General features: G+C 40.3%; 2 protein-coding genes across 2 annotated transcripts; one reads left to right on the plus strand and one right to left on the minus strand.

Moving 5' to 3' along the window:
• The first annotated feature begins 3715 nt into the window (after nt 1-3715).
• On the plus strand, nt 3716-61880 carry grin3a (glutamate receptor, ionotropic, N-methyl-D-aspartate 3A). The gene is made up of 10 exons (XM_085358068.1): nt 3716-4471; nt 12816-13525; nt 35047-35716; nt 36506-36889; nt 37441-37586; nt 42335-42450; nt 43180-43331; nt 51892-52053; nt 52317-52387; nt 61349-61880. The coding sequence occupies exons 1-10, from the start codon at nt 3716-3718 to the stop codon at nt 61878-61880; spliced, it is 3699 nt and encodes a 1232-aa protein (XP_085214194.1).
• A 5432-nt stretch (nt 61881-67312) lies between these two features.
• Nucleotides 67313-107883, minus strand: plppr1 (phospholipid phosphatase related 1). Its single transcript, XM_085358069.1, has 7 exons — nt 107824-107883; nt 92820-93008; nt 80051-80183; nt 76861-77111; nt 73222-73398; nt 67907-68038; nt 67313-67345 (listed from the first exon to the last, which is right to left on the minus strand). Exons 1-7 carry the CDS (start codon nt 107881-107883, stop codon nt 67313-67315), a joined length of 975 nt encoding a protein of 324 aa, XP_085214195.1.
• Between the last annotated feature and the right edge of the window lie 36296 nt (nt 107884-144179).

Raw genomic sequence — 144179 nt, forward strand, 5'->3', positions numbered from 1 at the left:
AGTAAACTGTCAGACATCCTTATAACAGAGTATTTTAACAATTAAAAGTTACTTTTTTGTATTTTTTCCCTTCAGTAACTTTAAGACATCTGACCATAGAATAGACATTAAGGCGGGGTGCTAAAGCAGACAGTAATATGATTTGCTGTGATGCCAGCAGCTACTGAAAATGGCAATAATAGGCACCCTGGGATGAGAATGCATTGGAACCGAAATGGTTTTGATTGTAAGCTATTCCGTTCTTTAAATGTCATTTCTTTACTTTGTAAAAGTGAGAGTGCAGATGTCATTGTTCTTATAAATCAATGAACATGTATAAATGAAAGAATTTTGCCTGTGTGCATCGAGGCTGGTGCAAGCTGTGTGTGTGTCCTTAGACAAAAAACAGGTGGCTGTCAGGTTTTGTCTCCAATAAAAGCTCACAAATCTTCCCATGTGAGGTGTAATCAATGTCTGTTTGTGTGAGAGAGAGAAATAAACTATAGGTGAATTTGGCTGGCAGGTGAAGGGGTCAGTGAAGTTTGCAGCACTGCTTTGGCTGATAGTCATAGGAAGGCAGATGGACAGGTTGGCAGAGCGATAGACAGGCCGACGGTTGCGCAGTGATGCTGACAGAGAAAGAAGACAGACAGGTGGGCAGAACAGCAGGACAGGTGAAGGAAATGGTCACAAAAGCAGACAAGCAAAGCGAACAGAGGAACACGGATGAATATTCAACCAGGCAGGGGGTCAGACGGATATTCAGACAGGGACAAAAGAGAGGGCAGGCTTTAAGGTGTACCAACTAGACGAGAGGAGAGGCATATGAAATCAGATGTGTTTGCAAGCAGAAAGACAGACAGGTGGCTGGTAGGTACAAATAAAAAGACAGAAATGGGATGTTATAAAGAAAGCCAAAGTGGAACAAAAGAGCAAAGTCAAAAGAGTGTATTGGAAGCAATTTTACCATTTCGCGTGTTTTAGGTTACGTTTTGGTCTGGTGTCAGGTAACTTTAATATAAATGATAGTATAATAATAAAAGTCATGCTCAATATGACTAATTGAGTGCAACATTTATTGTAATGTAACACTTTCATTTTTGATCTTCAGTAGGCAGTAGTAAAGTAAGAATTTTTTTTATATAGCACTTTTCAAAACAGTTTTTCAAAAGTGCTTTACAAACATGTTAAAAATACAGTTGAATGAAAATATCTTAATCACAAAAAAACAGCATAATACACAAAAGCATTATAATAAAGCATGATCTTGAGGAAAGCTACTATTCCATTTCAAAATGCCAATCCACACCCTGTGGCTGTTGCATTACTGAAGCAAATTTCCTCCTATAACAATGATCTAAAGTACAGCTTGAAACTATGCAAGACTTATTTAGCAAAGAATTTGTCATCTGGTTTTCTGTGTATAGTGGCACAGAAATCAGACCTCGGGGTATTTAAGTTGTTGTGAGAACAGTTTGATTAAAGGGTATATAAGTGCCCATTAAAACAATTAACACTGTGGGAGGATCTTCAGGAAGCATGTCGCCACATTATCTCATCAAACTGACAGCTACAGTGTAAATGTATAAAAGGCAGTGGATACTGCAAATGGACCATTCTTGGATGAAAGCAAAGTTTGGGTTACAAAAATGGTTATTTTAAATAAAAGTTATCGTTTCTATCCTGTCTGTGACTTGACCACATTTTCTATTATCTCTCAGATTGGATTACTAAAAGTATGAAATTTTAAAAAATACAATTAAAAGTAATAGGGCACTGTGAAAGTGTGGGCCTCTGGAGACTAAGCAAAGTGTGTTGTTGTTTGCATATGACCAGGCCAACCCTGATCACTAGTGGACCACACAATAGTCTTTTGATGTGTGGCAGTTATTTAATACTTTGGAAATATTCCTTCCAAACAGAATGATCATACTGTCTCAAAAAATGAGGCATTTCCTCGAGTCAGGTGAGGATACCAGGCTACAATATGAAAGTGCTGAAAACATATTTTCAGTATTTATATACAAGTGGGAATTTCCACCACTAAGCCAAATTTAAATGGCATGTGGAGGTAATCTTCAATATTTATGTGATTGACCTATTTTTTCATCAAGACCTGGAATAAGAATGAACACTGTGAAGCCCTTTTGAAAAGAGCTATGCAGCATATGGTGGCCTGGTATCCCACTTCAACACGCAGTGCAAGACAGGCTTAATTCTCACCTTGAATATGTCTCTTGATGTAATTTTCTTTCTGTTTTCCCTCCATCTGTTTTTTCATCTTCTTCAATAGCCTTGATTCTTTAAAGACGCAGCAACTGAAGCACCATCTTATATCACCTCACATTCTATTTCCATTTACCTGTTCTTCTCCTCTCTCACTCCTCTGCTCTTCTTCCCCACTTACCATTCTCCTCTCCTCACTTTTCATCTCTTATCCACGGTTCCCTCCTAAGCCTTTTCCCCCCTCACCATAACCTCTGCTTCTCTCTCCTCCTACCTACCATTAGTCACCACCTCCCGCTCCTCTCCTGTCAAAATTTCTCTTCCCCGACTCTCTCCCTGTTTCAGTCCTTTCCTGTAAGGTCAGCCCATATTGGATCGATCAGGGTCATCTATCTTCCACTATCTCAGTGGGCGTGCCTCCTATTTCAAAAGTGATCATTAGCCAATCATTAACCTAGATCAGACCATCAGACCATTAACCAATCGTTAATCTGGATCCTGTTTAAACTCGGTCTGCTGATTGGGTCCCGGGTGACCTCTGACATGTGAGTTACCAAAGAAACACATCCGTTAAACAATGTATGATTGGGTGTCCTCATACATAAAACAGGTAGCTGTCTGGTTTTGTCTCCAGTAAAATCTCACAAATCTTCCCACGTGACACATAATCAATGTGCTGTATTTATTTTTTTTTGACATGTCGGGATTATGAATAAATGACACCAGTACCATGCCCATGACCATGTCCGCATTTCTTTCGCACTGACACTGTGAAAAGTGAGGGGTGGCTGGTGGTTGTAAAGTAAACATGGGGTTAAATCTCCTTGGAATGTGCGCAGAAAGACCACGCTCTGGTGCCAGTGGTCTCACCAGCACAGAGGCTGACTCGAGCCAAGCAGCGCGTGCGCTCTGGAAAGCTTCTACTTGGGTGTCTTTTGTTTTTCTGGGTGTTTTTTTAAAAGGGGGGAAACGTTTAAAAAAAAAAACAGCTGCCTTTGCCCCTGCCTTGTGGATGATAATGGGATGATTTTCCTTTGACTCCATTAAGCTATCAGACTTTTCCAGAGGTGGATTCCACTGCTTTGGAATGTGTTTGATGCGCATTAACCTTTTTCGACCTAGGCAGGGCTTGCCTACACACTCTGCTGCATTTTCTTTTCTGCCTGTGGAATATGTGGAAATGTTGCCGTTTGTTTCCACGACATGTTTAGTAATCCGAGGCTTGAATGATGAAAATCTTTTGAGATGAAAAACAGCACTTTTGGGGATCATTTTTTGCTTGTGCGCGGCTCGTGCCTAATCTCGCGCCTCAGCAGCCTGTTGTCTGTGTCCGAGGGAAAACGCACAACTTTACCACCAGCTGGAACCGGTCCTGTTGCGGGGGCTACCGCTGGTCTGTGCGGCACACCGGGGCCACAGGCAGGGGGCCAAGACGCAGACCAACGGAGCGGTCCCGGTGTTCAGCCGCTGTGTGGTTGGACCGGGAATCCGGAGGAGCTGTGGAGCGGGGATGATGAAGTCGGTGGGGATGGTGATGATGAGTGGCCCGGCAGCGCGACCAGGCACCAGGGTCTTGCCACTAATATGTTTAGTGTTGTGCGCTCTCATCTTTCTTCCGATTTGCGCTCACTCGCACCCGCAACCGTGCCAAGTGCTCAAACGAATCGGCCACACGGTTCGGATAGGAGCTCTGCACGTTCAGCCTCGCTTGCTCTCTGCTATGGCTGTCAGCGGCTCTGAGGACTGGGGAAACGAAAGAGAGTTGACAGAAGAGCAGCAGTTGGAGTTGGAAAGACCGTTTAAAACAAGTGCCAGTGCGCCTGGGTATGGAAGCCTTAGGACTAGAGCGTCCGTTAACAGTCAGCGGGGCGCAAACAGGAGTAAAAGCCAGGCACGCCAACGGGAGGAGAACACCTCGGCGGAAAATCGCGTGTTCGCACCCCGAGACTCGGTTCTGCTCGCCGTCGAGGCTCTGAACCGGGCTGGGTTGCTACCCTACAATTTATCCTTGGAGATTGTCATGGCTGTTGGATCCACACTCGGAGAACTGCCCGCGTTCTCCTTTTCCTCTACGGGCAACCCCGAAAACGAGGACCCGCTGTCCTTCGTGGAGAGTGTATGTCACACCGTGGTTGTGCAGGGGGTTTCTGCCATGATCGCCTTTCCACGGAACAGGGACGAGTTCGTCAAGTTGGAATTCGTCTCACTCGCGCTTCAGGTACCTGTAGTCAGCGTTGTGCAGAGGGAGTTCTCGCGCCACAGTAAGGTAAAAAGTTATTTCCTAGCTAAATTTGAACTGTTAACTGTTGATTGCTTCACTTCGGCATACAACTGCAATGTGCTGGTGTGACGTGTTATAGTAATATAACGCAAGAAACTTTACATCGCAGTCTGACAACCTCTTTAAACTGCGTGTACACCATGCACCGAATGCATGTAATTTATTTAACTAATTTAAATACGTGTGGATACAGACTACAGTGCACCGCGAGCCATCAGTGGCCATCATTTAAGCCAGGGACTAGAGCTAGAAACGCCTCCTTCAGTGGCTGATTGTTGATGTCCCTTCAACAAGAGCACAGATCTTCCCGTTCTTGTTCAGCGTTTACCCAGTCAATCAAACTTAAATGGCACAATTTAAGGTGAAATGGCACAAGCTGGCTTTCATAACTCTGAAAAAAAAAGTTTCATTAAACAGTCAAAGACAAAAGGAGCATGGGGAAAAGCCGCTCTGTCCATGGTGCTGAAATCTACTGAAATTAAAGGGTGTTTCAGCAGAAAAAAGAGCAGTGCTTCTCTTCTGCAGAATAAAATGTTTAAAAATGGTTTGATTGACAGTGTGCAGTCAACAACAGTGTGCACCTAGCAGCACATGCCCCGCGGTATAGATACATAAACAAATACTTTGTTGATATTCAGAATCCCACTATGTCTGCACTGTGGTGAAGGAGGTTATGGCAGTATATTGCAGTCAAAACTCTTAGTCATAAGTCAGTGTGATGCTATATTTTGACATCTCATTTGCTGGACAACGGAGGTAAAGACGGACAACACTCTTTAGTTAAATCACTGTGTTGGCATGTACATTTATGACCTAACACCTTTCCTTTTAACAAAGAAGTAAAAGGTTGCTCTTTAGCCACCCAGCTACTAATATTTAGCAGGCCCATATCTAATAATGAGATTAGTGTCAGAAAACTGTAGCATACAAGAAAAACCCATTCATGCAGAACCGTTTTAAGCTGCATAACATTCCTCTCATCGGACCAGTTCAAAAGGTGAATCCACATAATAAACCATGGAGGAGATTTTGAGTGTATTTCGGTGGTTTTACAGTGAGGCTAAAACTTTGCTTCATTTTTTTACATTGTACCACTGGAAATACCTTGAGTACAGTTCCTTGTGTATACCATATGGAGTCCAGACTTGGCAGGAAACCATTACATCACTATATAAACTAAAGTTTGCAGTGGTGTTCTGATTTTTTTTTCCATATACCAATATACACTCCTTATTATTATTATAAATAATAAGGCACTTTAATCCTTCAGTACAAGTAAACATTTCTTTTGGCACAAACATGGATTCTTTTGTAATTGTAATTCTTTATTTACTCAGACTTACGTATATGAGTCAAAAGTGCTCAATATATGAGCACTGTATATATCTATATAAACACTATAGATTCTTGTCAGGGCTTTTGGAAAATAAAACAATACCCTGAAACCAGTATAAAATGATATGGATTTTTATTCTGATTTATGTCAATTTTTAACAGTTAAGGCAAAAGCAGCAGCAGTTCTTACGTTGGAGATCGTTGAAAAATAAACTCTTGCACAACGCACCAGTGCGAAGCTTGCTGGTGGAGTTTGCAGCTAAAATGAGAGCAAAGGGGAAACTAGTTAGTAATGTAAATACTATATTCATTAGCGTGGAGGGGCATCAGTAATAATTCTGTGGAAAAAACACCTGCTGTGAGTTTGCCCCCTTATTTGTTTGTGCTATCGAGCACAAGAAGGAATAGGCACACGCACATTCCCAAAAATGATTTGGTGTAATACACTGTAAACCTCTTTAATTGGGTGATGCTACAAAGAAGAGATATTGCACATCAGTGAGAGAAAGCCAACAATCTGCATGTGTTTCTGTATTTGTAATATTCTACACACAAACATCCAAAGGAGGGACAAAGAATGTGTTTTTTTCATGCACACATCCAAACCCATTAGCTGGACTGAAGGGTTCTGGGATACTTGCCACCTACTAGGGTATAGTAATGTGTGTGTGTGGCTTTGTCAGACAGTTTGTGTCTGTTTATGTGTTGGTGTATATGTGTGCGTAAGAATGTGTGTGTGTTTCTAGGATAATATCTAATTTCCTGCTCTGTGCACAAGGAAGGGTTTCTCTGTAAGGAGTCAGCAGGTGTTTAAAGTCAAAACTGATTCCTAGAAGTGAAATAACAGTAATGGATACAACTGACAAACCAAAAGTTAAGGATGATTGATTGATAGAGGAGTAGATGGGAAGACTGTTGAATGGAAGGATGAACATGTGCAAAAAAACTGACTAGGAAATAGTGTGTGCAGTGCTTGTGTGAGACTTTTAGAGAAATGGCTTAACTCCCTTCTGACTCAATCTAGTTTCACTGGCAAATCCCAACTGCAGGCTGACAGCAATTTCTCTAAAACATTTTTTGAGTGTGAAAAGTGCAAAAACTTTTTGGATGTCTTGAGATGATCTCATTAGTGTTTATTTCCTCACTTTGTTTGACCTTGAGTTTTTATTTTATCCTGGAATGTTTAAAGTCAAAGTTTAAAGACAAGGTTCACAGCTGAACATTTGTGTAATACAATGAATCATCAAAAAAAAAAAAAACTTTTGATAACGTGATCTGCCCACAGTATGTTATGTAAGTGTCAGAATGATGAAGCTGCATGAGAATATGGAGATTATGGAGCAAAGGATAAAGTGACCTCAGAGTAAAGGAACTGGGCTGGGAGTTGTGGTGAGTGGTTTTGATAGCAGGAAAGGGATGAGAATTTAGCATATAAAAGCCAAAGAACTGAGGAACTCTTGGCAAAAGGAAGCTCTCTGGGAAAGACCAGTCATCTCAGATAGGAGGACTTAGTTTTAAAGTGGAAATATATCCCATGCTGACCCAGAGACTGTGGAAAGATAGCTACATACGCACATATATACAGAAAGACAGAGCATCTTCACATTGCTACTTATTCCAGTTATGTGTCAGCACTAACTGTATGCGAAAAATCAACATTGCTACAGGTATGCGCCAATATCATGATGTATGTGCAATATATACCATATAAACACTTTATTAGGTATACTGCTCCAATGTAATCAGACCTACAGAAAACATGCAATAAATTCTGTCTATACTGAGCAGCCTTTCCACATAGTGTCATGCAAATGGTCATTCAGTTTGAGCAGTCGACTTGCAATCTTTAAAACATCCAGCAATCTAACAGTATATGTGGTATAAAAAAGTATAATAGGCCCATGTTAAGTACTAAGTTTAATATATGTGCAAGAATGCCTTTGGATCCAAAGGTTTGAGCTTTAGACTGCTCTTAATCCTTAGTTTCCATCATGATGTCAAGAGAGTGGGTATCATTAACGCGATCATCTTAGCCACACAGCTCTAGCTGTGATCAGTGCAGTATCTCCCACGCCAGACCGTTCTCACTCCCGAGGCGTAACATCCCGACGTTTTGTCACGTCCCGCGGCGTTCCTGAGGAACGCGAAAGGTGACCTTCCGCGTTCTTATGGTACGCGCCGGGTTATGGCAGAAATCCAGTGGAATGACGGTCCCGCGGTAATAGACGTTCCAGCCCTGTATTCCAGCCCTAAACCTAACCTTCTCCCTAACCCTAACCATAACCTTGTTCCTAAGCTTAACCACCACTTTAATGACGTTAAATAGTGTTTTCCCAAGCGATTTGAAGGAGAAGAGTAAACATGTGTAGATTGAGTCCAAACGGTTGTCATAGGTCCTCAGTTTTCCGATGTCGTCATGTAGGAACGTGTTGGGTGCCCGAAAACGTAATATGTTGACGATTTGTCACCTAGCGTAAAATGTTACTGTTTGGGATGAGAACGTGTTGCCCACGCAGTGTTCAAACCTGTTTGCGAGGGCCATCCAATCAGAAGAGACTTGGCTTCAAGGCGAGGCTGGCCTTGAAGGGAGACAGAGGATGAACTGAGGGTGCAGATAGATAAGGATTATTTTGAACTGTGGATCCTCCACAGCTTTTCTAGTGGAATACAAAAATAAAAAATATGAAACTGGTACTGAGCGTAATAGGTCTTCCATAACAATTCAGTTGTTCTGCAATGCATTCATTTAACTAAATTGGTTAACTAACGATTGTATTACAATAACAAATGGTAGATGGTTATTGATTTTTCTTTGATTAGATGATTCATTGTATTAAGAACAATAACTAAGTCATTACTGGATTTGTCCACTGGTTCATGAGTCTGTCAGTCCATACCTTTTTTTTTTTTTTACCATACTGCAAACTCTGCAAGTTTCTTAGCACAACAAGTTGCAGCTAATGTGTTTTAGATGTGGAAATCACAGGGGAAAATCATTTTTTGAAGCAAGGAGGGATTAAAAAAAAAGAGCACAGTGACAACAGAGCCGGGATTTCACAGCACACTGAAAGCAGCAGATCTCTGTATTTATGTAGGGGAGCAAGGAGCCACACTCAGTACAATTTTTTTTCCTGTTTATTTACATGAAGAACAAAGAGAGGGTTACAGATTTATGGAGATCACAGTGCAGAAGTGCCGCAGTTGAAAATAATCCATCCAATCCTCCTGGAGAATGAGAGCAGGCGAGACTCTGATGCCCCGTGGACTGCATTACCATTTTCCTCCCTGATAGAGGACTTTTAAATCTGAAATAAAACATTTGCAATTGCTTTTGTAGGTGCTTTTGTTCCAGCAACAATCTATCCACGTGTATGCAATAAGCTGATTAATAAATATCTTATTTGCATGTCTATTAGACAGAGTGATTAACAGGATAAATCAAATTAAACAACAGATTAATCTAATGAACTTTTTTGTGCAAAGCTTGTGTAAAAGTTGTAAAGCAATTAAAGTGGTTCACTCAGGTCCCTTAAACAACTTTAATTCTGTGTTTGGTGTTGTGGGTTCAGGCAAGCAAACAAGTGTGCGACTGATTAAGTGCCATATTGTATACTGGGTACAGTATGCCGAGGTATACTGACGCAGATCTGGCAGCTCATGCAGCTCATGCAGCCCTCTGACCTATTTAATGTTATTTCAAGTATTACAGGGATGAGTGTCACCTTTCAAATGTATCTGTTCTGATCTATGTGTGTAGTCTGAATTTAACTGATTATTGCAAACAAATGAGCAAATTCATTACCACCAAACAGGAAATAACTATGCCAATGAAAGAGCTTCATACTATAGCTCAACACTATGGAACTGAGTGTTTTGTTAACAAGGTGTGTCTTCTGGAACCAACCAGTGTAGAACAACTTGAAACCCAACATCAATTATTAACCTTAATAGTGAATTTGATTATTTAATCTCTGACAGTAATGTGTTCAGACACCTGCTGAGTTCAATATTGACTCTCTTTTTATCGTGTTTCTATTCTGAGACTCTTGAAGAAAATATTTCAACTGCTATTAAAACCAACATGGTCTTTCATTCATAATTTGAATACATCAGTGTACGAATAAAAAAGACTTTTATAACCTTTCATGAACATAAAATTAAATAAAACTGAAACTAGAATTAGAAATATGAACTGTAAATTTGCAGATTCTGGTGAAATTGCGGTGTTACTGCCATAAGCTGCGACTTGCTTTCAGGAGTCAGCTAAAAGCACAGACGGAAGTTTTACATAATAATAGTCCTGTAAGAGACCTGATGGTGGTGCTGCGATGAAAGTGGGTTGGATTGGATTGGAAAGTGCATGTATGACAGCATTAAAGAGTTAACTGTTAAGAATGGGACTGTCTTCTTTAGCCTTTATTGAATTCGAGTAGCAGAAATTTGCATCTAGCAATACTTGTTATTGTACTTTGGCAAACCTTAAATTTGGCATGGGTGTAAAGACTAGCCAGACTACTGATAAAACTTTAAGTTCAAGAGTTATAGGCATTTCACTTGATTTGGCATGATATCTCAAATCAAAGAGATGTGCAAGATGTGCAGAGAAGACTGGATTCAATATAAAGACCGGCACTGCTGTTTCATAGTTGGTTACAAACTAACATGAGCTCATAAAGTTTGACATTTTGAGCAATCATGGTTTTAGCGTGTTGGAATAGTGGCAACTGAAACTCACTGGACACTTCATTGGATACAGCCCTTCTCTCTTTGGAAGTACCTTAATTTTTCATATCTAAAAAATTCCTCTCAGGTTTTGGTCTAAATTGGTATGATGGTATCACACAGGTGCTGCAAATTTGTGGGCATCAAATCTATGATGTGAATTTCCTGTTCCACCACATCCCAAAGGAGCTCTGCTCAAACTGGATCATTTTTGTGCCAAGAAAATATTCTCCACTCCATTACACCATAACTACCACTAAGTGTTGGTAGAAGGCAGGATGGATCCTTGTTTTTCTTGTTGTTTACACCAGATTTTGAAACTCATCAGACCAGCGAGTCTGTGTTAATCTTAGCCTCTGCTTCCTGTTCTTAGGTGACAGCAGGTGTACCAGGTGTGGTCGTCTGCTGATATAGCCTGTCATCTTCAAGGTGCAACATGTTTGCATCAAGAGATGATATTCGGCATACCATGGTTGCAATGCATAGTTATTGGAGTTACAGTTTCTTTCCTTTTGTGGCTCTAAGGACATGGTCATTCTCATCTGACATATGGCATTTTTATTTTAAGAACTTCCACTTATTGAATTGAATAGTTTCTCTTTTTTGGGTCATTCTCTGTAAACCCTAGTGATGATTTAGAGGGGAAATTTCAGTAGATTAGCAGTTTCTGAGACACTCAGACCAGGCTGTCTGGCACCAAAAACTATCCCACTGTCAAAGTCACTTAAATCACATTTTTTCCTTATTCTGATGCTTGTTTTGAACTTTAGCAGGTTGACTTGACCATGTCTATAGGCCCAAATGCATTGAGTTGCTGCCACATGACTGGCTGATTAGATATCTGTGTTTAATGAGCAGTTGAAGAGGGGTACATAATAAAGTGGCAAGTCAATGTAAATAACAGGGGGCTGGGGACTGTTTATCAGCCAGTGTTTGTTACTTAATTTAATGTTAGGGGCAAAGTTCCAAAAAATCAGCAGTTTTGTTTGTAGCACTGCTACGGTTGGAAATAAGTTTTCCACACTGGCAAGGATTTGTTAGCTGATTACAGAATAACAGAACAAAGGAACCAAATTCAAACATGTCAAGTGTATCAAAACAGTTAAACCAGCTCTGACCTAAAAGGCAGCAAATGAATCTTAAATGTACTATTTAGAATGAAAAATGTCGATTAGAAGAAGAGTAATACGAAATGTGTCGCCAATGATGTAATACATGCAATGCTGCATTACTTGCATAAAGCGCTAAATTGTTTTTACCTCTGCAGGTGGTCCAGCAGATTTAAAACTTAAAGCCAGTTAGGCGGTACATTTTGGAATAAATCTATTTCATGCTTCTCAATTTACTTTCTTTCTAGAAAGATGCTAAAATTGGTGAAAGGTTTTCCTCACAACAACAACACTATGAGACTGCACAATTCTATTGTATCAGATGAGGTCCTAGTGGTAATCAGCCACCATGTACTAATTGATCTGTCTAGGTCATTAATCAACTGCTGAAATTATGAATCACATAAATTCAACAAAGGTGTAAACTAAATTAAATGTTGTGGTGCTGAGTAGGGGAAAGGCTCTTTTGAAATGAACTGCAATTCAGAACTGCAAAGTGACTACACAGTTAAAAAATGTGATTAGTTATATTTATAGAAACAGGTAAGTGGAGGTTATCCATTATACACAGCAAACTATGTTAACTGAAGACAAAAAGTAACTACATTTGGATTTATGAACCCTTCTCTTTCTCCTGTTTCTTCTTCTGCTCTTCTGTTTTATTTCACTTCCTTATGCCCATCCTATTCCTTTCTTTTTCACCAACATCATTTCTCCGCTATCCTCATGTTGCTTTTTCTCACAATATCATCAATTCCAAAACCAATCATCTGATGCTGTGTCTCTCTTGCTATCTGTCTCCCATGTATAAAATCCAACTGATTCCCATCGACACTTTGTCCTCTGATCACAACATTTTTATTTCCTCCTTTATTTCCTTCTGTTTATGTTTAACTGTCCCTCCTCTCTATCTCGTATTATTTAATTCCACTGCCTTTGCCATTTTTTCATCCATTTATTTTAATCCCTTAAATCTTCTCCTCCTGTCACACCTATTCACCTCGTTCCTTTTTAAATGCACTCCTCCACTTTTCAAAATCACATTTTTCCCGTTTTTTTTCTGTTACTTCAACTTTTCCCCTACAACTATTTTTTTTACCTTCCACTCCATTTGCCAATTCAACTCCCATTACACCTGTCCTCCTTTTACCAACTTTTCACAGAATCCTCTACATTTCCAAATGGCGATGCGAACTGTGGAGGCTCCACAATCCCAGCTGCTCTATACCCTGCTGATGATGAATGGCTGGTGGGACATCAGCATTCTGCTCTGCCAGGAATGGAATATTAGTGACTTCCTTTTCCTCATCAAGAACAACACCCGCTTTCACCTGGGCACTCTTGTCAACCTGACAACTATTGCCTTAACCTCTTCAATATCTTCATCTGCACTATCAACCTCGGCGGTGGCATCAGGTATTGCAACCTTACCCTATTTTTCCTCTGCTGCCTCTTCTTCTTCATCATCCACTTCTTCTAAATCAGACCAGCAGCAAACTCTCCTGCGACAGCTGGGGGCCCTTAGAGAACACTCATCTACAACAGGATTGGTGACATTTGGGTGCGACATTCGCGAGGTGCGACGTTTGTGGACGCTGGTCACGCGGATGACGCTTCCAGAGTTTCACTGGGTCTTGGGGGACAGCCAGAATGTGGCTGAGCTGAGAACAGAAGGGTTACCCCTGGGGTTACTGGCCCATGGGGTCATGGGATCCCCTTCTCTGGATCACTATGTCCATGACTCATTAGAACTCGGGGCGCGTGCCGTGGGCAGTGCTGCCCAGGATAATCCTGCCTTGGCACTCATACCAGGGACTACCAATTGTATGGATAAACAACAGAGCAATGGGAGCTCGGGGGAATACTTGGCAAGGTAGGGAATATACAGATACAAAGTTTCATGCAATGTCCTCAAACTCTAATAAGGCATTCTATAAGCACGACTCACTTCCATAGGGTGCAGTTATTATTCTGCTACTGTATCGGGGGGAAGAACAGTCAGTTTTGTTTTGTTTTTTTATATTTGCTTAGGCCGATCACAAACATTTTTGGTTGTGCAACATTTATAAAATGATGGTGGGGGTGAGTCTTCTAAAAAGTGGGTGAGAGCACGTTTCGTTGGAACATTTGCACATGGGGAAGCAAGCATTCATCATAATGACACAGCTCTGTGGAGAAATGTCTGGCTGTGTAAGATCAGGTCTTTGTAGGTCTTATAGTCATTTGAAAGAACCTAGCACGCCAGCCGTACTGCATCCAAATCTGGATCAGAACTTGCCACTTTCAGTGTGTAGGCTGTGAGGACACATGTTGTGTTCTGTAATAAAGGAAATTTTGAAAATGGTTAGAGGATAGTGGGAAACAGATTGCCACCATAGCATAGTGGATCAGTGTAAGGCTTACTATATACATGCAGTTTGCAAACCAGACAAACCTAAAAAACATTGTGATAATTATGCCCCACAAAATGATTATTTCAGCAGCTTAACTTGATGGATTTCTGTATAGATGTTTTTTATATGTTTCTTCCCTTGCAATAACAGAAAAAAATGATGTGTGTCAGTTCAATGTTCATGTAAAATCACCCAGGTACCACTTTACTATCTTACCAACATACAAAGGTATTCTGCCCATAGTACTAGTAAACCAAAAACATTGTCTCTTGCCTTTTTCAAACATGCAAAAAATGAATTCATTGGCAAAAATTAAAAGTTACCCAGTACCAGCCAAACATATTAAATGTGACACAGAAGACTAAATATGCACATACACTGATCTGCTTCCATTTGGGTTACCACTGCAGCACCACATTCAGTGAATATAACACACTTGAGAGGTTGATAGAACTTTTGTGATAATCCAGTTAAGTAAACTTAGTCATTCAGGATTGCTGAGTTCTTATGGAGTCCATGATTGACAGCTAGTGCTCCACTAATTTGTCAGAACAGCAACTATGCTTGCAAAATGCATGGTATCATCTGGAACAGTAATGATTATGCTCTCTCAGTATGACTGAGTGACTGATATAGCTTGCAGCCGCTGGCTCGGGGCAGTTTGCCAAATTACTGGAGCAGTGGCGATGCCAAAGATCAATTTACTGTATTCATATAGACTCTTGTGAGTATGATGGTTGTTATATTTTCCTTTATAGATATAGATAGGGCCCAAGCAAGGTAATCTCTTAAAAACTCTCACTGTGCTAAAGAATCACAAGTGTCATCTTTGCGTGGGATTGGATATTGGTCTATATGTATTATGGGATTCAGTGACAAATAAGTTCTTTGCCTGTTGTCTTTTTTCCAAAAGATACTGTTAGCATTGCCCAGTCACATAAGTTCTTTACAGCTAATATTCCTTGGTGTACCGAATACTGAAACACTGCTTAGATTTTAAGCCGTATACAACATGACTTGCCTGTGAAACCTCGGTCTTGCGCTCTCTTCAAGCTCAGTCAATCCCCTCCCTCAACACTGAATCTCTATATAGTATTTCTGACACAACTTCAATTCTGTTTGGTGCATGGCCTTTATCTCATGCCAAAGAGACATATATGTGCCCATATTTCACCTTTAACTTCAGCTTTTGCAGTATTGTGATTCTCGCTCCTGTGTAAGTTATCAATCCCACATTTGTATATTTCAGGTTGAGTTTAGGAACATTTTCCTGGATGTGAGCACTGACCCACTGGCTAGTTTCATCTTTCATGGCACTCTGTAAACATTAGGTGTCTATATTCTGTCAAAAGCCATTTCAGATTGGCCTCATTGCTCAGTCCACACACAAGCCTGTTCCTTAGTGCGTACTCCCCGACATGGCAATGCTCTCCTAATCTATGAAGCTCTGCCATATACTCCAATATGAATTCAATATTTGACTCATTCCTTTTGTAAAACCTGAACCATTCAGCTATCGCCAGAGGTGTTAGATTTAAAAGCCTCTTTAGTACGTCTGAGATCTCATCAAAAGTTTTGTAAGCCAGTTTGCTAGCAGGGCAAGTTGGAAGTTTTAGTGCCCAACTTTTTAAACAAAAGATGATCATCTATCCATATGGCCCATACTCCCAGACATTTTTAGTTAGTTTTGTTTCCTTTTCACAGTGTAATATCACTACTAGTCCTAGTCTAGTCTTTGTTCAACACTTTCAACACTCACATCCCCTCCTCCAGCTAGCTTTCCCATCATGATGCTATTTTGCTCATCTGTTGCAAGGTAGGGGTGTGTTTTTCTTATCTTTGTCTCATATATTAACAGCAGTCATCAATGGATTAAACTACAAGATACAGTTTACATGCCTTAAATCTTAATCATGCAGGTACAACTCTGCTGACTCACTCATTCTGTTAAATAGGTATGGTACTATTTGCACTTTTTTCAAATATGTAAACAATGTGTCCTTCCTCTTACTAGATAGCAATAGAGTTACGTATAAAGGAGTGGTTATACATATTTTAGACCATATTGTGCAAAATAGGTTATATTATATATTCAGCAGAATATTTTGCATTCTTTGTATTACAGTAAATATGTTAGTGTTTCAGGGCTCTTCTTTCTGTTATTAATTAATGCACCAATTTGGTGGAGCTTAGGCTTCATTAAATTAAATATACATTTTAAACAGTAAGACTTACACAGTACCAAATCTGGGTTCTCTCCACCCAACAATTAATCAATAATATCCAAATGTACAGTGTATACATTACTCTACTTCTTTCATATCTTTCAAATGTTTACTCGAGCAGTTACAAATAATTCATACACACCTACACCGTCTTGCATTTGCACAGCATGTAGTTTATGGGGATGCACACTGTAGTACAGTCAATAACTGCAGCACTGTGGTAAAATGCTAATGTGTAATGAATTGCATTTAACAGCACTGTAATCTGCAGCTGCTCCACTCTAGAGATGTAAGTGACAGTGGATGTGTGATCACCCACCGCTGCATTACAAGTACTGTTTGACCTTTCCTGCTAAGATTCTCCTCAAAACACTCGAATCAGCAGAATGAATATCCAGTGAAGGTAATTATTAAACATGGTGAGCTCAGAGGTCCTGAAGGTCCTTCCATTGCTTTACTTTATTTAAAAAAGGGTGTTGATTCATTTGTCAGTGTTTTACATATTGCAGAAACACTTGCCAAATAGGACCTTTTGCCCAGTGAGAGTCCTCGTGCAGTCTTTGACCCCATGAAAACAGGGAGAAACTACTTGATGAGGTTTAGTTTCCTTTGTATGTGATAGTGGTTCTAATTCAAGCTGTTTCACACATGAGTGATTTGGAAAAGTCAGTCGCACACCTGCCTCGGGAAAATCTGAAAGTATTGGAAAGACTTATATGGAGAGGCTAGAGAAAAAAGAGAAAAAGAGCAAAGATGAATGTTTGTAAGCAACCTGCAAAGATGAAAAAAAAAGTTTTTCTCCCCAAATCGTTCGTTTCAGTATTTCTAAAGCTCTGAGACTGTTTGGGCTGTCTGATCACATTCATGCTAAAGGGATTAAAAGATACGGAGAGTGGACTTATATTGAGTCAGGGTCATCATCATCTGTTACCATTACATTTTTTTTCCACACTATGAAACATATTACTGTGTGGAGTCTAACAATTGCATTAGTTTCACGTTTCTTTTCTTTTTGAAATCATTTGTAATCTTATTGTGGAGGCAGAGTGCTTTAGTGGTCAGATAAACTGACCCATCTAATCTTTTTTTTTTCTTTTTTTAAAAACAACACTGGCTGTGGTAGCTGGAAATAATAGATGAGAAACCTAGAAGGCATAAAGAGGTTAGGGCAGCCAATCAGCAATCTTAAGGGTGTTGGTCCCCTGAATCCCTGTGCAGATGTGTGTAAATGTCATTACATCTTTGTATATGGTAAACAGACTAGTACTTGCATAGCATTTTATAATCTAATTGACCAATCAGAGTTAACTCTGTATGCAGCCCACTGAATTGAGTTAAACATAATTTTTTCTTGAAAGTTAAAAGAATATATCTGAAACATGCACTATGTTATATTATGTACATTTTTGTTATGTTTTTTTTTTCTCGCCTATAGCCCATTTAAACAACAGAGGCTAACCCAAGGTAGTGCCTGCTGGAGTAGCTGAGGCTTGAACCATTGACCTTCCTGTTAGTAGATGACCCACTCTTCCTACTGCCCCTTGTATGACCACTTACAGAAATCTGCATATGAAAAAAACATACTAAACTAGTATTGAGAACACAGATCTATATTAGACTATATGTAGTAGCTGTATTTTCACAAGCTGAAGAACATCAGATACTGAACTAATCAAAATATATTTGTTTTCGATAAGAGTTTTCAGGGTAGAATTTATATACACACAGAGGCAAACTCACTCCAAACCTTAACAACAAAACCTGTCCAGTTTTGGGTTTTTTGTGTGTCTATCAAAATACATATAGCAAAGCCATGCTCAAAACAAACTATAAGAAAGAAAGTGTGTACTTTATTGGTCCCCGTGGGGAAAATCCCTCTCTGCATTTAACCCATTCACTCAGTGAAGCAGTGGGCAGCCATTGGGGGCCCAGGGAGCAGTGTGTAGGGACGGTACCTTGCTCAGGGGTACCTCAGGGTAGCTGTTCAGGGGAATCGAACCCCCGACCTTCTGATCATGGGGCCACCACTCTACCTACTGAGCTATCCCTAATAAACATGAATAGGATTCCTCTCACCAGGGGAAAGCAAATGTTCTCTTTAGATAAGGGGCTTGGTTTCCTGTTGTCGTTAGACTGATCATTCAGTGAAGTCCAACTAGGGCTGTGCGATATGACCAAAATATCCCGATATAAGAATTCTATCGTCCCGATAACGTTATAAATCACAAAAATGTAACATTTTCTGTAAATTCTGTGAATCTCGGGCAGCTTGACTTGCGGGAAGTGTTTCCAGCTGTGCGTCATGTAGCTGGAGTCGAGTGTTTTAACCGATGCATGAAAATATATATTTTTAGACATAAGTTGTAATGGCCGCCGTTTTCTTTGTGAGTATTTATTACACAGTGTGCTGCGGGGAAAAGCCTGTTCTAACGTTTGAGTCTAAGGTTTATTTTTTAGCACCTGGCAGCTCTTTTTTACTTCTCATCCATAAATAATCTGCTCTTTCACGTGATTAAGTTTATTTTGAAATGTTTCAACAGGATCTTGAGCTTTATTGTGAAAGATTTATGTGGAACATAAACAAGTGGACACGCCATGGTGTTACCGTCGTTGTTGCTAACCAAAACGCATAAAAACAGGCGCTTGCCCATCCGTAGTGTGGTTATATTAAATATAAGAGAAAGAGAGAACTTTAAGAAATTAATATAGCCACTACAGTGACCATCAGAACAATGAAAAAAATCATTTTGTGACACCACGAAACAAACGATAGCGTAAAATGAAATGATAGACGTTTTTATATCGTCATCCGATATATATCGTTATATCGAACAGCCCTAAGTCCAACCATAAAAATACACAAAAATTCTACAAATCAATTCAGCATGACCTCAGCCACACCTCTAAGGGGGCCGTTAATACAGACAGTGGCAGACTTCTCTCCCTGGACCCTGCAGCCAGTCAGAAAATGCAAATGAGAGAAAATCTCAGACACATTTAACAGAAGTATCTGACATTTTTCGGAACAAAACCACAGCAGAACATGTATACAATGTTAGCTTAACTGAAATAGAGAGGTCATATCACTACCTAGCTTAGTGGTAAAGAAGCCTCTACAACAGATAGATTTTAATTGCACAGAAAGTTTATGTCAGATAACAGCACATGATCATGGACACAAAATAGAGCAGATCATATGTTTTACAAGTTTATGAGTGTACTTTAGCCTGCTTGTGGTCTTCATATTTTCCAGCACTCTTAGATCTCTGCAGTGTTTGTACCTCTGATCATGCTAGGAGGGTGCAGGGGACATCTTTAAGCTTTAAGGCTGGGCTATAGGCTGGCCACCTCAGCAGATGTCAGAGAGAGTCTTGTATTTTTTGTGTTCTTTGCAGCTTACTTAGTTGCCGCTTCTTTTTTATACCCTAAGAAAATATCAGATGGGCTCAAGTAAACCTTCAATAACGTGTTCAGCATATATGATGCAAGTTTTAAAAGAGAGAAAAAAGCAATAATAATAAAAATAACGAGTGTCATTCCGGTAATAAATTGGTGGTCAAAGCAAAATGAATCTGCATACACAGAATGACAAAAGGACTCATTAACAAGCTCTTTGTGCTTCTAATGAGACACCTGAGTCCACCTGTCTTTCCAGAGTTTTGACACTTCTGGAGGCGTTAGTGGCCGCAACTGTAATCAGGCTGTTTCCCACATGAAGTCTGCTCCTTCTGCTTAGTTTTGATTTGGTTAGATGCTAAGAAAATTACTCCACATGAATAGTTATATCCAAAGCTTAAATGTTTATTGATTGCATAAAGATGTTCTTTCTCACCATCACACTCGAGTTTAGTTGTTTTTCCTGAATGTCTTATATTTAGGAGAAATCCATCAGTTTTTCCTGCAGTCTTGATCAGCCGTTGCTAGTTACAATTGACCAGTCTTGTGACATTGGTCTCACTGTTACTGAAATAAGGGTCTCAGGTTACTGCTGAGTTTGTACAGATGCTGTGTAAATGCTAGCAGAAGGTTAGCACAGAGCAGCTGTGGCACAGGTGGTTGTGTGGGTCGTCTATCAGTCAGAAGGTCAGTGCGTCGATCCCTGACTCCTCCGGTCTGCATGCCAAAGTATCCTTGGCGTCCTTATGCTGAGTTGCCCTCGATGCATCCACTGGAGTATGAGTAAATGTTGGAAAAATGCATCTTCATATTTCCTCTCTTACTGTTAGAACTTTCTTGACCTGGGTTTCAACTATATCTATATCTATTTTTCGTTGCTAAATAGGTTAAAGGTTAACATTAAGATTACTGTGAGCTGAAACTGCAGAAGCATATTATTTATACCAGCTATTCATCACTTTTAGCAATCCATGCTGACATTTCTGTTAGCATCCTCACGTCACTTTATGGCGAGCTGTGAGTGCTGACAATTCCTTATGTGTACGGGACATAATTGAAATTGATGCAGTGCTTGGCGCATCATCTAATACATCTCAATCTCATTTTTTGTCTTCTGAAAGATAGAGGTACTTTGCAAATCTCCATATACACCCACAGGACCATCGATACCCAACTGGGAACAGTGCTGGGGAGTAACAGAATACATGTTCCAGTGTTACGTATTTAAAATACAAAAAATGAGTAACTGTATTCCGTTACAGTTACCGTTTTAAAAGGTGGTATTCAGAATACAGTTACTTTGTTGAAATAAAGGGATTACACGGCGGTCAATTCCTGTTTCATATGTTAGGCTATGCCCTCTCTATTTTTGGTAAATCCACGCTGGTGGAAACCCAAACAAAACACGCATTAAGAGGCTCTAATACCTGTGTCTCAATCTTGCGGCCCATGTCACCTCTACTTGCGGCCCGCATAATGACCTGAAGAAATATATTTTTTAAAATTAGTGTTCAAAAATGTATTTAATATGAAGGCAATAGGCAGAGTGTTACAGGCATAGCCCTAAAGAATGTAGCCTCATGGGCAGCGTAGCCCAGTTGTAAGTGAGCTATTAAGACTCGACTGTACACTGTTTTCCTCCGAAACAATAAGTTCTGTTGGAGCAGCCTTTCAACGCCTCTCTCTGTCTCTCGCTAGCAAAGTTGACCCAGACAACAAAGTAAAGCTAGTTTTCGGCTACGAGCCCGACACGGAACTGACGTATTAGCCAGAGGTTCCTTTACTACGGTACCGTGGACCTGTTTTGCACGGAATAGTTTTAGGAGATCGCTGCAAAAAGTGCAGCCTTACCTAATGTCCACCCTACTGTTACTCATTTTATATTAAGATTTAAAAATCTGGTTGGTATTGGTATGGTGGGTATCCTTCAGTAATAGTAATAAATCACACAGCAAAAGTACATTCACGTAGTTGTAAAACTGCTGATAATATATTAAGTAATCCAAAGTATTCAGAATACGTTACTCTCATTGAGTAACGTAACACGTTACAAAATACATTTTGGGGCATGTATTCTGTAATCTGTAGTGGAATACATTTTAAAAGTAACCTTCCCAACACTGACTGGGAATCAATCCATTAAGCTATGACTTCAACTATGAGAGTAAAATGACATAATTGCAGCTAATCACTAAGTTAAGTAGATACTGGAATCCACAAAAACAAACAAACAAAACAAAAAGAAAGAATCTGTTTTGTAGTTCTTTAACTGCATTACATTACTAAAATTGAGCTGATAGCAATGTAGTATCTAATGGGATATTTAAATGTTTCTTAGATCTTTAGTAATCTACAAGAACAATGCACAAGTGCTGCATCTCTTTACATTCAGCCTCCTAAATACACAGTAATGTCTCTTTTTGACCCTTTTCTTACAGCGAGCAGCTAGTCAAACAAATATCTCTCCATTTTCAAAATAATTAAAGTGTATTTACTTTTACTCTCTAGTTATTTCTCCAAATGTCTATTACAAATCTGCGGGAACATATTTCCCCCATGGTTTACACCATTCATACCCAGCGGCTTTTTAGAGTGAAGATTGTGGTCATTTTCACTCATTTCATACATTTCAGATTCAGTGAGAATTTTGTTGTCTGAATAACAGGTGCTTGGTGGATGAGTTGACCTTAAGGGAGCAGTTGTCACCTCAGCAGTGTTGAAGCCAAAGACCATGTGACAGATGAGCAACGGAAAGATTGTAGCTGTTCTCAGTTGAACACTGAACTCTTCAGGGCATCTGTTTCATGATTATTATGGACCTGGTTGCAGCAGTGTTGCTGGGAATGCCATCAACCTCTCTCAATGGGAGAAAGCAGGTGACATATAGAGGTGTTTGCCACCAGACATCTGTAGTGTCATGGGACTTGCGGCTGGGACACTATCGAAATAACCAGCTTTATGCTAACCCAGGGCATGTGTGGTGCATAGATATTTTTAGCATGATGGGAAACATCTAGAATTCATAGCAAATAAGGGCCTCCAAAAGCAGTTTTACCTTATTCTAGCTGAATGGCAGTAATATGCTTACTGTATAGAAAAGTAATGACAAAAACATCAGAATAACATATGAAATGCAGATTTATGCAAACTGGGAATGACTATGTTTTGTATAAAAAGGATTTTTGTGATGCTACACTTTAAAAAGGCACATAAATCATTTAAAAAGGAAGTCAGAAATACAAGGTCTAGCTAATCTGTGAAACAATGAAACAGCTTAGTTAGCATCATAGCCACACTTTCACAGGTCACAAGGTCAAGACCAAATCACGAATAACTTTTTAAAATATTTACCCAGATGTTTCCTTCTAGGTTCTGTAATAAAACTAGCAGAGCAGACGTGAGACTTACACAGGGGCTGTAAATACTGCATAAAATGGAAGGAATTTGAGGAATATAAATTGAAAGTAACAGGAGGTAGCTGTGTACATGGTACTCATTAATCAGTATCATCCTGCTATCTTGTTGTCTGATAGCTAAAAACTTCCACAATCAGTTTATGCTGATTATGGAAGTTGTAGTTTCATTTTTCAAAACCCAAAACAGCTGTTTAGGTCCTGCCATGATGGCTTAATTAGCTACAAAGAGAACAGCAGACCCCAGATGTCACACTTTTTGAAATAGGACATGTTCCCTATGTCACTTCCTAATAAGATACTAATCGCTTAGTTAGAATTCTTAATCCTAATTTTATGGATTGGACAAATCTATCAAAAAAATCCACATAACTGTACTGTAGGATTAAAAACTGGTATATAGTTTGAAGTCTGCTTTTGACATGTTGAAAATAGAAACAAAAATTCTAAGAGACTGCGTTTTTGTACCATGACTACCAATATAAATAAATGGCTCGCTTTCGTTTACTCTAGTTAGCCTTCATCTGGGTCCTCCAACTCCACAATATATCATCTGCATACTCCGCAGTTCATGACACACTAGAATACTAACTTGTGTCAGTGTGCAGGACTGGAGCCTATAATATTAACTAACAATTATCCCACAACTCATTTCTCACCATGTTATGGAGTCATACAAATGTAAGTAGGTAGTGTAAAAAAAATATGTTCTATGTGGAGCATTCGAGTAAAAGGGTAATGTGTAATACATCCCAACACGAATTCTAAATTGGCCATAGGTGTGTTTAGATTATCAGGTTACCCTCCACCCCATCGTCTTGCCCCATGTCAGCTGGGTTTTAGGCTCAAGCCCCACCTTGACCCTGATCTGGATATGCAGTTCAGAAGCTGGATGGACTGGAAAATTAGAATTTTATGTATCACTGATTTGAGTATATCACATTTATCTGCAGGCGCTGTTTCAAAGAGGATTGAGTGTTTGCTTGTTTAAATGTATTGAAAAAGTCAACGTTTTTCATGGGCTTTACTTATTTTTTTCACACAACTGTAGACAGTGTTAAGATTCAAAAGTTGAGAAAGGGTACAAGAGGTGATCGAAAAATAACCACACTGGTCCGGCCGGGTGAAGTCAAACGAAGATTTTAATTCACACGTGGGAAGATCACTGAAAACAGCAATTGATCTTCGACTTACTAAAGCACAAACAATTATTTTATAACATCAGGGTTTGTTTACTGACGCCCCTTCATGCGTCACAGATACATTTTATACATACGTCAAATCAACACCACAATGACCTTTTACACAGAACATCATCGTCTATTTTCATGGCTGGCACTTCCTGTGTACCTTTCAGTTCTTATCCTATTCCTCTTTCTTGCCGAGACACCAAGAAACGGTTCCTCTTTTACCGAGACAATTTTGCAGTTACAGCCAAACATAACTAACCTCTCCTCTAAATAAGTCTAATTTAAAGTGTGTGTGTCACGACCTCACTCAGCCTCGATGTCACCTCTCGCACTTCTGACCTTTTACCAGACCAGAGGCTCACTGAGACTATGTGTATGTCTTCTACTAAATAAATGTTTTAATCAAGAACCTCTACTAAAACCTTAATATAAAATGACCTGATATAAGTGTTTTGTAAGCATGTATTGCAATTCCTTCTATGTTCTAGTTTTCCCTCAGCATGTATCACCTGAACAGTCACGTCAGTGAGGCTTACGACCTTTAAAGAACCTGAACATCAACTCAAATAAGCACAGATATGCAATATGTATAAAATAGTTATAACTGCACCTGAAATACAAAGTTAACATCATCATAAACATCTTAAGGCCATCTTAAAGCTATCTGTTACATTGTTAAAGCAATGATCATACTGCAGATTATATTATGCTGGTCAAATACTCTTCTGTTCATCCCCACAATCCCCCTTTCGACCTCTGGTGTGCCAGAGGTCGAAAGGGGGATTGTATTTCAGGTGTATTTCAGGTGCAGTTATAACTATTTTATACATATTGCATATCTGTGCTTATTTGAGTTGATGTTCAGGTTCTTTAAAGGTCGTAAGCCTCACTGACGTGACTGTTCAGGTGATACATGCTGAGGGAAAACTAGAACATAGAAGGAATTGCAATACATGCTTACAAAACACTTATATCAGGTCATTTTATATTAAGGTTTTAGTAGAGGTTCTTGATTAAAACATTTATTTAGTAGAAGACATACACATAGTCTCAGTGAGCCTCTGGTCTGGTAAAAGGTCAGAAGTGCGAGAGGTGACATCGAGGCTGAGTGAGGTCGTGACACACACACTTTAAATTAGACTTATTTAGAGGAGAGGTTAGTTATGTTTGGCTGTAACTGCAAAATTGTCTCGGTAAAAGAGGAACCGTTTCTTGGTGTCTCGGCAAGAAAGAGGAATAGGATAAGAACTGAAAGGTACACAGGAAGTGCCAGCCATGAAAATAGACGATGATGTTCTGTGTAAAAGGTCATTGTGGTGTTGATTTGATGTATGTATAAAATAGTTATAACTGCACCTGAAATACAAAGTTAACATCATCATAAACATCTTAAGGCCATCTTAAAGCTATCTGTTACATTGTTAAAGCAATGATCATACTGCAGATTATATTATGCTGGTCAAATACTCTTCTGTTCATCCCCACAACAGGCAGCTGTTCACTGAAATTGCTCCAGGGATAGAGAACTAATCAGCCAGTCATGCTGTAATGCGTGGCTGGTGGGTAAAATACCTGATCGTATGGAAGTTGGATTTAGTCCATTTTCAAGTGAGAATGGTTCTCAGGAAATCTTGCAGTTTATTTCTACCAGGTAAAATTTAATTGTCTCAAATTCAAATTTAGTTGTATCAAATTCAAAAATATTGAATATAATATGCAGACTAAATAGACTGACATACTTTTGAGATACATAAAGATTAATATTACATTATGAGAGTTTATATAATTAATTCATCTACATCATAAATATGATTTATAGTTACTGCTGAATATTCTGTTTGACTGCAGTTCATATATTCAGTTTTGCTTTAATTTCCATCTCTCTTCATCGGGCTTTGAACCAAGAAAGATCAGTAAAGGATCAGGCTGTGCATAAACCCTTCATTCTGACATTTACATCCGAGATCTTTTTTCTTTTCTTTTTTCTATTTATCACTGTGTTCCATTCGCGCGAGCACTCTAAAAGCTGGACTTTTTGTGACTCATTCATTTGGTCCTGTGGGAAAATTCTTTCAAGGCAGACCACTTTGTATTATGAGAAATGAATTGCCTAAAAGAGAGTATACTGCATAGCATCACAAAGCGATGGAGTGTTTGTGCGGGAAGTCAGTGTTCTGTACTGTACTGCAAACTGTACTGCAATCAGCTGGCAAAAAAAAGTAGTTTTCTAGAAAAATGCTCAAATCTGTTACATGTAAGGAATTGTAAAAATCAAATGTTTTCTATTGCACATAATATGTTACATTTTGTATCTGCTAGAGCCTGATGAAACACTTTTATAATATAATAATAATGTGCATGTGTTAGTCCCCATAGGGAAATTACTCCTCTGCATTTAACACATTCACCCAGTGAAGCAGTGGGCAGCCACCAATGCAGCGCCCGGGGAGCTGTGTGTAGGGACGGTACCTTGTTTGCTTATTGTTTCATTGAAACCTTTACTGCAGGGGTGTCCAATTTCAGGCCTCAAGGGCTGGTGTCCTGCAGGTTTTAGATATCACCCTGGGTCAACACACCTGAACCAAATGATTAGTTCATCACCAGCCATTTAAATTAGCTATGTTGAATCAAGGACACATCTAAAACCTGCAGCACACTGACCCTCAAGGCCTGGAGTTGGACACCCCTGCTTTACTCCAACTGCCCATCATTTAGAAACCAAAGCCATTTAATATCTGATGGTTCTACAGATTATACTTTCATTAAAAAAAATGCATGTCCTGGGAAAAAAGTTGGGATTGTCCCCAATTTATGGATAGTTTAGAAAACAAGGATGAGTAACGCTCACATGAGGTGCATATTATAAGCAAGAAAGAAGTAACACTTGCCCTTTAGCTTATCAGTAATATGTAGTGTAATAGTCTGTCAATTTTAATGTTAATTGCAAGAGAATAAATGATGAGGACCAACCATGTGTTTCACAAATGTAATTCTGTCTTGCATAATAAATCTCGCTGTGGTTTGCAGGAGTGCAAATTTCCATAAATATAAAACAAGATTACCTCACTCTCTGGTATAGAAGAAAGCTTGACTGGGGCAAGTCAAACGTAAGCTGCATAGTAAAGTAGCTGCAGGCCATGCATACATGCTTGTTACACTTGCACATAAATCAATGTTATTTCACTTCAATTTTTTTTAAGTTATTATGATTTTCAATGTTGTTTCGCTTGATACGTATTGCAACATATAGACATAAACATGTTGAGAAACCACAGTTTAATAAGCCTTTTCTTATCTGTTGTTGCTGTTGCAAAACAATTGGAGAAATCCTGATTGTAATACTTTTGTTCTTAAATCCAGTTGATAGGATTAGTTTCAAACAAAATACTGGCATTTGAGGGAACTGTGCAAAAATATTGTAAACATATTTGGGTTTTTTCCAAAATGTTTTAACAATCAGTCATCAAAGACATTGTTTAAATCTGATTCAGGGGACCAGGGATGTCAAGCGTAAGGTCCAGGGGACAGAATCTCCCCAGCAAAGACTGAAGGAGTTGCAGATTTTGAACTTTTAACTGCTTTTTCACAAGTTTTACAGTTTTTCCTGTCAATAAAGAATGACCCTCATTCATACTACACTATTACTATTATTAGTAATAGATAAACAATTAAATAACAGAAAGTTGCTGTTTTTTTACTATTTTATACATTTATGATTTTACAGTCGATTCGCAGAAAGACAAGAAAAAAAGAAATTTTCTTTGAATGAACAAAAACGATATTTTATCATTACAGTACATGGCAATGAACTACAGAACTTTTTCTGTAATTGTACATGTTTATCATGTAGCTTCACTGGTTTGGCACACTTGAGATTACAGTAGTGAATATGTGGCTCAATGTGTAAAATGAGTTTGACATCCCTACCATAGATGGTTGACTGAGTAAACAATCTGATATAGTGGCTCTTTATATATTTATTTGGGCATTCAAATAATTTGGATGTCAGGTAGGGCTCACTGAAAAAGGAAAACTTGTTTTTTCACTTTTATCCTATGACGAATCACATCTAGTTGGGATTGAGGGTTTTCCAGGGGGTTTAAAGTCAGTGTGCAAAAGTTAAAATCACACATGACGGGATAGCAAAGCCTAAGAAGATAAAGGTGGGGAAAAAATGAAGATAAAGATCTAAACCTAAGATATAAATGTGCATTTTCACAGAGATACACTATACACCCTTCTGAGAGTTCAGTGAGCAAAAGTCCTTTATAACTAGATATTGTGCCGAGACAAATTTCCACAGGTTATCTTATTTATTTTTTCCCCACCATAGACAATCCGTCTTGATAGAAATCATTTTAAACCGATCCATGCCCGTCAAAGTAAAGGTTAGTACCCACATGTGCCAGCTGGATGAACCATAAAGATAGAAAATGGTATATGATAAATGTCCCCTCTGAGGCTTGTATTCCCTGAACCAATGTCAGTGAAACACTTTCTGTTTGCTTCAGGCGAGGATCGGTTTAACAAGGAGGAATACCCTTGGCAGAGATTTCTATGCTGCTACAAAGGCAGCAGCATTTCCTTTTTTCTATATTTTATTTTTAAGAGCAAAATGTTTTCTTGCTTAAAAAAACATTCATTGTTGCTGATTAGTGTTGTGAGAGTAATGAATAAGATGGATTTAAGTGCACTCCCATTCCTTTTCATTTAACTTGCTTGGTCAGTGATGTACACACAACAACAGCCTTGTGGTTATATCATGTTAAAAATCTTTTTTATTTATTTATTTTTTTGGGTGATGCATGAGGCGAGAACACGAGGCAGCCTTGACACTGAGTTAGTCTTGGTCTGGAAAATATATGATTCACCCAGACGTCATTCTTTGGCTACAAATACCATCATTTTATCTTTTCATGAAGTGGAAGTGAATCACGTCACGTTGAATAAAAAGTTCAACCATAGTTTTTATTTCGAGCATAGGAGGTAATGTAGCAGCTCCGGATGTAGTGAACTACAGCACGTCAGCAAGTAGTTTTGAAGGTCAAATAATTGTTTGGTATGATAAGTTGAGTGGTGAGAAATATGGAGCTTAAGATAAGTATATTGGGGCTTGGTTTAAATATTTTAGCTACATTTATGCTTGGAGATGATTTCTCAAACTGAAGCTGTTTTCGTAGGAACAGGCAGGACAAACTGAAAACAAACTTAAAATTATGTAGTGTAAACTGGCAGACAAACAGGCAATGGTGATATTTTAATTACGTTAGTTTGTTTACAATAGTGTTGAAATGGTAGTTAGTTGTTGACATCTCTAAATGTTTTTTGGAATTTAAAGTGCTCTTTATTTAAATAATCAATGTGATTCTAGGTTTTCTTAGGGATCACATTATTTAATGTATTTCCTTCCCCTTAGTGTAATCAGTCAAACTGTTTTTTTCCAGTTTCATTTTGATAAACTTAGTCTTGTGTATTTTGTATTTACTTTAAACTTCCTTGTCTAATTTTTCTGATGACTTGGAGCTATGTTCCCTGCTGTTTGGCATCTCCCTAAGTGCCTTGTTGTAATCCTGTTTCCTTTGTGTACTGTTCTTTAGTTCCCCATGTTTCTGTTTCCCTGCTTTCTCTCGTGGACTTTGGTTTGCCTTTTTTTTAAAATGTAATCGATGCCTGCATTTGACTCTGCATTTGAGTCATCCAGTCTGCCTTTACAAACATTTGTGAGAGAATGGGTTTTTAAAAAATAACTCACTGAATTCTAGCACAGTACTGTTATAGGTTGTCACCAGTGCAACAAGTAAGTTTGCAAATTGCAAAAGTGGAAGCAGTTAAGAACCACAGCAATTTAGCCACAAAGTGGCAGGCCAGATAAAAAGCAGGGTGGCAAAGTGTTGAGGCATGTAGTGAAATCTGCCAAAGCTCTGCTGATTCAATAACTGCAGATTCTAACCCTCCTCTAGTATTAACATCAGTACAAACATTATGTCCTAAGAGCTTCATGGCATGGTTTTCATGGCTGAGCAGCTCCACTTAGAGTAATGTGTAGGTGGCCCAGTGCTTTTGTGTGTCTCTGAACTCGATTCTGTGTTCAAAGACATCCAAAGTCAGCAGAGACAGAGCAGTCCTGTGGGTGTGCCAGTTTAACTATCCTGAGCTTGTCTGATTAGAAGAGTTCAATAGTTCATAATGAGTGGAGTCACTTAGGATCAATCCCAGTTGTAATAACTATCCTTGGAGTTCTGATTACATGATTGGTGTTGCAGCGGTCTGACCCTTTTTTTAAACTGAGTCCTTATGTGGATGAAACACATGGATACCAGTTTAACTTGGACATCTATATTGATTTTTGCTACAAAACTGTGCTTCCCTTTTCACAGCTACTTTCCTGAGAAAACCTTGCCTATATTAATCTGACAGTAAATTCAGACTTGAACTTGAAACATATTCAAATAATACAGATGTCTTGCCTAAACACATTACCTTCTATAATACGTGACCTTTTAGTATGAAAGTGACATTTCACATTTAGCATGGAACACTTTCTGCAATGTCAGGAAACTGCGAGAGCATGACACTGGCTGCCATCAGGAGAGAGACACACTCCCCAGGTAGTTTAACATCTACAAGCTACTGTGAAAACACTGACCTTCAGACAGCTTGCTTGAGTTGTCAGGTTGGCTAAAAACCTGTAAAAGATGAAGGGAAGTTGACAAGGTGGTGGGACGGGAAATTTTTCAGTGAGCAAGGTGACACGATGGAGATATTTTGAAAAAGGTCCCAGGGAGGGGTTACCTGCCCCTCCCTTCCTTCCCTCCCCATCTCCAGCTGCCTCCCTCTTCCCCCTCCTCCACAACCACCCACACATGCAGGGCCTTGGAGTGGGGGTATGTCACCAGGATGCAGAGGAGGCTACCCCCCCCCCTGTCCCCTTCTGGCTGCCTCTGCCTCAATTTTATCCCACAACTTAGACATTCACATTATTCACACTCTCATTACACATACATATAGGATCTTGGGGGTGGGCACAATCACGGAGTCCAAATTACCATCAGGGTGTATACCTCACCCCTGACGTCGTTGCCCACCTCTCAATTTTAAATACACTTAGTCATTGAGGGCTAGCAGGAGGGACCATGCGCTTACCTGCTGCTCCTTGGCAGGTAGCTCCATGCCCTCCTGGGTTTTAATTGCACCTTAGAACACATATGCATCAACACTACAATGAGCGGGTGGAGGGAGGCTTGGAGTCTTCTCCCACCCCCATTCTCTGCGGCCTGCTGGAGCGGGAGGGCTAGTAGGAGGAGTTGGCCGTCCGACTGCGGTCTGGGGTGTGGGGCCTCCCTGCTGCTGCGGAGTCGGGGTGGTCTGCCTCTCCCCACCGCAGGGAAAAGGGTAACACCACCTGGGTCTGGGTGCAATTCCCCCCTCCAGGGGCGGGGGCACCTAGACCCGGTTTGTAGAGTACGCTTGGGGAGTGTGATTGTGTGTACAGCGTCTCTTTATGTCTGTCTCCACGTTGGTTGAGTGTGGAGTGAGTGCATATGAGAGCATGAGGGTGGGAATGGATGTTTGTATCTGTGTGTGCCTGTATGTCTGTGTCTATATGTCAGGTTGGGTATCAGACGCCACCTCTCTGGGGACACCTCAGGCCCTCCAAGGTTTGGAGGCCTATCTCCACCCACCACCACTTCCCCTGCCGGTGGCGGACTCCCTCAGGTGTCGGTGTGTTGGTGGTTCTTTGTGTCTGGGGGTGGGCGTCCGGGTACACACCGGCTCACTCCTTGGCGGCCGCTTGTCGGGGCCTGGGGCCTGGGGCTCGCTCGGGCCCCTTTGGAGGTGGGGAGTGTGGGCCCCCCCACACTCCCTAGCAGATCATTACATGGAGAAACCTTTGGAATGCAAGCATGCTGATCCACACAGGTATGCACACATGGGTATTCACAGACGCGGACTAAAGCTTTCTTGGCTGCTACCTCAAAGCACACTGTGCGCTGTCTATCTTGCGTGCTGCACAATATTGTTTATTATTTAGTAAATATTGATATCTATGACTAGCTAGTTTATTGTGATGGTGCTTTGTTTTCTCTATTATTATGTTGCTCTTTGTTGTTTGCTGTCTCCTCTGTTTGTTTTTTTTGTTTGTTTGTTTTTTTTTTTTTCTCCATACAGGTGACCCAGGAGTTCTTTTTTTTTTTCTCTCTCTTCCCCCCCCTTCTCACCGTCTCTTCTCCCCTTTGGTTTTCTTTCTTTCTCTCCCCCTCTTTCTCTCATTCATTCCCCCTGTCCTATTTATTAAAAAAAAAAAAAAAATGACAAAGGATGAACTGAAGCTCTGCCATCACGTAATGTCGCATACTGCTGTTTCTGATGTCATTTAAAAAAAAAAAAAGAAAAAAAAAGAAAAAAAAAGAAAAAGGTCACTTCAGGTACATCATTACCTCCTCAAGGCATATCAAAGAGCTGTGCATCTACCTGGATGCCTGCATGTTTTCTTAAATTCAAACATATCCAATCAAGTGCGTGTCTTTCTTGTGTGTGGGTGTGAGTGTGTGTGTCTGTTCTGGTATCTGACACTCTCAGACAGCCAGTAGCATGGCTCAGTGAGGGAGATGGCGTGATCACTGGACCGTGGTTTGTCTTATGCTGTCACACATACACACACTCACAGATAGACAGCCACTAAGGCCGCCAAGATAGTACACCTCTCTGTTGTTGCTTTTACACCAATAAAGTGGAAATTGATATATGAACTAACCAAGAGTAAACATAATTGTACATTTAAGCCCATAAGTCCCAAGAACAGAGATCCAAACATGTCTGGATAGAGGCGATAAAGAATAAAAAAGCAAGGCAGCAGAAAACTTTTTTTTTTTTACAGCTGTGCATCCTGCAATTTACTTTATTGTGCAACATGAACTGTGCTCAGTGCACTCTCAGTCTCGCTGTTGTATTTAAGATATAAAAGAAAATGGGTTTCAGCTTTCTGAGTCATAAAGAAGACATATGCATATGCCATGCATATTCGTATTTATCAAACATACTGTCAGGGTAGCATCATAAACTTGATCTGAAATGATTCCTCTCCAGGCAGAGCTGATCATAAAAAAATGCAACACTGGTTATTTGTTCAAACAACTGCTATTAATGTGTGTCAAAGTCAGAAGTAGTCAGCACGGTGTTGTTGTGCTCTCCAGGATCAGGCTGGATTGGATCAGTGAGTAAACAAAGCATGTAGTGTTGACAAGACAGACTGATGATTATTTCTTGTCTTTTGGAGGGTTTTTTGTTAATGTTTTTTAAGATTACCACAATATTTCAGCTGCTTTCACCAAGTGAAATTATTTTTATTATTTTTTTTACTAATTTCATTTGTAATCCAAACAATCTTTCATCTGTTTCAGTTAGCATCATTTAACTGTACCCACTAAAGTGAAGAGAAGTGAATGGAACTTTAAAATGTAACATTGAAAGGACGCCCTAAATGATACTTACAGACCATCTTGAGAACATACAGTTGTCTACAGTCTAATAAGACCTACGTTTTCTTGAACCTTCTATATCCTAGAAATTTAGTGCGAAATTGTCACAACAGTTCTTTCAAGCTGCTTTATAATGTGAAGATCATATGATAACAGAGAGAAAACCCTAGTAATCAAATGACAAAGAAGGAGAGCGACAGGACAGAAGGCACACGGTGGGAGAGAACCAGGGATTATTAATAACTAATGATTAAACGCAAAATGGTTTATAAACAAATAGTGAGTGAAAAGAGGTATGTAAATGACATGTGATACACACATATACACACTCAGAAGTAGTGCGTAATTGCATATGGTCGAATTGATTTTCTTTTCATTGGTTATAATCCCAAATAGTTTGGAAAAATGCTCAAACTCATCCATCCATCCATTTTCTTCCACTCAAACAATTCAGGGTTGTGGTGGGGATGGAGCCTTTCCCAGCTCCCATAGGGCGAGAGGTGGACAGTTTACCAGTCTGTTGTAGAACTAATACTCAGAGACAGACAACCATTCATACCTGTTAACTTCCATGTATTTGGATTTTGGAGACAGAGAACCCACACAACCATGCTGTTAATGTGCAAATTCTATACAGAAAGACCCCATCCAGCCAGTGGATTTAAAACCAGGACATTCTTCCCATGAGGAGATAGTGCCAACCTGCAAACAGTGCTCCCACACACAAAAAATGTATATAAAAAATTTACCTATAGCTCTCTTTTTGATACTTCAAATGTCTTTGATCACAAAAGACAACAAATGGAATTGAATGCACAGAAAATATTGACTTTTTAATATAATTCATTTAAGTCATTTAAGAGGGCTGATTTTTTAGAGAAGCACAAAACCTTTAAGATTTAGCATTTAACTGCATTAGTATTAGTGCGCAAAAGAGATAGACTTGTGTTCAGTTTAGACAAACAAATCAAATAAACCTGTTCTCTTGAGACTTCCTGTAAGAATATTGTCTACAGGGGATAAAATGTGCTATTATACTGAACATCTGTATGCACTGAGCCCAGAGTTTGATTTTTGATTGACTTTTGACTGGGTATCACTCTTTGCAAACATAATAAGTATATTGTTAAAAAATGTTCCCAAAATTTTAATGATGTTTGACATTAAGCATGTGTCCAGTAAAACTGTGTGTACCCTTCTGCTCGCCTTTTTTCTCTTCCAAGCTTCTTCACAATGTCCCTCACTCCTTTTTTCCCCCCTGACACTTCTTGTTTTCTCTTTCTCTTCATTCTCCTCAGATTTGTAGCCAACACATCATTTGAGGGCCAGAGCGGTTTCATATCCAGCAACAGTCAGAGCCAGAATGTCATCTCAGAAGCCCATCACTACATCTGGTCCCTCCAGCTGGATCCCTTAGGCCAGCCAACCTGGACCCGCCTGGGACGCTGGCGCAGGGGGAGAATTCTGATGGACCCAGCAGCCTGGCCAAACCATCCAGGTTCTGGAGGAGGTGGCGATTGGCGCCGACCTCCACGGTTGCACATGCGAGTAGTGACACTGGTGGAGCACCCATTTGTATTTACCCGTGAAGTGGATTCGGATGGGTTATGTCCTGCTGGGCAGCTGTGCCTGGACCCGCTTACCAATGACTCTTCAGTTTTGGAAGGACTTTTCCAGAACCTCAGAGGAACCAATGGATCTGTTCCCACAGATCTAAAGAAATGCTGCTATGGCTACTGCATTGATCTATTGGAGAAGCTGGGGGAGGACATGGGCTTTACTTTCGATCTCTACATTGTTGGTGATGGGAAATACGGGGGGTTTAAGAATGGTCGTTGGACAGGATTGGTGGGTGATCTTCTCAGTGGTGCTGCCCACCTGGCAGTGACATCTTTTAGCATTAATTCAGCTAGGAGCCAGGTGATTGACTTCACCTCACCTTTCTTCTCCACAAGCCTAGGAATTCTGGTCAGTGTTGCTCTTCACTCTCTGGCTTCTTTTTTCCTCCTCTTTTCCTCTCCACTTCTTCTCCTAATTTCTGTTACTCTTTAACCTATCTCTCTTTGATGTGTGTCATTGACCTGACCTCAACTCTCTCCTCTCAGTATGCAGACGGTCAGTATCAATATGTTTTACCACTGCCAACCATACATTATTGGATTCCAGTGCAATCCCATATGCGGGGCTGTTCTGGGGGTTATACAGCTTTGCAGAAAGAACTTATTATTACAATTACTGCAGCTAGTCTCAACAGCTGACAGGCATAGGGATGGTGGTAATCACTATTGTTACTTTTTCCTAGTATGCTGCTACAGATGTAGACGTTCTGCTTTATTTACAGTGGATGTATTTTCTATTATCTGTATTTTTTTCTTTTTCCCATTCCACTAGAAGTATCTCTCTTACAAACAGCAGCGTCAGAAACAGCATTTGCTTCACAATCACTGGACTGTGAAACCAATTTTCTCCAATTGAGGCAAGGGTACTATAATGAATTTGCACCATCCCACTGTGATCAGTTTTTATTATTATAGAGTTTATTTGTAGTGAAGGGAGAGGGAGGATGGGGAGGGGGGCTGATAGGATCTTTCCATAATAGTCCTAATTAATGTCTTCCAAAAACTCCACATTTCCTCTGATTTATGAAACATTGAGAACAACAGTAATTTTTGATAATTACAACATCTTTTCAGTTTTGCAATATTCCTTATGCAGTGCTTTTTTTTTTTCTTCAATCCTGTATCCCCACCTGCCCAGGTGCGTACTCGTGATACAGCCGCACCCATCGGTGCCTTTATGTGGCCTCTACACTGGTCCATGTGGCTCGGCATCTTTGTTTCCCTCCATGTCACCGCCATCTTCCTCACTCTGTATGAGTGGCACAGTCCATTTGGTATGACGCCACGTGGACGCAACCGTGACCGAGTGTTCTCCTTCTCCTCAGCACTTAATGTGTGCTATGCCATTCTCTTTGGAAGAACAGTGGCCATCAAGCCACCAAAATGCTGGACTGGGCGTCTGCTGATGAACCTTTGGGCCATCTTCTGTCTATTCTGTCTGTCCACCTATACTGCTAACCTGGCTGCTGTAATGGTTGGGGAGAAAACTTATGAACAGTTGTCGGGAATCCATGATCCAAAGGTAAAAATCAGTATAGTATAGGAGAAAAGTCTTTAGTCACCACTCATATCTTTATATTGGTGAGCCAAAGGAAAATATACACACAGATTTATTGAAACACTGACTACATAAGGAGAAATATTCAGTGTGATATGAGTACGTCTTCTTCCTGTGTTTATATTGATATCATTATATCATAATAACAAATTACATTTTGGTTCTGAGTTGTTTTTGTTCTAAATGAATTTCATTTAAACAAATATTTAAAATGTCTAGAGGTTATTTGTTTGCTTTTGTACTTACACTGATGTTTCATTGTCTTAAAATTGTTACTCAGCAAATATACTCTTTAATTAAACACCCTTGTAGGGGCGCGTGGGAATTAAGGTGATTAATTGGTTTTCGGCAGCTCATTAAGTCACTGAATTACAAGAATGCAGGAATGTTTAGAGTCGGCATGTTCAAGAAAAAAAAGAAACAAATTAGTGTAAAGAAACAAAGAAAATGTAAAGCAACAAACTTTCTTGATTTGAGTTCTGAAGGTATCTTGTTTTATTTCTTCTTTCTTGCAGCTGCACCATCCCTCTCAGGGATTCAGATTTGCTACAGTGAGAGAAAGCAGTGCAGAGGACTACGTCAAGAAGAGTTTCCCCGAGATGCACGAGTACATGAGAAGATACAATGTCCCGGCAACGCCAGATGGCATACATCATCTCAAGTAGGGCTATAAGATGCATACAGGCCACATATAGCATACAGGCAGACATACATTTTTTTGGAGGACCATAATCAAATCTTTATTGATTTATGCTCAGTCTTTGCTGATCCAGGTACTGCTGTCAGCTTTCCTAATATCCGCTCAGTTAGCTAACCTCTCTAGTCATTGCCCCTGAAAATCAACTTCTGTTTGGTTGCACAAGTGAAAAAAAGAAACTGCATCATCTTTGATAAAAAATAGAAAAATAAAAAAATAAGAGTGTGAGCATACTGAATGAAAGCCAGATTTGAAAAAAAAGGAGAAGAAAATTGCATCCCTGCTGCTGTCATTCCCCACCACAAGCCTGCCTGTTCTCATTCAGATCTTACCTTCCTCTTTTTCCTGCCACTGCTGTCATCCTCAGCCCTTTCAACATTCAACTAGCAACCCATGGTGCATAACAGAATATAGTTTTAGGTTTGTTTGTTTTTTTTAAAGACAGCAGGTCTGCATGGAACACAATTTGAACGGATGAAACGAGATTTATTTTTACTGAGCTTGTAAAATGCTGATTAGAGGGAAAGCAAAAATGTCATCTTTAGAAAATTACAACTTGGCAACAAGACAGTATACAAATGTGCCGCAATGCAATCCTCTGCATTGGGATTTACTTCACTAGGGACTAAGCATTATGTATATACATATGCAAGACACTTGTGCACTAACAGACTGATAGTATATCTCTAATATATACTGCACTAATTGCACTAAAGTTTTCATAGAAGTGTAAGTATACTTGCTTTTCTTGGATTAATTAATTAATTCAATGTACTGCCTGTGGGGTGGAGGAATGTAGTCTTTTCAGCTTCAATGTTTATTTGAGGGGTAATTAGAGTGAGGTCGGCTCTAGTGAGCAATGTTTTTTTTTCTTTTTTCCTTCCTAATAAGAACGGACCAACTTTCCAAAGTACACAGTGCTATGTAGAAATAATTTGTATCTTTTTTTCAATGCCAGACTGCTGTTTAGCAAAAAAAAAAAATTATAGTTGTAATGTCCTCCCCCTCCAATGCCTTGCTAGTGTTGACAAACAGACTAAACTCCATGCTGACCACTTCGTAAGCAGTTTAATGCACTTTGACATAGTCAGGTCAGCCTGGTAAAGTTCAAACTAAGCATCAGAATGGGGAAGAAAGGTATCCTAAGTGACTTTGAATGTGGCAGGGTTGTTGTTGCCAGACGGGCTGGTATAAGTATTTCTGATTATCTTATGGAAGTTTCCCACAGAATCATCTCAGGGATGAACCCCCTAACGAAGAGAAAATATCCAGTGAAAATGCCATGCTGATGTCAGAGGAATATGACAAGACTATGACAAGACTGAGCAATAACTCAATTACCCACTTACTGCAATTATGGTATGCAGAAGAGCATGGAGGGAGCACTCCTGTCAGCTAAAAACAGGACACCGAGGCTTCAGTTCACTCAGACTCACCAAAATTGGATGATAGATGATTGGAAAAACATTGCCTGGTTCAAATGAGTTGCTATTTCTACTGCAACATCAGGTAGGGTCTGAATTTGCCATAAAGAATAGCATAGATCCACTCTGCCTTGTATCAGTGGTTGGGGCTGCTGGTGTAATGTAATGGTTGTTTTTGGGGGTTTGTTTGTTTGTTTGTTTGTTTGTTTGTTTGTTTGTTTGTTTGTTTGTTTGTTTGTTTGTTTGTTTGTTTGTTTGTTTGTTTGTTTGTTTGTTTGTTTGTTTTTCTCTTGGCACACTTTGGGCAAAATAAAAAAACTCAGCCTAACTGAATATTGTGAGCTTGTTTGACCACATGCTCCTATCTTCTGATGGCTGCTTCCAGGAGAATCTCTAAGCAATGTTTCCAGCACCTTGTTGAATATATGCCATGAAAAATTAAGGCAATTTTAAAGGCAAAAGGGAGCCCAACCCAGTACTAGAGGTGTACCAAACAAAGAGCAAGCAGTACAGCTGAATATTGAGTGTATTTTCACAAGGAGGTAAACATTAACAATCAAAACCAGGTTTTATTATAAGAACATGCTGATTAGGGCTGGGTATCGTCACTGATTTCTAGAATCGATTCGATTCCGATTCACAAGGTCCTGAATCGATTCAATCCATGATTCGATTCAATTCGATTTGATTCTATTCGATTTGAATCTGGGAAATTTTGCCTCAGACAGTCAGAAATATTATAATTCAGATCAGTACATTTACATATTTTTGTATCTATAAAAAGGTAGCTGACACTTTCCAGACTTTATCAAAGGTGTGAGCATCACAGCAGAGGCCTTTGTGTCAAAGTAGCTGAAGATAAAACACTGAAACACATGAAGGTGATTTCAAGGGCGTAAACACAAAGCGCGGACCCGCCGAAACATCAGAATCAGCGAGCTGTCGGCTTTCAGCCCCGACCGTGTCCGTGCCGTCGGGGGAGAAAGGCAACATCTCACTGATTCTGATCCGCGGGTCGGCGCTTTGTGTTTACGTCTTTGTGCAGAAGCCGTGTAGCTGCTCTCATTTACTGTTTTAAATGTTTGGTGGTTGTCAAAATTTTGTGACGTTTCATCTGAGATTCTGGAATTTTTGGCAAAATACATTTATATAAAAAAATCGATTCAGGATTTTAATGAATCGATATCACGTTATCCAAGCCAGAATCGATTTTAATCGATGAATCGATTATTAAAACCCACCCCTAATGCTGATGACGCTGACAGTGATCATGGGAATGGTAAATAAGAGTGTGCCACACAGGCTGTTGGGGCACACTCTTATTTATCAAATGGATAATTAACAAAAAACAAGACAGATAAACAAAATGCTGCTGTATATGTAGCACACATTGTGAAATGCTTGAGAAAATACAGTAATTTAGATGACTACTTGGAGTTGTCATCCCTACACACTAGGCACCGATTACAGTAAGCACTGATTTTTATCAGGGCAATTCTTTTGTTTTGTTTTTTCAATAATGTTTCAACTTTAATGACCATGTCTCACCAGTGCTACTGAAACAAACTATCAACACCACTGACTGCAGCCTGTCTTCTTTATAATTAGAGCATTTGGAAAAAATTCACTGGCTGAAGCATTACAAGCCATCAGACAGCTGTCATGTACCATTACAGCTGGCCTATTAATGGATATATAGGGAATGCTACTCTAATACGACAGAGAAGACAATTTATTAGAGAGCAATTTCAACCTGCGAATGTACTTCATAATGCAAAGACTTATCCCTATAACCCCACAGTAATGGAAACTCTGGCTTTACATAAAAGTACACCACAGACATTTTGATGTCAGCAGTGGTGTTTTCCCTTCATGCAAATATGTGATTTATAGATGATGTAAAAAGGGATGCATCGTGATTTAATCATATTAGTTTGTTAGATGGCTGATGTCAAGATAGTGCTTTGACCATAAATGACATGCTGTGGTAAAAGACCAAGGATGCCAGCTGCAGCATAATTCAGCCGGTAATAATGAACAGGCAGCTTGCAGGGAGAAGATAGTGCAAGATTTCAAACGCTGTCCTTGATAACAAGCAAAACACAGTATATCTTGAAAAAGTCTTTGTAGCGTTTGTATCCCGGTAGACTCTAGCTGTCAGTAAAGACATTTTAAAGTTGATTTGTAAAAGCCTCTCAGAGTGTTGTGACGTAATATCTCACCTCTATATAACAGACTTGTGAGGAATACAAATAAATTGGCCAAAATCTGTAGGCAGGCAGTAATTTTCCTGAAAGGTAGCCAATGAAAGGATTGGGGGAAAAGTAAAGGCAAGGCCAGCATCAGAATTATGAAGTTCAAACAAGGCAAAAATATTTGTTGAATCACTTACATTTCATTCTCAGTGATAATTTCAGGGTGTGCTGCCATTTAAAGGGCTTTGTAAAACGCCCACAAGCTCAAAGAAAAACAATTCATTCTTGCATGCTTTTATGCTTTATTCGCTGTTTTCGGTTTCATTTTCAGTTTGTATTGTGCATTAAGTAGCACCATGTCTGCAGTCAGTCTTCGTGCTTTACCGTTAATTAAAATTTGCATGTTTTGATTTCCAGAGAAGAAAAATGCAAACAGTTTTCATAGGGCCTATATATTCAGCTCTGCCCTACACATGAAGTTAGGTAGAGCATAAAAAAGGTTTGTAGGACCTGTTAAAACAGAATGACTGAAGGTGAAGTTCATTCTTTCTACTCACCCTGTGAAGTCAGAGAAGTGACACGAGGACAGACACAGGGAAAATAAGCCTCAGAGTCACAGACGAAGAGTGAGACAATGAGCTAAGGTTCATTTAAGCTACTGTCTCGTGAGGTGGTGAAGATTAATTTTTCATGTCAAATTCAGAAGGCGGCTTAAAATAGTGTAAAGATTTGCTGTTGGTCTCCTGATATTGAGAGAATCACTCGATGAGTCTTGCAAATTATCCATCTATCACACTGCAAATGCCAGTTTGTTTACTTGATGTAGTATTACAAAGTTCAACTGCCTAAAAATGACCCACACAATATAAATTACATTTATTACGATTATATTTGAATTCTTATTATGTCTGCAAAATTATGCAGCACAATATATGCATAATCTCTTACTGTTTAGCTTGAGGAATGATGGCAAAATTTGAGTGAACACAAATGTTTGATTTCATCACTATGCTGTGCTGGAGGAGTGTTATGAATGTGCACAGGGTACTTTTTGCAGCTGCAGTGTACTTACAGTATGTTGTTTTGCTTACAGGGCTGACCCTCAGAAATTGGATGCATTCATCATGGACAAAGCACTGTTGGACTATGAGGTCTCCATAGATGCAGACTGTAAAACACTAACAGTAGGAAAACCTTTTGCAATTGAAGGTAATGTGCGAGCATATCAATTATGAACATTTTAGATGAAATCTATCACTACTCTGACATGTGAATAGCATCCACCAGCTCTGGTTTTAATCATCACCTGATTTTAAGAGGTCTTTCTGCGTCACTGCAGACTAACTGACCATGAGCAATTTTAGAACAAGCCTAAATTTAACAATATCAATCACTCAACGTTTACACAGTGGTTAATCTTTTGGCTTTCAAAAGCTTACACTCTCCAGTGTCTACTGTTAATCTGTGGTCCATTTAGAAAGCCTCTTCCTCCCGCTGTGAAAATGTTCCCGTGGCGGTTGCTTCCATTACAAGCCATCGTAGTCCCACATTCCAGCGGTGTTGTTAATTACTTAATGCACTCTTAAGCCTTCAAGATACAATACACATCAATCAGCACGCTTCCTACCAAGGAAAGGTACTTTTGCAATTGGCTGTTGCTGAATTTGTCACACTCTCCTGGCCTGCTAAGACGTTCAGAGATATAATTATATCATCAAGCTTTGCTTTGGAAAAATTATGACTTTTTAAAGTAAAAAAGCTAAATTATCCAGACCTCCAAGTGTATCAGCTCAGCAGCTTGTTTTTCCCATAGCGGTAGACCAGGGAAAGAATACAACAGCAGCATGAAGGTGACATGAAAAAAGGTGTTTTTGCCGTTATGACAGAAGAATAATCGCTAAAGAGTCTCTGTGTGTGTTTGTGTGTGTCCAATGGCAGGCTATGGCATTGGCCTCCCTCAGAACTCTCCACTCACTTCCAACATCTCGGAGCTTATTAGTCAGTACAAGTCAGATGGCTTCATGGACATGCTGCATGACAAATGGTACAAGGTCGTTCCCTGCGGGAAGCGCAGTTTCGCTGTGACTGAGGTAAGATTAAAGCGAGGCAGTGTAGGGAAAATAGAGCGTATTTATCATTTCATTATATCATAAATGATCATTTCTACAATTTCAAAATCAGAACAATATAATATAACGCATTTGTCTCATTTTTTATCTTACTCAAGTTTCTTTGCTCTCAAATATTTATGTGGAATCTTTATTTGAAAGCTCTGAAAAGTCTTATGTACCCCACACAGTGACTTACTCAGAAAAGTAATCTTTCATATTTTGTTCACTACACATAAAGTCTACTTCAATAATTATACTACAAGATGTCAATGCAAAGAGGCCATTTTCTCGAGTAACTCATAGTATGAGAAATATATGTTTTATTAGAAATGCAATACTAGTTATTTCTGGCCATATTTCTCCCCGACTGTGACTTCAAACACTATAAAAGAGGCTCCTATAGCTCAGTGCAGACTGCACACAGCATACTGCTGTCATGGTCCTGGGCCATGTGGGCCCAGTATTCTTAGTTTTCATGTATTTTTGTATTTTGTTCTTTATTTAGGCCATGCTTCCTGGGTTGATCTGTTACGTTGTTCCTTATGTGTTTTCCCTTCGTGACTCTTACCCCCTGTGTGCCCCTCTGTGTATTTATGAGCCCTCGTCTCTCTTTGTGCTTTATTCTATGTTTTCCCCAGCCCGTTATGTCTGCGTTCTCCCCGTGCTCTCTCTCCTCCTGTTTGAACCTCTGTGTACTTCCTGCTTTACTTTGCCCATCTCCCATCAGTGTTATGTTCACTCCTGCCGTGTCTTGTTATGATTATCAGTGTCACCTGTGTTCCCCGTGTGCATCCACTTCCCCTGATCATCCCTCATGTGTATTTAGTCTCTGTGTTTCGTACAGTCTGTGTCGCGTCGTCTGTGTTCTCACCTCCATGTTTTCACGGTCAGTCCTTGCAGTGATCATCATAGTCTGAGTTTTCTTAGTTTGTCGCAGTATTAGTTTTCCCAGTTTAGTTATAGTCTAGTCACGCCATCCCTGCTTTGTTTGTGCACTTGGTCTTCAGCCATAATAAAGGCTCGCTTTCTGTTAAGTTCACTCCCGTCTACTCACTTGTGTATGCACCTGGGTCCATCACACACACCACCGCACGGCCTGTCTCTGCAGACCGTGACAGTACGACGCGACCATGTCGGACCCAGCGACACAAGAGAGGGAGATCCTCCAGACGGTGGAGTCGCTATGTGGGAGATGGCTGCGGTGCTCCGGAGAGGAGGAACGGGAGGAGTTGGCCCGCCAAGTGGGAGTATGCGTGTCTGTGTTTCCCTGGCTATGGGAGGCACTACACCCGCTGATCACCGACCTTCTCGTCACCGCTCTCCAACTCCGTCCGCAGCCACGGCTGCCTAGTGTGCAGGCTATGCCGCCAGAGCCCTGCTGTTGTCCCGTTTCCCCGCTGCTTCGCGAGCCAGAAGCAGTTGCGGTTGGAACGGTGAGGCTCGCCACCGACACACCCTCCGCTCGCGCCCCGTCGGCTTCCGCGTCTTCACCGCGGTCTGGCCGCACGGCGTGGCACACGGAGACGACGGAGGCCATAGACTTTGGCGAGGAAGAGCGGCAGCAGGTGTTACGGGCTTATCGGGAGGACGAGCTCCGGTGGAAGCCCTGGCTCATCCCGGAGGAGGACCTCTCACCTGCTGCACAGCCTACCAGCCGCTCGCCGTCTCCAATCCGCTTAGACTTTACTTCGCCTGCCTCATTTCTGGCAAGGATGTGGGCGGACGACCGGGAGATCGCCGCTACATCACCCCCTGCATTGGTGCCATCAGCGCCCATCGCGCCAGCTACCAGAAGGGGGCGGCGCCGGCGCCGCCGTGGCACCGCATTAACTCCGGTGAGTGACTGCGTTTTCGTGCCTCACGTCCCCTCTATGAAGCAGAGTGAGATGAGCATTGATTTGCCGGGGCCGGACACTATGACTGAATCGTGTTCGGAGACTGACAGTACAGTGTTTAGTTGTTTAGAAAGACCTACTAAGGAAATCATGGAGTCCGGTCTCTGTGAGCAGCAGCAAGCAGCTTGCACCCACGTAGAGGAGGAGCTCCGGGGAAAGCCGTGGCCTACCCCCGATTGTCAGCACATCTTTCGGGGAACACGCCTGGCTCTCGGGGGCCCTCGGAGCCGCCAGGGTCTGCAGCCTCTCACAACTCAGTTAGCTCCCTCGCAGCCACCCTCAGTTCAGTTAGCTCCCTCGCAGCCACCCTCAGTTCAGTTAGCTCCCTCGCAGCCACCCTCAGTTCAGTTAGCTCCCTCGCAGCCACCCTCAGTTCAGTTAGCTCCCTCGCAGCCACCCTCAGTTCAGTTAGCTCCCTCGCAGCCTGTAGCCCAGTCCCCGATAGCAGTACGGTCCGCTGGTCAGCTTAACATTCAGCCAGGGGTCTCAAATCTCTCTGGCTCTGCATCAGCTCCTGCTGGGAGCTCGGATGAGCTCATCCAGGACTCCGCGGCTCCCACGCCGCCACCTACCTCGTCAGCTGGAGGGTCCGAGGGGCCCGTTCAGCCTCCTGTCTCCGCTGGAGGGGCCCGTTCAGCCTCCTGTCTCCGCTGGAGGGGCCCGTTCAGCCTCCTGTCTCCGCTGGAGGGGCCCGTTCAGCCACCTTCCTCGTCAGCTGGGGGTTCTGGAGAACCGCACCAGCCTCATGCCACGTCAGCTGGAGGGTCCGAGGGGCCCATCCAGCCACCTTCTGCTACGCCTGGTCCAGCCTGTGCTTCGTCAGCTGCAGCCTCAGAGCCGTCATCCTCGCCCGGTCCGGCCTCTGCATCAGCTGCTCCTGCTCCGCCTGGTCCGGCTTCAGCCTCAGGGTCTTCGTCTGCTGCAGCCTCAGGGTCTTCGTCTGGCCCCGCCTCGACTGGTCCTGTGCCCACCGGGCCTCGGCCAGTACGCCTGACACTGGAGAGCCGCCGCCGCCGCCTTGCGCACTGCCGGCCCCCTGAACTGCTTCGCCGCCGCCGCCTTTCCCGTGGCCGGCCTCCGGAACGGTTGGACTAGACTTTTGTGTTGTCGCCTCTCGGGTTGGCCTTCGGGCCTCTTTGGACATTCGCCTTCCTGTTCTGGACTCTTTTGTGTATTTGTGGACTCAGTTTTGTTCTCGTGCTCCTTGTTTTTGGTTCGTTTTGTTCCCTCCGTCCTGGTCCCCCGCCTCCCGCCCTGGGTGGGGTGTTTTCTGTTTCGCTTGTGTTTTGTTTCTCGGGTTTGGGCTGTCGGGAGCCAGCCCTTTAGGGGGGGGGGGGTGTCATGGTCCTGGGCCATGTGGGCCCAGTATTCTTAGTTTTCATGTATTTTTGTATTTTGTTCTTTATTTAGGCCATGCTTCCTGGGTTGATCTGTTACGTTGTTCCTTATGTGTTTTCCCTTCGTGACTCTTACCCCCTGTGTGCCCCTCTGTGTATTTATGAGCCCTCGTCTCTCTTTGTGCTTTATTCTATGTTTTCCCCAGCCCGTTATGTCTGCGTTCTCCCCGTGCTCTCTCTCCTCCTGTTTGAACCTCTGTGTACTTTGCCCATCTCCCATCAGTGTTACGTTCACTCCTGCCGTGTCTTGTTATGATTATCAGTGTCACCTGTGTTCCCCGTGTGCATCCACTTCCCCTGATCATCCCTCATGTGTATTTAGTCTCTGTGTTTCGTACAGTCTGTGTCGCGTCGTCTGTGTTCTCACCTCCATGTTTTCACGGTCAGTCCTTGCAGTGATCATCATAGTCTGAGTTTTCTTAGTTTGTCGCAGTATTAGTTTTCCCAGTTTAGTTATAGTCTAGTCACGCCATCCCTGCTTTGTTTGTGCACTTGGTCTTCAGCCATAATAAAGGCTCGCTTTCTGTTAAGTTCACTCCCGTCTACTCACTTGTGTATGCACCTGGGTCCATCACACACACCACCGCACGGCCTGTCTCTGCAGACCGTGACAACTGCGCTTGATCCTTTTGTACTTTGTTCTTTTTATTTATTTTCTTAGCTGCTGCGTGGATGGCAACATAATGTCTGTCGATCACAAGGATGTCGCCTAAATAAGCACTCGTGATTTGTACCTTTGAATGACAGCGTCTACTAAATACTTAATCTTAAATGTAAATTGCCATTTCATGAGCTCAGAAGCAGGAGTTGTGGCAATGTGGCACGTTGCATTGCCACAGATTCAATGTCACCTAAGTGAATCATTTCCCGGTGTGTAGCAGTTAGACGTGTTATAGATGCTATCTAGAGCTGCAGACATTTAAATTGCTCCGGGTACAATTCATTTTGCACCATCATACCTCAGTCTGCCTAACGCTACGGAGGAGAAACCTGCTCAACTGATATTTAGCTTCATCTGGGTGTGTATTTCAATTTTTGTCTCACAGAAACCACAGTACGGTGATCATGTGCACACTTAGGGTTCTCATATTATTGGTAATGATTTTAAATATCAAGTATATATCATTAACTTAAAATGACCTAAACTGATTTCTAAACTTTGTTGTTCACTTGCATACATCGGGCAACATCAGCAGGGCCCTCATGTCATATAAGCAATATGAGTTACTGACAAGCTTGGCCCAGTTTTAGCCCTGCTCAGCACTTTTTTGTAGCAATTATTTATACCGATGAGTGACTACCACCAGCAGTAAGCCTAAGGATTCTGAAAAGATGAAAAATCTGATGGATTGGCTTCACTGAGGTACAGTAGCCAAGCTCTCTGGCATTTACCCAGCTCTCCGTCACCCCAAAGAATCTGATCCCATTTGAAGTAATAAAATCAATACCAATAAATTGCATATTATTCAATTACCTAACATTAGGAGGGCCAAACTTAGCATTACCGAGAAATAAATGGTGATAAAAGAAGTGAAGATGATAAAAGTGATGTGCTTTTTTATTGATTTTTTTCTGCTAATTTATGCAGTCAAATGGTGAAATATAACAGCACCATTAGAAATGATTGTTGTATATAGTGGTATGAGCCTAGAAGCATGTGTTACCAAAAACCTGTAGCATATAGTATGTGTTTTCATGTGCTGAGCCTTCTAATGAGCAGTGTTGTGAAGGTTACTTTTAAAATGTATTCCATTACAGATTACAGAATACATGCCCCAAAACGTATTTTGTAACGTATTCTGTTACGTTACTCAATGAGAGTAACGTATTCTGAATACTTTGGATTACTTAATATATTATCATGCTTTTTACAACTACATAAATGTACTATTGCTGTGTGAATTATTACTATTACTGAAGGTCCGCGACTCCGAACCGTAGTAAAGGGACCTCTGGCTAATACATCGGTTCCGTTTCGGGCTCGTAGCCGAAAAATAGATTTACTTTGTTGTCTGGGTCAACTTTGCTTGCGAGAGACAGAGAGAGGCGTTGAAAGACTGCTCCAACGGAACTTATTGTTTTCGGAGGAAAACACGAACACGGTGTACAGTCGAGTCTTAATAGCTTACTTACAACTGGGCTCGTCAGGCACTCTTCTTGGCTGCAGTGGTTATTATTATATTTACATGCTTCCAGCTCCCGTTTCTGCTCGATGACAACTCGTACTTTTCCACTCTCCTTTTTCTCCCTCCTCGCGCTCACAGACACATAACGGGTATGGCAGTCCATTCTCCCTGCAGCACGGACTACACTGCCCATGAGGCCACATCCTTTAGGGCTATGTCTCTAACACTCTGCCTATTAGCTTAGCACAACAACAACAACAAAAAGGCGCTCTCTCACCCAGGAAACACACAGTCGCAGAGAGAGAGCGTCACACTGTAACCACGGCAACCGTAACCCTGCCGCCTGGAACAACAGATCGTAGCTGTCAAACAAAACCCAAACAGTCCTGACCCGCCACAATATGAAACAGGAAAGTACCGCCGTGTAATCCATTTATTTCAACAAAGTAACTGTATTCTAAATACCACCTTTTTAAACGGTAACTGTAACGGAATACAGTTACTCATATTTTGTATTTTAAATACGTAACAGCGGTACATGTATTCCGTTACTCCCCAACACTGCTAATGAGGAATGTTGGAGTGTGCTATTAGACACAGACTCAAACGTGTTCTTTATTCACTGAAGCTGGAGTATTAGGCTACGTTCACACTGCAGGGAAAGCGCATCAAATCCGACTTTTATGACCCTTTGCGACTCATATCCGATCATGGTATGTCAGTGTGAACAGCACAAATCCGATATTTTCAAATCTGATCTAGGTCACTTTCGTATGTGGTACTGAATCCGATACATATCTGATGTTTTAGAAAGCGACTGCTGTTTGATGGTTATGTTGCATTAAATTCGTCTTTTACGTCACTGACACAAGACAGACACCAATTATCAGCGCTAGAGAAAACAAATGAGAAAGCATGGCGGCCATTGTTATAGCACGGGCTCTCTTAATTTCTCAGTGTCCTTCTCTCTCTAATTTATTTCTCAAAATTCTGTCGGTTACGACTGTGCAGGAATTGATAGACTGCTGCAACAACACCTACTAGCTCTGTAGCCGCCATTTTTGCTTCCGCAAACAGAAGGCGTTGTGTGTGACGTCTTCTTTTGCGCATGCGGGCCGCTTTGAGGGCCGTGAACCGTTCACACTAGAGAGCGTTTGCTGTCATATTTCCTTTGTAGTATGAACAACCAGACAAAAAAAATCGGATTTGATCACAAAATCGGAATTGAGCATTAAGACCTGCAGTGTGAACGTAGCCTTAGATCAGATTAACGTCACATATATACAGTGAGCTCATCTTGACTTTGAAGGATACCGCAGTTTTTCCCCTATCCCAATGGATTTCTATAGAGTTTAAAATGTATGCCAGCACAGCCAAAGGTTACTATTCTCTTTATTTAACAACTTCTCAGGAATCATTATCTTCCACCGTCCAAAATTTCATTACTGCTAGCGTGCCAAGTCACAAAAATGCATTGATAAATTTAATCCATCATGTATTCTTCACCAACATGACTTTATAATGTAATCACTGCAGCTGCCCCGGTATCAAAAAGCTATTGCACACTCAGCACTAAAAAGATTCTTATGAGAATATATGTAACTGCAGTAACTGCAACAAGTGGTCAGTTAAGCAAAGTGTTATATCACATTTGTAGATGGCTACATGTACAGACTCGCACAATAATATGGACACATTTAGAACAGAACGAGTGTAAATTAAGATGTGAAGGAGGCAATCACAATCTGATCGAAAGTGTGATATCCCAGAGGGATTCTCTTATATTTCAGAAGAATGAGAAAACTTGTTCCAAGAGATTTAAAATTAATTTCATGACGTGTTTGCCCTGAGTTTGTAAATGCAAGGTGGTCTTACTTCAGATTTCCAGTCCTCTGAAAAATTATTCTGTTTTTATTTAAATGAAACAAGCAATTTTTACCTGTGACTGACTTCGTAATGATATTTGGAGGCTATCGCCCTTAATTTTGCCCTCAGTTTCTTTTTATGAGCAAAATAAGCTAATAATCCATATGAATCACATGTAAGCAATACATTTAATATATTATTTATTGCATTATGTGTCTCAAATAATTAGACAATGAGAATTTCAAGATATAAGTATGAAGCTTAAAGTCATTTACTGTCATATGAATAAGAGGACTCTATGCAGTCCTGTGAAAATCTAAGTACACCCTAAATTACAGATTCAGTTACTTATAAAACCATCTTTAGCAGGAATAACTTAAAGTACTTGTTTTCTATATGACTTTGTAATGCCCTCACACTGTTGTGTGACTTATACAGGGTCATTGCAACACCTTGATTCTTTCTGTTGTCAATGTTCTATGCTTCATTGTACTGAGATCATTGCCCTGTTGCATGGCCGAAGTGAAGCTTCAGCAGTTCATCAGATTGCCTAGCATTTGGCTCTAGAATAGTTTGGTGCAGGGGTCCTGTGGCTGCAAAACCAACCACCAACCACCAAATCATCATCACTAAAGTGTTGTGCTTGACAGAGGTGTTTGTGCCGATACGATTTGTTTGTTTTTTGCCAAACATCTTTGTTTTGGTCTCATCTGTTCAAAGGACATTGATCCAGACGTCTTGTGGTTTCTTCAGATTCAGTTTTGCAAACATAAACAGTGCTACCATGTTCTTTTTAGAGAGAAGAGGCTTGCAACACTTCCAAACACACACTTGTTCATTTTTTTTTTTAAATCATACTGTCATGAACTTTAATATTTAATGTGCTAACTGGAGGCTGTAACATTTGAGGTATTGCTCCTGGGTTTTTTGCAGTTTCTCTGAGCTTGCAAGGTCTGACCTCTGGGTAATTCTGCTGGGGCATCCACTCATGGGAAGATTGTGTCATTGTGTTAACAAACAACTGAATGCTCCAGACCAGTAAATTGCCAAAGCCTTTACTTTTATAGTCCGTTGCATAGCATCCTGCGAAAACAATCTGTTTCACTTGACTGTTCATGGATTGTTTTTAAACATCTGCTTCTCCATATGCATATCTGTATACACACTCCCTGTATAACCTCCTTTATCCTTCCCACCTTTTCACTTTCTCAAGCTTCTCTATCATATACTGATTGTCTCATTTCTTTCTCTCCAGACGCTGCAGATGGGTATAAAGCATTTTTCTGGTCTGTTTGTGATGTTGTGTGTGGGCGTGGCTTTATCTTTGCTGACCACCATAGCGGAACACATTGTGTACAAGCTGGTGATCCCAAGGGTCAAGGAGCCACGCTTCAAATACTGGCTACACACAAGCCAGGTACGGACCAGACTCACACTCAAACACACATGTGGTGACCGTGACTGTGGTCACACTATAATTTAAAAATAGTTTGTGCAAGCAATTATGAAAAATAAGATTTATAAAATGAATAGTTTTTATCTACAGTTTCTGGTTTTGCAAATTTTGTGCATTTGTTTTTTGTTCTTGCTTTGTTGTTGCTGCTTATGGTAAAGTCTTTCAGACACTTAAAAATCAGACACATCATTTACAGTAAGCACATGTTGTTGCTTGTTTTCCAGAGATTACACCGGGCCCTCAACTCAGTCTTCACAGATGACAAACTACCGACTATTACAAAGCCTGAAAAGAGGTACTGTTATTGTCTTTAAAGTGTGGGCATTGTATTATTTCAGTTTGGTCTTTCATCATCTATACTTGATGAAACATCCATCCCTAAGTGACTGATCTGAATCTGATCTGAGCACATATGTGTTGTAATTATTTATGAATTGTTTGGAACATTTGTTTGTTATCTTCATCGGTACATTACAAAAATTCAGTATATATGGTGCAACAGATCCATTTTAAACACTTTATACCATTTTTTGTTGTTTTTGCTGTTTTTCGCAGGTGTGATGTAAGAATTGTTTATTAAATGCTGCTTATTTTCCCATCACTTTGGATTTTTAAACACAATAACATAGTTACATATTACAAACGAAGATGAAAAATGCTCCTAAATGTGATGCATGCTTAAATACACCACATTGACTGAGACTAAAAATGCAAACAAGGTGTTCCTGTAAGAAGCCAATATTTGAAAGTTAAATGGTGCATTGGCCAAATTATAAGCTGAACAGTAAGTGACATCAATTAATATCCAAATGGAAGTTAAGGGACCCATTTTTAATCAAAAACTAAATAGAAAGGTCAATCTGTTGGAAGCCAATTATCAGTGAGGGAAATTGAGAAAATAATCCACGCTGACGTCACGTGGTATTGTTGAAAACAGTGGGTGAGAAAGGGAGAATCAGTAAATCATGAAAGCGTCTTTATGTAGGCACTTTCAGTGTCCTTTGCATGGGGACATTTAATTGCACATATTAATACATATTAGTTGCATACACTTTGATACTGTGTGCCATAGCGTAGCCCTGCCCTTTTCACATTTAGCCATCAAGCATCTAATCATACCACCACCCTTTGTCTTGATTTGGATTTACTTGGTCTCCCCTTAGAAGCAAAATAAAGTTCCATTTTATAGTATAGTTCATTCACATCTACCACTCACTCCATACTGAGAGCACACTCAGGTGGAGCACTTAAAGTAAGGATTAAATACACTTAATAATTATGGAGCCGAGGCCATGTGAGGGATGCCTGTGGTAATGAGGATGGATTGCCTACTCTTGCATAATTATACTCATTCAATCAAGTTATTCTGCATGCTGTCTAAGAGTCAGAAATTATTACCGTCTCATTGTCAGTGCTCTGCCGAAAAACTTGTGTGTCAAAAGTGTCTTTTGTGCAATCAGAGCACTGAAATCAGATCTTCCCGTGCAGGATTTTATACTCTAGACAGTTTCAGTTAGAATTAAACTGTGCGAAACGATACCAAAATGCATCATTATCAGTCCTAGTCTGTACTGTATGGTACTGAAAATCGCTATACAGGATGACCAAATGGAACACATGGATGGAAATTAAATTGGAAATCACTACTACTTAGGATGAAGCTATAGCACATTTCATTTCCTAAGTGTGTTAACTGGGATGTAGGAAAACCCAAAGACAGCAGAGAACACTGTCTGTGTGAGATAATTAGCAGCAGTGTCTGTAATACCGTGAAATATTCTCGGATGGCCAGTTAAGATTGCATGCTTTGGTATCAAGCACAGTGTTAAGGTCATGAAGCTCTAGCAATGACTGACAGCCAGGCTAAAATAGGATTATCTGTCGCTCTGAATACACCAATGATATCAGTTACAATTCAGCTACAATACTTTGTTTCAGTAGTGGAGAATTGTTCCGTCTCTTTAACACCTAATACTAAAATTACGTAAATTAGTTGGGGGTTTTTTTAATAACCAGTACACTTATTTAACATTGTATTTCATATCATTTTATTTACAGTTTTCTTTTTTTGTGGCCTTCCATTTAATATGCATTATTTTATTTTATTTTGTTTTTATCTGAGTAGGGTTTTCATTTTCTAATCCCACTGTCTCATTTAGGAAAATTTAAAATGTAGATATGATTCATGCCATGGCTGACATGTGCTTAGATGGAATTTGTGGCATGTTTTTAAAAACCTGCTGACACAGGTCAAAATAAGAGACAAAAAAACTGTAAGCTAGTTTTAAAGTAATTTACTTGAGACTGGTGTTCTACGCTGTAGTCCAATGCAGCGATTCTATATTTTGCTTAATAAAAGACACCCTCTGACCTCAGCATAGCAAGCTGCGTGTGTCTTGTTTTGACTGTTGATAGAAACATCTGTACTGATATATGGGCTAGGAAAATAAAAGTTACTGGTGAATAAAATGCAATTTAAAAAAAATCTTTTTAGCTTCGAGAGCTGCTGCAGATAAGCGGAAGTAAGATGAGAAAACTTCACTGATTGACATAAGATAGAAAAATAACTGCAAATACTGGAAGTTGTGATTTTCAATACTATCGGATGCTGTTTTGGTGTGTCCAAGTTTTGTTTTGGCCTCTCATATAAAGAATATAATTCAAATCGAGGGCATCTTTAGTTCAGGCTGGAAACAAAATCAAGCTAATAGTTCAGTCATATGCATTTGGCAAATCTCTTGCAGGGCGTGCTGTTTAGGTAATTTTAACTTCACACTTCAAGCTGCTTTGCAACCAAACTCTACCCCAGCTTCTTTTTTATGTAATGTGTCACTTAATGTCAGTTATCATTAATCATTCTTTGAATCTTTCTGCTTTTGGCTTTTCATATATGTTGGAAGGGTTGTGAGAATTTCACTGGAGGAGGACCAAAAATCTAACCTTTTAATCCAACCAGTGGTAATACACAGAAAGACAGCATTGAAGCACAAGTAATGCAGACATGGGGCAGGCAAAATGCAAAAACATGACAAAATATCATACAAGAGGAAACCAGAGACTAAAAACGTGGGCCGAAACAAATAAAAACACCAGGAACTCCAGAAAAAAAGGTACAGGAAAAGAATCACTAGAAAACTGGACTAGTAGTAACAAGACAATGTGGGAGAACAAATGGGTGTATATATACTGGGGTGAGTGATTAAGTAATTGGACACAGAAGAGTAATTGGTAGTTTGGGAATGGATGTAGAAAGCAACGCCGGTCAGATTAATCAGGTCATAGATTATAATTATCAAGGATGGAAAACTACTAAAGGGAGGAAGTAAAACTGATTAGAATACACAAAGACTAATGATTACAAAATATAACAGGAAATGACTTGAACCGGAACATAACACTCCAAAACCAAAGGTGTGCAACTTTCCAAAACTTAAATAACTACACATGGAAACAACAGTCTTTCTATACATACATCTTGATTTTAAAGCATAGATCCAGTACATTATTATAGTGGAAAGTTGTCTCAGGCTGGAGAAAATGAATAAAAATGTGTGCTATGTGAAGAACACGTTCGAATGTTGCAGAAAAATAATGATTCGAATTTTGACATGACTTCAGTGTGAGTTGCACACATTATGTTGCACATTTTTCTTTCTGACCTTGATAAGCATTATATTTTGTGGGTCACTGCATGGTGGTAATTTCTACAAGGGCAAAAAAAAAGTAAAGTCTGTGTTCATATATTTTCCATTGAAATGGTGTGAACACTGTTTCAATCATTGTACCAATTCATAAAAGATGAAGGGGCTGCTCTCAGAGTTAACACCCTGAATACCAAATCAAGGAAAATTGCTTAGATGGATGGATAAACAATGAAGGAATCCAGCTTTTTAGTTAATGCGAAAGGAGGAAATGCTGTAGAATACTAATGAAAAAGAATCATCTTTATTTATCTCACACTTTTCAGAGCAGTGGAAGTGCTTTAAAACAAACAATAAATAATCAATAATATAAGCAGAAAAGAAGGATAATATATGTCAGTTAACATTAAAGTATACAAGTCTATAAACTGACTCCTTTTATTTCACCTTTGGCTTAAAAGCCTTAATTTTCCACAAATGCTTTAGTGCTGACAGTGCAAAGACCTCATACCTCTATTTCTTTCAATCTAAATGTTCTCAAACACACCGGGGACCTACCTGTGAATATCTCACTTCGTTCAGAACTTACATACTGGTCATATTTCCTGCCTTCACAGTATTCTCCAGTTTCATTTTGATCTGGCCCAGAATTCCTTCATAATAAGTGTTTAAACCGAAAATGGAAATATATATCAATTGATATGCATACATACATCTATTTTCACGTAACATAATTTCCTGTTTTACCAAAAGATAAAAAGATAACAGTTGTGACGATTCAAATATATTTTATCTACTTTTTATGGGGTTTATCATATAACCATGTTAAACACTGTGCTTAATGCTATAATATTTTTAAAAAAGCTAATTTTAAATATTAAATCAACAATAATATAACGTTAATGCATTAGTCAATGTCAGAATATGCAGCATAATTTTCATTGTTTTTAAGGTGTTCTTTTTTGAGCAGTGTACACAAATTTTTAACATCTGTAAAACAGTATGAAAAATTAAAATATTAAATTTTTTGTGTATTTTGGGTCACTTTGGAAAAAGACTGGTTTAAAGGATGAAATTTGTTTTATTTTTTACTTATTTCAAACATTAAAATTAGTCAAATTTGACCTGTATAGAATGTAATAGTTATAGAATAGTTGAAAAACTTCCTACTGGTTACATTTGTAAATGCTGAAACTTCCATGATTATCTCAGGACTTCAAAATGTTCCATCTTTTACTGCAGACACAAGTGCAGGTGTCCTCCTGTCAAAAAGATGCACACATGAATTTAATAAAATTAAAAACAACTCTTTTCATGTTGTGTGTCAGCTTTAGTCTCTTTTGATGTCTGGAGTATCAGATTAAATTCTCCTTGTTACTTTTTTTATCGCCAAGTGAAAATTCCTTTGATTCAAAGAGCTCGTCTGTTAGGCTTTACTTTGTATGATGAGAGTATCTCATCTTCACTGCTTTAATAAAATCATGTTAGTTTTTTTTTTCAGCTTGCAGAGGTGGTCCAGTAGATTTTAAAAAGTTTCTTTTTGGAAAGGAAAAGAAAAGAAATGTTGTTCTTTTGTTAGACTTCAAGTTCAATAAGGCCTACAGCAAACATTGGAGTTGAGAGGGAATATGTTTTATTGGTCCCTAATATACTTTAAAGTTGTATTTTCATCTTCAGTAATAAAGAGCAGACAGTTAAGGCAATCTGAGGTATTTTTATTATGGACTACAGTTTGTATACACAAAATATGTTTTCTTAACTTGACTTTTTGTATTTTGAATCATAAATATAATTTTGTTAAATGCATATTTTACAAAAATTGTGTGCTTCTTTAAATTGTAACACTGAATATTTCCCTTGGCTTTTAATTCTCTAACTTAACCAAACAGCTCATAATCTTTAATAAATCAATAGTAGACAATGAAGAAATAAATGAAGCTTATTATATATTAACTGAACTAAACAATGGAATAATAGCTAAATTTACAAAATCAGTTTAAATGATAAGGGCAACCTCAGCCTCTAGCAAACATTTCCATGGTTGGTGAAGCATAAAAGCAAGGACACAGTGGTATTTTCTCCAGTGATAACAGAACACTCATCTTCTCAACTTCTCATTTATGTAGTGTAAATGCCTTTATTTCTATCTTCTTCCTATTAAGTTCTTGCTGTGTTTTTTTACATGCTTTTTTAATCTTTTTCAACATGGGTTTATTTTCATAGTACAATCAAAGAAACTGACATATCACCAAGGTGAACTACAGTTACATGTTCTTTAGAGGTTGTGTAGCTTTGAAGTGCTAGTCAAACCTCTTTGAATTGTGAATTAATATTTTCTTGTTTGTTATCCTTCTACGTTGCTTGTTACGTGATATTAAATGATTTTTAAAAGGCAAGAGGAATGATGTACATTGGACAATGATTAAGGATCATAGTGCTACTAAGAATGGAGGACAGCAAAAGGGGGGAGGGAGGAAAGAAGAGGATTTGTAAGGTAATACATGTTAAAAGTGCAAATGAACATGAAATCCGTGGTGTTGTGTCAAAGTAATGTCTCTCTGGACCTTCAGTCCACATTACTGCTGCTAGTGCTTGTTAGCGCAAAGATCACAGTGGACCTGGGGTTGGATAGGAAAGGTTTTGGGGATCAGGGCTGGTGGCAGAGGAAATTAATTGGACATGAATTTGACTTCTATATTGAGCTCTGGCAATGTCTTCTTTTTTTTGTGTTCAGTACCTACATGTGGCGATAGCCTATTCATTAAAAAACTTGTGCATAAGACTGGATCCAAGCATCTGCCAAATATTATTTGGTGAGTTGCTGCTATTCCTGTGGTTTTTCAAACTTGAACACCAGGTTCAAAGTTCTGACAAAACTGAATTGGCAATATAACCATTCAGCCAGTCCGATAATGAGATGTACTTTAAGAAATTCCAAAAACAATCAATCAATCAGCCTCTTACTTACTTGTTTTTTTAATCTTATCGTACTGTCATACTGACATTAAGATGTACATGAACATGAACATTTGAAGGTATGACTTGGGGTGAATTTGCTGTCGCGCCCATCCTGGGAAGACTGTGGCAACACGCCTGAATGCTCCACTGAACCAAACTAGTGGTGGTCACACTTGCTATTGGTCAGATAATCAAGTGCATTTGATCTGCAGCATCTGGCTGCTAGTTAGTCAAGGTGTCTTTATATACTGGCAAGGCCTTAAGCCAAGCTAATATCCACCCACAGCTTTTCTTTAAAAAAATTGTTTTGTTTTGTTTCATTTTACCAAGAAATGTACACGGGCTTAACAGGATAGATATACCGGCATTTCCTTAGGGAGGCAAAAAGCAATTAAATGAGGAGGGTTTGGTCCTCATTACCTGGAATGACCTGAAATACTACAGAATCACTTTAAAAATCTATCATCTTTTAGTCCTACCTAGACTACTGTATCTGTTTATGTCTCTACCTATCAAAATCCCCAAATCTCAGTTCCATGACTGAGACAAACAAATATCTTGATTTATTTGGAGCGGGCGGAAAACCTAGAATTAAATATAGCACATTATTAATTCATAAAGATAAAGGCGGCTTCTCCCTCCCAAGTCTCCGAGATTACTACCTTGCTGCTCAACTCAAAATAGTTATACAATGGTGTGATGATACTTGTGGGGCCCGATGGAAAGACATTGAGAATATCTGTGGGGTCATTTCAATACAAGCCCTGATAGGAGATCAGAAACTGGCAACAGCTTGTCAGAAAAAACTGAACCCCTTGGCATCTTTTACATTGCTTATCTGGTTTGTGTGGGGAAACTGTTGCAAACCATACCCACATATTCTGGTCTTGTCGAAAACTTTCTAAATTTTGGGAAGATGTTATATCAAAGATAGAACAGACTATAGGCTTTAAATCAAAACAACGGCCCTTCATAACATTTTATTTAGGAGACTTACCCGAAGAATTAACAAGCAATAACAAATATCTCCTGAAGATTCTTACTGCTAGGCAAGGCAAGGCAAGGCAAGTTTATTTGTATAGCACAATTCAACAACAAGGTGATTCAAAGTGCTTTACAGAGACATTAGAAACAAAAACAAATAAAAAGCATGATTTAAAATTGATTAAAACAAGCAAACAAACAAACTAATTAACAAACAAACAAAACAGTATATAAAATCAAAACAGATAAAATCAGAACAGTAGATAAAATCAGTAGTTAAATGTAAGTTTTGAAATTTAAGCTTAAAAGTGTGGATTTGGTGCTTTATTCAAATGCAGCTACTGCTGCAGCGAAAAAAGCAATTACTCGTAAGTGGCTCTGTACTGACCCCCCTGTTCTGGACGACTGGTTGAGCGTTGTGGAGGAGATTCATAAAATGGAAAAACTTACCTTTTTGTTAAGGTTGCAAGATAATATTTATACCACAACATGGGACAAGTGGTTGAAATCTATCTGAAATTAGAATGGGATTTATTTATTTTTAATTCCTGTTTGTGCCTACTCACATCTATATAAACTTCTGTATGCCTCGCCGAGGCTGCTCTTACATCTGTAGATGTGTTGTCAATTCATGAATATAAAGTCATGTTCTCACTGCCAGAATTGCTTTGTAGGGAAAAAAACTGTGTTTTTCAGTCGACTGCTTGTTTTGTTACTGTTGTTTTTGTTTGTTTGTTGTGTTCCTTTTCTGTTGTAAAAAATATGTAAAACCTTTATTAAAAATTAAGTAATAAAAAAAACTATTATCTTTTATGCACCGAATGAGAAGATTTTGTCTGCCTGCTAGAAAAAACATCAGTATATTACCATACTCACACTCTTGAGGATCCTTGAGCAAGATACTAACTGCAAATTGCTCTCCAATGCATTCAGAGGAACGATGTGTTTGAATGCTAGATAAAAAGCACTTACGTAGAAAAATTCATTGAAAAAAAGTGGTATGAATGGATGAGGCAAGTTGTGTAAAACGCTTTGACTGCTCAGGTAGAGTAGAAAGGTGCTATCTCAAGAATAAAAGCAATGTCTCTTATTCGAATACCACAGTCAGTAGGATTCAACTATGTTAAACAAATGTCCAAAGTTTCATGATGATTCAAAAATGATATTTAAATGTTGTCTACTGATCAGCCAGCAGAGCCATAAGTCATCCCTAAGAACGTGGTGCTTGTGTAGACAAAACAAACAATAAACAGGACAATACCCAAAGAACACCCTTTTCATGTAATGACATATTTAAGGAAAAGCGAAAAACTATTTCTTAGTAAGCAGTCACACTGCTATTCTTCCAAGACTCAATGTAACCCCCATAGCAATCATTTCCAGTCTTTACCCCCGTAAGCAATCTTCTAGAAATTGTTCAACTCTTTCAGTCCAGCTCTGTGTAAATTGCTGTTTGTCATATAACACGTTCAGAATTGTGTGTGCAGTGGCAACTCATGGTTTAGCCATAGCTGATGCCTTGATTTTATATTGGATTCAGACTGGAAACATTTCAATTCAATTCAGTTTTATTTATATAGCGCCAAATGGCAACAAAAGTCGCCTCAAGGCGCTTTATATTGTACAGTAAACATGCAGTCAGATGAACTGATGAAGGTTTCTCCTATTTCCAGGTGCAATGAGGGAAACAACCAGTCCTACTGCAACAGGCGAAGGATCCTTCCACAAGAGATGCAAAACGACCTGGAATGCCCGTCATCCCAGGATCTCCCTCCTCCACCGCCCCCTTCTCCCCTCCCTCATCCCCACTCTCTCCCTCTGCTGGAGAAACCCCTGCCTATAGTAACTACCGCTAATGGTCGCTCTGACCTGTTAGGAAGGGGTTTGGACCAAGGACTGGGGCCAGGGCAGGGCAGTTCTGGGCAGTGCCGTGCTTTGGGAGTGGGCGACTGCGGTCCAGGTCTGGGACGGAACCCGCTGGTTCAAGAACTGTCAGAACTGGAGAGTCAAATCCTTGTAATCAAGCAGCAGCTGCAGTCTGCCATGAGGAGGAAGAGAGAGCTTGAACAGTACCAATCAGAAAACCAGCAAGCAAACCAGACTGCACCCAGTCAGCCCACTTCACACCAGTCTAACCAGTTTGTTCAGTATACCCAGACCCACCAGCAGATTAAACAACACAAAAACACATGTCCGGAGCTGTGAAGCCAGTCCCAATTTGTCCAGGAAAGAGAACCCTGGTTAATACACTGGACTAGTTTTCAAAACCAAGCTGGGTCCCAGAACAAATCCTTGCCTGAGTTCTGAAGTTAGAAGCCTCACCGATTTCCAATAGCAGGATCCTCCTTATGGCTCTGGAGCTCCCCTCAACACTGCACTGAAATGTTCGGCAGTGATCAGATCCTGCTCTGCAATTCCAAGTAGGACATTTTCTCACTCCTGGAACATGAGATTGAATTAGATGAGAGGTGCTGGATAAGGGCGAACCAGGGATCTTGAACCAAATCTGTTCTGTTGTATCACTGAAGAGCTTTGCAATTCCTTGCCCCTCTCAACTTCCCTTATATTACAATTCTTTAACTCCTTTTCATGCCTATCTGGTTCTTTTACCTTTTTCCTGTTTATTTCTTCCTTTTGTCCCTGCCATGCCTCCCCCCCTAAAACCTCATTTTCCCAAGGGTACAGATTTGCTTGCTATGACATTAAGCCTGATCACAGATATGAGGACTCTTTGGTATTTAAGCTTAATAGACTAATTCACCTGAGTCTTTTAAGACTCACTGAGGATTTCAACTGACCTGAGGTTGAACCCAGTCATCTCAGTCTTCATGTTTGTGTGTCTTGCTGAAACCTTGTATCTTTCAGCTATTACCATTGATGTTTCTTGCTTTTGGTAGCATGTTTGTATTGATTAGGGGTATTTTTTCTCTAATAAGCTTTTGAAAGGGTCGGTCGGGTGGTTAGATGTAATCATTTTTTTTAAAAAGATAAAGCTTTCGCAAGACACATTTACATACGTAATGAACACCAGGTTGACATTTTATGGTGGATTATAATAAGCGTACACACAATCTTATTTATGGGTCACTGTATAATGTCCTGCACTTCACTGATGCACACTGAATAAACAAAGTCACCTTAACTTGTCAGAGTTTGAGTTAGGGTATAGAAGTATTTCACAGTGAGATCACAACAATGGCAAGCTGGCAACATAAAACCTAAAACAGGATTAAATTGAACAGTCTCCAGCTTTTTCCGCGATCAGGGACCCAAAACAAAACCTTTCTGTCCAGGCTCTTGAGGTCATACTGGTGCTCTTGTAACATTGTGACACAAAATACATACTTTTCAGTTCCTCATTTAAGCCAGCTGTTAAATAGTAACTGTATGAACACAGACCACTAGTTTAACTCTGACATGTTATTAAATGTGATTTGCATTCAAAAATGAACACAACACAACAGTTCCCTCTCTGGGGCCCTGTTTCCTTGCATCATTTGGGTTTGGACATGTTCTGTTATTAAATATCTTCTTTGCACTTATCTTAGTTGCTGCATTTCTTTTTTCCACCAGTGTCTTAAAAATGTTAAATTTTACAGGTCTGTAAATGATTTCCTGTACAAATTAGAAAGCAGAGTGTGGCATGCTAAGACTCTGAGGCTTGCTCCTACCTCAACCTTGGTTTTAAGTTATTATGCCTCCAAAACCTTGACGCTGCTCGTTGCAAAACAACTTATTTCAAACAGGTTTTTTAGAATCCTTAATCTCATTTATATCTGGCAGCAAAGTGGATTTACTGCCAAGTGACTCAAAGGAAGACCAAAAGCTCAATGATTTTAAGAGGATTTAAGGTATTTCCTTGCACTTACGAGTCCCCAGCTTCAGTAAGAGAGACAAGTGTGAATTTACACTTGAGAACAATGGCTGACAGCCACTGCAAACCAGACTTTTTTTTGTATTTATAAAAGCTTCACCATTTAGATTCATCTGTAGTTACTTATTCCAGCTCATTTTAATAGATTATTTTATAAAAACGTACAGCAGCTATATATTTAAAAAACTCAAACCACTCAGAGGTTTGTTCCCTACCTTGAAAACTACATTTGGTTGTTGCTGTTCTTCACTCATATTGCTAGGGGACAGCAATTTGGACAGGAAGGCATACTCAGAACAGCTAACGATGACATTTTACGAAGACACGGCATGGTAAAATACCGCCGCACACACAAACAACAGCTCCTATCTATTTAGCCAGTGTGTCTGCAGGGTAAGCGCAGGCTGTCACAGCTGAAATGAATACCTGACAGAGCAAAAGAGCAAGTGCACAGACTGAGCCGTCAGCTTTCTTTGTGTCTCTGTGCGTGTACGCCTTGCTTAGCTATGACATAAACATCAGTGAAGTCGACGCGGCTGTAACAGGATGAATCACTAGAGAAGCTAAATAACCTGGTTTTAGCACAACTATGCTCATTTTAATCACTTTTCTAGGTAGCACAGGTAGCAGCTGGACAGGGGTGTGGTGTGAGGGAAAAGAAGGGCCGCCTGTCACAAGTTATAACATGAAAGAAGAATAAAGCCATATTCATGGTGTTTTTTTGAGTGCCTGTGTAAACACAGGTTCACTTAAACATCCCGTTTTTCTTCTGGCTTCACCCCCAAAGCAACAATATGAAGGATCAGACTCAAATTTCAGTCGTCGGCATTCGTTTTACTTAACTTTTCATTCAAAAACAACCCTTAAGGTGTACTCGTACACGTTCTTTATTAAACTCGAAATTTAGGGTCATGGTCTCAGGGTTGACTGCTTGATTCAAACACTGACTGCCAGATTAATTAATGTTTACATTTACTGAGCATACACTCACAGTCAACTCTAGGCTGACTGACACCATGCCTATGAAGTCATTGGTGTAACCGCACTCTGTTAAAACAGATGGTCTAAAACAAATCATTGCAACAGCTCACAGTTCAGTTTCCAGGGATGCATATCCTCTAAAAGCAGTAATCTTACAACTCTGTTTTAGAATAACTGACTGCTTTTATGTTTAACATGTTAGGCTTTGAGTGAACATGTGAATATTAGCATATTTCAATATGTCTGGAAATATGTGGCTTTTTCTCATCAGAATCTTATCAACCTATCAATCAATCAATCTTAGTCAGTCTGTCTATGTCTATGAGCACAACTCCTCTCCAGTAGACTATTTGACTCACAGGGTTGCCAACAGGTTATATTTTGGTTACAGGCCTGTGTGATTTTCTACATTTCAAGTCTATGGTTTTAAGTTGTTAATGTGAATTTCTGTGCATGTAGAAACCAAAAGATTTGCAATTTACATCAATTTATCACAGTTTATTAACTGTATTAACACAGACAGCTTCGATAGTAGACCGACTGTCTTATTGTCGTTTTATTGCCATCCTAACATACCAAAGTCACCTTGAAGATGGCAAATGACTGCAAGTGGCTGCAGATCTAGTGCTTAACTAGAAAGCAACCATTTCAAAGGCAATGAGATTGCAAGTCTGTTGCATATGGTTGCAATATTTTGGTTGAACTGAAGGTTTGTTCAGTGAAATTGTCCTGTAACTCAAACATCTTGAATAACAAACCTGTTTTGGTTTTCTTCAACCTAGGAATGCAATATGTCCTTGGGCTGTTCCTGTAATAATCCAGTGACATTTAGTGATTAAGGACCAACTGCATTACACTTCCATCTTGCAAATAAAAATCCATCTATTTACTATTCAAATGAAATCAAGAGTTAACACTGGCTCAACTTTTAACATTCAGGAGTATGTAACACACTCATAGAAATGATGATGCACAGTGTTTAGGTATTGGAGAATTAATTAATCTAATGGGTACCCATCCAGTTTCATACATTATATTACGTTACATCACAGCGAATGGTCCAACAGTCTGTGATCGCTCAGATCAACATTTATCCATTGGCCTATAATCAGAAACTTGTTGACTGGAAGGATAATGTGACTGCATTTTTAGCATGCAGATGACACAGCAAAGGAGGTAGGATTTGTATGCAGCTGAAGTGACACTGCAAGGCTCAAATCAGGGGAAAAATGGTAAGTAATGAAAACAAATCTCTGGATATTCAGACAAACACAAGGACAGACACGTTTCACACGTAACTTACAAGTACTGACTGTCAAGATGGATTGTCCTTGTCGTTGGTCACATATTTTCTAAGTAAATGAAAAGTTACCATTCTCATTGAAGCGTTTGGGTACATAAAAAGAAACACAAGAGGACACACTGTTGCTACTGACTATTTAATTTTTTTGGACAAACGAAGAAAGAAAATATATGTAGCATTTCAGCTGAAATGCCTTTTTTTGTTCTCAAAGTAAAAGACAATTGTAATCACAATGATAATGAGTAATATCTATAAAACATCTTGACTTCTCTCTTCATGCTGGGCATATCTTCCAATAGGAAATGGAATCACAACATTGCATCACAATCCACTGGTGGGTTGGGGAGAGGGAGGGGTACCTCGAGGAGGAAAAGTGAAGCAGGAGTCATTAGCCTGGTTTTCAGTGAGGAGGACTAACCAGGCCTCAAGTAAATTACTCAGTTTCACTTGAAAAGAATCTCTTATATTTTTCGCCATGTACTTATTAGGGATGTCTTCCATTGGAATTTCAGTAAATATAATTGGAAAACCATACCAGCATAATCTATACACGGATCTGGCACGGGCTAGCTCCTCTGGATCTCTCCATAGAGAGCTTCCTGTTAACATCAAAGTAAATCTGCAAATTGGGGTGAAGCACACTGATACCATGCATTTAAGCCAATCAGATTTTTGTATATTTAGCCTGATGACATGTCACTACAGGTGCAAAAACACATTTTCTGAGCATTTCAGTGACTCATCCTTGCCATTTCCTCCTAAGGGGAGAGGAGTTGTTCCCCAAACAACTGATACCAAAACATATCCAGGTTTACAGCAGGCAAACAGGTCCAAATGGATCATAATAGTCATACATATTAACAAAAATCCATAAAAAATATGACCTGACATGGTCAGTTAATGTACAGAGATAATAAAAAGAAGGATTCTGTCTTTTTTCTGTACAAATGACAAACACCACAGAACAACAACATCAATATTTTTTTTTCCATAGCAGATTTTTCTAACCGAGTGGGGTACATGTGGTGATTGACAAGGCATTTCACCCGGCAGGATGTGATGTAAAACAGAGTGAGTCAGCTGACAGGAAGTGTGCAGGTTTTAACATCGTCAGGATAGGCTACGGCACTCGCTCATACAAAATGTACAAAACACCGTCCTCTAACTACAAACAGCACACCTTGGAGGAAAAAAATGTCCCATGTTTCAATGATCTCAAATAACCTGGAAAAACAATCTGTGCTTATGTTGTGATTTGTGATATTGTTGCCTGATCTGTGTGCCTTGGGAGGTTGAACTGAGCATAGCCCAACTAAATGAAAACCACTGCAAACATGGTGTATTTTGTCCCCCAGGTGATTTAAACAGATATATCAGGAGTGGTTTTTGTAAGCATTCGGAGCCACGTGACATGCGTCCTCGTCATTGTGTCTGGAAGTGCTGTGGAGACGCAAACGTGACCCGGTGCTGCCCCCTTAGTCATGTGACCTCTGTCATCGATGCCGAGTGGTTCTGAAAATGGATGTTGGAGGGAGTATGGGGGGGGAAAAAGGGACAGGGGTAGAGAAAGACAAAGAAAGAAATGAAGTGGATGGAAACAGAAAGCGTGGAAATGAAAAGGAAGAGGAAATCACGTGTCAGCTGGTGCCAAGAGTGCTCTGTGTTAAGTTTCTGTGCATTTGGTTAGGAGGAAAGGGGTGAAGTGCAAACGTCAAGCCTGCCACGTGTCATTGCTTAGTGAACAAAGAAAGAAAGAAAGGATATAGAAAGAAGGAGAAAGAAGGAGAGTACATTTTTAACCAAATAACTTATTGATAACAGAAAATTATCTTTGGATTTATGCACCACCCTCACTTGGACCTTCTAAAAAGGGCATGAAAAAGTAGGAAAAAAAAGTACATGGCAATAAATTACAGTGACACCAAGTTCCAGAATTACAGAATTCCTTATCTGAGGGGAGGAATTTGCTTTAAGCTGCAGGCCTTGAGGGAATTCTGCCAATTAATGAAGAAAGATAATGTGCATCATAGAGATTAAAGTTTATGGGATTCCAGGTTAAGTGTTTTTAGCTACCTGTGCACTCAGGGTCTCCAGTGGGCTCTCCACACGGGGGAAAGTCATCAGAGGCAGACCGCGGTACTCCTCAGTCTTCTGTTTTGCCGCTGCACTGTGGACACCTTTGAAGTTATTCACCACACATATACCCTGTAAGGTATGAGGACAGTTTAACATTAATAGTGAGACAGGCAGAAAGACACAGCAAATCACACGAACATTAGAAACTCAAACACAAAAAGTCCGAAAAAGTTGTTTAAACTCTATAAAACGAGTGAAGAGACTTTGTAGCGTAACTTGATGTTACAGCCGTGTTCACATCTTGGTGAGGCTGCACAGTGGTGCTTTGAGGTTAATGCTATCATCAGTAAAGTTGCTACGGTGATTTAAGGAGGTATAGCCGAGGTTGATCACTGATACGTTTTGCAAATAAATGGGCAAACCGAAATGTTGACTTGAAGATCAAGTGTCTACAATTCATCCAAAGGGTTATGAATATATGTAATAAATAGTATGATAATCCACAACAACAGCTGTTGAGATTTCACTAATTCACAAATTTCAAGGAAAGGGCAGCTCAGCTGATTTTGGTCATTGTATGAATTGATATGGCTCATTTGGAAAGGTACAGGTGAGGATAGGAGAATGACAGTCTCTATAGTAGGTTTCTGAAAATCCGTTATTCATCATTAACTGTTCCCCCCATACTAAACTCTACGCAGTGTGTGTGTGTGTGTGTGTGTGTGTGTGTGTGTGTGTTAGAGAGAGAGAGAGAAAGTAAAAGAGAGCGATCCCCTCTCCCAAATAACATTTGTTCCCAAAAATGCATGTGAATTTGAGGGAAAGGAAAACACGTCTCTCTATTTATGAATGTCATTATAATCCTTAAGGGCTGGACTGAACTACTGGATGAGCGCCCAAAAAATTAGTTTTGTTCAAGGGGATATTATGCAGTCAATTTTGATGCATCTTCATGTTACAGTCTTGCTTCATACAGACCAGTCGCAAGGAGCTTGGATGACCTCGGTCATTTTGTTTGGAGGCATGAGCTGTGATGTTGTTTTAAGGTACAGGTTCCTCTAGCCACCGATCTGACAATTAGTATTTGTTTTTTTAAATTTTAAAAGAAATCCAGGGCCACATCTGGTGGATTTTTTAAAAATAAAAGAGCTAATGGAGGTCTGAAGCCCAGTGTGAGTCTGCTGATCAAAGGGCATTCTGGAGCAGGCTGTCTCCCTTTTGGTTGTTATTTTCATTTTCAGGATTGCTGGTTTGATCTTACAGTGCCCTCCCCCATACAGTGTCATGTACCTACAAACGTTGCAGAAAACTAACATCCTGTTCCCTTTCAGCTTTAAACGCCGCAGCAAGAGCCAGCTGTTATAGGGTTTTTTGCTACCTTAAAAAATTCTCTGGTGGGCTTTTCTTTTCTTTTTTTTTTTGGTGTGACGTGGCTACATTTTCCACATCAGAACTTTTACTGCAGTGATATAACGTTTATATGGGTATAAAAGAGCAATCAAACATTGCGTGAGTCCCTTAAAGCTGGATATCATTTCATCTAGCCAGCAGAAATGCTTCAGGGTGCTAATCTTTGTGGGCTAACAGGTGCAGAAAACAGATGCTGTTTCTTCATTTATATGTTTATAAATTAGAGGTAATTGTATTTTTTCCATTTTGTCCACTAGTCAGAATTTTTAATGGTAGAGACACCAGTAAGGTTGCAGTCTTTGTTAACTCCTCCACAGACTAGTTAATCAAAGAAGGCAGCCTAAGGGAGATCCCACCCCACCAGACACCAACCGTGCCCTCAGGCAGCAGCAAAGGAGAAAATGAAGCAGGAGGAAGCTCAAGGTTTTCTTGTTTGTGGCTGTTCATGGGCATTGAATTTCTAGAGCTCCCAGACCAAGTAAATGAGTGAATTATAGCTCCTAGGGCAGAATTTACAAATAACTATCCTGTTTGACAATTCTTTACATTTTTATCACAAGTTTAAATTGCATATTGATGTGGCTGTTGTAAACACATTTCTATTAAACTGAACCACCTCCTGCTTTTTCATTCCCCATTGTGTGTCCTGTCATTCATGCAAAAACAGACGTGTGTGAACTGCCGCCTACTGTTTCAGATGAAGACAAAGTGAATCTGAAGATTGCCACTGAAACGCTGAATTGAAAAATCATTTAGAAACTTTCCTGGTCTCAGATTTTTGCAACAGAAAAATGCTGCTTTTTCCCCAGACTTGTGATTAAAAGAAACTTGAAACTGTGTTGGTGGTTCAGCACTCAATGCAATGTATTATTTATTTTATTTTCCTCCCAGTGGAAAGTAGTTTGTTGAGGTGGTTATGAAATGACTTTGGATTACTTTGCACCATCACCTGAGATGCACTGTTCAGTAACGGTTATTTAATTGTGTTTTTTGTCCCCTCACCGTCAACCGGTTGTGGCAGGACTTTTCTTCCTGTTAAAAGGAAGTTTTTCCTTCCCACTGCTGCCAAGTGCTCGTTCAAAGGGGGTTGTTTGATTGTTTCAGGTTTCTCTGTATTATTGTCAGGTCTTTACCTTACAATATAAATCGCCTCCAGGTGACTGCTGTTGGGATCTAGATAAATAAAACTGAATTGAATTGATTGAACTGAATGTAACCATATGATCTTATGCTTTACATAATTTCATGTATCAGCATAAATCTCCATCCCAATCCAGTCACACTCTTGTACTTCGAAGCAGCAAAGTGATACGGTTTGCATCTCCACCCTTACAAAGTTATTTTCTATCTTCACATTGCCCATTATGCAGATAATTCAAGACCCTATTTTATCAATTCATCTTTGATAGCAGATGAATTGTAATATTACCTCTTACAGTGGTTGCGACTTATATGAGTCATGCATGCCTTTTAGGTGTCATTTCTACATGCTGTGAATTCGTTTGGAACCACTTTCAAATTTCAGGGGATTTAGCTTCTATTAGACTCAGCAAGTCAGCATGCGCCTTCCCTTGAATCAAGTGGACAGCTTTATATCTTATGTTACCAACATCATCCCGGAGCCAATTCTAAAACCAAGTTCTTAACAATGATCCCTCAATCTGCTGGCAGCGGACAAATCTCTTGAAAGACCAAAGGCATTTGCTGTTTGGTGAGTCCATTCAGATCTCCTCTCTGTGAGCACTGATAGCAGCAGGATTTAGACTATACCTGCTTTCAGCTTTCTCTTTATCAATTCATTTCCTGCAAGATAGCAGTCCATCAACTTGGCTCAGTTCTCATGTGAAACGAGTTTGATAAGCTTCATTGTAAATATAAGGCAAATACAGGGGAATATGGTCAACCTTCATTCATGGTATGCTGATAATAAACTGAAAATAATGTTCAATGACGTAATGACAGATTTCCTTTTCTTTAAGCACTTGAGTTAAAGGCAACTAGACTTACACTTCAAGGCCCTTAAGACTACCATGACCTGGATGGGTGAGAACCTGCACAGACAACCCCATTTCCTTTTATCTTTTCCTGAAGATCAATGGCATAATGTATATCACTTTTAACAGTTTAATCACTGAAAGCTACTATCAATTATCAAAGAAACAGGTGCAGTGGATCCACCTCCTCATGGGCAGGGGCGGGGATAGCTCAGTAGGTAGAGTGGTGGTCCCATGATCGGAAGATCAGGGGTTTGAATCCACTGAACGGCTACCCTGAGATACCCCTGAGCAAGGCTATAGTCCCTACACACTGCTCCCCGGTGCACCTGCTGAGTGGCTACCCACTGCTTCACTGGGTGAATGGGTCAAATGCAGCAAGAGTAATTTCCCCACGGGGATCAATAAAGTATACATTATTTTTATTATTATTATTATGCAGCAAGAAAAAGATGTGACCACACTGAACCTGACTGTTTTGCACCACAGCAGGAATTATTTAAAGAATAACCAAGACCAAGCTTGACCTGCACATGTAAATCACACTATTCCAATGCCACTAACTTTCTTTGGTGCAATATTGAGTCAGACTCTTAATTTGTGACCTTTTTTTTTTTTCACTTTTTGAGTCGTGACCAAATCGAGATTCTGGCATTTTCACTAATCTCTGCTGTCCTTGGTATTTAGTTCTAATTAGTTTAGCATACACTCTACTAAAACATTACATATATTAAACATTAGCACTTTAATACCATCACTGTAGACAGATGACAGCTGTAAAAGGACTGATTTTCCCTTCATATCAACCAATGTACAAATAACAAACCTCTAGCTTCTTCTTCTTATCTGAGTCTCTCCTCCATGTGTCTCCCGCATTGGCACTCAGGACTCAGCGGCAATTAGAAGTAATGAAGCCTCTGAGGTTATTAAATAAATCTTTTTGGATAGTGGGGGCAGGGGGTGGGGGTCCCCTTCACCTTCCTTTCTCCTGAGTGAGCTTTCCCATTCAGCACAAAACAACGTGATCAGTTTAAGTTGCAGCTATTACCCTGAATTTAATCACAGCATAAAATATGATGAATAGTCTGAAAAAAGCACATTAACTTGCAGCAGAAGCCAAGCAGTTTGACTAAATCTCGCAGGACAACTGATGTTGATTTTACATTATGGACAGCAGCCCAGTGAAACTGCTGTCTTGCTTGGAAAGATGAGCCCACTTTGCACATCTTATCCTCGGCAACTGCTACGGCAGTTATTTTACGAAGGTAAATAACAGGATGCCTAACCTCTGGAGTACGGAATCTGAATTAATCACATCACTGGTTACCTCCACGATCTAAAAATTAATTAAAAGTAGTGTTTACCTCATTTTTCTTCTCTTTTTTTGTCCTTGCGCTTACAGATTTCAGGTTGAATCTTGGGTTGTTCACTTCCTTCTTCTTTTCATCTTCTCCAATACCCCACAATCAGCCAGTGTATTCTTAACTTGATCAATGTAGCTTAATTTACCTTTATCTAAACCTTTATTGAGCATAACATAAATCACACCTCATTCTTTTTTCACCTTTTTATATACTTGGTGCCCTCTCCAACACTTGTACTGTCACTAAAATGAATTTCATCAAAGATATACATAAAAATATTTGCTGTATATAAGAATTTTAAGGCATAAATTTTCACATGGTTGACTTTGAAATGAAAACAAACCCACGTTAAAGGCTCTGGGAAGCTGCAGCTTGAATTAATCATCCAATTACCAGTTTGGGTTTGTTCCAAAATGAAGCTCAAAATGAATATTATAATTTGAAAGTAGCTCATGACCAGAATCCACCTTCTCTTTTCTCTCTTCTTCTCCGACCCCTTCTCCACCACCTTCCCAAACCTAATGCAAGTTTTAGTAGTCCTCACCAGAAACAATGCAATAGCTGATCCCAGTATAAATCCAGCCACTACATCTGAACAGTGGTTTCGATACTCTGAAACTCTGTTGAGGCCGGTGAGGAAGGCGGAGCAGAGTGTGCCCAAACAGAGCACTGGTTTGGCCAAGCGGCTGGACTTGGTCTTGATTGTACTGGTGATGTACATCTAGAAGGAGAAAGGTGGAAAGATTAGACTGTTCTTTGTCCCAAATGTCTTTAACGAAAACAAAACCAAAAAAAACAGGCTCCTGCTCTTCTGTTTAGGTGGATTAGGAACAGAGATCCCATGCAGAACAACTGGAGGTTTTCCCACTAAAATAAAGTCAAATATTTTACCATTTCTTTTTTTTTTTTTTTTTTTTTTTTTTTTTTTTTGGAAGTGACATCAGAAACAGCAGCATGTGACATCAGCACGCAAGATAGACAGCGCACAGTGTGCTTTGAGGCAGCAGCCAAGAAAGCTGTAGTCCGCATCTGTGAATACCCATGTGTACACCTGTGTGCATACCTGTGTGGATCAGCATGCTTGCATTCCAAAGGTTTCTCCATGTAATGATCTGCTAGAGAGTGTGGGGAGCCACAGCCCTGTCCTCTATGGTATCAAGCAGGTATGGAGGAGATCAAAACTCCAGACATCCAGAGGCCCCCAGAACACAAGAGACCAAGGAAGACCCACAGAGGGGCAGCCGCGCCACTGTCCCAGTAAGAGCTAAGGAGAGTCCCAGATGAGAGCTCATTCAGCAGCCGCGGAGCAGAAGCCAGGGGGAGTTGCAGTGACGCGCCCGTGAGCTCCGCCGGCAGCCAGCTGTGCCTGAGTGACCGAGCCCCAGGCCGAGGGGCCGGGGGCACCCCACCTCCAAAGTGGCCCGAGCGAGCCCCAATAAGCGGCCGCCAAGGAGTGAGCCGGTGTGTACCCGGACGCCCACCCCCAGATACAAAGAACCACCAACGCACCGATGTCTGAGGGAGTCCGCCACCGGCAGGGGAAGTGGTGGTGGGTGGAGATAGGCCTCCAAACCTTGGAGGGCCCGAGATGTCCCCAGAGAGGTGGCGTCTGATACCCAACCTGACATATAGACACAGACATACAGGCACACACAGACACAAACATCCATTCCCACCCTCATGCTCTCATATGTACTTCACACTCAACCGACGTGGAGACAGACATAAAGGGACGCTGTACACACGATCACACTCCCCAAGCGTACTCTACTAACCGGGTCTAGGTACCCTTGCCCCTGGAGGGGGGAACTGCACCCAGACCCAGGTGGTGTTACCCTTTTCCCTGCGGTGGGGAGAGGCAGACCGCCCCGACTCCGCAGCAGCAGGGAGGCCCCAGACCGCAGTCGGACGGCCCACTCCTCCTAGCCCCCCCGCTCCAGTAGGCCGCAGAGAATGGGGGTGAGAGAAGACTCCAAACCTCCCTCCACCCGCTCATTGTAGTGTTGATGCATGTGTGTTCTAAGGTGCAATTAAAACCCAGGAGGGCATGGAGCTACCTGCCAGAGAGCAGCAGGTAAGCGCATAGCCCCTCCTGCTAGCCCTCAATGTCTACATGTATTTAAAATTGAGAGGTGGGCAACGACGCCAGGGGTGAGGCGTACACCCTGATGGTAACTTGGACTCCGTGTATCATGCCCACCCCCAAGATCCTATATGTATGTGTAATGAGGGTGTGAGTAATGTGAATGTCTAAGTTGTGGGATAAAATTGAGGCAGAGGCAGCCAGAAGGGGACAGAGGGGGGGGGTAGCCTCCTCTGCATCCTGGTGACAAATATTTTACCATTTCAAAATAGTGCAAAGCCCCCATGGTATAGCAAATCAGTCAGGGAAGGCTGTGAAAAAGTTACATCATAGTAGCGCAAGATACTGCAAAACAGAGACATCGTTTTTCCCCCACAGAGAATAAAAAATTGAACCTAACAAGAGAACCCATTAATAAGCGGGAGGACTGTCAGCATTTAAAAACAAAAAGGTCTACCTGCATATATTTTCACCTCTTGAACTTTCACCTACCTCTATTCCAATTAGGGCTGCACGATTTTGCATAAAATGAGAATCACGATTTTTTTGGCTTAGAATTGAGATCACGATTCTCTCACGGTTTTCTTTTCCAGTATAAATATTTATTGTACTTATTAACTGCACATCAACTTCGTAACAGTTGAGACTGAACATAAAAACAATAAATAAACATAAAAACAACAAATGTCTCACGTTTTGTTGTTGCCGCAAAATGTTGTACTGCTTGAAATTCTGTCTCCACTGTTGCTCGACGCTGCGTGTATAGAGCAGGTAGTGCAACAATAGAAAAATAGTTGCGGGACGGCACTGTGTAGCGTTTGTCTAGGGTGTTGATCATTTTCCTAATTGCACAGTGTTGATGGGAGCCATATCTTTGGTCAGGTGATAAGTGATAGCCTCCGTAATTTCTTTGTGCCTGCGAGAGTTCGACGTGTATAGGGAAGCGCTGTATAAGGTTCACGTTATTGATGTTTGGGTGGTTGACCGGGGCGGATTTTCTCCTGTCACTTTCTCGTCATCCCTGACGTGCTCTCCGTTGTTTTTTCCCCTGCTAATTTTAGCATCACACGGCACAGCTTCTGTATCACGTGGTATAAGGCTCCGCCCTTGTCATTTGTTGAGCAGGAAGAGTGAGCGCTTGTTTTCATGCAGATTACGTCCCGGATCAAAATGCGGTACAGTCGTCGTCGTCGTCTTTTTTTAATTTTATTTTATTTTAATCGTTGTCATTTGGAAATGAGATCGCACATAAGTATGAATCGAGATCGCGATTTTCTAACGATTAATCGTGCAGCCCTAATTCCAATCAAGTAGCGAAGGTATCGAATTAATTTTCATCAACAACAATCTGTTCTTGTATTCCTCCTGCTCCTGTTGATAAAATTTGCACTTCCACTCTCTTTTTTCCAAAGATGAGGCCCTCACCCTGTCACTCAGATGTCAAACAGCTGCTCTTCAATTATCGCTTCAAAAAGTAATTTTCCATGCGACCTCCAGCCAATTTTCTAAAAACGCCTAAACTGTCGCTGTGCTAGTGTGAAATATTCCTCACCTCAATTTCAAATAGCATGAAGTCCCTCCTTGCCAATTCCTCCATCAAAGAACCGAAGGTGCTGTGTTTATAACAAATACTCCTTCTTACTCAGTAGTTTTTAACTCCACATACGGTACAGGTATGTGCAGTACAACTTTAAGCAGCCCGGCTCAAATTATATATTTTCTGTCTGGTTTTTTCCCCACAGACGAGTAAACCAATTACCTTCTATTCTAAACTAGAACATGACATTGCTTTTAATTAACTATGCTCAGGTTGAATCCCTGGAGAATTTTTTTTGTCTACACATTATTGGTTGGTTTCTAATTTAAAATGGGATAAACAAACACAAACGTTGAGTGTTCACGTGCTACAAAGGGAGAATGAAAGGAAATGAAATATACACCTAAATGCAAATATCGTTACACACATTCATGCCTTAAAATATATCGCATGCTGTTTAATTAAACATATACTGTGTCATTACATTAGATATACGTTTTATAAAATGTTTTTTCAAGCCTTTTTTTGTCTCTGAAATAAAGGATGAGGTGCGGTGCTCTCACCGTCAGGTAAACGGCAGAGTAAATGCTCAGCGAAGCGTCCTTAGATGGGAACGACCGCCGAGCCTTCTCCACCACCACGTGGTTCCCGGTGCAGATGTTGCCGTTGACGATAAACTGGTGATTAAAGCGACACTCGGTGCCAGTGTAGTTGGGCTTGCAAACAGACAGGAAGTAGGGCGAGAGACCTCCAGTCACCACCTGGCCTGCATTGACGAAGATGTCTGTAGCAAACAGACCGAATGCAAACACACCTGCGGCACCACAGACACACAGACGGGAGAGGAGAGAAGAGCACGTGAAAAGCCACAAACACAGAGCAATGAAACAATCACAAATAAACACAGAAGGGTTTATATAAGTTATCACCCTCCAGTGTGGGTGTTTATCTAGCTCCCAGTTCCACCACATTAAATCGTGACTATTGTGTGTGTGTGTGCAGACATCACTGAAGATGTCACAGTGTGGTCTGCATCACTCAGACAGACTGGGTGGTCTGTCTGAGTGATGCAGACCACCCAGTCTGAATCAAAACAAAGTGCAAGTTAACTAATGTTGAAATGGAAGGTGAGGAAAAATGGACAACAGCAAGCCAAATACAGACCATAAAAATAAGATAGCGTTTAATATAAATGATGGCGCTGACACTTTCAGCCCACCAACACTGACCAGTGTCTACGTCTGCATTCCTTTTGCTGTGAAATATGACTGCTGATTATCTAGCTTGCTTGGCCATGAAATTAATGTGCTTTGTGTTGTCATCCAGGCGGGTGGGGTGAGGGAGTCGCAGAGGGAGGTTTTGAGGGGCACGGGGACATGATTGTGTGAAGGGCAATGAGGGAACTGGGGGGAGGAGGGGGTTAGAGTGAGAGAAGAGAGGGGAGGGAACAAGTGAGCAGGAAATGCCTTGACAATTTCACAAATTTAACAGGTCTCAAAACATAAATCAGGTGAATTGCTGATTGCATTTCTAATGTGTTTTGTAAAGTTTTTTTTCTTCAACTATGACAGGAAAGTCCAGCAGACTCTCTCTACTGGAACAGAGTCTGTCTGCCCAATTCTGGTAAAGCGTTGTTATAAAATAATCAAAATTCAAAGGTTTTATAGAGCTTTTATAGAAAATTGACACACGGACTTGTCCTTGTTTTTAAAATATATTTAATTTCCTTTCTTTTCCATGATAACAGCTGTTAGCTTACCATACAAAAACATGTAAGCAATATTTGAAATACATCAGTAAAAGCAAAGGCTTCTCCACAAACATTATTTTACATGAGAGGTTTCTCTATCCCAGTGTTTGCCTGGCCTTTGGTCACTGGTCTGCATTGGGCAGCGTTCTGGTGAAAAAATCTAATATCACATATCTTTGCCCATAACAGTTGAGCCTCACTGAGTTTAGCAGTAGAGCAGGGCAATATGACCAAAAATATTTATCACAATATACATTTAAAAATTCCACAACTCCACAACTTTATTAATGCAAAAAACCCCATCAATGTATTTTCACTTAAACAAGCAGCTGTTTTTTATGTGCATTTAAAGTTATATAAAAATGTAACAGTGCAAATTCCTTGCTGACAGTTTAAGCAAAAGGCATTTCCAGTGGAAATTGGCCGACATATCCTCAGCATAACCATGTATGATATCCACAAAACTTAAAAAGAGGTTATACACACAATACGGTAATATTATGTTGAAGCGCAGTACGTATCACTCCGCGAGGCTCCTGCCTACCATAGCCGTAATGCTCCGACAATCCATCAAGCGGTGCGGCTTTGTAGCTTAGCAAAGTCTACTGAAACATGTGACAGATTTTTCAGCGCCGTGTACGACATAAAATCGTTTCAAGGTCAGTAAACACAACCAGAACTCATACATAAGGCACACAGGATTATAAGGGGCACTGTCGATTTTCAGAAAAATCAAAGGATTGATTTTAAGTGTGCCGTATTTTCCAAACAACACGGTAATAACGATGGCCGCTAGCATGCTCTACTAAAAATAGTGCTTTGTTGTGTATCTGACGGACGAAAGCCAAACCAGTTCCACACCACTGAAGTTGCAGCATTTTTACAAACCAATTGTGGTTCATCCGTTTCATTTAACGATCCACTTTCACCCTTCTCATTCTGCGTCGCCGCCATGTGCGTATGTAAACAAAGGCACTGCGCATGTGCGTTTTACCCATATTCTATCACGATATTTCATTTTCCTATCGTTGCCCAAAATTACACCGGTATTACCGTGAACAGTATGATATAGCCCAGCCCTATTTAGCAGCATATTTCAATTTGATTAAAATGTGACATCTGATGCTTAAGCAGTCAACATCATTTAAACGCATTGGTTCAAATTATATTTACTTGATACTTGAGCCAAAAACATTATCCAACTTCACTGTAAAAAAAGAAAAGTCATCATTCAGCTACCATGTCATTTTTAAAAAAAGTTTTTCCATTTTATCTACAGCTGTTCAACACACTACATCACTGTGACTCGACAACATTACAGCAACAAAGTCAGTACCAGACACACATGTCACAGTTGTTTTGCTCCTTGATGGCCATGTTTGTTGAGAGCCCCTTTCTTTACTGAAGTACCGGATAAATCAGAACTGTTAAAAAAGTTTGTTTTTTCAAGGTGTAAGGTGTAAATCATCAGGGTTGCTAAATCCATGGCTGTCTGCATTGGAGCTCCCCTCACAGGTGACTGACAGCACCGACATTGAGTTTAGTTGTGAATGTACAGCATGCTGTGTCGTGGTTAAGGCTTGGCTGATGTTGCAGATGCAACTTTTATTGAGCTATGACATTAATAAACATTGCTCATATAGTTTTGTATTAAATTAAACAAAACAAGGCTGAAGTCACAAGCAGCGTCTTATTGTGATGGATCACAGAATTGCATGCTAATGCGCTTTTGAATACTAATCTGATCCCTTATTCTACACACAGTCTTTGTGGAGAACTGAATGAAATTATTTCAATCAGATCAGTGATCCATAATTTTCCGGTCTTTCAGTTCATCGCAGCTGCACTGAGGTGATGCGCCAGGCAAATACTGGTGGGACCTTACACATGCTGAAGCCCAAAGTACTTTTCATGTGTATTCAGAGTTTTCAGTCACTGTCTGGTACCATTAGCACAAGTGACCTTAGGGCAGTTTAGAGTACATTGCAATACAAGGTTCTTACCTATGAAGCGTATGATGCGGCGGGTGAGGGGGTTGAGGTAACAACAGTCTCCTGTCACTATTGTTTTCTCCTGGGCCAACAGAGCTTCCCTCGTTGATTTCATCATGTACATGGACACCTCTCCGATAAAAATCTACATACACAAACACACAGGCACAAAAAATAAAAGAGAATATGAATAGGTGAATATGCACACAGAAGAAGCAAAAAGCAGCGCACAGAACAAAGGCAGAGATTTCAAAGAGGGCAGACGTGACGTCTCCTCCTTAAATATTTAAACTTGTATTTGTCAACCTAAATAAATAAACTTTTATTCTGAAAAACCTGCTAAAATGTTACATCAAATATCTGCCCGACAGGGTTGGATGTTTTCTTCTCTGCACAGTCTATTTTCACTCCAAAAATATTAATATTTTAGAAAAATAAATAAAAAATACAAATGCTGTGGCAAACACAATTAAACCACAGACAGACACACAGAAACACAGTGTTGTGATCTCAGTCAGCAACATGCAGCATCTACTCCTCACCTCTGGTGCTGTGCACATGCTGCCAGGTTAATAATCATGGAGAAGCCAGAAGGCAAGAGGAGGAATTTTTCCCTCCCAAAAAGATTTGAGAACCAAGGAAGTCTAGATTACGTTTACTTTTTAAAAAACTTTTTTTTAATAAAGTATATGAATATGAGCTATTAAAAACCCAGTGCAACTTTTTTTTAATAGAACACGCATCACAGGGTGCCATGTGCAAACATGAATCATTTTCCAAAACAAAAGACACAAAATACAGCAGAGCAGTGCACCATGCCTGTATGTGTTGTATTGGTTCAGCAGGGATAATATTAAATGAGAAAGGTTTGTTTACACAAGAATAAATATTTGAAAGCAATACAGATTGCCTGAAAGTTGTACTGCATAATATTCTGTTATACTGGGGCTTAAAATTTGTGTTTTAACCCATAAATAAATACCTTTACTCTATAAATAAATGCAGAAAACTGACGCATTAAAATGCAGGAAATTAAATGTCTGACTATCAAAAAAGTAGAACCCTCCAGAACCCGCACTTAACGTTTTAACAAAACTCACACCCAGCGAACACACAGAAGGAAATGGGGAAACATTAACTTTTGGCATCCTGTTATGGAGCAGAGAAACATTTTTATCCAGTCTGGCCCGTGTACATAAACCACTGTGCCTTAATGCAGCCTTTCTTCAGGTCCATTATAGTTTGGACATTTCATCAGGTCTAATGGAAAAACTGCTGCTGGACACACAAAATGGATCTCGTTGCCAGTCGCCTTGGGTGATAAAGACTGCTTCAAATAAATGTGTGTGTTTATCAGAGACAGTGTGTGCATACACTTAGTGCATATGTGTGCACCCATGTGGTTTTGGCCTTTGATGTGTGTTTGTTTGGGGCCTTAGGACAGGTGAATTTTCCTCCATCCCTCATGAATGCTTTCTCATCATCATGTTCTTGTAAACGCAACTCCAGTCCATCTCTTTCTGTGTGGCAGTTAGCAGCGAGAGCAGCTCGTGTTTTGATGTCAGGAAATACAAAGTAAAAATTTTTTTAAAAGGAATAAATGAGCACTGAAAGCACTCACATAAAAATCAGTATGAACCTTCTAAATCTATGCACTTGATTCAGTCCTGTCTGCAACTGCCAGCATGACTAAAGGTGGATTCATATTTTCAAATAACCATTTGTGTCACAGGATGGGAGGCATAGTGCATAGCGAAACAAGGATCAAATGCATCATGGCAGAAAAATCAATCTCCTGATGTCTAATGATCCAAAAATGTCTATCTTTGCAGACAGAGTGACCAAAACAAGCTTTTGCAAGCTTTAAAAACTGTAAAAGGAAGACAACTTGTAACAGTCAGACTAGCAGCAGTTGCAGTGAACCAAAATACATTTTGCATTAAATAAAAGGTAGCTGGCATAATTAATTATTAAGCCTAACTGGCTTAATTTGAATTTATTTTTAAAGAGCCTCCTTTTTTAAAGTACCAATAATACAAATTAAAAGTCAACCAATGTTTAAAATTTATGACTGAAGTTTGTATATATAGTCAACAAAAATAGAGCCAAAACCTATGCTACAATTGGAAAGTAGCAATAAAAGCAGCAATGCTTTTTAATAAGGTTCTTATTATAAGGATGCAATGTATTATTAATACATTGTTAAATTCAATTAGGCCTACATGTTTTTATACTATTTTATATTCTGTTATTGCAATGTTTTACAAAAAATTTCTAAATATATTTTTAATGCACTTTTTAATGCAATGCTAACTGATTAATTGGGGCATGCTCCCAATGAGACAATGGATGATGTCCTTGTGGATCTCCTCCCAGATCTGGACCGGGCTCCTGGACTGAGCTCCTGGAGAGTCTAAGGTGCAACGTGGCAGCACTGGGATGTTCTGAAACATAACGTCCCCGAGGTGTTCTGCTGGATTTAGGTCAGGCGAGCATGACGGCCAGTCAGTGGTATGGAACTGCCTTCATAATGTCGCCCCTGTTCTCATCTGTGGAAAGCACAGGGCATCGGTGGTTGACCTGGTATTCTATGGCAAATGCCAATTGGACTCCACAGTGCTGGGCAGTGAGCACAGGGCCAACTTAAGGATATTATGCCCTCAAGTCACCCTTGTGAAGTCTGTTTCTGATTGTTTGGCCAGAGATTTTCACACCAGTGGACTGCTGGATTTCATTTTGTAGCTGGCATCTTTATCCTGTTCCTCATTGCACAAGGGAGTAGATACCAGTCCTGCCCAGGAGTTAAGCACCTTCTAAGGCTCTAGGTTTCCTAGAGTAACTGCCCGTCTCCTGGAATCTCCTCTATGCTCTTGAGAGTGTTGAGAGACACAGTAAACCTTGTAATGGCTTGTATTGATGTGCCATCCTAGAGGAGTTGGACAACCTGTGCAACCTCTGTACTGTCTCTAGACAACCTCTACCACATGCTACCAGTAGTGACATTGACCCAAGTGTTCCTTTAATTTTTTGAGCAGTATGCATGTGAGTGTGTGTGTGCATATGAGAGAGTCAAACTGTAATGGCCAAGTGAAAGAAATGATCCATCAGCCAACAAGGTGAAATGCCTCATGTCATTATGTAGCAGCAAAAGACAGAATGACCTGATGAAAGCTTAAAGTGACTAATCTGCTGGGTTACTACCACCACCTTCTCCAGACCCAGACAGAAGATTTATAACAAAAAAAAGGTGCAGACCAATTTCTTTGACCTGTCTGAGACTCAAAAAGAAAAAAAAAAGCAGTTTTAAAGGTAAAGTCAATGTGTTTGTCCCCAGTCAAAAAGAAATTACAGTCAGAACAAACACAGATAATTACCGGTATAGCAATTAAATTACAATCACATTACAGGATTTTATGTTTTATGGGTATTTTTCCTTTAGCAAGTAGGTCCCATGTGATGTCAATGGGTATATAAGCTTCAAAGGACATACATGCAGCTGATAATGTTCTTTCTTCTTAAAGTCCTTTGTTTTGACATTTAGCTTGAGAAGCTGCTGATAATTAAGCCAATCACTGATGTGTCATCTGCAATCGTAACTTCTAATCTGGATCTGTGTGATAATGTGAATATTGGGAGGATAGGAGGAAGATCAGGACATAGTCACAGGGGCAATCCTCACCACTTTGTGTTGGCTTGAGAGCAAGTTCACAATCCTCCTGCAGAGGTTAAGTCCAAGGCCTTTAAGTGTTGATTCTTTAGGGAATTATGGTAATGCATGCTGTGCTCAAATATATACGATTTATTGGCACATCACTGAGAGTGTTATGACGTGTTGTGGGTGAAGCATCATCAGTGAAGCTATACCTCTTGGCAAATGTATCAGGTCCAGATTGGGTGACAAAATGTCAGGAATAAAATACTTCATCTGCATCTCAAATTGATTTTCCTATGATAGATGGAGAACAGGGTGGCAGTCATTTAAGCATATTACCTTACTCTTTCTTGGAACACACACAATGACTGATGATTTAAAACAGGAGGGGACAACAGGCAGGGAGAGAAAGAAAAGACTCCTGTGAGCTGCATCCTCTGATGGGGATACTGCTGGGTCTGGCTGCTTTACAGGTGTTGACATGCTGGAAAAAACTTTGTGCGTCATCCTCTTTAATGATCAGAGTGCCAGCCTTAACGTTTTTGGAAGGCCTCTTAGGGAGAGTGGCGTTCTGACTCTCAAAATGGGCAGAAAACTTATGTACCTCATCGTGGAGCAAGACGGTGACATTGGCTGTGCACCTGGGCTTACCTACAAAGTGTAAAGTGCTCCTTCCACATGCTCTCAGAGTTGTTACTGCTGAGCCGTGTCTGTACCTTGTCTCTCTAATTCCGCTTGGCTGCCCTCATAGTGCAACATAGGTCATATCGGGAACTTTTGAATTCTCCTTGTTTTCAAAGGCAAATACAGCATTTTAGGGTGATGCAGCATTGCTGTTCGTTCACTGTTTCTAGGTAGGTTCTAGTTACATGTTCATCCTGAGCACCAAGTTTCCTGTACACCTGAGTGTCTCTTTGTATATGTTGATGTTAATGTTAGAGGCACTGGTGTCCAGAGATGGGCAGTAACGCGTTACGCGTTACTGTAATCTGATTACTTTTTTCAAGTAACGAGTAAAGTAAGGGATTACTATCGCAAAAACAGTAATTAGATTACCGTTAGTTTCCCGTAGGAATGCTGCATTACTGCGTTACTAAAACCGTGATTTTTTGCGAGGACAGTGACGTAAGCGAGTGTGCCGTTAGTGACAACAGCTGTGTGCAGATCAACAATGGATCACATATCGAGTGCGGGAGAGAGTATGAGCGTGCAGCGTTTAAAGCGTGGAAGTACTGACCTTACTTTGAGTTTGATTCCATAAAAAGTGACAAAAACATTAGTGTCCGTTGTGCGTGGGAAGAAAACTTCTTTTTACAGCGAAAAAAAACCCCCTAAACTTCCGAGCAAGCACCGAGTGCGCTACGACGTAATGGGAAATTCACAGAGAAACTCGCGGATTCTTCAACTGACCGCGGCACACCTGCACCAGGGTAAACCTCCGCCTACCGTAGTCCTGCTTTACAGGTGAAAATAGAGCAACAGGACCGCTGAGTCTTTGACTTTATTTATTTTCTGCTGTGTTTTACTTGCATCTATTTGAAAGAGTGAGTGAAAACACAAAAAATATTTTATTTTATGTGCTGGAATGTGTAGAAAATAGGTTTAAATGTTAAACTAATTTCTTCCAGTCAGAGAATGTTGCATATAATTAAATTTTTACTTGATGCATAAAGTTAAAAAATTAAAACTGATAAAACAAGTTAAAAAAAGAGACTTTTCCATTTGATTACATTTTGTATGATGGATTATGTAGAAAAAGTAGAATTGGGCTGAAAGATCTATCGCTTTATCACCTATTCAGGTTGTAAATCGTGTTTTTAAAAAGTAACTAAGTAACTAAGTAATTAATTACTTTGGAAAATAAGTAATCAGTAAAGTAACGGGATTACTTTTTTGGGGAAGTATTCAGTAATTAGTTACTGATTACTTTTTTCAAGTAACTTGACCAACACTGCTGGTGTCCCATCAAGTTCCTGTCTGCTTGCACCCATCCTTTAAATGAATTGGGTGGCTGTAGTTGGGTCTTCGTAAACAGCCTTAACTGTGCTTGTCTACGGAGCACGTAATCTGTAAGGAGCAAGTATTTTGAAAGCATTAGTGTCCCATTAACAAAGACTTGAGATTATAGGCCAGTAGCTTTTTTCAGGTTGTAGGCAACGCTCTGACAGAATACATCAGTCGTGCGACTGATGGCCCTGCTTTCACCGCTGTGAGATTTGTTAGCATGTGCTTTGTGTGGAAACAGAGCTTGCATTAGCAAAAAAGCACACTTCTCTTATTATCATAACAGATACATTTCCTCTTATAAACCACCTTGGCCAACAGCTGTTTTTAGACTAGACCACTTTAATTTCTCATTAATGTTTTTATAACCCTCTGTAGATACTAAATGTTAACGCGTCGCATAGTTTTGTTTAATTCAGCTGAAAATGTTATTACTGTAAGTAACTTTTTAGAGATATATGACACTGTGAAGTCCACATATCTAAAATGAGGTACATGACGAATTGCTGGAGATTAAATAAAACAAAGTATTTATAATGAGCTGAACCATATAACACTGGTGAGATTTATGAGTTTATGTACAATTTTCCAATAATACAGTTTTACGTGCAGTGTGGTGTTCCCAAAGTGTTTTATGATCAAAAACCATCCAATGAGGCTTAATGAAAAGAATTCTGCAAAACAAATCAAGACTTATTGCCAGTTATCACAAACGCTTGATTACAGTTCTTTCTGCCAAGGTTGGCATCCACTTATTGTGTTTAGGTGTGCAATTATTTTTTCATGTAGGGCCAGGCAGGTTTGAACCCCTGTATTTATTACAGACTATTGGTCCTACTATCAGTGAACTGTATTAGACATTTGATAAATTGATAAATTAAATATTACTGACAAAAGTTTTATTAACAGATCATTTATGTGTATTTTATAAGGATTTCTAAGGACCTCATAACCTATTAACTTACACTTATTACAGTGACTTTAACCATTGCCACACAGGTGAACACTGGTTCAAATAACTTTTTTTAACTAGTATAGGATCAGTGTGTTTCCATGCAGGTTTTTTAAATGATTAGTTAATTTTATTTTGTTTCTGTTTTGTTTTTTTCTAAATGATGGCATTTACATTTTCTAGCAGCTAGCACTTGCCTTGAAGCATTTGTCTCACTAGAGTCTGTTTCATCGCTGAAAAGGTTAGGTACTACTGACTGATTGTGTTATTTCAACTCATGCAACCCCCCACTTTCCTTTATACAAATGTCAGTAAAAACTGACTGAAAATAGCCATCTCTATGTAACATGCCAGAAAACTGAGAAACAACTTGGCATTCAACTGACACAATGATGTTGGAGCAGAAAATGAAAAGGTTAAACAAGAGACATTAAAAAGAACATGCAAACCTTTCTGAGGGGGCTTTTTTTTTCAGTAAGTGACCTGACATGAGAGAAAAGAACAGACTTCCAGTTTGTGTATCCCAATAGCTTTGAGACATCAAAACTTGTAAAATCTGAAGTCTCTGAAATATCTGTGACATTAAAAATTATATCAAGCTGCTCAAATGTTTGAAAAAAAAGGGACACATAATAAATGACACTCCTAAAAGTTTAGTGTTAGGACCATCCTTCTTTATGCATCTGCATCTTAGTTTTTCCTTTTCCAGCTTCCACATTATAATGTGAGTACTAGCCTTTCTCTGAACCTAAATTACAACATTTTTCATAAGGAGAAAAAAAACTTAGTAATACGAGTGTAGTATTTACTGAGAAATAGAAATGTCTTTGGGTTATGCATTAAAGAGCAATTTTATTACAACTGAAACCAATGAGTCGATGGTAGAAACATGAAAAACATGTTCCTTTAGTTAATAAGGACAGAAAATGAAAACGGGGCAACGGCTATAACTAATGAGATTGTTCATTAGCAACTACTGGAACAATAAAGACTGTTAACTGTATAAAGTATTATTTGGCCTGTTCATATTGTTGGCAAACTGATGACCAAATAACATTGAGAAAATAAAAAAAAAATACAAATATCAGGGTGATGATTGGTATTTAAATGCTAAAAATGGGTCATTTTAGCCTGTCAGTAGGAGGAACATGGCAGCATCATAAAATACGATTTAATTTTTGTGAATCTAAAGATCTTAGATATTAATGCAATTGAATCAAAATGCATCATTTTAAACCAATGCTGGTGGATGCTTGGCAATATGGCAATGCCATAATATCGAATACTGATCAGAACCTCCAGGGGCCTGAGTTTGCCGGGTTTGGTTGCAGAAAAAGAAAGAAAAAAAAACCAAAAAAAAAAACCAGACACATAGTTTTGTGTAATAATGGAACAAAGTGTAAAATAAACACTTTGTTAAGTCAAAATAGAGCTTGTTTTGACTTAACTGTGTAACGATACAGTGACATAACTTTTCCCAACTGTGCACTTCCCTTCAACTCTTTAGAAGATACTCACGTCTTTAAGCTCATCAGCTTTGTTTACAGGAGCTTTGAGGAGCTGTTAGACCAATTAGCAGCTAATGAAACAAATACTTCTCTCATGATTCAATGCAGAAAATAAACAAAACTAAAACAGAATATGACTCCTGAAACACCAAATGAACGCTGATACTGCTTTGTGTCTTTGAGGATGTGTGAATAGGATACAGTTTGCATATTCATTTCAGAGGGTGATAATATGTAAAGATGTCGAGCTTAAGTCTTGCTACTCTGCCAAGAGGGGAAAAAGGGAAAAACAGAACAAAAAAAACAACAACAATCAATGCTGCTTTAAGCTTTAAATCTCTTCTTAATGAGCCCATCATTTTCAGTATTGCTACCAAGACACACAATTCAGGAAGTGGAATAAGCCACAAGGAGCTAAAATGGTGTGTGATAAAATGCACAGATGTTGCCCATTTTGGGAAACATTATCTTTTGTTTCTGTGGGATGTACACCTGGCAAAAGCAATATTTTATCATCTTGGCACTGAAAATGATAAAACGGGCTCTATTTTGCCTTATGCCATGGTTGAACGGGTTTATAGGCTGTTGCATGAACACAGCCCATCTAACCTTCACAGCATCCCATTGGTCCGGCCATGTGGAAAACTGCATAATTTACTGACTCTGTACTAATTGGCCCACGTCCCAGCCCTGCCATCATTAATTCTGACTGAATGCCCCTCTGTTTTATGACACATGGAGATGGAATGACACACAGTGTCAAGCACCTGACAAAGCACACTCAAAGGGCACAATTATAAGGTATGGGATGGCGTACCAATGGCTAAAGGCAATTTGTAAAAGAAAGGCCATATAGAGCATATTCCAAAGAGAAAGTCACAAAAAAGGGGGCAGAATAAAAAAAAAAAACAGTGGAAAGAAGTGGCAGGATTACAAAAAAGCTTTAACAGCTGACACGGCACTCTCTGAGGAGGGGATGGGACTAAGACTGAGTATTAAATTACGCAAACGATGCGTTAAACAACTGCTGGCCTTTTAGTCAGCTACTGTATATAGTAAATAACGCTTGCAAGTGGGTTCAGTGCAATTTACAAGTCAAGATAAAGGTTGAATGAATAAGTGACACTTGGAGAAAGGAAGAAAGATTTAATCTGCAGGTATGATGCGAAAATCATCCACTAACAAATGTTCCAGTGACAGAGTAGTGTTTATAAACAAAGGATAACAACAAAATAAATAATTATACTTATCTACTGACTGCATACCATGACCAAGTATACACACATGCACTCACTGACCTATTCATGAGGTACACCTCTTCAATGGCTCCTTATCGAAGATTCTAATTAACCAATCACATGACAGCAGGAAAAGCATTTGGGCATGCAGACATAGTCGAGATGACTTGCAACAGAATGGGGAAGAAAGGTCATTTAAGTGACTTTGAACATGGTTGTTGGTTGTAAGCGGTTTCTGAAGTACTTGGACCAGCCAATCTACTGGGATTTCCTCACCAAGCCATCTCTAGTGTCTACAGAGAATGGTCCAAACAACAAAAATATCCAGTGAGTGGCAGCTCTCTGGGAGGAAATGCCTCAGTGATGTCAGAAGCCAAAGGGGAATGACCAGACTGCTATCATACTTGAGGCAATTGTAACTTAAGTATGCACTTTTTACAATTCATGTATGCAAAAGAACATCTCTAAACAGACAAAACGCAGAACCTTGAAGCAGTTGTGCCACAGCAGCATAAGACCAGCATGAGTGTCATTTCTGTCAGCTAAGAACAGAGAGCTGAAGCTACAGTACAATACAGTAAAATAAAAGGTTAAAAAAACCTTGCATGGTTTGACGAGTCTCGCTTTCTGCTGCAACATTCAGATGGTTGGGTCTGAATGTGGCATAAACAACATGAACACATGGATGTATCCTGCCTTGTACCAAATGTTCAGGCTGCTGGTGGCCTTAATAATTGTTTGGGGATATTTTCTAGGCACACTTTGAGCATTCTTTAAATGATATAGGCTACCTCAATATTATTTCTGACCATGTCTAACCCTTTACGACCACACTGTACCCATCTTCTGATGGCTGCTTCCAGCAAGTTATTGTGTCATTTCACAAAGCCCAGATCATTCCAAACTGGTTTCTTAAAGACAACAATGAGTTCATTATACTCAAAAAGGCTCCATTATCACACGATCTCAATCCAATAGAGCACCTTTTGGATGTGATGGAACTTGAGATTCTTGAGAATCTTCAACCAGCTGCTGCTATCATGTCAATATGGACCAAAATCCCAGGTGAGTGTTTCCAGCACTCTATTGAATTGATCCCATGAAGAACTAAGGGAGCCCTAAAGGAAAAAGAAGGTCCAACCCAGTACTAGTAAGGTGTACCTAATGAAGTGGTCAGTGAGCACACCCACTTACTGAAGTAATCACTGCAGAAAGGTGAGTCAAAATTGCACACAGATGCACTCTTACCCCATGAAGTGTAAATAATAACATCTGTCACATTTCCTGGCCAATCAGAGCACCCTTCCAGATTTTAAACCAGCTTGTGTTATTGTATAAAGCATGTCAAATCTGCATGTGCACATATGTGTGTGAATGCAGAGAGGTGTGTTTCTCTCCGTTCTGCTGACACATCAAGAGACCAAACACCTACATGGAGGTAAATGCAAGCTATGGGATGTCTTTTATTTCCTCAATAAAAGTGACAATAATTCAGATTTTACTTCAGGAAACACGCTTGTGACAACAGTCGGTGTTCAAAGCCTCTATGCAAACACCTAAAGTAGAAGCGCATAAAAACAAGGGACCAAAGGAGGCAGCTGATCATAAATAAATGGGTGGTAGTGCATGTGTTAACCGACTGGTGTAACAATCACATCCATGATTAGATGCCTGTTAAAATAAAAACAAGGTTATGAGGGAAATGGACATGTGACACTACTGAAAAGGGTTTTCTATATTCATTTAGGGAGCAAAATTTAGATTACAATCAATGGAACATGTAGCATGTGAGCCAGCTTTTCAACCACTCAATAACTCGATTAGAACAGTAGATAAAATAATACCAAGTAAGTGCAAAAAAGCTGGGAAGTTGATGCTGATTGGACATTAAAGCTGATGATCCACGATCTTGTTTATGGTCTTTACAACAAGTCTGTCTTTTTGAACAAGAAAACCAGGGCACAAAAAAAAAAAAAGATAAATGAAAATTAATTGTCCTACAGAAAGAATAAGTGATTACACTACACTTCAGAATCACAGCAGCACATCAACCAGTCAAACCCACTGATCCTAATCTCAGTTCTGTACAATCTCCAGCACTGGTGAGATATTTTGATTTTGACAACAAACAAATGCTGGTAAAATAGCTGCTATCAGTGTATCCATAGTACATCTTCAAATACATATATACGTGGCCATTTGACCTTCAGACAGCAGCTACTCAAAAACCAAACGTTCTCTGTATTCTCAGACTAACTTTTTTTTCCTTCACATTGGAGAGAAAAAATACATTTTAATATCAAACAAGCAAATGCAAACACGCTTCAGGAAGTGTTCATAAAATATTTGACATGGGTTTAATAATGAGCTGACCAAAGGGCTCAGAGACAGATGGTGCCTGTTGTGAACGGGCTGAAATTAATAAGCATGGAGCAAAACTGACACCTGGTGGCTGAAACTCGCAACTCCTGTTTGAGGCATTTAAATCAGCAGTGCATGCACGGTATGAGCGTACAAGTCAGCTTGGAAATGACTGTTTTCAGAGAATGATTTCTTATCTTTGCAGCTGGAATTTTTTAAACACCAGAGTAGTAACACATGGCTTTGGTGCATCAGGACTGTGCCACCCTCAACAGATATGGCCAAATATGACTCATGGTATTGATTACACGTGTGTGCTTTACATCCTGTGACAAATTAGCCTAATATGCTAATAATGCCATTACTAGGCAATGGATTTTGCATAACATGTCCTTGTTAAAATGTCTGCAAACAAATAAAAGTCATGTCAGTGAATGTAATTCTTGCCTTCCATGAGATATGATATGAAGTTGTATTTCAACATGTACTTCTCCCTGTATAGCACAGCCTCACATTTCACTTTAGCAGGATGTTTTGTAGAGTATGATAAACAAGTCAAAGAGATTCTACAGACAGGAAATCAGGGACATACATATTATTAGCTGACCCATAAAAAGATATTGAAAGAGTACGGCCTGCAGGCATAAACTGCTTGCCGTGAAATCTTTCTTGCATATTTTTCCATATTTTACCAAAGATAGGTATGCAGCTGCTGTAGCGTACAGACAGAAGGCTGAATGGATGATATCTAATGATAGGTATATTATTTGCAAGTCAGTTTTACTTAAAAATGCTGCCACAAAACTGGGTCATGTCACGCAAAATTACAACTTTAAATTAGCCTGCATATACTAGGACACCTAGCAGAGTAATGATAATTGCATTTTTAAATTATTCACTCCTCAAAATAAATGGATGCGAAGGATTCGAAGCAAAGTCAAAGATGAGGAGACCCTGAATAAATGAACCCAAGCTGGATTTAACGACGGCTGTTTACGAGAAAATCGTAAAACAATTCGAGCAATCCACAGAGAAGACCTGGTTTTAAACACTGCTGTTTACTTACTATAGCCGTCGGAGCAGCGGCCACCACACAGTACAGGATGAGAGGAGGGACGAAGCTGGACTCCTCCGTGCCAGGGTACGGCTTCATCAGGTCAGCATCATTACAGAAGAAACCCTGCACGTGGACGCTGAACAGGTCCGTGCACTCCATGTAGTAGGCCAACAGGACCGTGCCGGACATGATGACGAGCTGGAAGAAGAACATGTTCGGAGGGAGTTGGAGAGGAAGAAGAGAAAAAAAAGAGAAGGAAGAGGGAAAGAAGGGAGATGTTAGTTGTGTATCCAGTTCACCGAAGGCTGTCCTGATTCAGATCCCAGGTGTTAAAAAAAAGTAGATGTCATCCAACGAATTGTATCTGAGTTGATTCCTGAACGTCGCTGTACTTGGTTACAATGTGTCTAACAGGTTTTAATACAAAACCACCACCTAAATCCTCTAAAATCCCATCTCTTTCCTTCTCTCTCTCTCTCTCTGTTTTTCCTCTGTCTCATGCTAACTCTGGTCGTGTACATACAGCCCCCTCCACCACCACCACTACTGGCACCACCATCACTTACCACCTCCCTTCCTCCCTCACCCCCACATCCTTTTATCCCACTATCATCTTTTGTCTCTGGCCTCCTTTCACCGTCTTTCTCTGCAGGCAATTTTTTTTTCATACATATAAATATATATAAATATAGAATCTTTCGTCAGTGATAATGAACCAACACAGAAATAGAAATTGCACCAAGCTGCACCGCAAGGCTTTTTAAAGCTGTTTACGAAAAAGCAGCCGCATTTGTGTCACTCACCCACTAATGTCCCAATAACACTGTCAATTTAGAAAATCGTCTGGGGTTAAATATCAAAGGAAAGCGATGACACATTTTCATTCTTTGACGCGATCAAAAATGAACAACAACGTCACGGGAAGCGGAAGGAATAGTGCATCAAAATCAGTCGAACAATGACAAAATACTATACTAAATGAAAAGAGTTGTTTAGTAAATCGGTAAATCAGTGGCACTGGTCTGCGCCTCACCTATGACTACAAATAAGCAAGTAAGAAGATGTTTTATTGATCAGAAGAAGAACTGATAAAGTAACAGAACATTACACAGACTGGCAAAAACTTTGTGTTGGTTCAAAACCTTCCAAATGTTTAAAGTTACGCAGAGAAAGTTTTGTGGGTTTTTTTTATTTTAAGTATTGGTATTATGATTGGTTCATATAAAACAGGCAAATGCTTGTAATTCTGCCATCCAACACTTGGTGTCGCTAAGTGACCACAGAGTCAGTAATCCTTCACACAGTTCTGCAATTCTACACTATAGCGTCACAGTAATCACAGTCTTTATGTTTGCAGGACATTTTAGAAGGCATAGTTATCATTAAAAAGGTCAGTCTGACCCAAAGTTAAACATATATTTAGTCACCTCTGGTAGAAATGTCTGCCTTCTCTTACAGATAATGGAACTAGGTGGTCCCGACTTCTGTGAAACAGTTTTTCATATGCAATTTGAGTACCAGGCGAATGGCATGTTGTTTCACTACATTCAAGGGAAGACAGACATTTCTATAGCAGATATCTTGAAAATAGGCAAGACAAAAACATTTATATTTGATTTGGGGTTGAACAGTTCCTTTAATTATCAATCATCTCTCCAAAACGTTGCAACAATGTTCAGCTTGGTGTTAGGGTTTATTATCTCGTTGATGAGACAATACAGCATCACTGACACTGACAGCTTAAGAAAGAGAAAAGTTTCTATGAAAGCTGGCTGCCTCATTATAGAGTCATCCTTTTGTTTGTGCTAAAGGCTACATTTCCCATAAATATCTGTTAAGCAGTTCAACAGCCAATCACCTGTTTAACCGCTGGTTAACAAGTCTTTACTCAGCCAACCACATGGCATAAAATTAATCTAACTCTCAAGATGATCTGCTGAAGCTCAAACTGAGCACCACAATGGCGAAGAAAGGTGACTTAAGTGACTTTGAACATGGCATGGGTGTTGGTGCTAAGTGGGCTGGTTTGAGTATTTTGGAAATTGTTGGCGCCAGAGGTCAGAGGTCAGAGTGCTTTAAGCTGATAAGAAGGCAACAGTAAGTTAAATATACACTTGTTAGTGTATATTGTTAGAACATATGTAGAAGAGCATGGCTGAATGCTACAGCAGCAGCAGACTTACACAGTTGCCACTCAATTTTTCCTAAAAACAGGAGACCAAGGCTACAAGTCACACGGGCTCTGGAAAAATGGACAACAGGAGACTGGACCACTGTTGTCTGGACTGATGAGCCAAAGCTCAAATCATCTCAGGTTAGTTTAGTGAACATAGCAGTAGGGCTGCACGATTAATCGTTAGAAAATCGCGATCTCGATTCATACTTATGTGCGATCTCATTTCCAAATGACAACGATTTAAAAAAAAAAAAAAAAAAAAAAGACGACGACGACTGTACCGCATTTTGATCCGGGACGTAATCTGCATGAAAACAAGCGCTCACTCTTCCTGCTCAACATATGACAAGGGCGGAGCCTTATACCACGTGATACAGAAGCTGGCTGCTAAAATTAGCAGGGAAAAAAACAACGGAGAGCACGTCAGGGATGACAAGAAAGTGACAGGAGAAAATCTGTCCCGGTCAACCACCCAAACATCAATAACGTGAACCTTATACAGCGCTTCCCTATACCCATCGAACTCCCGCAGGCACAAAGAAATTACGGAGGCTACACAGTGCCGTCCCGCAACTATTTTTCTATTGTGGCACTACCTGCTCTATACACGCAGTGTCGAGCAACGGTGGAGACCGAATTTCAAGCAGTACAACATTTTGCGGCAACAACAAAACGTGAGACATTTGTTGTTTTTATGTTTATTTATTGTTTTTATGTTCAGTCTCAACTGTTACGAAGTTGATGTGCAGTTAATAAGTGCAATAAATATTTATACTGGAAAAGAAAATCGTGAGAGAATCGTGATCTCAATTCTAAGCCAAAAAATCGTGATTCTCATTTTATGCAAAATCGTGCAGCCCTACATAGCAGTGTACTCAAATGACCTCCATAGTCTTCAGATCCCAATCTGATAAAGCACCTTTCAGATGTTGTGGAACGGGAGACTGACAAACGTGCAGCCCTCAAATCTGCAGCAACTGTGTGATGTTATCACGTCAATGAGGACCGAAACCTGTGAGGAATGTTTCCAGCACCTTATGGAATCTATTCCATGAAGAATGGTAGGTACCCAGTACTGGAGTAAAGTGAGAGATTGCAATGTTTGCACACCTTTTCTGTGTCCTGAGTTTAAAAATAAATTACTATATACAACTGCTGCTTTACAGAAATTCAACAGTATGTCCTTTTCAATTAAATAATTTCATCAAAAGTGATCATTTTTCCAATAGAAAGCACATGACATATATATGTATTATATGAACTATAATACATTAGTGTGTGAACCAGACTGGACAATCTTGCCTGCAGGATCCAGACAGCGAAGGCAAGAAAGCCGCTGTGTCGACAATGTTGGCACGGGCAGTCATGTGACAGATGGCTCTGTGAAGACATCCAGGTGAGCGCACCTGTGCGTTTATGTGCACTTTGTCTGTTTTAAGCCTACTCTCTGAATAACACCAAGCTAGTTTATATTATTTTTTTGCCCTCTGCTGTTGTTACCAGGATACCCTGCTGTGGAGAACATTTTTGTGCAGCTCACACACAATCTCATCTACTGCTACGGTGAACCATAACACTCTGATGCGCACCATATGTAGCCTTGTCACAGGTCATACCTCATAACTAACAATAACAAGCAAAACAGAGCCGCTCACATCAGAAGCAGAAATCCTCCATCTTAAAGCTGCTCGAGAGCATCCAAATTACAGACACGGATACTGGATCCATTTCATGATTTTATGATGTTCAGCAAACAAGCTCCAGCAGGGTAATCGGCTAAAACATTATTCAGGTCTCCTCTGAAAATATGTAAATTCCTCAGCTCGCAGAAATGCCATGTAATACCCTGTGGGATCACGTACCGAAGAATGTCAGGTATACGGGACACTGCATATAAACAGGCTTGGACAGATTAATTGGAGGGATGCTATTTATTTATTACTGTTACCATGATTTCATTCAGTGTGACCTTCTACTTATTTGCATTTATTTAAAACAGGCTTAAGTTTGCCTGAAGCTTAGTCACAACCACATTTGTATTTGCTCGCCATAAAAAAAAAAAAAGAATTACAGTTGTTGGAACAAATAATTAAGCAGCATTTTACATCTTTACAAAGCACACCTATTTCCTCTTTACCCCACATTATTCTTCTATCGCTCCAAACTATAAATCATAGAGGGTCATAAACAATCAATAAGCCATTACAAACGTCAAGAGTCATCACGTTGTTTCAAATCTTTAAAACTGTCCAAAAGAAACATGTAATTTCAGCTTCTTCAGTCTGACTCCACTCTCTCAGCAATCTACAGGGAGTGCAGAATTGTTAGGCAAGTTGTATTTTTGAGGAATAATTTTATTATTGAACAACAACCATGTTCTCAATGAACCCAAAAAACTCATTAATATCAAAGCTGAACGTTTTTGGAAGTAGTTTTTAGTTTGTTTTTAGTTTTAGCTATTTTAGGGGGATATCTGTGTGTGCAGGTGACTATTACTGTGCATAATTATTAGGCAACTTAACAAAAAACAAATATATACCCATTTCAATTATTTATTTTTACCAGTGAAACCAATATAACATCTCCACATTCACAAATATACATTTCAGACATTCAAAAACAAAACAAAAACAAATCAGCGACCAATATAGCCACCTTTCTTTGCAAGGACACTCAAAAGCCTGCCATCCATGGATTCTGTCAGTGTTTTGATCTGTTCACCATCAACATTGCGTGCAGCAGCAACCACAGCCTCCCAGACACTGTTCAGAGAGGTGTACTGTTTTCCCTCCTTGTAACTCTCACATTTGATGATGGACCACAGGTTCTCAATGGGGTTCAGATCAGGTGAACAAGGAGGCCATGTCATTAGTTTTTCTTCTTTTATACCCTTTCTTGCCAGCCACGCTGTGGAGTACTTGGACGCGTGTGATGGAGCATTGTCCTGCATGAAAATCATGTTTTTCTTGAATGATGCAGACTTCTTCCTGTACCACTGCTTGAAGAAGGTGTCTTCCAGAAACTGGCAGTGTCACGGCGGGGTGCGCCGATGTGAATGGAAACAGGACCCAAAAGCAGATGATGACGAGTAGTGTAAGTTTGAACAGAAAAGTGATCCTTTATTAGATGACGGCAGGAGTAAACCAGGAAACCAAAGTAAACTGACAAGACACTAAAAAACAAAATACTAAACGGTACTGAGACCAAAACCTAAGCTATGACTGTGGTGGAAAATAACAAGCAAAGACCATGACTAAGACTAATAATACATAACAGACGAAAACCGTAACTAAGACTGAGGTCAAATAAACAGACGAACCGATAAAGGCAAGCAGAAAACAAAAGGCTTAAATACAGACATGAGGTGATCAGGGGAAATGGCGACACATGGGGGGAACAGCTGACAAACATAACCCTAATGACAGGACCAAGAGAGAATGAAACTAAATACAATGACCAAAGAACACACGACACTGTCAAAATAAAACAGGAAACACTGAAAACTAAACATGACAACACAATAAGACAGACCTAATACGTGATGAATGAATACAAAACCCCAAACATAAAAAACCCAAGAACAATAACCAATAACTGCCCAAACTAAAGGCAAAATAGGAAATAACACAAAAACTAATAACATATCAAAAAATGAGAAAAATACAAAGAGAACTCCGAGTGCTGGGTCAGAGACCCAGCCTGTGACAGGCAGTAGGACTGGGAGTTGAGCTTGACTCCATCCTCAACCCGAAAAGGCCCAACAAGCTCATCTTTGATGATACCAGCCCAAACCAGTACTCCACCTCCACCTTGCTGGCGTCTGAGTCGGACTGGAGCTCTCTGCCCTTTACCAATCCAGCCACGGGCCCATCCATCTGGCCCATCAAGACTCACTCTCATTTCATCAGTCCATAAAACCTTAGAAAAACCAGTCTTGAGATATTTCTTGGCCCAGTCTTGACGTTTCAGCTTGTGTGTCTTGTTCAGTGGTGGTCGTCTTTCAGCCTTTCTTACCTTGGCCATGTCTCTGAGTATTGCACACCTTGTGCTTTTGGGCACTCCAGTGATGTTGCAGCTCTGAAATATGGCCAAACTGGTGGCAAGTGGCATCTTGGCAGCTGCACGCTTGACTTTTCTCAGTTCATGGGCAGTTATTTGGCGCCTTGGTTTTTCCACACGCTTCTTGCGACCCTGTTGACTATTTTGAATGAAACGCTTGATTGTTCGATGATCACGCTTCAGAAGCTTTGCAATTTTGAGACTGCTGCATCCCTCTGCAAGATATCTCACTATTTTTGACTTTTCTGAGCCTGTCAAGTCCTTCTTTTGACCCATTTTGCCAAAGGAAAGGACGTTGCCTAATAATTATGCACACCTGATATAGGGTGTTGATGTCATTAGACCACACCCCTTCTCATTACAGAGATGCACATCACCTAATATGCTTAATTGGTAGTAGGCTTTCGAGCCTATACAGCTTGGAGTAAGACAACATGCATGAAGAGGATGATGTGGACAAAATACTCATTTGCCTAATAATTCTGCACTCCCTGTATAGTAGAGCCTGCACGGTTGTGAGTCACACCTATAATTACCTTTTGATGTTTAAGTGTACCAAATCTCACTCACCTGAAAAGAAAATTGTGGTGCAGTCTAGTTCCTGGAGGCCGCTCTCCACTTTTGTGACTTTCATAAGCTGGTTTTTCTGTGACACTTTCCCACCTGGTCAAAAGTCCATCTCTCTGCATAAAGCATTAACTTGTGGCTGCATTATATTCACTCCAGAGCCAGCGTCATACTGCATTAGCTATGTGGAGGAGACACTGACAGAAGTCTGGCTGTAATAAAATGGTTATACAAAGTTAACGGCAGCTTTCTATTATCCTTCTCCACTGGAGTGTAAAATTCACCTATTTTAGCACTGAGGTGTCAGGGAAGGCTTTTTATTTATGTTTTTTGGTGAAGCTCTATTCTTAATGTGGTGTTTCTCAAAGCGTTTGGCTCTTGGTCGAAATAACTTGCCCATAAAATATGTAAATCTGCTTTATAAACATCATAACCTCTTTAATCGATATTTTCATATGAGTCTAGTATCTACATCTAATGTGAAAGGGACAGGGCATTGTGATAAACACAAACAGAGCCATCACCTTCACTTTACCGTTTTGATTCAGTCTCTCTTTGTTATGTATTTTTAATTACATCCTACAAAGTCAGTTTGATCATAATAGCCATCCAAAATTAATTAAATCTTTCCTCCCAAAGGATTTTTTTTATCTGCTCTCCCTTCACTCCAAAATCTTTTTACTGTCAGTACCACTGCTCATCTTCTCCCTCACATCATGAAAACAACCAGGAAAATGTTATATAAATCCAACACAAAGTCCTAGATTTTCATTTCACTGTCATGTTGTGTTAGTAGACTGGAAAAAAAGACTGACAGAAATGGGCATCTAAGCCCGACTTGCCAGGCTTTAGACTGTGATATTACACTTCTGTTGTCAGACTTGTCTGTAAGTTACATAGAAGACAGCTACTGTTTTCTGGTTGTTTTGTTTTTTCTACAAACAGGCTTCCAAGTTGGCTACTTAAAGTATAAATGAAAATGGGCATGCAGTTATTTTCAAATGGTTTTATGCCTTTATTTAATTCTTAATAGTGCAAAGACATATCGGTGATTTTTGGAAAAATGCAGGTTCATCTACTGTACTTTGGTCAGCAACACCTTTCAAAAAAGTTGAGTCAGCAGCATGTTTACGACTGTGTTTCATTAACTTATTTCCCAACAGTCCATAAGTGTTTGATCTATTTCTCACATTTCATCCCCATCTTAACTGAAAGCCTTAGCCTCTCTGGGGCACCTGTTTTATACCTCATCATGTTACTAATTAACCTCATTGGCTGAGAAACGCTCTGCCAAACGTCTGCGTTATATAACTTTAAAAACTAAAAAAAAGATCAGTCATAACAGAGTCAAATTTTGATTCAGGTCCATTCATGTGTTAGGCAGAGTGTCTTTGCCACGTGGAGTTTCAAGACATATGATTAAATCTTTGTGCAGGGGGTGTAACAATTGCTCCTGCTCAATTTCAGCAAACAGTACTGCGCTAAAGTCTTGATCCAACTCTCACTTCTTTCTATTTTTCTTCAAAGGAGTCAGATTTTTTCACTTCAGACCTTATACACAACCATTTTCAGAGAAGTGTTTTTGTGTATTAACCCACTTAATACTAACCTATGAATTTTCCTGAATTTTATGAATCATTCCAAGCCACCTGACTCAATGGATGAACCAGTGTTTTATCTGCACTACAGTGAGAACTTAGCAAAGAAGGAATTTTAAATTGTATCTTTAGGCACTAGCAGTCTGTCGCAAAAAACACACCATTTCTTTCTTTAGTTGACTCTGTGAAAAATGCTAAAGATAACACAATTTGACAGGCATGAAATTGTATTTTTGCACCAACAAGGGGATTCCCAAAGTGCTATTAGCTGAAAACTTTGCATATCATACTTAAATATGCCGTGTGTCTTCAAAGAATCTGAGGAAATTGGACAAGCAGAGGAAAAAAGAATTGACAGGCCAAAAATTATATACAATGGATTAAAAATGTTTAAAAAGTCATATCCTTCAGGCAAAAAAATCCAAGAAATAGAAATGCTTCTGGTCTAAGGAGCTTGGAAAGAAAAGTGTCTGGACTTCTTTGAGTTGTTTGAAGACGTTTCACCTCTCATCCGAGAAGCTTCTTCAGTTCTAAGGGTCCATTTGGTGGAGAGTCCCAGATTTAAACCCAGTGGGAGTTTCCCCCCAAAGAGGGACAAAGGACCCCCTGATGATCCTCTACCTAATTACATGAGCCAAGGTGTGAAAGCAGGTGTGGGTCACAATCAGCCAGGGTTTCAGGTGAGCTCATTGTGAAACCTGGCCCCACCCTATCATGTGACTTCCTGAGATCAGATGGCCCAGGATGTAAATGAGCATTAAGGCGTCTGGGAAGGGATCTCAAAACTGGATTATAGATGGCAGACAGTTGGTGTCGTAAACCCCCGCCTCTGTTCAAAGATGGTTACGCACAGTGGACCTAAACACAAACTGAACAATGTGGTGTATGCTGTACAGTGTAGCGAGGAATGCCCAGACCTCTATATCAGAGAGACCAAACAGCCACTTCACAAGCGCATGGCACAACATAGAAGAGCCACCTCCACAGGACAAGACTTAGCAGTCCATCTGCATCTAAAGGACAAAGGTCACTCTTTCGAGGATGCCAATGTTCACATTTTGGAAAGAGAGGACAGATGGTTTAAAAGAGGAGTGAAAGAAGCCATCTATGTCCACTGTGAGCGACCATCTTTGAACAGAGGCGGTGGTTTACGACACCAACTGTCTGCCATCTATAATCCAGTTTTGAGATCCCTTCCCAGACGCCTTAACACCCATTTACACCCTGGGCCATCTGACCTCAGGAAATCTAATGATAAGGTGGGGCCAGGTTTCACCATGAGCTCACCCGAAACCCTAGCTGATTAGGACCCACACCCGCTTTCACACCTTGGCTCATGTAATTAGGTAGAGGATCATCAGGGGGTCCTTTGTCCCTCTTTGGGGGGAAACTCCCACTGGGTTTAAATCTGGGACTCCCCACCATTTGACCCTTAGAACTGAAGAAGCTTCTTGGATGAGAGGTGAAACGTCTTCAAGCAACTTAAAGAAGTCCAGACGCTTTTCTTTGCAAGCTCCTTAAACTATGATGACCTGGATGACTGAGAACCTTCACAGACAGAAATGCTTGTGGTTCTTCAGTTGATTCATCTACTGTTTACTAAAGCCTCACCATAAATGGTCTCAGTTGAAGGGTTGCTGTCAAGAAGCTATTCTTAAGAAAGCAAAAGAGGAGAAAAAGACTGAGGTATGACGAAATATATAAGAATTAGACTTAAAATCAAAGGCATCAGGTCATATAGTGCGATGATTAGGTCTAATTTCAGCCAGTGGTGCTCAGGAACTTTTCAAGATGTTATTAAGAATGTTAAAACTAAAAATTGAAGCATTGTGCAATGAGCTTGACAGAGAACGGAACAAAGAGGCAGCGGACATCCAAAGAACAGCTTTGAAGGTCCTTCAAGAAGAAAGCTAGCCTAAGAGAGTCCAGGCTGTGTTAGAGAATAAAGACGGTCAAACCACATAATGCTTTTTAAACTCATTAGAATTCACTCTTCATTTTACAGCAACTTTACAGCTGAACTGGGTTTAGAGTATGAAGTGCATTTCAGCTGTTTTTGTACAAAAAAAAATATCACCTCGGGCACATTGAGTACACCTGGGCCATTTTCAGTTGTTTTGTTAGTTTAACAGTTTTTAGAAACAACTAATAATATTCATACTCTAAACCTAAAACCATTAGAGCCACTTATTTTAATGAACATTTCAGACAGACAGCTGTTTGCCTTCACTGCTCGTGAGACATAACAGCACACACATATTCACATTAGCTTCATTTTCCAGTACAAATTACGTCAAACACTGGAATTCAGTTCACACAATATCTGACTTCTTCTGAGCTAAATAACAAAGCCGCTCCCTGCAGTAATGACTGCACGTTGGGAAGTTTGCTGTCTAAATTGTGTATACCTAACTAGAAGCTTTAATTAAAGCTTCTAGGAGATAAGGAAAACAAAGAAGATAAAAGAAAGACATTTTCTCAAGAGGTTGATTTACTTCCAAATAGTCTTGCAACCTGTGCTGCTTTAGCAGGCTGCTAACAGTAAGTGCATCCAGCTTTTTCTTCAACCATGCAAAACCTGAAAAAGCTAGATAGCTGTAGCTAGATTAATGAGAGCCCACAGCTCTATACATTACATAATCCCATGCAGGTACAGGATATATCGGTCCTCTCTTCGCTCTTCCCAGCTTGTCTCCACAGCTCAGCCTTTAATTAATTTCTCATAACTTTTCACTTTTTCCTTCTACTTCCTTCCCCCTTTTTTGCTTGTTTCATCTTATCCATTTCCTCCTCCCTCATGCCCCATCTTTTTTTTTTTTGCAACCCCTTTCATCTCCCATTTTTCCTCCGCACACTCAGAGAGACAAATGGCAGCAACAAATGAACATCCTGACGTCAAGTAACAGATGAAATAAAGGCAACAAGTTACACGAATAAATAAACAAATCACCACAAATAAACATCCTCCCTGTCAGACTGCCTCTGGCAGTGAACTACATGGCCCAGCTGCTCCAATCAGGCCCCTCCGTCTTGATCACGTGACGGCAGTGTTCCTCTGCCTTGCTGTGTTCGTGACAGGCAGGGTGAGTAAGAGAAGGAAAGGAGGGAGAGAAGAAACAAAAGGAGCAGGAAAAAGGAGCGAGACAAACCAAGATGTAGTGATTTAAATGATGGGAAACTGGGTGAAGGGGAGAAAGAGCTCCTATGGCACCACGCGAAATAGGAAGAGAAGAGAGAAGAGATTGAGGGAGGAAGCAAGTACAGCCGAGGAAGGAGGGGCAGGAGAGAAATGAGGCTGCGAGGATGTGACGAAGACATCAAAGAGGGGGAGAAAGAGAAATCGAGGATGAGCAGAATGAAACAGGGAGATAGATAGCATGCCTTTGACAAGTGTCGCTGAAGAAAAAAGGGGGAGTAAGTGAAAACAGGGTAATGAAAATTAGAGAAGAAGCTTGCTACTCATCAGGGTATTACAGTGTCTCTCTTAGGAGCACTCTGCCAATGACTTTTTAAGCTTAGATTGTGATGCAAAAGCCAATAAACCAAATGATGAATCTGAAAGCAAAATCTTCCCATTTATTGGGCACTGACACATAGAGACAAGATGATGAATAAGAATGTAGTAAAGCCCAGTTTGAAAAATGCAAAATATGCCCTTATAGAAGCTCTAACTGATGACTACAACTACATTTGAAATACCATTTAAAGACTCAATATATAGCTGCACCTCATCGCTTTAGCCTTGCAGTTCTATAAAGCCGACTGCTTTGAGAGAGACATATAATAAAAAAAAGGTCAATATCGAAGCGTGAGAGGCCAAGTTGAGATTCTCTTCGGAATAAATATGTCAGATAGCCGAACGCTGATAGAGCCCCCCAATATGTAATAAGAACTGTTGGGACCAAGCTAAAGTTGGCGGTGTAGTATTGTATGAGAAATGGGGAGCAAATGCATTTGGAAGCAAAATCTGACCACTGAGCAAATGAAAAAAGTTCAAAATAGGTCACATGATAGCATTTATTAATACTTCGATTCAGGGAAAATTCATTTTGATATTCCGGAAAAATTAATTACAACAAAAATTGGCCAATATTGTGCAAAGAACACGTACACGAAGACGTCGTCATTACTTACAGATGAAGTTTTTTAAAAGTCACTTTGTTCATCATCACACTAGCATTGAAAATTTAGCCAGTAAAAAGTTAACGTCCATTTGCCACTGGCATTGGTGGATGACACATGTCCATCAATAAGAACTGGCCTAGAGGCCGGTGGGTAACCCTGAAGCATCCTACGGTCACTAAGGAAAATCTACACTCCCCTCTGATCAGCTAATGGTTGCTGGAAGTTGCTGTTGGCAGGTGAAATCAGTTGCAAAGAGGGCGCTGCACCAAAAACCTCCTTGTGAGTCCGTTGGTTGGTCACAGAGTACTATAGTTTGCATGGAAGTTATCAGCTTGTCAGCAAACACTTGCTGTAGCTGTAGTGATACTTGGAAAAAAGTGTGACGCAAACCAGAAACGTTTGCCTTTAAAAAAAAAAGGGGGGGGGGGGGGGGTTCTTCGGTGCTGCAGCCGACATATTTCGATAGGTGAAACTTTGGAAAACAAACAAAAAAGTCTGAATCTTCGGTGCAAACTATATGCAACAATCTGCTACTTGGTCATAGCAACATGCTAGCGAACAAACTGGGGACTGTCACCAACCTCCAGTAATCACTCAGCATATTTTTGCCTAGTCACCGGTAGTTACCAAGGAGACACCAGCTGACTTTAGTCCTACATGTCTGGGGCTTTAGCAATCTATTTCACAGCAGCTGCCAGCAGCTTCTAGCATCCACCCGAAACCAGATAGGGAAAAACATGTATTCCCTGGTGGTTGCCAGATGGTCGCTAGGCCTATTGTATATTACCCAAAATGCTCAGGTAATGTATCAAACCCACTGTTAGACTTATTGAATATAAAATCCAGTCTGATGGATAATATTTCCAACATATTGCTGTACTTACATTTAAAACACTGACTTATCAGGACTTACCACCTAGATGTTTAATGTGTCACCAGCTTAATCAGTGGTTACATTAAACCCGCCCCTCGTTATATCTCCTAATGTTTTTTTTGGTTGTTTTTTTTTTTTAAAGAGGCCATCTCATCATTCCACACAGCGTTCAAGCACTGACACTTCAAAACTCTAAATGAGCAAATAACTGTACAATGGTGACACATCGTCAAACAGAAGGAACTGTCTAAAAGAGCTTTTTTTAATGATGAGCCACATCTCACATCTAAAAATAATGTGTACCAAGATGATGTTTTACAGCTGCAGTATTTTTGATGTTGTTTTGTTGTTTATAGTTACTGTTTATAGCAATTTTCTCGCATAAAATAAACAGTTTGGCTCAGTGGGAGTGAAAGTGACATAGTAACTGACTACATGTGATCTATGAGGTAAAAACATACAATCACGGCACATCCATGGCCACTGTCTCCTGTTGTTGTTTTCTTTTATTTGTTTTCCATCTAGTATTTTTAGCTCTAGGCTTTTCAAATAATACTGGAGCGAAATTAGACAACACAATCTCATAAGTGACGGTTATGAAACCACATAATATTATAAAGGAAATTATCAGAAGAAGTGCTAGTGAAGTGCTATATTGCAAACAATGTACTGTTTGGACTGAAGCATAGACGTATTTTGGATGAGAGCTGAGAGGCAGGGTACACCCTGGACCTGAGGAATGGCTCCATTTCTCTCTTTCAGATGTAAAATAAAGTATGTTGGATTAATTGGTTTTTGTTTTGTTTGTTTTTTTGTCACTTACTGCACTTTTCTTGAGGAGGCACATGTTCAAAGAGAAACCACGTGATGTCTGTTTCATCACCATTGCAGATGCTGAGAGCATGTGCAGCAGTTCTGATTCTCAGAATGGTTTTCACTCTGGCTGTGGGTGGAAATAAAGTGTTCAGTGACATTTCCTATTGCACATCCTATCAGTGTAGTCTTAAACTCACTACACATGCATGCGAGAGTCACATTTCACTTATCTTGGAGGACACCCCCAGGATCACACTAGCAGGCAGTAACACTAATTAACAGAAGGTAACAGTCCCATTATGGATGAGTGTCAGGAAAAATGAGCGAGACAAAAAGGTTGGGCAAGAAGAAAGCATGAGATAAAGGCAGAAAGAACATGAGTGTATAAACTGATCTGAGACTGTGATGTAGGATATTTCGTCTGAGATGTGTGTCTCTGTGTGAGAGGGAGAACGAGTAAAACACAAAGAGAGATGGAGGAGAATAACACAAAGTGTCCTGAGACATCTCTCTGATTAAGGACCTTCAGCTAACACAGTAATTAAAAATTCAGGAGCTGCACAACTCTTACACACACACACACACACACACTTGCCCAATTACAAACACGCATGCATTCAGCTCCACACTCATTTCAACACTTTACACTCTGGTTGTTCACTTATGGTAAATTAACACTCAAAACCATATTTCCATCATGTTCATTTGCCAAACAAGGGTCATATGCATGAATTTACCACTTTATGCAGAAGCCCAGATTATCACGCAAAGACAATGCATGCACGCACACTCCCTCACCTCTACAAAGATGAAACATGGGATGATGGAGTAGCTGCGCAGGGTGTTGTTAGACGCCATCTTGTCTCCTGTCGGGAGACTAACGTTCTCAGGATTCACTGCAGGGTCACTCTGCAAAGACAGAAACATCAAGTGTCAGCTGCCATCATCTGATAATGACAGAAATGCATCTACTTCATCTATTTTATCAGGAGTCCTCAGCAAGATCGGCTATTGATGAGAACCATGTTAACTATTACTATTTTTTTTGCATTTACAAAAGATAACAAATAATTTAAAAGCAGATAAGAGATTGCTTTGTTACATTGCAGAAACTAAATTAGAGTTCTACTTGTCAAAAAAAAACACAGAAAAAAACACTGCACACAAAGATTGTGGTTCGCCAGCTCCTTCCGAGGGATCCCCACAATTCCCAGATCTCTTAGGAAATTCAATCCCTGTGTTGTTGCCAAGGTCAGCCCTTGGGTCTTTTACCAGCCAGCTGTGCTTCCTGTCTATTTTTGTCAATCAACAGAAGGCACCTAAGAAAGCTGTTTGGCCTAAATGACTGCAAGAGAAACAGTAAGAATTGTCTTGTGTGCAGGTGCAGTTTTCCATATCTAAAAATCTCCTAAGGCCTCAAACACCATGGAGAAAATCTGATCCCCTCTACTATGCAGCTGTATGTCACTTGAGGTCAATAAGCATCTGGTCTTTAGATTCCAAATGTTTCTGAGTGAGAAAAGAAGAGTTGCCATCACTTTATATTCACCCCACTCGAGTCACCGCAAAGTTGTGGTCATTTTCATAAGAAGTCCCCTACGTGATACAGAAGCTGTGCCGTGTGATGCTAAAATTAGCAGGGAAAAAGCAACGGAGAGCACGTCAGGGATGACGAGAAAGTGACAGGAGAAAATCCGTCCCGGTCAACCACCCAAACACCAATAACGGGAACCTTATACAGCGCTTCCCTATACACGTCGAACTCAAAGAAATTACGGAGCCTATCACTTATCACCTGACCAAAGATATGGCTCCCATCAACACTGTGCAAAACGAGGGATTTAGGAAAATGATCAACACCCTAGACAAACGCTACACAGTGCCGTCCCGCAACTATTTTTCTATTGTTGCACTACCTGCTCTATACACGCAGTGTCGAGCAACAGTGGAGACCGAATTTCAAGCAGTACAACATTTTGCGGCAACAACAAAACGTGAGACATTTGTTTTTATGTTTATTTATTGTTTTTATGTTCAGTCTCAACTGTTACGAAGTTGATGTGCAGTTAATAAGTACAATAAATATTTATACTGGAAAAGAAAATCGTGAGAGAATCATGATCTCAATTCTAAGCCAAAAAATCGTGATTCTCATTTTATGCAAAATCGCGCAGCCCTACTGTAGAGGTTTTTTTTATGTCTGTCACTTTTGCCCTCCGCAACAAATTGTTATTTTTTGTTATTATTTAAATATTGCTTATGCCACCAACAAATTATTTATTTTTGTGATAGGCTGTTAGCAACAAAAGTGCCTAAAGATATCATTTAAAATAGCTTCTTCGCTAAATACTCTGTTCTGTGTAGACTAAACAGGTCAATCCCTCAAGTTAGTTGCCTTAAATGATTCAAGCTAAGCCACTTAACTTGACCTAGCTTAACCAAGAAAAAGGAAATACTCTTTTTAGACTAAAAGAGGGCGAAAAAGCAGCCAATGTCCAAAGCTGTTTGAAAAAACATCAAAAAGCTTGAAGAACTATTGCTCATGAACACGTCTGGTTCCTTTGAAGCAAAATGAGGGTTGGCTCAAGACTTTTGCACAGTCTTCACTTTTTGTTAATTTTCTTAGCTGGTTTTTAGCTAATTTCTCAGTCTGGGTAAAGCTCTTTAACTGTATTTTTAACAGCACAAAGCCCAATACAAAACACATCTTCAGAAAGCATTTACTAATCCTGTCAGCTTTGTTCAGTTGAGAACAAAAGCAAATTCTTAATGAAACAACACGGCAGTATTAACCTTATTAATAAAATTCAATTTAACTTCTGAAGCCGCGCTGATGGAGCCAATCTTCTGCACTCGAACTGCCGCTGCTTCCGTTCTCCGTCTGTCAATCTGTCGTGTTCTTTAACTGCATTTCATTATGGCTTCTAATTGTCGAAAAACAATAACATAGCTATTCCCCACAGAGAACAGCAAGCTCACTAGTGAGCGTGAGAAACAAATATGTAGTGAACAACAGAATACTGGAAAAACAAAAACAGCAGTGTCATTTGATTTTCTGCATCCAAACCAGTCTGATATGGCTTTCAGTTTCCAATTGCAGAACACTGGCAGCACAAGAGGTGCCTTACAGTTTCAGTGGGTGTAGATTAGGCAGGATTAAAAAGTGGTTAAGGAAATCCAGAAATGTCAGTATCTGCTGGAGTAATTGTTGATTTATTCGTGTTAATCAACAAAGCTCTGACCTCACGCAGATATTTAATGTGTCTTATTGGCTTGTAATCGCTCCTAAATCCTCATTAAAGGGTAACCTTGCTAATTTGAGCTTCTCTCTATCTAAAGCACAATTCTGAATCATGAAAGGCTGGAGGAGCATGAACGAGGGGGTCTGTTACAGAGCAAAGTTGGAGAGAACAATAGCAGTTATTTAATTTGTGCTTTCTTAGTTTCTTCCTCTTTTTCTATCTTCTATCTAAACTATTCATCATAAATGAACACCTGCTACAGAAAGATTAGATGGTAGAATTATACTACTTCTGCTACCTCATATATATTCATACATATAAATATCTTATGAGCGCCTCAACAATTTAATATTTGAGGCTGTGTGCTCTCCTGTTTCAGAAATTTTTATAATAATATTCTTAAAAAGCTGCTACAAGTAAAGAATTAGTATAAATTAATACTTTCACATTTTGTTGTACGGTTTGTTGTACGGTAGTTTATCAGGTAGTGACCAAGTTTGGATCAATCAATCACATTTCTCTACCAAAGCACAGATGAGAGCAGGTGAGACAAGAAAAAAAAAAAGAGACCATGTGACATTACTTCCAACAAACGTAGCAACCTACAAGTTGTTTCAGGCTTTCACTATGCGTGATTTTCACTACACAAACCTGAACTAAAAGAATTCATCAAATTCATCATTAATTCAAAAGCAACTTATATTAGACTGAGCGTAACAAGGTAAGGGTCTAGAAACATGACTGCAAAAATAGCTGCTCAGTTAAAAAACAACTAGACACTAACACAACCAAACAAATGTGTGCGCTATTGATATAATGTTTAAAATTTTCATTTTTGAACATTATAGCCAACATCAATACTGGTGAAAGGCTAAAACTGTTTCACTAGGTTCCTCTGAGAGAAGTGTTACTCAAATTACAAATGCATGGCAGTGGGTGCATTAATGAAAACTTCAGAGAACATACAAATGCATAAGGCCAAACACACAAAGCCATTAACTTGCATCTATTAAAAATCATAGTTATTTTTAGTATGCAATTCAGAATGAGATGCAATTTTTCAGATGATAATCTCTATAGTCAAGAATCAAGCAAAAAAAGAAAAAAACCTCACAGAGACTGCAGGGAAATCGTACAGTCTGGTGACAAGAGTCACAGCTAATGCAAGGATTCTGGGTGGTCTGTTAACTCATTCCAGTTTGCTATAGTATCACTAGTGAAACTAGATGTTACACAGCAGGCTTAAACAACCATCAGGCCACTGAGAAATGTCCCAGTGCTCCCAACTGGCTAGCAGTCACTGCGGATAATGATCACATGACCATGCATCCTATATGTGTTTAAAGCTACAGTAGGCAGGAATCTATACACATCCTCCTGCAGCAGTTCTCTCTCCCCTCCCTCGTCTAAGCCCAGAGATGCACACATATGCAAGTGCTTCATGAACTTTCCTTTTCCAGATTAAAGACTTCGTCAGATCTGGTCCTGAAAAGCAATATCCTAAAATCTCCCATCAAGGACTAGGTTTTCTAAAAACAGAGCCCAGAGGAAGTGCGGGAGTACAATATACGCCAAAATGTTTTTTGGGGGGATTTTTTCCCAAATGATGCCAAAAAGTATACAAAAATACAATAGTCTCTGCATTTCTTCCTCCCACTTTCTAAAAGAAGTGCCTCCCAGCAGAAGCTTTATATTAAAAGAACAAACAGGAAGGTGCATCAATTTTTAAACGCAGGGAAACAAACAGATGAAATACCCAGAATTTCAAGCTTTTACCTTAAAGGTCATGAATAAAGTAAGTAAACTGTACACAATGAATTAAGATTTAATTTGATTTATGAGATTTATAGTTGTTAATGTATAGATTCATTATTATCCATTAACAATTTATTAGATAAATATATTAACTACAAATTATTAAAATAACTAATAGCTTGTTAAAGGGACATAGCAGTTCAGCAGTTAGCTCAAAGATTTTTTTCTTATTTTATTACATTGCCTCAAGTTGTCTATATGCTGAAAAGATACAGTAAATGTTTAGTTTAATGCCTTTACTGGAACACACTACCAGACTTTGTTCAAGATGTCAACATACCCACCATACTCCTAATTGTTTTGTAACTGCATTTGTCCCTGTGTGGTATTAGACTACAAGGGACAGACTCCAACAACACGACATTTAATAGTGATGCTGCACTTACTTCAACTAAATTGAGAGTGATTCAATGTGAACCTACTAATATTAAATTTGAAATTCAAATGCATCTTTACCCTTCATACTTTTTTACTTATGCATGTCACAAAAAGTTAATTAAGATCTACAATCACTAGACACTTTATTAGGTATATCTGGTACATATTTGACACACTGTTAGGTCCCCTTAGTTCCTTGTGTTCTTGAACACCGCCTCACTGTACATAAATGGCCTCCACAGATTTCAGTCAGATCAGGATGGGTAGATTCAGATCATGGATGTGCAGCCGACAAATCTGCAACAATTGTGTGATGATATTTAGTCAATATGGAAAAAATAATCTCAAGCATGTTTCCAGCACGTCACGGAATCTTTACCACAAAGAATTAAGGCAGTCTAGGTGTGCCTAACAAAGTGCCCAATGAGTGTGTTTCCCTGTTATTACTGATGATTTAGAAGAGGTAGCAAAGGCAACTGCATTAGCAATAATATTACCAAAATATTAGCATTTACTATACAGCACTGTATACTGGAAATACACAATAAGACGGTCTCTCTGCTAAGTTAAAGCCTCACACAAAGATTTACTGATCCCAACACTCACCCTGATTTGAAACCAAACACTTCAGTTTCACTGAGTCATTAGACAAAGACAGACAGCAATGTTGGCATGTCTAATCAGTCCCTAAGTGCTCGTCCCATCTCATTTAACACTCAATCCAGGCTACTCAAGTCAGTATTAGATAGCAGCAATCCACCCATCAGTTTTGTGCCTCAAGATATCATGCTGCTACATCTTATATACCCATAAAAGAAAATGTTCCAGTCTATCTTCGTCTACCCGTGAAGAAAGATCAGTGCACGTGTTGCTGTAACACAGCATCACTACAGGCGTCGAACAGACTTGCTTTGTTGCCCAAGGTCACAGGAGCAGAGTGGATAGCTGTCTAGTGTGTGTGAACTGAGGTGTTCCAGTTTAAAGATCGACTTAGAGTTCACTAAAATTGCCAGCACCCACATCAAAAGCCTTGAATGTCATAGAAAAATCTATTAATTGAACCCTACGCTAGTCATCCTTGCAATCCATCTCAGTACACATTAACAGTATCATCAGCCTCCAGTGACTCAGTAACTTTTCAGATTATGGCATCAACAGCAGGGAAGAAATTGAATAGTCATAAAAAAGCCTCCCAAAGTCAGTGACCATACTAATCACATTAACAGACTCCAAGGTATGTTTTTTCTTTTTAAACATAACAAACTCAAGAGCAATTATTTATCATTTCTACATCTTACTGCATTCAACCATGATTTTACAAAGGCAGTCAAATGGAAAGACTTCATGTATCCTGCTATGTTATTTTTGTTGTTTTGCGTTTATCATTGTGGTAAATCTGATCAGAGATACTTGTTTGAGTTTCTATGTACTACTAAATAACTCCCAGTGTATTTAGTATGTATGGACAACAGGGTACATTTGTTTTTCTAGACTGGTGCATTAAAAATTTGTTACCTTAGAGATTTAAGTCAAAGCACAGCTGATGATAGTCAACAAAAATAGTCAGTAGAGCCCAGCCGATGAAGACATTTGGACAAAATGTCTGTATTTGTGTAAAACACTTTAAAGAAATCAGTAATATGGCCTAGGGGTGAGCGGTATAAACAGTAGAAACGATATGAATTTGGCCAATGGTAGAGATTTTGACTATACCACAATAGCACATGTTGATGGTGTCATCAAGCGGCGCCTGTTTTGGTTGAAAGCATCGCAGCGGCTGCAAGCAATATCATCTGCAAATTGGGTGACAGTAGCGAAGAGACGAAGCACGTTTTGGAATATGAGCCAAAAACTGCGCTTCCTCCACTTCCGTAACATTGATTCATTAATGTTGAATTCTCTCGCAGCTGCTCTATTCCCATGTTGTTGCAGTATATTAATGACTAACCTCGTATTGTGGATGGATTATCTCAGTTGTTATCCTGACTGAAGTTTGGTCCGTTTACAGCATCCTGCCATGCGATTACATTTGACCCTCACGTTAACTTTTATCAAGTGGAAAAAAGTTAGCGTTCATCCACCAGCTTCACTGTTTATGTTATGCTAACATAGCTGTCTCGCTAGCGATCACGTAGCACATCATCATATACCAGCTAGTCCAACTTCAGTAACCCTACAAAAGTCATTGCTGTTTAGTTTCCTGTCTTCGTTTATGTTGGAAGTGATAGCAGAGCTGTACGTTTTATTTTTTTCTAGAAACCTCTCTGTCAGAACATGGCATATCATGTTTAGGTGGAAACTAGCAAGCTAACTTCCAGCTAACTTCTAATTCTGCTCGGTTTTCATGTTTGCCTGGATATTAAACTTAATTGTTACACCTGGTAAAGCAGCGACACTGACCATTTTATTAAAGATGAACAAATTTAGACAGTTTTTAACGCTCAGTGTTCGTTTGACATGGGACCTGAAGCGGACCCAGATTACTCTGCGAGGCTCCTGACTACGGTAGCGGTAATGCTCCGACAATCCATTAAGCGGTGCAGCTTTGTAGCTTACCAAAGTCGTACTAAAACATTTTTGACAGATTTTTGAGCGCCGTGTACCACATAAAATCGGTTCGAGGTGAATAAGCACAACCAGAATTCATACATTAAGGCGCACCAGATTATAAGGCGCACTGTCAATTTTTGAGAAAATTAAAGGATTCTAAGTGCGCCTTATAGTGCAAAAATAAGGAAGAAAAGAATATATTGCGATATATATATCGTTACCGCGCATGCTTTAAGTTATACTGCGATATGGATTTTAGGCTATATAACCCAGCCTTAATATGGCCTCATGTAGCAGACAGGGAATCAAAGTCAAACGGAAGACGTAGCAAGTACAGTGCCAACCTCCAGACAATCTAGTAAACAGTAGGATCCTTTTACATGTACACATGTAAATAAGGAAGTGATTCGATTTTTGTCAGACCAGTAACAAAATATGAAGGAGATGTTTTGGGTTTGTGTTTCCCATCCAAGCATCCTGGCAGTTCATTTCATCATAAATCTGGTTAAAGTATAGGTTGAGTGGGAGTTACTGGATCTACTGTTTTTAGTTTGGGTTTCTATTAGTTTTCCAAAACTAGTTTAGGAGAGAAGCCGGAATCTGATGATCCATTGTGTGGTTGGTTCAGGGTTTTCTCTGTCTTTTGTTTGTTTTAGCTGGAACTCCCGTTTCCTTTTGTTTCCAACTGCAATTTCTGTTGAATGGCAGCAGTGTTGTGGTATCTCAAATGTTGGGTTGCTTTGAACCTTAAATTTAGGGATCATAACAGTAATTTACTCCAAAAAGCTTTAAACTAGTGACCCTCTGTAAAGTAGGAAAATTGAGTGTTTCCAAAACTGAATCTGTGAAGTATCTATTAGTGAAAGGCTTGAGACTGTTCTGCCTACACCTTTACTTACTCCGTGGATAATACTCCAGACATGGATGGGGAAAAAATGCAGTGGTTGAACCACAATCTTTACTAGGGGGCTCTTTGACAGATGATTGAAATCAGAAAATTGAAGGGGGCTGCACTCAGCATCCAAACAATTGACACCACATTCATTTGTTGCTCAGACACTACGACAGCCTGAACTGCACCTAGTCATGGTAAAGTCAACATGATTTCTCTTTTTCTGGTGCCTAAAAACCCAGAGTCTGAAGAGAATTTCAACAAAGGAACACTTTTCTTCCAATACCAAAAGACACTTAATAACAGTGAGTCAGATGAAAGGTGATCTGATCGTCTCACCAGAGGGTAGATCATCAAACGAGCTGCCTACAGGCCTCGTCACGATTCATCAGCATCTCCTCCTCTCAGCCACTCAGCTGTGATGACTTTGTCTGGATGTGACTGCTTTTCTCTCACAGACAGCAAGAGCTGACTGTGAAATATTGAGCACAGAAATATTGTACCTGATTGACCATCTCCTGGTCTCCAGCTGAGTTGTTCTGCTGGAGTGTGATGACTGTCTGAATGTCACAATGACAGAGTTTGTGATAGAGCGAGTGGCTGGGCATGGAAAAATGAAATATTACCTCCCGTTATCACTGCTGGCCTGTTGTTGCTGTAGCCTTGATGTGTCCTCTTTCTACTCTACTTGAACACATCTGTTACTGAAGTCTAAAAAAAAAAAAAAAAAAAACCCATAATTTTTATGGCACCCTGGCTGCTTCAGTACATGATGTTCAGAAATACCAGCACAAGGAAATATACTGCCAAAGAAATATAATACCAGGGCAACAGAATACTAGTGGTCCATTCATCCAGTCTAAATTGCTAACAAAAAAAAAAATTAACACCAGCTACTTCATTAGTGGGTCAGATCCCCTTTTGCCTTCAGAACTGCTTTAACTGCCACTATAGCTCATCTAGTGCAGCAGCAACCAATATGAGAAGGCTTGGAGTCTGCCCCAGAGTTTATGTTTCATTTGTGTTATGGTGAGGTCAGGAACAATGCTCATTGCCACAACTGTTGTCGTAATTTTATCTAATATGTAAATCTGAGTGTGCAGGTGCCTCTCCGTGACTGGTGCATCCAGGGGGACGGATCGCACCGATTGGCTAATGACCGCAGCATATAAGAAGACACCGCCATGGACGGCCAGTCATTCATCCTCGGCCCATCCCAACCGGCAGACTGTATGTTCACTGTTTAGTAATGTTTGTTTAATGCAGGAGTATGTAGGGGTGGACCGCCTTTTTGTTTGATTACAGTTTTCTCCTGTTTTTGTTAGTTAGGGAGGTAAGTCATTGTCGTTTGGTTTAATTCTTTTCAATAGGTAAGCTTGATTTATCCCTGAGATAGGCTCCCTTTTGTTTGTTGTTTTGGCCGAAGTTATAATTCGCTCCCTTCCTTTGTTTCTAAATTCACTCATTGTAAATAAATCACTGTCAAAAAGTATTAATTGCGTGATGTGCTGCTTGGGGTTGGACGGGATGGATCACCCTTGTGTTATAGTCTGGCCACGCCTAGACGGATCATAACATAATATAGACTGTGATGTTTGAAAGATGGTCACTTGCTACCCAAATGTGCCAAGAAAAAAAATGCCCGCAGCATTACACCATCAGCACCAGCCTGAACCTTTGATACGAGGCAGGATGGATCCATGCTTTCATGATGTTTATGCCAAATTCTGACCTTACAGCCAAAATCACCCAAATTGTCCAGTTTTGGTGAATTACAGCTTCAGTTTCCAGTTCTTGGCTGACAGGAGTGGCACCCGGTATGCTGCTTCTGTTTTCAAAGTCGTTCTTCTCAGTTGCTGTTGTTTTCCTTTACCAGCTCGACCAGTCTGGCCATTTTCCTTTGACCTCTTGCATCAACAAGCAATTTTGATCCAGAGAACTGATGCTCACTGGGTCCAGAGACTTCCTTTGGTTGAAAGTCCAACTGTGTATTTGCATGCAGAAGTTTAAAAATATTCATCTACGTCTCAAATTATTTATGACCTCAATAAAAACTTTGCTGATAAGCTAATGATCTAAATCATTAGTTAACATGGCTTTACCCTGGGAATACACTGGGTGAGTGTCGTTCACACATTGTAGTAGCATTCCAGTATTGGAGCTTTTTGCGTGCATGGGGAATTTTATTTTTAACACCTATTGGATTTTCTATGCCAATCTTGTATCTGTCTTATTGCCCTCTGGGATGCACTGTGGCACCTCTAGTGGAATCGCAAGCATTTCTTTGAGTGACACCAATCAGCTCCATGCATTGAAGTCCCTCCTTACATATTACATCTGGTTTTAAAAAAGCAAAATAATTAACAGCCAAAATGCTCAACTTCAGCCTTAAAATAAAGAATCCATGAACCAATGGGGGGGAAGTCTATCCTTTACAGTGACTTCACATTCTTATGCAACACACAGAGTACGTAATGCGTTTTAGTAATGCTGCAGGCCAGCCAGCTAAACTTGGCACAGAGCTTGGGAAACAGGAAGCTCCAGATATGGGTGACAGTTCTCTTTAGGCTCATGACTACGAGTGCCCCCGTTCAAATCGTCTAAATGTTTTCATATTTAGCAGTTTTGCATAAAAATGGAAAACATGTTTTGGATGGTGACATGCCAACTGAGCATTTAGTCCGCCTCCACCCTACACCGATGTGACTTAATAACAGGACTTCAGAATAATGGCCCAATGAGGCTCACGGTTATGATTCACAGCACAAACTACGAATAGCTTTTTTCAACAAAATGTTTTTCCCGAAATGATCACCACAGAAAATGGTTGATGCAGAGCTCATTTTGCTTTTTCTTCTTTCGCCTCTTCTTCTGACTCCAAAACAGTGTGCAGCCAAAGAAACAGAGATGTCCCATGGCTAACACTCCTGCCAACAGAGCATCTTTGTGGCTATAAATAGTCAGTTTTCAATCTTCCCTTGTAGCTTCTTTAAAAGTGCTTCCTGGGAAATCTATCCCTTTTTTCAGATAGTAGGGTACATTATTTAATACTCTGCTGCTCAAGGATTAAATGACAAATCAATAAATATTTTTCAAAGTCCAAAGATCATTCCTGGATGGAAGATCCACAATCTTCTATTGAACCAACCTCTTCACACTAATGGAGTCTTGTCATTACACATTTTTTCCCACATACACATGTAAGAGTGTTAACCTAAAATAATGTCATCATCTTCCCTCTCCCGTCTCCCCCCAAACCAAAACGTCAAACAGGGCACTGACTCAGAGCAGATAGCGTGAACAGGACAGGAGACTGATAAATAGAAAGAGACATGAAGGAGGGCACACAGAGGACCAAAAAGAAGATAAACGTGTTGTAGGTGGGTCATTTGGGAAGAGGGAACTTTTGCTACCTCTTCTGGGTGTTAGCTTGTCTTCCTCCTCTTGCTATCAGCCACAGTTCCCCAGGCCTCCAATATCACGCTTACCACTTGCACATATGGAAAGTTATTTTTAGTGTTCCATATAGCATAGCACAACATATGCACAGGTGTTAAAGATACATATTGTTTGTGATATTATTGTAATAAAATTCTCTTGATTAAAATTGACTGTAATTATTTAACCTCATTAATTTATTAATGAAACTAAACATTTTACTTGTGCAATTAGATGAAAAAATATGAAAACTATTACAAAATAATTTGTCAAATGTGCAGCTCTTCCTATTAGATAATCAGCTCACATTTTAATTCATAAATGTAAAAAGAACTGCATGCCAGAAGATCAGGAACATTTTTTGGTAATGTAATACTCAAAAGATTCCCCTAGAGAGAGACTTTAAAGAAAGCGATGAAGCAAAGCTAAGCATGAACAAGCAGCAGGGAAAACACTAAGTTCGTTTCCCTCAGATGTTACCAACTGGCAACACACTCAAGAAACAGTTTTTTTAAAGTTTTTAAAAAAAAATTCTGTACATTTATTCAACCGCTGACCTGAGCGTCACCCCCACGTCTTTTTTCTCATTAAGCAAAGTGGCACTTGTTCCTGTAGCTCATTTTAGTTCATTGCTGCAGCCATTATGTGACAATGTCACATGTCTGAATTCTCATTTCTGCACTGGAGAAAAATGAAAATTATAATTAAAGGTTTAATTATCTCCTACTTATTTATTATGAGAACAATCTAAATAAATGCCAAGATAATATATTGAGTTTTAAATTTGAGATTCCCTCTTAATATAATCACATTTGACTAACTTGAGGCTAAACCAGAGTTCCTTATATATTTAAAATTACCAGAACTGTATGGAGTACCGTAATTGTCGGGCTATAAGCCGCTACTTTTTGCACCAGCTTTGAACCCTGCGGCTTTTAGTCAGGTGCGGCTTTTCTATGGATTGTCCATGATTTTTGTCATATCGTAAGAGGATTTGTTTTGTTTGTTCCGCTGTTGTACGGCACTACGTTGCCTGGCGGAAGGATCGGGGTTCAAGAGTGGTATGTTAGTCACACGTCCGTCCGCCAGGCAACGTAGTGCCGTACGAAGTAGCGCGAAAAACAAACTTCAAAGTAGCGCTACGCATTCAGCGGGAGGCGTGGATGATGTGCGGCGATAAACTTGCGAAAAGCAAGTTATGCCCAACTCCACCGGTGGATTCTGACAGCGTGGAAAAGTGTGAAAACATCCACGATCACCAACGGATTTCTAAGGGCTGGACTGCTGCATGATGGAGAGGAGGACACCGCCACGGCCCTTCTGAGGGTGTTCGACTCCGACACTGACAACGAGGATTTCTTTGGTTTTGAAAGTGACAACGAAGGAGAGAAGCGGAGAGTGGATGACGAAGCCACCCTGAGCCTGTTCGTTCCGACACTGGAGAAGAGGACTTTGGTGGTTTTAGTGCGTAGGAAGAAGAGAAAGATGGTGGTGAATGACTGACTTTTCTTCTTGTTAAAGCTGTGTCACTGCACCTGAGCCTAAAAGGTAGTCCGAATCTATTGTTCTGGTGTGCTGTAGGTTATTGTTATGTACTACATGTGCAAATATGTACCCATAACTTGTTTTTCAAAATATTAATAAAAGGGGTGTGTCTCCAAACAGCCATCTCTTTCCTGACAATTCCCTTTGTGCATATTCTCTTACATATGATGAGTCAACATTGAAACACCTGCGGCTTTTAGTCAGGTGCGGCTAATGTATGTACAAAACAGGATTTTCCCCTGATTTTAGCTTGTGCGGCTAATATTTAGGTGCGCTTTGTAGTCCGGGAAATACGGTAAATATCGTCTAATTTCGTTAGCAAACAAATGCAAATGCTTCAATGTACTTTGCATATAACTTGGGGAATGCATTTCCCCCCGAGGTTTCCATGTTTTCTAAAGCCATGTGCTCAGTGGCATTGTGCAAGTGTTTCTCGCACTTCCTTGTAACATCTCCAGATTTACATCTATATTTAGATCAAACAAGCTCTTCATCCCTGAGTATTGAGCTATTTTTCCATAACAGCCACCAGAATCATCACAGCAATGTCCCCTAGACCCAGCTGGAGATAAGGGAGTCTTTCCCCTCAGAGATTTCTTAATATTTCAACACGATCATGCTACAGTGGCTTCTCATTATCCTTGTATCATTTCGTTTGAAAACTACATACCCTAAAAACGATTATGAGTGCTAAAACAGCATTGGATATCTGCAATCAACTTTGATCATGCATCAAATAAGGATACAGCATGTGAATAGGCAGAGCTGGTTTTAGAGTAGGTGGTAAATATTCAGTAATATCCAGTTTAATCCTTTATAATTCAGACCTTTGCTGAGGACTTTCCGAACCCCCAATCAACACTAAAAGATAAAACAGTTCAAAAGTCCACAAACTGCAGCATCATGAGGCACTGTTTAGATCAAGAGGAAAAACTCTTTCCTGTTTGAAACTTTAAAAGTGATCTTTAAATTCATCAGGTAATGTTTATCCATTTTGGTTGGGGCTCAAGTACACCAGTGGCCTAAAATATGGCTGTGTTAGTGAAAATCTTTCTACCAATAATTTTGAATTCAATAAAAAACCAAAATAAGATGCACAGAGATGTGCGGATTGACCGTCTAGAGAACTGAGTCAGCCAATTTCCAGCATTCTTGGCTGAGACTAGTCAGGCTTGTGTATTATGAGCCGTAATGCCATATGAGCATTATGGCGATGATGAGCCAGTCCGTTTCATGCATGTACAAAATACTAACAGCAGCACAGGCAAACAGCCATGCCCACACTCACAGCCACATGCATTCATTAGCATGGAAGGTAATGAGTAGGGGGAACCACTAAAATGTTTGCAAATAAACTACCAACGCAAAAACAGCTAAAGCTTAAGCCATCATGTGCTCAGAGTGAACCACAAGCCAGCAGCCTCGGTATGAGCAAAGGATCAAAGCAGTTACTAGGAAAAAATCTTCAAAAATACAGTTTTACATTTATATAGCAGACAAAGTACATCAAAAAGTACATTTGGAACCTTTGGGGGTATTTTAGGCACTCTTTATTTGGTATGCATGGGTCAGACAACACTCACTTTCAAAGTCAGCCTTTAATTTCATATCTATATCTTTTGTATTTGTGATGATACAACATCTGTCTGCAGACAGACAGAAAAAACAGACATAGAATCACCTGCCTAAGTACTCAAAACTGCCTTTTTAATGTGCCCTGTTACAGCATGTGTCAAGTTAACTAAAACTACTTTTGGAAATAAATAAACCTAAGGCTCTGATGGAAATGTTTATTGATACGTAGGATGTCTTCACGACTGTCAACTGCCTTCAAAAAAAATCTTGTTTTGTCATACTTACTGTGATGCTACAATGAAAAATTTTCAAACACAAAATCTAAACTAAAGTGAGCAAATTGATACAGGAAATTTACCTAAACTACAGGGAGTGCAGAATTATTAGGCAAATGAGTATTTTGTCCACATCATCCTCTTCATGCATGTTGTCTTACTCCAAGCTGTATAGGCTCGAAAGCCTACTACCAATTAAGCATATTAGGTGATGTGCATCTCTGTAATGAGAAGGGGTGTGGTCTAATGACATCAACACCCTATATCAGGTGTGCATAATTATTAGGCAACGTCCTTTCCTTTGGCAAAATGGGTCAAAAGAAGGACTTGACAGGCTCAGAAAAGTCAAAAATAGTGAGATATCTTGCAGAGGGATGCAGCAGTCTCAAAATTGCAAAGCTTCTGAAGCGTGATCATCGAACAATCAAGCGTTTCATTCAAAATAGTCAACAGGGTCGCAAGAAGCGTGTGGAAAAACCAAGGCGCCAAATAACTGCCCATGAACTGAGAAAAGTCAAGCGTGCAGCTGCCAAGATGCCACTTGCCACCAGTTTGGCCATATTTCAGAGCTGCAACATCACTGGAGTGCCCAAAAGCACAAGGTGTGCAATACTCAGAGACATGGCCAAGGTAAGAAAGGCTGAAAGACGACCACCACTGAACAAGACACACAAGCTGAAACGTCAAGACTGGGCCAAGAAATATCTCAAGACTGGTTTTTCTAAGGTTTTATGGACTGATGAAATGAGAGTGAGTCTTGATGGGCCAGATGGATGGGCCCGTGGCTGGATTGGTAAAGGGCAGAGAGCTCCAGTCCCACTCAGACGCCAGCAAGGTGGAGGTGGAGTACTGGTTTGGGCTGGTATCATCAAAGATGAGCTTGTGGGGCTTTTTCGGGTTGAGGATGGAGTCAAGCTCAACTCCCAGTCCTACTGCCAGTTTCTGGAAGACACCTTCTTCAAGCAGTGGTACAGGAAGAAGTCTGCATCCTTCAAGAAAAACATGATTTTCATGCAGGACAATGCTCCATCACACGCGTCCAAGTACTCCACAGCGTGGCTGGCAAGAAAGGGTATAAAAGAAGAAAAACTAATGACATGGCCTCCTTGTTCACCTGATCTGAACCCCATTGAGAACCTGTGGTCCATCATCAAATGTAAGATTTACAAGGAGGGAAAACAGTACACCTCTCTGAACAGTGTCTGGGAGGCTGTGGTTGCTGCTGCACGCAATGTTGATGGTGAACAGATCAAAACACTGACAGAATCCATGGATGGCAGGCTTTTGAGTGTCCTTGCAAAGAAAGGTGGCTATATTGGTCGCTGATTTGTTTTTGTTTTGTTTTTGAATGTCAGAAATGTATATTTGTGAATGTGGAGATGTTATATTGGTTTCACTGGTAAAAATAAATAATTGAAATGGGTATATATTTGTTTTTTGTTAAGTTGCCTAATAATTATGCACAGTAATAGTCACCTGCACACACAGATATCCCCCTAAAATAGCTAAAACTAAAAACAAACTAAAAACTACTTCCAAAAACATTCAGCTTTGATATTAATGAGTTTTTTGGGTTCATTGAGAACATGGTTGTTGTTCAATAATAAAATTATTCCTCAAAAATACAACTTGCCTAATAATTCTGCACTCCCTGTAATTTAAAAAAAAAAAAAAAAAAAAAAAAAAAAAAAAAAAAACACAGATGAGGTGAGTCACAATTCCTAACGCAGGTCATTCCACACAGCAAACGCTCAGATGATTTGTCTTTAAGCATGAGGTGGGTCACCAGGTTTCTGGCTGATCTCAGGCTGCACTGTGGTTAGCACGGAAACAGCAATTTGAGAATATATATTTTGAAACCAGGCCATGAAGTGCATTAAAAGTAATAAACAATATCTTAAAATCAATTAACTGAGTAGGTCACCATCCTCATACTGACAGTTCTGGTTACAAAAATGCCGAACAAACTAGCTCTGCTATTGATTCATCAATGAACTCTGGAGGTCCATTTAAAGGATCACATCATTCCCTTTCTCCTCTAATATTTCTAGTAGCATCTCTCTATTTAGAGTGTTTGACATTGACTTTTCCAAACAAATAACTCTCTCTCTGAAATTGTTGTAACTACTTCTACACTGTGGCTCCCAACAAACTCAAATAACTTTATATCCAAAATATAATGACTAAACAATGACCCTCCAATGTCTAACTAAACATTTTGCCTGTTCCATTTAACACCTAATTAACGTGTCATAATGTTATTAAACTATTTTTTCTCTAAATATTTACTTACATAAATTAGAATGCTTCCAATTCTGGAATAACATTAGTATAATTATAATCTTACAGTTTATTTGCAACACCGGTATTACGCAGTTGTTCCCTCCGAATTTCTATTATCTGTACTTATGAGGTATTGCTGAGTCATGTAGGCCCATTTAAAATGCATTTTTCATTCAAGTTTAAATCATTTGAACTAACACACATGCATCTTAGCTACAGATGTAGTTTCATCTAAGTGAGCCCTTTTGTAACAGTCACAGATTTCTTCTTAATATTGTGAAGTACCATGCTGCATCATCAAGCATTTTTCTATTAGCTCATATTCACCTTCTCACTTTTTGGGTAATTTTTAATAATCTCTCTTGCAAATATATATTTAACCGCATTATCTGGTGCACAACTGTCTAGCTTGTGGCAAAACAAGGGGAAATATTCATGTAGTATTGCCAGCGTTATTGCTAACTATCCCTCACTGAAGCTGCTTTCATGCATGAACGACAGTTTAAGGAGAATGGGGTCGAGATATTTTTCACTGCTTTCCTTCCTTACACATAGCACACAGCAGGACATGATCCACACGACTGAGGTGAGAGATGCCCGGGAGACAACATGTGATGCCTGTGAATGCAACAGAAAAATAAGCTGCACATCGATGTAGTTCGATAATCACGCTAACACTGTGCTAAGGAGCCAGAAGTTTAAAGACAAGCTCATTTTTGATCTGGCTGTGCTGGAAGTGGAAATTCTCACAAATGCACACCTTGTCCAGCTCAAAACCTTATCAGCTGCACATATCAGTCTTCTTAGATATGGGAAAGCACTCTCAACTCCAGCAGCAGACCTTATCTCACCCTTGGGGCAACTCATTCCCCAGAGACATCACAGTGACAGATATACTGCCCAATGAAAATACCCTCACAGCACTAATAACACCAGCCCCCACATGTAGTGGTAATCAAAGAGCAGACAGCAAAGCTCAGGATGAGTATGTGTGTGAGGCAGCCTGCATGTATACATGTGTGTGTGTGACTGCATGTGATCAATAATGAGTCTCTAGTGTGGGAGTAAAAGTGGTGCTGGATATCAGACATGAGTTCAGAGGTCACCGGTTTCAGCAGCTTCACTGCATTACTGATTTTTATTTCTGCATTTCTTTTTTAAACAGGTCATTTGCTGGAGTTTCCTTGCAATTATTTCTATTTATAACACATTAGGACCACATGAAGCCTGTCACGCTGACACTATATTTATTAAGTGCCGTATTAGAGCTTAGTGTATTTGTTTCCACAAAGAGCAGTAAAAATACAACTTTATTCAAGTTCAGCCTGAATTTACATGACTTCATAAAAAGGAATAAAAGAGGCAAAAGTGTTAACTTAGATATCCAGTGTTGCTGAGACAGCTCACGGGTAAGGATGTATATTGAATTTCACATTTTTATTTTGATTTATCACTTACTTATGTGAGGACGAAATGATGCACTAGAGCATAATTTAATTTTCATAAATCTCACGAGATGCTTTACTCTGCTCCAGGCAGATCTCTGAGTATTTCATCTGGAGATTAAGGATGATAAGACAAGCACATTTTAGCTATAGAGTCTTGGGTCATGCAGAAGCAGGGATGCAGTGCTTCCCTGCTAGTATATCTCAATCACTACTTTGTTAGGTGCACCTGTTCAACTACTTGTTAAAGCAAACATCTCTAATATATCGACCAATAGCATGGCAACAACTCAGTGCATTTGGTCATGTAGACATGTGCAAGGTGACCTGCTGAAAATCTGCATCGTAATGGGGAAGAAAGACAATTTAAGTGACTTTAAACACAGCATGGCTGATCCTGCCAGACCGGCTGGTCTAAGAATCTCAGAACAGGGATTTTCCCTCACAATGATCTCTATTTACAGAGCATGGTCCAAAAAAGAGAAAATGTATAGCCAGTAAGCCACAGTTCTCTCTTGTTGATGCCAGTGTTCAGAGGAGAATGCCCAGTCTGCTTTGAGCTGATAGGAAGGCAACTTCCCGTTGCCTTCCTATCAGATGCAGAAGAGCCTCTCTGAATGCACAGCAGATAGGGAGCAGAAGACCACACTGCGTGCCTGTCCTCACAGCTAGAAAAAAGAAAGATCTCAATCCAACGGCGCACCTTTGAGATGTGGTGGAACAGGAGATTCATATTATGGATGTGCAGCAAACAAATCTGCAGCAACTCTGTGATGCTATCACATCAGTACAGACCAAAATCTCAAAGGAATGTTTCCACCATCTCATGAAATCTGTCCACAAAGAACTAAGGCAGCTCTTAAGGCAAGTACTGGAAAGCTGTACCTAATGAAGTGGCAAATAATTGCAAAGTCTTGACAAGTGCATTTTTATTATAAGGTTCAAGGAGGACTGCAGTGCATCCTGCAATGTATATAGCCAAGAGTAAACCATATAAAAGGCAAAGTCTATAAATAGCTCGGTGTAATACTCACTGCTGTTTTTTTCTTTAAATCTAAGAACAATGTTAAAGAAAAATGGGACAAATCGTTAACGTAAATGGTGCTAGTATATGCTGAATATGTTAACTGCAGAGGCCCACAGAAAGTGTCACTGTGCTGTTAAAACTAAAATGATCATATCAATAAAGAAATGTGACCTTAACTGCACATTTTTATGGGAGCAACCACACACCCTAATGAGGTTTCAACTTCATGACCCAGTAGTCATGAAGTATAGTTACAGTATGTCATTGCCAGGCATATGACGTCATTGTGACCTCAGCCTGTCATATTACTACATTTCATGGAAAGGCAAAACACACACACAGACACACACAAACCCAAAACTATGGCCTTTGCTGTGTAGAGTGAGACCTCCTACACAAGCCTTCCTGAGTGCAGGCGATGTTTACATGTACTACGTAGTGTGATATATCGACACACTCATGTAAATGCATACTTGTGCCAATAAGGAATTGCATGTGCCAAGAGGAGTCTTGTATTCTGCTGAAAGCCAAAGAAATGCTCCCCTGATGCCCAGCCACATGCCATCTGTCTGCTGCATGATATAAATCCTCACTATGCAACAAGGACGAGCATGAATACACCTGTAAAATACAGACACGCACACACAAAGAGGAAGGCAGAGAAATTCACAGGTTCCAGCTACAAATACTAACTAGAAATCTGCCTCACTGGGCGGGTCACGTTATCCCATCTTATTCCAAGTGTTCAGCCAAGAGACACGTGGAAGATTTAACACACATGGCAACATGCATACAACTTCTGTAAAGACAATATTTGCCCATTACTAGAAATGGAAGCAGACAGCAAATGCAATTAATGTGCACGACTCACACAAACAGCACTTCTTCAACAGCATATGAGGAAAGAAATGACTTCTAAGCACCTGGGCACTATTTACCGACTGTGCTCCTGAGCTGGGAAATGTATCATTTTATAGTTAATGACACCAGATTTTTTAATACTTTGTATTAATTGATCACAATACTTTACACACCTCATATTAAAAAACAATCCTCGAGCATTTTGACCCAATGAAACAAAAAAAAGCTTTAAAAAGGACAGTAGATAAACGCTTACAAATTTATAAGGGTTAAACACGCCTTACCCCATAAACGTTTGCATTCTTACTATGTCATCACTTTAGAAAAATAGGTTAATCTAAGTATTGTTGTACACAATTCTTTCTGAATCTGAGGCCGAGGCTATACATCCATTTCAGAATAAGAGAGAAACGATACCTGCGGACACACACACGCTGATTTCGCGGTTACCCCCTATACACCATCACACATCTTCTACCAACCACGGGATTTCAGTCATTCATCAGAAAGGCATCTACTGCGCCGTGCGTGTCTGGGAGGGCTGTGGACTAGGCAGTCTCCGATTTGGGGGGGGGGGGGGGGAGATGGGCCAATTTTTTATTTTTTTATTTTTTAGCTGGACCGAAAACACAATTTTGCTCAGCAACAGAGGCGACACATTTGCACAAACCTCCGCTTGTTGTTAACGGATACACAATACAGAAGCAGATGAAAATAATCGCCAAAAACAAAATAAAAATCATATCTGTGTGAGCGTAAAGCGCCACAGGGAGGTCACTGTTGCTGCTGGCAGAGACAGGTGTCTAAATACCGATATCGATTCTGTGCGAGCTTTAAAGCCATTATTTTCCACGCATTCTCACTGAACCCACACAGAAAGCCTTTTTCATTGAAGAGGACTCCAGCGCTTTGACTTGATTAAGGTCCGAACTTGCCCCAGCAACAGACAATAGCTGCACAGTCCCGTTTCCTCTCATTTCTTCCCCACAGCATCTGCGGGCAACGCAAACACTTACCGCGATGAGATGGAGAAATATTCCACATAAAATGTGACTCCATTAAAGAAGAAGGTGAAGAATGTGGGTGGGGGGGAAAGGGGGAAGCCGTGAACTGCACCCACGCTACTACCGCTACTACTACTCCATCGGCTGGGCAAAGCGTCCGCTCTCGGTTTGTGATGTGGATCACGCAGCGTGTGAGCCCATGAGGATGGATGCTGTGCCTTTTCGGGGGGCGGAGACAAGACGCGTACTCATCTCCAATGGAGCGTATTTAATTCTGTGTAGGGACCCTTGTGTTACAATCAAGTAGGCTGTGTAGCCCACTTTTATCCAGCCACCCTGCCCTGTAGACCTCCAGGTTAGGGGGGAAAAAATCCTGGATTTATTCATCTTGTCTCAGAAAGACAGCATGATGTCTGTTCAGGTCTGCTTAATATATTCATGGAGCGCCACACGTTCACAGGTGGATGCTTTCTGAGATGTGGGTGCTGCTGATTGAATTCTGAAGATTCATACCGGCGCTCGTGTTTGGTAAAAAACAAACAAACACGATTTTTGCGATACTGTAGGTAATTCAGATTCATTTTTGGTTATATCACAGAGATGTCGACACAGGTGGATTTGACGATGAAATGTACACACATTAATTCCAAATATGTGATAATTTATATACGCCTGAAATTACTAACAGCGCCTTTAAAAGGGCACTTTCAAAAAGTTTTCTATGCAAATCATATCACACACCTCTACATGTTGCCTGTACGCATCAGATGTGGAGCTCCTCCAGAAGCAGTATGGGCACACTTTACTTCCTCGTTGGTGTTAGACCCGCCTCCACAGAAACCGAGTTTATCCAATAGCCTCAATCCTTGAAGTAGCTATGCTTCTGGATTTTTCAGCCCCATTCAAAGGGGAGTGCTCTTACTCTAAACCATGTAGGGCTAACGCCTAATTCTAACTTTTTTCCTTTAGTTTTGAGACTTTTTTTATATTCAGGATTCCAAGGGGAAAATTATAAATATTACAGAATTCTGAAAAAAAGTGACAATTCTGGGATTAACGTCAAATTACAGGTTACAATTTCTGAAAAGAGTTCATTCAACGCATATGGGTGGCCCCATTCCTTTTCTGTACAATCTTATCTAATGTTTTTAATAGTAATTTTCTTAATGACATAATGTGCCTATCTGAATAGATTTGTTACCTGGTGTTATGCTAGTTTTAGACATACCTACAGGTCACTGTTAGCAGTGGCTGTGTTGGGGTTTTGAATGAGTACAAATAATTGGGAGACAGTTTGATGTGTATAGAAGCACACTGGTAGTTTTTGATTGCTTATTTGTGAAGGATTTTTTCTACTTTTTGTAGTGTGGCCAATGTTTTTAAGTGTCTGTTTAATACAATTTCAATAAAACTGCACATATGGCCAGTATGAGTGCAGATGAGCAACAGGACAGTAGAACACAACTTTGTGAGTTTGAGGTTTGAGAGATCCTCAGTGACATATTGCACCCTCTCGATGGTGAATCTGTTAGTAGGACAAAGGTACAGGATCCCACTTTTTCAAACGTTTCATGCCCAGAGATCTTTTCTACCTTGTATTTTAACACGGTTGAACAAATTTAGTTCAACAGTCCATGCTGGGGTCCCCATCTTCCTGTTCTATTCATTTTTGGTCTATTTCTTTAAACACAGGTAATATAGTATGGGGTGGGGGGTATTTGCATATAGTTGCGTTTTGATTTTGAGCTGATTTTACTGAAGCACTTTCTTGCTGCGAATGCATGTAGCTGTTATTTTTATGGTTATGGTTATATTTATCCAACAGTTGCCACTAGATAAATGTGTAATTTCTGAAACCATAGTAAATGTCACAGCTGTTTTTCCATTGATTCATAAGGCTCATTTTCTCAGTTGTCTAGTCACCGATCACCAGTTTTTAAAATAGCTGTGAAATTTATATTGAAGAGTTCAATTTTAGGACATGCCTCAATTTCCAGAGGCGAAATTCCTTCTGAAATATAATAAACCCAGTGATAAACCAAAGAAATATTCTGATAATAAGAAGCATTCTGAAGGGTTTTATGCTTAATTAATTGCCAAGGGCAATTGTTAAAGCGTTGTCCCTTTTTGTATTACGCATACTCATACATACATGATCACTTCCTCAGTACAGGGGCATGGTTATGCTAGGGAGGGTTTGGGCTAAGATTTTACTTCTATGACTAATTAGAATAAAACACATTGATGGATAGAACCACAGTTCATTTTGATAGCGCTATTACATCATGGTTGAATCTTGTGCTTAATTATACATTACATGTTACATTGATTTGGTTGGGTATTTATTTCTAACAGAATTTTCTGGTTTCCCTTCCCGAGGGAAGACCATTTCTACTTCTTATCCATGTTTTTTTCCCCAAAGTGTAGCTTATTGAATAATTTATCTTGTCTCAAAGGATAGACTAAATACCCACCTCTCCAACCCAGTAACTTGTAGCATTAGCACTGTGAAAGCACTGCTACCATAACTGGGACGGATGCATTTAAGCCAAACCACAGTATTCATCACTGCTACAAGAAACACTGGTGTGTTCAGTGATCTAGATTCAGCGAGCATGCTACATTACACTCCATGCTCAGGCTCCCCATCTTCCTGTCCTGTGCATTTTGAGTCCAGTTCTTTCACTCCTCCGCTTCTTTCTTAGTAGCTTTAGGTCACACCTACCAAGCTGAGCATGTAAATACAGGTATAAGACCTGATATTACAGTAAAAATCAAGAAATGTCCAAACAGCACAAGTTGATTAGCAAAGGGGATGCAAAATGTTATGGATGGATTTGTATCTAATTTTTGGTACTAAATGGGGGCAGTGATAGCCTAGAGGAAGACAATCGTGATTGGTACTGAATGGTTTTAGGTACAAGTTAACACATTATCTGAAGCATAAACAATAACAATAATTTAAAAAAATTTAAAAACAAAACATGGGTCATAGTTTTAAGTACGGGACTGCACATCCATGAGCTAATATGCTAGATGAGGTATTAAATTAGATTTGTAAGTTATTTGTATGTTATACAAGTAGTAGAGAACTTCAAGTTCAAAATGTTGGACCTGTCACAAACAAATTAAATGTCAGTAATTTAGCTTGCAAAAAGGGAAAAAATTCCCTTTCTTAAATAATGTGTTATTAAAAAAGAACCCAGATGTAGTCACATTTCTTTTGAAAGAATGCAAAGATAATTAGGAATGATCCAAAATGTAAAAAAAAAAAACAGACTCAGTAAAGAAAAGCCTCAAAACTAACAGCAGCATGAAATGATATTAGTAAATGCATTTACAGTAAATACTTTCCATTTGCTTCTGCTTTTTCTCATGTGATGATGATATACCATGGGACAGCTGCATAGGAATGCACAGCTGGATGGACTTGTAAAGACTCCTGGGTTAACACGTGCCATTTGGTCTCCAGAACTTCATCAAAAGAATATTGTCTAGCAACATTTTACTTTTTAGTGTCAGGCATGTTTGTGGTACTTCTAAAATACTGTAACCTGTTAGTCAGACTGAAATTCATGTTTATACTAACCAGCCGCTTTGTTAGGTCTCTTTTTCAGCTGCTTGTTAATACTCGTTATATGACAGGAATTCAGTGCATTTAGGCATGTAAGCATAGTCAAGGCAATCTGCCAAGATTTAAATAATAATGCAAATAATGGTGATTTAAGTGACTCTGAATGTGACATGGGTGAAGGTTCCAGAAAGGCTGGTCCGAGTATTTCAGAACCTAGTGATTTGTTCTGTTCTGCTTTGTTTACTCCAGGGAGAGTGCACTAAAAAAGAGAAAATATCCAGTGTGTAGCAGTTATCTGAGTGAAAATGCCATGTTGATGCCAGAGATCAGAGGAAAAGGTATGTGTGCAGAAGGACATCTTTGGATGCATACCCGCCCTATGGAAGACATCCTGCATCGTCCCGGTCCCCAAAAAGAACCGGCCCAATGAGCTGAATGACTTCCGACCGGTGGCACTGACGTCACATCTTATGAAGACTCTAGAGCGGCTCTTCCTCAACCTCCTCCGACCACAGGTACAACATGCCCAGGACCCACTACAGTTTGCATACAAGGCGGGTGTCGGAGTGGAGGATGCCATCCTGTACCTCCTACACAGAGCCCACTCACACCTGGATGGGGGAAAAGGCACGGTCAGGATACTGTTTCTTGACTTTTCCAGTGCCTTTAATACCATCCGGCCCTGTATGCTTCAGGAAAAACTGAACAGGATGGAGGTGGACCCATGCCTGGTGGCTTGGATCTCCGACTACCTCACCGACAGACCACAGTACGTCAGGCTGAAGGACATCACGTCTGACACTGTGGTCAGCAGCACAGGAGCACCACAGGGAACTGTGCTGTCCCCTCTTCTCTTCACCCTGTACACCTCTGACTTCTGCTACAACTCTGAATTATGCCATATTCAGAAGTTTGCAGATGACACGGCCATCATGGGGTGTATCTGGGATGATCAGGAAGAGGAGTACAGAAGTCTGGTGAGGAACTTTGTCGCATGGAGTCACACAAACCACCTGCAACTCAACACCTCAAAGACTAAGGAACTGGTTGTGGACTTCGGGAGGTCCAGAGAAGGTCCACTGCCGGTTCAGATAGAGGGGGAGGAGGTGGAGGTGGTCAACAAGTACAAGTACCTCGGGCTGTGGGTGGACAATAAACTGGACTGGTCATGCAACACAGAGCACCTGTATAAAAAAGCCCAAAGCCGACTGTACTTCCTCAGGAGGCTGAGGTCTTTTAACATCTGCAGGAAGCTCCTGAGGATGTTTTACCAGTTGGTGGTTGCTGGAGTACTTTTCTATGCTGTGGTGTGCTGGGGGAGCAGCACAGCAAAGAAGGACTCATCCAGGCTGGAGAAACTGATCAGGAAGGCTAGCTCTGTGGTCGGCATGAAGCTGGACACTCTGGTGACAGTGGCAGAGAAAAGGACATTAAAGAAACTGATGGACATTATGGACAATGCTGGGCATCCTCTGCACACGGCCATAAACAACCAGAAGAGTCTGTTCAGTGACAGGTTGCTTCTCCCCAAGACAAGAACTAACAGACTTAAAAACTCCTTTGTCCCACACGCCATCAGACTGTTTAACTCCTCTCTGGAGGGGAAAGGGAGGGGAAACAGGAGGACAAAGGAGGGGGGAACAACTAAGCTGTAGTGCCTCTTCACCTCACTGTACAATACCTTGTGCAATACTTTTTGTAAATAGTCAACAGTGCAATAGACTCAATACTTGAAATGTGCAATTCACTTATATTTTTTTTTTATTCCTATTTATTCTATTTATCCCCTTTGTATATTTTATTTATATTTGTCTCTGTATTTATATATGTGTGTGTGTGTGTGTGTGTGTGTGTGTGTGTGTGTGTGTGTGTGTGTGTGTGTGTGTGTGTGTGTGTATATATATAACAATTCTGTAACTGTAACTTCGGTCGTTGCTGTGCTTTTTTTTGGAAGTCGAATTTCCCAGAGGAACCCACCCGAGGGATTAATAAAGTTCTATCTTATCTTATCTTATCTTATCTTATACCCCGTCACACCTTTAAGCTTATCAGCTACAGCGGCAGAAGAGGACACCAGGTGTGGCTCCTGTCAGCTAAGAACAGGAAACTGAGGCTTCAATTCACTCAGGCTCACCAAAATTGGATGATAGAAAAATGGAAAAGGGTTGCCTGGTCTAATAAGTCTAATCTGCTGCAGCAACATTCGAATGGTAAAGTCAGAATTGTACACTATATGAAAATATCAATCCATCCTGCCTTGTCTTTAAGGCTCAGGTGGTGGTGGTGTGATGGTAGGGGCAATATTTCTTTAGCATTAGCTTAGTTTGGTTTGTACCAACTGTGCATATCTTAAACACCACAGCCTACCTGAGTATTGTAACTGATCATGTCCATCCCTTTATCACCACAATGTACCCATCTTCTGATGGCTGACTTCAGCAGGATAACATGCCATGTCACAAAGTTCGAACCATCTCAAATTGTTTTGTTAAACATGATAATGAGTTTTTTGTAGTCAAATCACCTTCACAGTCACCAGATCTCAATCCAATAGAGCACTTTTGGGATGTGGTTGGAAATGAGATTCACATTCATAGCAAATAACTGTGTGATGCTATCACATCATATCAGTCAATATGGAACAAAATCTGTGAGGAACATTTCCACCACTTTGTTGAATCTCTGCCATGAAGAGTTAAAGCAGTTCTGAAGAAAAAAGCATGTCCGACTCGGTACTAGCAAGATGTTCCAAATATAGCAGCTGGTGAGTGTATATCTATGGCTCATCAGGAGGGAATATGTTGTGATAGTTTTCAAGTTCCTCTTGCTGGAATGTCTCAGATTAATCAGATTGTGTTTTGTTTACTAATATTTTGTTGACACTTGTACAAAAAATTTGGTGTTTCCTCATTAAAATAAATGTGCTGTTACTACTGGCTGCTTTGCAGGACACATCCTGATTGTAAATGTTGTATATAGCTGGTTAATATGCTACTGAATTTGGCATGATGAAGCATTTATTTGTTTGAGTCCTATAATATACTGAACTGGGTGGATTAAACATTTAATTGCTACTGATAGAACTTCAATAAACGCAGAATTTAAAAAACGAAATACTGTATTTGAACCAGTATGATTCTTTAGGCCAGATGTTCCAGCATGTCCAGTTTTGCTGCACTAAATTTACAAGAGTCAGAGTCAGTCAGCTGGGAAAACTGGTTTACAAGAGAGAGGTCAACTGAGAGTTATTCAAACAGTCAAACAAAACAGCCCGGTGTGGTCAGAGCACACAGGATGTCATTAGAGTAGCAGGAGCACAGTGTTTGTTACAGTAGTAATCTGATATTGAAAATCCCCTTCCCTGAAAACATAATCAATATTCTGAACAGTAATTTACAACAAGAGCATGATACATTATTTTCTGGGAAATGTAAGAATTTAACCCCACCGCTACCAGCTGTTTTAGCAGATTTATGGTTAGCGTTCACATATTTGGTGGTCATATGTTCAGGGTAAAAGGAGATTTCACACCTGAATCTAATTTACATTTACCTGTGTCCTCTACTGTTTATCCATGAAGATCATGAAGACATCTGCTGTGGAGACATCAGCCTATGCCCAAATAAAGAAATTACATGAGAATTGCCATGTAGTTCTCACAGGTCTTTCTGGAGCATCAGACAGCAGCACACACTAACACCATCAGAGACTCTGATGTGTAAAATAATTACATTTTTATCAATATTTTTATATGCACCTAAACTGACATATACTGTACAAACACACACACAGAGCAATATCTGCTTTCATTGCATCCCACAGCACGCTTGTCATCTCATATAATCTATGCCTGTTATACCTGTTATGCTCCCCATCTGCCAAAGAGGCTTGACACAGACTCAGCAGCATAGTATAGTGTTTTACCAGTAATAAAGCATAGTGGTAAGAAGATGACTGGAGTGCAATCCAACATCTAAACTGAGTTTGGAGTCAAGAGTCTAAATATATATGGTGCTCATCTACAGTTTAGATGATGGGGTTACATAGTACCCAGCTTTACTCCTCTGCAAAAAAGCTAAAAAGAACAAGGGGAACTATTACAGTAGAAAAGAGGATGTGAAGACAGGTGGGCAGAAACAATTATCAACAAAGACGTGTGATTATACACCCATCAAGGTTATTAGGGTGTAAGAAATATTCTGGCTGAACCACAAATAAATGTATAATAGAATCATTTCATGTCAGTCACTGAAGAATAATTTAAAATGTTTACTCAATTCAACTCAAATTTCTTTTAGAGCACATTTTAAAGCAACTCCCACTGAGGAAGTTCTTCCTTCCCACTGTCGCTCAAACACTTGCTTATAGGATGTCATCTGATTCTTAGGGTTTCCTCTGTTTTCTTTTTATTATTGCAGAGTCTTTACTTTACAATATAAAGCACCTTGAGGCAACTGTTGTTGTGATTTGGTGCTATATGAATAAAACATGCTTGAATCAACCCTGATTTATAACTTTCTAATATTGTAATTTCTAATAATCGTAATGTTTTTTTTTGTTTGTTTTTTTTCTTTTGGCCTGTCCCGTTTGGCTCTTTTGCCATCAGAATTGTTGTCTAAAGGCAAAGAAAGATGCCCAACGGATTTACTTTACCAAACTGACCATCCCAGCCTTGCCGTAATGGTCCATTTGATTCACCTTTTATTGTTTATTTTATTTTCACTTACTGAATACGGGACAGACTTGACTGGGGGAAAGAAGGGGAGAAAGAAAGAGGGAAAGAGAAACAGCTGAGAAGAGGGACGGGGGAGAAGGGCAAAAGACAAAAACCAACAGAACGGGCAGAGAAAAAAAAATGCATATATCAATCACCTGGATCACCTGCTGAGAAAGAAAAAAGAAAGCAAGCAGAAGAGAACAAGAGTAATAGAATAAACAGCATCACAATGATATATGGGAATATGACAGTAAATACTAAATATTAAACATTATTGTGCAGCACATAAGATCAACAGAACACAGTGTGCTTTGAGGTAGGAGCCAAAAAGGGTGTAGTTTGTGGGTGTGATCACCCGTGTGTACACCTGTGAGCATGGACGCGCTTGTTTTTTGTTTTTTAAAAGGTTCCTTCATGTAATAATCTGCTAGAGGGTGTGGGGGGGCCACAGCCCCGTCCTCCAGGGCGTGAAGCAGGTGTGGAGGAGATCAAAACTCCAGACATCCAGAGGCCCCCAGAACACAAGAGACCAAGGAAGACCAACAGAGGGGCAGCCGCGCCACTGTCCCAGTAAGAGCTGAGGAGAGTCCCAGATGAGGGCTCACTCAGCAGCCGCGGAGCAGAAGCCAGGGGGAGTTGCAGTGACGCGCCCGTGAGCTCCGCCGGCAGCCAGCTGCGCCTGAGTGACCGAGCCCCAGGCCGAGAGGCCGGGGGCACCCCACCTCCGAAGTGGCCCGAGCGAGCCCCAGGCTCCAGGCCCCGATAAGCGGCCGCCAAGGAGTGAGCCGGTGTGTACCTGGACGCCCATCCCCGGACACAAAGAACCACCAACGCACCGATGTCTGAGGGGGTCCGCCACTGGCAGGGGAAGTGGTGGTAGGGGGAGATAGGCCTCCAAACCTTGGAGGGCCTGAGATGTCCCCAGAGAGGTGGCGCCTGACACCCAACCTGACATATAGACACAGACATACAGGCACACACAGATACAAACATCCATTCCCACCCTCATGCTCTCATATGCACTTACTCCACACTCAACCAACGTGGAGACAGACATAAAGAGACGTTGTACACACGATCACACTCCCCAAGCGTACTCTACAAACCGGGTCTAGGTGCCCCCGCCCCTGGAGGGGGGAACTGCACCCAGACCCAGGTGGTGTTTCCCTTTTCCCTGCGGTGGGGGGAGGCAGACCGCCCCGACTCCGCAGCAGCAGGAAGGCTCCACACTCCAGACCGCAGTCGGACGGCCAACTCCTCCTCCTAGTCCTAGCCCCCCTGCTCCAGCAGGTCGCAGAGAATGGGGGTGAGAGAAGACTCCAAACCTCCCTCCACCCGCTCATTGTAGTGTTGATGCATGTGTGTTCTAAGGTGCATTTAAAACCCAGGAGGGCATGGAGCTACCTGCCAGAGAGCAGCAGGTAAGCGCATGGTCCCTCCTGCTAGCCCTCAATGTCTACGTGTATTTAAAATTGAGAGGTGGGCAACGATGCCAGGGGTGGGGTGTACACCCTGATGGTACTTTGGACTCCGTGTATTGTGCCCACCCCCAAGATCCTATATGTATGTGTAATGAGAGTGTGAGTAATGTGAATGTCTAAGTTGTGGGATAAAATTGAGGCAGAGGCAGCCAGAAGGGGGGGGGGGTAGCCTCCTCTGCACCCTGGTGACATACCCCTACTCCAAGGCCCTGCATGTGTGGGTGGTTGTGGTGGAGCGGGAAGAGGGAGGCAGCTGGAGATGGGGAGGGAAGGAAGGGAGGGGCAAGTGACCCCTCCCTGGGGCCAGCTCCCCCGCTGACCCCAGTAGGCACCCCCATACTCCGCGACCCGCCAGGGAAAGGGGGCCCAGGCCCATCCAGACCGGGCCCAGTGCAGCAGCGCCGCCCGGCCCCACAGAGCCCGGGACAGTCCACCCAACCCCACCACAGAGAAAACTGCACCCACCCCACCATCCACTCATCTTCCAGACTACATAAGACAATAAACACCCAGGCTGAGATCTTCCTCCACCTCTCCTGTATCTCCCCCTCCTGCAGAGGGAGCTCCTGAGGAGAGGAAAGCTCCTGCAAGATGTGACAATCTCCCCCACCAGTTGAAGAGCCCCCCAGGTGGCTCGACGCACCGGCGGCACCCTGCTCCAGGGCTGGGCCCCCATGCACCCACCCGCCCACAACCCCGGCAACACACCAACCAGGACCCAAGCCCCCGAGGCCCGGTCCGGGTCCCAGCCCAGAGACGGAGCGCCCCCAGAACCTCACGCCCATCCCGGACCCACCCAGGGGCAGACAGGCTACCAGGTCAGTAACCCACGTCCGTCAGCACAGACCCTCCCCTAGCCCTGCTGCACGCAGCCGCGAGGAAACAGTCACCTGAGAGCCAACAGAGCCCCTAACCGGACATGACCGCTACCCCGGGTTGAGCCCCCCAAGGAAGATGCCTCCGGGGAACCCCCCGACGCCCTAAGCCTGTCCCTACCCCCACACCAATCACAACAGTGAAGGCGGGACCAAACTATGACCCCCCACCCCCACTAGGTGATGGAGCTGATCAAAGGAGCGCAGAGCAATTGATCTGATGTGGTGGCAGAGGCTGTATCAAGACTAATGTAATCTAATAGATAATTTCTATATTGGTTAGAATTAAGATTATTTTTATTTTTCCAGTTCATGAGGACTGTTTTCTTGGCTATGCATAGGGCAGTGAAAACCATATGGTAATGTATTTTAATAATAATGATCTATTAGTAATCTGTAATCCAGTGGCAGCACTGATACCCAAATATATCAGCCTTCCTTTGAGTTAGTTTTTATTAATCACTTTCAAGGCCCTGCACATTTGTATGAACCAAGAGGTAGCAAAGGATGGTCACTGCAGACTGAAGTCTGGCCTCACCAAACAATCAGTAGTAAAGAGAACTACACTTATAGAGCAGGAACTATTTTTTCTGGCGCAACATTTTTGCAGAATCATTTCACTACAGCTGTCTTTTCCACGTGGGCACCTTTTCACAGTACAGTCAATTTAAATAATAATCTTCTTATGAACAAGAACATTTTTATACACATAAAGTGTAAGCTAAAAAGATAACAAGGCTTATTATATATGTGTGTCCTTGTGGTGTACTGCAACATGGTAGTCATGCATGCATAAGGAAAGTGTGACTAACCAAAAAATGAGTGTTTGGCCTTCAGGGAAGAAAGGGACCACGGGAAAAATGAAATGAAATGACACAGATTTATGCAACATCCTAATGTAAGGCAAGAGTCTGCCAAAGTCTAACCGATCAAGGCCTTTTACTTCTGTTCAAGCAACCATGCATTTCAGGTTCTACCTAAAATTAAATATATGCTAAAACACATTTTAATACCTTAGTTTTCGTTCAAATTTTTTAACATTTGCTTTTACACTTCATTATGGTGACATGCTCTTTAACTGGAAAGTTTCACACATGCATATGTATATGTATCCATCCATGTATGTGCATGCACCTATTAACATCACGTTAATATCTGTACACTGTAGATTTTAGACCAAATGTGAAGCAACTGTGGGATTTTAGTAGTCATTTATTGATTACTACAATATTACTTCACATGTGTAACATTCTCCAGAAGTCCCATGTTTCCCCCATGTAACAAATCAGCAATAGTGGTATGTCCTCTTCATATTGTTGTCACACAATTGTATTAATGGCAGAAAGGCATGATTTTTACCTTTTTAATGTGTGCAATGTGTATTCTGTATTTTAGCGTCTCTGCTCTTTTCACAGGATTGTATGAGACTAATGATAGTCACACTCCAGATCTCCCTCTTCAGCAGTTTGCCAACTGCCATGACTCCTCTCTCCATGCTCTCAGTTAAGTCTCTCAGTGGGTTTCAAAAGACTCTCGCTCTTTTCTCCTACACTAATAAGAAGCTGAATTTGTGCAACTGTACTTACTGATGGAGCCTCAGAGTCGGTCTGAGACTGACGGGTTAGTGTGTCTGTGTTTTGTGTGTGTGTCTACGACCCCATTATTCGGGAAGCTTATTGATCGGAGGGTGTTTAGTTTCTCGGCGACTCCTAAGCTGTGGGCTCGTTTCCATGGTAACCACACAGGCCAGCCATGAAGCAGTGGCCTTGGCTGCAATCGATGTTGGAGAGGCACGCAATATAAAGAGCAGACAATGAAGAGGTTTTAAATGTACTACTGTCAAAGCCACAGAGTAATTTACAGTGAGAAAACAGACAAATACTTTGATGCTACAAATGCAGACACTTGCCTCGAAGGACACGTTCTTATATATATATATATATATATACATATATATATATATATATATATATATATATATATATATATATATATATACATATATATATATATATATATATATATATATATATATATATATATATATACATAAAGACACTTCTTGTAGTTGATCACCTAGCTAGACCATAATGTGCTCCTTCTTTAGCCATGCCTTAGTTGCCTTGGGGGTATGTTTTGGGTCATTGTCATGCTGGAAGATCCATCCTGAGGAGAGGAGGTTCTTTGTAATTGATTGATTGACTATATTCTGTGTGCCACATGGCTACACTGTGAACTATTACTTTCACCAGCCAGTCAATTACCTTATTTCCCAGTGGCACTTGATAGGTGTCATGCACAGTGGGATTATTTTGCACCAGTAGTGGGAGCGGTGAGACTAAACTAAAACAGAAGAGTTGTTACTGTAAAAACGGAGCAATGAGCTGACCTTTGCCAAATTTTCCCCTGAGCCAGGGGAAACTGCACACTTGGATCACTACAGCCAGCAGGACCACAAAAAAACCAGCATTGCTGGCAGAAAATAACATTACTGAATGGAAATGCATATTTTGATGTTTCAATGTTGCATAAAATATTAGAATAACTTGTCTTTTACATATATGACCTATATTTCTGAAACAAAAGTTCACACACTGAGGCACAAATAATAAAAAAAACAAAAACAAAAAAAGAATGTGTCCACATACAGCCTGTATTGGGAAGGACTAATGGTGATCTGTTGCTATAAATAACTTGGCTCAGGAGGTTGTCGTGGTAACCAACAAACTGATGCCAGGGTGGGAATGCTCAGCTCAGAGAAAAGCAGACTCAGCGGAGGGATGAGTAACCAAAATCAGCGGTCTCCAACCTTTTTTGCGCCACGGACCGGTTTATGCCCGACAATATTTTCATGGACCGGCCTTTAAGATGTCGCGGATAAATACAACAAAATAAAACTAGTACCGGTACCGAAAAAAAATGTATTCATAACACACGTGAAAAGACCAAGGAAAACCGAGTAAACGATAAAAACGATAACAAAATAACGCTGAAAACCGATAAAAACCCTGAAAACCATACATTTCACACCTGAGCCTCAACTCTCGCGGCCCGGTACCAAACGACTCATGTACCGTTCCGAGGCCCGGGGGTTGGGGACCGCTGACCAAAATGGAAATCTGTAAAGGCGATGGGGCTGATACGACGACAGGAAAGGACAAACGTTCGCATAAGAGGAGAAAAATACAGGAAGATAAGAGATGAGACAAGTGGAAAAGGAAAAAATAGAATGGGAAAGTATTAGTGCGGATATCGATGAGGATAGGGAAGCAAACATAATGAATGTTGATAAGTGATGCATATACAATGAAGAAAGCAGAGGTGACTGAAAAAAGACAGAAATTTGATGAGGCTAAGGACTGGAGGAAGACCAGCAAAGAATGTAAACACATATATAGAGGCGTAATAATGAAAAGATTAAAGATGAAGGGACATAATGTCATGGTCCGGAGTCTGCGACTCCGTGTTTATGTTTAGTCTATTAGTATTCTGTGGTTTTGGTTACCTTGGGTGTTTGTATTCTTCTGTTCATGTTCCTATGTTCTGTGTCCCCCAGTCTGTGTTTAGTTGGTGTGTTATGTCATTGCGTGTATGTGTTTCCTGTTTTATTGTGAAGGTCTGCGTCTTATGTGAGTGTTTTCAGTTTGCCTCCCTAGTCTCGTCACGATAATCACTCCCAGCTGTGTTCCCCACCTGCGTGTAATCTCCCTGTGTTCTCTGGGTGTATTTAAGTTGCGTCTTCTGTCATGGTAGTTGCTGGTTCGTCTGTGTTATTTCCCTTCCACCCTTCTGTGTTGATTCTCTGGTCATTCTCCCTGCATGTCACGTTTGTATTCCGGTTAGTGTTTTATTTAGTTTTCCCAGTTTAGAGTTTTCACCGTTTTGTTCCTCGCCACCCTGTCTGTTGTACCTTTTAGTTGCAAATAAACTCACCCTCCACTTCAGCAGCCTGCAGTTGGATCCATTATTATTCACACGGCTTGCCCCGGCAAACCGTGACACATAACATACTATAGAACCTAAAGTATTCATGTGGTCAAGAGTTTTCAAAGGCAGAAAAATTTTAAAATGGGCACTCTGTCATTCACTCTGCCATGCACACTTTAAGCAATCAACATATTCTCAGTCCAGTCCAGCAAATAATGCAATTCTTACACTCTTGTGCTTGTCTCATATT

Source organism: Diplotaxodon limnothrissa, linkage group LG7 (genome assembly GCF_057381915.1).
Source record: "Diplotaxodon limnothrissa isolate DT_005_m linkage group LG7, D_limnothrissa_male_GT1.1, whole genome shotgun sequence".
Taxonomy (NCBI): domain Eukaryota; kingdom Metazoa; phylum Chordata; class Actinopteri; order Cichliformes; family Cichlidae; genus Diplotaxodon; species Diplotaxodon limnothrissa.

Bases quoted from the DNA above. Each gene is read 5' to 3' on its own strand.
- grin3a (XM_085358068.1), top strand. From the start codon at position 3,716: ATGATGAAGTCGGTGGGGATGGTGATGATGAGTGGCCCGGCAGCGCGA. The intron at 4,472-12,815 runs GTAAAAAGTTAT...AACTTTTCACAG, and splicing joins AGTTCTCGCGCCACAGTAAG to AATCCTCTACATTTCCAAAT. The intron at 13,526-35,046 runs GTAGGGAATATA...CATTCTCCTCAG, and splicing joins TCGGGGGAATACTTGGCAAG to ATTTGTAGCCAACACATCAT.
- plppr1 (XM_085358069.1), bottom strand. From the start codon at position 107,883: ATGGCGTCTAACAACACCCTGCGCAGCTACTCCATCATCCCATGTTTC. The intron at 93,009-107,823 runs GTGAGGGAGTGT...TTCTTCTTCCAG, and splicing joins CATGTTTCATCTTTGTAGAG to CTCGTCATCATGTCCGGCAC. The intron at 68,039-73,221 runs GTGAGGACTACT...CATACCTTACAG, and splicing joins CAGCTATTGCATTGTTTCTG to GGTATATGTGTGGTGAATAA.